Source organism: Ictidomys tridecemlineatus, chromosome X, assembly GCF_052094955.1.
Source record: "Ictidomys tridecemlineatus isolate mIctTri1 chromosome X, mIctTri1.hap1, whole genome shotgun sequence".
In the NCBI taxonomy this organism is placed as follows: Eukaryota; Metazoa; Chordata; class Mammalia; order Rodentia; family Sciuridae; genus Ictidomys; species Ictidomys tridecemlineatus.
In genome coordinates, this window is record NC_135493.1 from 9,695,293 (window position 1) to 9,839,471 (window position 144,179).

Here is a 144,179-nt window from a genome sequence, read left to right on the forward strand (position 1 = left end):
ACATACACACACACACACATACTGAAGATACTCAGCTAATACTCCTTTTTGGTTCTCTTGTTCTGGCCTACTAGTATAAAATTAACCTACTCTACCCCCAACATCTTTTCCTGTGAGACCCAGGTAAAGAAGATGTCTGCATTTCATGTGGCCATGAAAATGAACCAAGCATATTTCCTGGTCCAGGTTGTATAATTGACAAGTGATCCCAGCAACTTCATTCTACATCTAATAGTCCCATTCCATTGATGTCATACTTCACCTGGGCTACACTTAATCAGTGACTGAGCACTGCATAAATGCTAAGGCAGGTCCATTCCTGCAAGTTATACAATCCCTGTGATGTTTATTTGCTTGACAATTCCTCATTGGCCTCTCCAAAATATTCTCAAAATTACTCTGTCATTTCCTACTCAGTCTACTTACTTAAAAGCGGTTACATCTTCATCTAAACCAGATGGCTTTATCAATACTCCCAACACACCTTCTACTTTTTCTTTCATGGGCATTTACACAATAAATTATCTGCATAACTAATCACATCTTGGCCTCTGCTTCTCAGATGACCTGAATTAATACACTGTTCTTGGGGGTTTTTTGTCCTCTCTTTCACTAAAGAGTACACATTATATTTTTATCTGAGTAATCCCAATGTCTAGCAGTATTTGGGATATGAAAAGATAGAAAAAGAAAGAAGACACACAGAGAGAGATTAAGAATAAATGAAGAAGGGAGAAAGGAGGGGAGGTAGGAAAGAACAAGGAAATGAATGAAGGAAGGGAAGAAAGAAAATAATCATGACACTTTTTTTTTTCCAAATAAGTAATGCTGGCAAAATAGCTTGGTCTCCTAGGATCAGTTCCGAAACTGTAAAATGGGAAGTAACAGATATCTTAGAATGGATAGTTTGACAGACATTTTTTCTTTTGTCATTGCTTTGTAACTTTTTCCAAATTGTATATTATTTTGACCTAGTAATATTAGACTTTAGTAAAAGTTGTTGGATAGTGATCAGAGTACATGGAAAAAAGGATCTAGAGAAATGGCTAAATAGTACTTAAAGAATTCAATTTAAGGTAGAATAATTATTTATTTTTTCTTATTCAACCTTTCTATAGCTTTAAATAATGTAAATGTTTTATTTCCCTTATCAGAAAAAAAACATTAATGTGGGAAAATTGTGAATTTTCTTGAGATCTTACCTCACAATGAAATATCAAAATGTCAAAGAAGTGTCTGTTTTCAAAGCCTAGAAGTGGCAATACTACTGAACTCAAAATGACTCAAAATGAACAGCTTGTACACAACTAGCAGATGTGAATAAGTCCGACAAGAATGTCAAGTTCCTATAGTGCAAAGAGCAGAACAATACAGCTTACCATGTAAGAAGGTGATTTTGTGTTCCATTTTAATAAAAATTTTATTTTCAAATTCTCATTAAAACATAGATCCCTAAAGTTTAACTTTGGCTGAAAAGATAAATTAAATCTATCCTAATGAATGTGAATGCCTATTATATGATATTATAAAAAACATGAATTTTATATATAATTAATAACTGAGGTATAGTTCTAGCCTTAACAAATTCAGATTCTTTTGCATCTTTGAAACCATCTCAAAACAAGAACAGCTCTTCATCCTTGGAAAACTAAAGGAATAGCCTTATACATATAGTCACATGCTTCAAAATATTTTAAAAAATGGATGCCAATTTCAACAAAATGTAGATCAGGATGAAAAAGGATGCCAAGAAAGCACACATAATGTTATTATTTTTATTTCATAGAGCCAGCTGACCATTATATTCACCAAAGTAACTCATTCCAGTAGGCAAAATTTTCCAAGGACCTGTTTCTTTTTTTTTTTTTTTAATTTTTTTATTAGTAGCTCAAAACATTACAAATGATCTTGACATATCATACATTTGATTCAAATGGGGTACGTAATCTTAATCTTATTTTTCCACGTGTATAGATTGCAGGATCACATTGGTTATGCAGCCATGTTTATACATATGGCCATACTAGGGTCTATTGTATTGTGCTGCCCTTCTATCCCCCCTCCCCTCCCCTCCCCTCTTTCTACCCAATCTACTGTGACACATTTTTCTCTCTCTCTTCCCCCTCACACCATCTTATATGTAATTTTGCATAACAATGAGGATTTCCTACCATCTTCCTTGAATTACCCTTCTCTCTCCCATTCCCATGCACCTCTTATCCTATTTAATGGTAATCTTCTCATGCTCTTCCTCCCTACTCTGTTTTGAGTCGCCCCACTTATATCAAAGAAGACATTCTGCATTTGTTTTTTAGGGATTGGCTAGCTTCACTTAGCATAATCTGCTATAATACCATCCATTTCCCTGAAAATGCTGTGATTTTGTTGCTTTTTAGTGATGAGTAATATTCCATTGTGTATAAATGCCACATAGTTTTATCCATTGATCTATTGAAGGGCATCTGGGTTGGTTCCACTGTCTAGCTATTGTGAATTGTGCTGCTATGAACATTGATATAGCTGTGTCCCTGTTGTATGCTGTTTTTAGGTCCTTTGGGTATAGTCCGAGAAGAGGAATAGCTGGGTCAAATGGTGGTTCCATTCCCAGATTTCCAAGGAATCTCCATACTGCTTTCCAAATTGGCTGCACCAATTTGCAGTCCCACCAGCAATGCACATGTGTACCCTTTTCCCCGCATCCTCGCCAGCACTTGTTATTGTTTGACTTCATAATGGCTGCCATTCTTACTGGAGTAAAATGGTATCTTAGAGTAGTTTTAGTTTGCATTTCTCTGATTGCTACAGATGGTGAGCATTTCTTTTGTGTATTTGTTGATTGATTTTCTAATGGTAAAGGTATACTTCTATTGTTAGATATGGAAAGTACACAAAGATGATGTAATATACTCAAAATTGATGTGTCTGATAAAGAAAAAAATCAAAAATTTAAAAGATATATCTGAGAAAAACTTTTCCAATGTCATAGAAAATTTAACTCTGTAAATCAAATGAACTCACCATGATTCAGGAATATTGTTACATAACAATCATAATCATCTTATTGGCAAGTAACAATAATAGTGGCACTGTGTTTGTTAGAATGTCAGAAAAGAATGCAATGCAGAATTACAGTATTTATACAAGACCATCAGTAGCATACCAAAAACATGCTGCTTTTGGCTTTACTGATTTCTTTATTTTTAGATGACTCAGGAATTAAAAACTAAAATGATGAGGGTGACAACAGTTGAAGTGAGCATTCCCAAAGTTCTACAATGCAACTGAGTGTTTTACTTTCACATTGTTCTTTTATTGAAATAATTCCCAATATCATGAGATGCACATTACAGAAAGTCTCTTACCTTCCTCTGAGAGTATTTTTAAATTAGATAGCTTTCGATCTATTGATTTAATTTCTTAAAATTGATAGTAATTCATTAGCATAGCATTCATGATAAAAATTACAAAGACACTAGTCACAAATTCATCCTTAATGATAAGAATTTTAAAATAAATATGTCTAAAGGTCCAACAATATGAGCCAGCAGATCGTTTCCAATATATATGTATATTCATGTATGGAACACATTCACGTGAAAGGTATTAAGATGTGCATATATCATTATTTTAATAAATGTTTCTTTTGAGTGGTGGCAGTAACACTTATGTTTCATTTTTTCATGATTATCTGCATCCTTATTTTTCAACATAGGCACATATTAATAAAAGGGGGAAATTTTTAGTGTTGGGGATTGTGGTCAGCCAGGTCTAAAACAAATCTCTAATGTATAACCAGTACAAGGCCAAATATATAAGCTGAAAATAAATTTGTATAAATGGTCAAAAATGCATTACACTGTTAAGAGTAGGGTTAGGAGAAAGGACAACTTTAAGTCCTGATATTGGATTTTTTTCTCTGATGGTTAGTCTTTATTTAGCATAACTTAAGTTGTCACCCCTCAATATTCAGCTACAGACTCATTAATGTTTTTTATTGATTTTATTATTTTTTAAATGCACAACAACAGTAGCATACTCATTAATTTTTACAGGGCATAATATATATTTTTCAATCAACCTCATTACATCTATTTATGTATTTGTATTCTTATAATGTGCACCAGCATATAATTGAATACATCAAGGTAGGTTATACAGATCTACATACATGTATACATGCACACACACAAAAACCCATATATATATTTAATTTAATTAATTTCTTGAAATAGACTGATAATTTGAAGGCATTTCAATGAACAGGGTTCTAGCAAAATTATCTAGATTTTGATTCCTCAAGTGCAACTCACAAACATGTGATTTCTATAAATGAAGATGGAAAAAGTAGTGTCATTCAAGTAAATTATTAGTGTCCTATGTTTATAAATAATTTACTAAGTAAACCAAGATCATGCATAAAATTGCCTGCCTATTATTTTCATTATCCTGGGATTGTCACAGAATATAACCTCATGTATTTATTTAATTTTTTAAAATGCCTTGAACACAGTGGTAATGGTTACTTTTTGTTGTATGAATGAATAGGATTATCCTTGAAAAGTTGTGTTGTAACAAGAGTCTCAAAACTGATTTTGAAACCAGGTTCTCTTGATCACATATTCACTACTTCTGAGGCTGTAATGCTTACTTCTAAGAGAGATATTCTGGTTTGCTCATAAGGTCAGTTTTAAGATTAAATGAGATCACAAATTCCAGAAGAATATTAATGAAGATGACAATATCCTCAATTGGTAGCATTGTACTTTCTAGATCGATTAATACAACACTACTTGCAGTTTCTTATGTCACTGCAGTTGAATGGTACATATCAGATTTCATGGTTTCTATGGGTTTAAACTAACAACAAAGGCATTAGGGAAGGATACTTTCTGTATTGGAAGCTCAGTCTAAGTAGTGCTAAGTATATTGTCAACATCGTTCTGTGCTGTTTGAACAATTATGCCACATGGGACTATCTCAGTTGTTTCTACTAATTTTGAGAAGTAGAAAAACAATCTCTGTTTACTTACAGTTCAGAAGATCTAATATGAAATTCAGAGAAAAACAAATACATTATCTATTGGTATAAAAGAAGGTACAGCATTAACTAGTATTTAAAGCATGTCATCTCCAACATCTAGGTTCTGCTGAATCATTGTGGATTTCTTGGGATGAGACAAAGGGGAAAGCTGACAGAAGGAGATCTGATCAAATGGACCCATTTTTTTTGCATTATTTTGGGGGCTTTGATAAAAGATTATGTTTAAATTCTACTACTACTAAAAATAAAGTGCAAAACTACAAATGTTGAGGCAAAAGCCCTGTGTTGAGTGTCAAGAAATGGTGATGATAATGATAAATAATATTTGTATAATATAATGTACAGTATAATTTACTAAAAATGTTCATTCTGTGTAGTTTGAACTATTATTATTTGAACTATTATAATGCTTCATGTAATCCTTACTCTGCAAATTATGAAAATTGAGATTCAAATATTTAAAATGACTTGTCAAATCATAGCTAGCTGATGGTACATAGGATTAAAGTCTACCTGTTATAATGAAATAAACTAGATTTAGTGTTTATTGACTTTATCACTACTTTAGCTGTCTTTACCATTTATTATTGACTGAGTCCTTTTTTTGCAGTTAGTTTTCTCATTGTACAGTAAATGGTTCATACTAGAAGTTCTCTGTTTTATCTAGTCATTGTATTAGAATTCCATATTGTTTGGAGAAAAAATTCAATGGTTAAAAAAAGTGATAACAAATATTGTAGTTTAAATAATTGAAAATATCCTGCGGATTTGATTGCATTGGATTACAGCAAAAAATGTCCACACTGTATGCAATGTAGATCATTTTAGCTATCATTTGCTGCTATTTCATAGATGTGAGAGTTTAATGGACAATTTATTGCCAAAAAAAAGATATCTAGGGCCTGGGGTTGTGGCTCAGTAGTAAAGTGCTCACCTAGTGTTTGTGCTTGGCCCTGAGTTTGATTCTCATTACACATAAAAATAAAAATAAATAAAATAAAGGTATAAAAAATTTTTAAAAGATATCTCATGCAAGCACAGGCACACATATAGAAACATGTATCCCAGATGAAAATATCACTTATATAGCTAAAGATAGGTGGTAAATAATATAAAACAGTACTCAGGTAACTGCAAGTTGACATTAAAAAGCTGCTAGGATTATACTTATGAAGTTTGAAAAAAAATAGAAAATTTATAGTCAAAAATCTGAAGCAGAAGCTAAGTTATGAAATACCTCAGCTATGAAAATGTACATGCTAAAGACTCTTTGACATTAGAGATAATAATGGATTTGAAAGAACCTTTGTGTCCACACATATTGATGATAATGGATGTCTCCTTGATTTCTATTGAGATTATAATAGCATATTAGAGAACATCATAATAAATACACTGAAAGAAATAGCAGATCTTTAGTATGTTTACACATTTGATTTAATCTCTCTTATTGTCCATTCTATACCATTTGAAAATTTTAATGGGCTAAACAACTAGTTCAACAAAATAAATATAACAGCATGAAATGGGTGCTTAAGATATAAGAGACATATTATCGAATGTTCCCCACATTCTTCTCTTTTTATAATATCTGTATATGTTTTTCAAAGCTTTAAGATCTGTAATGAATCTTTATCATACTAGTACTTGACAACAAATTACCTCTTGACATGAACTCCCTCTTTTTCAACATGTTCTTAAATTATCTCCAACAGCCTTCTTTATTTTGGATAGTTAGCTGTAACTGAATTACATTTGTTGACAAATGGAAACAACTTTAAACTTAAAGTGTATTAGTTAGGGTGTAATCAGAAAAGAAAAAGTGTTGGTGCATTTCACAATTTCTATTCTGCAGTTAGCTGTGCAAATGTCTTCCATCTCAATTCATCATTTTTAAATATATATTACTATGTGTAAGATATTTTACTAAGTACTGACGAGATACAGGAAAAAAATAGGCATTCTGTTGTAAACTGCCCAAAAGTACTGGGTCTAATGCAGTAACCTGTACACTTAGAATGTTTAATACTGAAGAATACTGAGTTGGAGTAATTATTATTATAGAGAGAGGATTGGCTTGAAAATAAGCTAGGTAATACAGACTTTGCTTTATCCATCTATAAATTGACAAACAAGAACAAAATTATCCTTAATATTTATTTAAGGAAATTTAAGTCATGAATTAAATCCATTTATTTATTTTTTCTCCTTGAAACAAAAACAAATGACCCCTTTCTTTCAGCAGCAACCAAGGACAAAAATGAGCATGATGTTCTTTGCCCAGTCAACTGCTTATTCTGATTAATTTTCTTCTCTTAGCAATGTGGCCATAAACATTAACAGAGCATGCTGTTATGGTTTGAATATGAGGTGTCATCTCAAAAGCTTATGTGCTAGACTGCAGGAATGTATAGAGATGAAATGATTGTAACCTAATCAGTATATTAATCTTTTGATGGATTAATGATTTGAATGGAATACTGGTTGGTAACTCTAAGCAGATAAAGTGTGACTAGAGGAAGTAGGTCACAGGAGGAGTGCCCTTGGGAATTATAACTTATATTTCTGGTTCTCTCTCTCTCTCTCTCTCTCTCTCTCTCTCTCTCTCTCTCTCTCTCTCTCTCTCTCTCTCTCTCTCTCCTTCTCCCTTTCACTTTTTCTCTTTCTCTTTCTCTTTCTCTTCCCAGGTGTCATGAACTTAGCTGCTTTCCTTCACCACACCCTTCTGCTAAGATGTTCTGCTTCATATCAGGACCAGAACAATGAAGTCAGCCAACCATGAACTGAACTTCTTAAACTGTAAGTCCAAAATTAATTTTTCATTTTCTGTGTTTTTTCCCCAGGCATTTTGGTCACAATGATGGAAATCTGACAAATACAAAAATCAATTAAGAAAAGCCTAAATTTATAAACTAACACATCCTATTTTAGAATCTATGTAGTGAATAGAAATTTCCATTACAGTCTAGTCCTAATTCAGTCACAGCACAACAATCAGAAGTTAGAAAAAACTCTTATGCCTGGGAGCCACTAGGATGAAGAAGTGTGTCTGGGTATCATTGTCATATTTTCTCTCTCTTATAATTTCCAGATTTAACAAGTAAGAATACAGAATGCCTGGTTAAATTTCAATTTCAGATACACAGATAATTTTTAATGTAAAAAGTCTCACAAAATATTTGGTTCATACTTTGACTAAAATGCCATATTGTTTACCTGAAACTTAAATTTACTTTTATGTCCCATATTTTATTTGGCAACCCTTTTCCCATATCTGGCGTCCTATTCTTATTTCAGCACTTTAATTGCTAGACTTTATAGGCAGCATTTGGAAGAGCAGAAATGTGTTTTTCAGAGTTCCCCACATTTTTTCTCTGCATGTTAGCATTCTGAAGATAAGTAAAGGGGTAGACTTAGTGCAGAGGTACAATATCTTAATAACTGGCACAATTATTATGATCTAAGTCCCTATTTCCTCCAGTGTTTCTTAGATATACATTTGATTGTTGACACCCACAGTAATACACATGTTAGCATTGGTCCAAGATTTTTAGAAATCCTAAAGATCCCAGAAATTCCCTGAAACTACCAGTGAATGGCGAAGAGTCAAATGAAAATGGTAGATGCCCTCATCTCTCAGAACCCTCTCTCAGACTATCTTTGAATGTTGCTTTGGAACATCTAGGCCCTCATTCTACTATGACTTTGATTCCTCAACTTCACCTGAGTCAAAGACAGTGATGGACTACATGGAATGATTAATATAAGCGATGATGTATAAAAGGAAGTATTAGTACTCCTCATAAAACATCATTGAAGTCACTCTTTTGTTTTTCCTACTCTGAAAGTTATGGCACTTTTCTTTTTATTCATTATTTGACAGGGAAAAACATAACAAGCAGAACCCTAATTTATGGGGCTGGTATGACAGATTTTGACATTCTCATTGCTTTCTTAGCACTTGCACTAGCTCCTCTTTGGACACAATGGAGAATAGTCAGGATATATTGGGTTGGTTGTCCCATAGTTTCATTAATTACCTTCTTCTTTCTCCCTTTCAAAGCTTTTCTTTTTGGAGGCTTCTATTCACCACCTGCTCAATCTGACATCCTTACACTTTGATGATCTTATACTCTATTTCAGTGCTATCCTCTTCTTATGAAAAAAAAACATATTTTTTACCAAATGATATAAATACACTTTGCTCACTGAGAAAAGTATATTTAAAGGATGATTATCTTTAAGAAAAACAGATGAATGTGTATGAGCATAAGCCTTCAAGAAACCAAGAAAATTGCCATCTAAGATATTATCAATGTACTTTTTATTTTTCAACCTGGCAATAGCTTCAATGCCAAAACCAATGTCTTTGAGGTTTTACCATATGTTTTCTTCTAAAATATTTAGTTTCAGGTTTTATATGTAAATCTTTAACCTACTTTGAGTTAATTTTTGTATATGGCACACGATAAATCTCCAATATTATCCTTCTACATGTAGATATCCAAGTTTCCTAGCACTGTTTGTTGAAGAAACTTTTCTTTCCCCATTTTGTCTTCTTGATGATTTTGACAAAGATAACTTAATGTTATATGTTTGTTTGTATATCTGGGCTTTCTGTTCTGTACCATTGATCTATATACCTCACAAAGTTATACCTACTATACTCAATGAGAAATTTGGTTATATCTGTATTAATAGCATTCATCACATGGTGGTAAGAATTCCAGGGTATTTTTGAATCTTACTAGAATGTCTGTAACATAGCAAGTGATAACTAGATAATGAAGGGATTGAATGACATTTCTTTTAGGCTTTCTACCAACTTTAGAAAGGGAGTAAATCACATGTAGCATTAGGGCCAGGGAACCAAAGAATACCCTGTGAAATGACCCAATATCATATATGAAGGGTAAAAAATTGTGGACTTATATGTAACTGGCTCTGATCAATCTTCTTAGGAGATTGGATTTGACAAACAACCTTGAGTTCTCCAAAGCTAGATTTATGCAAAAATCAATCAGCTTTGCTATTTAAGCTCACTGATAAGTTAATTTATTCTGATTTGTTTGGACTTTTTAAGTAAAATATGTTAGACAAATGTAATTCTAAATAAACAAAAATTTGACAAGCAGCACAAGAGCTGACACTCATCCTGAAAACAACATTAATTAAGATAATACTTTACCTTTACTTAATGATTATGTAATATATACTTCTATGAAGCCCCAACATCAATTAATTTGATCTAGAGAAACTGAATCCACTATGAGCTATTGAAGTTGAGCAATTGTTGTATGGATGTGAATCCTAGAATTTGTGGAACCATTTTGTTTCTATGAGGGAAGACAGACTGGGAAGAATTTGGCACAGGCTGGAGAACAGAGCTGAAATAGCCACCAATAACTTGAGACATTGATGGCATAAGGAACCTGTGGCTCCTACTATGACTGAAGCATATCTAATATCTAAATCTTTCAGTTAATGAATCAAATAGTTTTCTTTATTCCTGAAATATATTTTGGTTTTATGATTTTTTATACCAAAATACATCTAAATAACATAATATACACAAGGCCTTATTCTTAGTTATTAATACAGGCAATCTTACTTACTCATGAAAATGCTTTTAAGGGAGGCATGAAAGACATTGGGACAGTCATTCCCATTCACCCCAGATATGCTATCAGAATTCTTTTCAGCACAGAGTTCCATATTGCTGTTAACAATCAATTTTACAGGAAATTGACAATGAAAGTTAATGAACACTGTATACATGAGGTACTTAGTAAACATATTCTGAAGCTATTGACTTAGGATAATTATTGTAGAAACATCACCAGAGTGGTGCCTTCAATGGCTTTCTCTACTTAGTGTCTAAAGTTCCAGGAAAGTATTGAAAGCTATCTGCAGTTCCTCTTCTTAAGCACATAGATTTCCCATTGCTCTTACTCTATTCCTCTCTTTTAAGCTTTTGCTTTTCTAAGGATTCCTCAATATCTATTTTCTATTATTTTTCCTTTCAATCTGACCCCATTAAGTTGGTTACTCACTTGAGCTGTTCATTGACCCTTTCATTTGGTTTCTATTGTTCATATTTTCCATCCTAAGACTAAACCATCCTTACCTCTATGTAAATAAGTAACTTAATAAGCATATTCCTTATTAAGTTCTATTATCATGTTTATATCAGGAGAAAAAGCCTGTAGGTGTGGGAAAAAAGATAGTGAACTTTCTAGGAAATTTTTATAAGTTAACTAGAGTATTTGTTATACTGCTTTATTGCCATAAAGATGAAAATTATAATTTATCCTTTAATATTATTTTTTTCTCATTACAAAACCCATCTGACTTTTACTGGAATAATCTGGTAAAATAAATCACAGTGCATCTCTCTGGAAGGCAAAATGCCCATTCAGTTTCTTGGAAGTTAAATTAAGGACTAAAATAGTCACAGCTGATATAATAACAATTGTTTATTCTCACCATCTGGAATTAGAATATTATTATATATTGTGGAAAATGTTATATTTTTATTGCTGTATCTTAACATTCAATTGGGTGTTTTCTATTTTGACCAACTTATGGTTATAGTATGGACAATGAGTCCTTAACAGAAAAAAAATACTATAAAAAATACAAACAAACAAAAAGAATATGCAAAGGACTTAGCTTTATCTCCAAATTAAATAAAAAGATCATTCTTATTATATTGTAGAATGTAAAACCTGGAGCCAATGCTTTTACATTTTTGATTGTCATTTAGTATAGAGTACAACCTGGCAGAGGCAATTGCCATTTTTTTAAATGATATGACACATTGTTATAGAAGAAAGCTACCAATTCTATCACCTTCCAGTAGATATAATTATCTATAAATGATCCATAGCAGGATTAAGCAATACTTGTATTTTATATTGACCAAAATGTTTTTCCCTGTCACACAAATTTTGACAAGTAACAAAAAGAAAAGAAAACTTCTTCTTACTCTATTAATAAATTTAAAATTAGATTTAATTTCCTGGGCATATTGCTGTGACAGTGTTTAAATACTGTGTAAGAGAATACATGTAGAGACCTTTTATGACAATAATATCTGAGAAAAAAATCAATGACTTGAATTCATAAAACACCATTACTTCTGCCATTACTATTATTACTAGTGCTACTTGTCCTACTCCAAGCTTCCCTGAATCTGATCATTCTTTCTGTGTTTGGGAAACTCTATATCCTGGAGCAAAGCCCAAATCGAAGTCATCCACTCATTCAAAAACATGCTGAGTATCTACTGTCATTTAGGTACTATTCTCATTCCTTTATATGCATAAATGTATATAATGGACAAACATGCTTTCCCTTTGAGACAATATAGACAATAGACAATGAAGTAGATTTTCTAGTATTATAAAGATGAAAATGCAATTGAAGTAAAACAAAAATAGTAATTTGGGATTATAAATGCTGAGAGCTTGAAAATTATGAGTGATTAGGGTTAAACACCTTGTATAGATCATGGTTGAGGAAAGATTTGAAAGGGGTGGGTGAGCCAGGAGAAAGGAGTATTAAATAAAAAGTTCATAAAACAGGAAGTTTCCTGACATGTTTATTAACATCAAGGAATCTAGTATTGTTGAAAGACACTGAATGAGGGTAAGGGTATTTGGGAAGTTGGTCAGAGAAAGCATTGGAACACCGATTGGGTAAGGTTCTTGTAGTCCACTATAATGAAATGATCTTTTAGGATGAGATGAGAATCCACTAAGACATGCTAATGAAGAAATGACACAACTACCATTTTAGCAGTACCAATGTAATTTTTTCCTTAATCTTGAAGTTTTTTTTCTTAATTTTCTTAATTTTGAATTTCTTAATTCTAGAAAAGCAGTAAACATGTGTATTCTGAGAATGAGCTAAAAATTCATGAGATGTCTTTGAAACTCAGATTAATACACCTTTCTCCAGTATTTTGCTCCTCTGGATTGGGGTGTTTAGTCAGTCTGAAAGTTCATCAAACTTTACACATGACCATATAGAATACACAAAAATCGAAGAAACACTGGGTATACACTATAATTTTCTGCAGGATTCTTTAATAGCCATTGTTTGCCATAGATGGAGCCCCTTGATTTCCAAATAACATTTGAGAACTTGCACGATAATATTAATACTTTTGTGCACATTAGATTCACCTATAGAACTTTGCTTTAATATTAATGCTTGGACACATCTTTAGTCATTTTAATAAGGCAGCTTTTCTCAGCCCTAAGAGCACATTTTGTTCTTGAAGGAATCTTTATAAATCCAGATGCCTTACTCTTTCATATTACTATTTATTTGATTGATCTGACTTGTGTCCTGGACATTGGGACTTTTCTAAAAAGACAAAGTGATTTCTAAACTGCAGAAAAATGTTTGGTTTGGGATGAGTCCTAGAATTTGATATAGTCAAAAATTCTATTAATTCGTGTTAATAGTTTCCTTTCTAAAGATTCTATAATTGTATCCTTCTACTTAGTATCACGTTGTTTTTGTTTTTGTACTAGGGATTGGGTCCAGGGCACTCTACCACTGAGATACATCCCCAACCATTTTTATTTTATTTTGAAAGATACTGAGGCTATATTCAAACTTTCAATCCTCCTGCCTCAGCCTCCTGAGTTTCTGAGATTATAGGCATATACCACTGCACATGGTTTTCTATTACTTTTTAATGAGAAACTATATATGTCAATAAAAGAAGCTAAACATCTTCCCTAAAATTGATTCCAAAAAGACTCATTGAACATTACAAAACTTTTTTTCATATCCCAAGACCAACCTCTGTCTTTAGGATTCATGAAAATGTCTTCTGATTTGGTAGACAGTAGTACACTGCAAAGACAAATCATGGAAAAGATTTATCTTAATGTCATGAAGTATGCACCACATAGCTTTCATAAAGATTCCATGAATTATTTATGCCACACATAGGTACCAAACAGAAATTAACTTGTGGTGGCTATTATTATTATAAGAATGTGACCCTCTCCATATATTTTCCTTAAGGTATTTATCATCTACTACCTGAGATACTAGTAAGATTGTGAATTGCATTGTTCCACACAATACGCATTCATTTTTATCTTTACCACAACACACAATCCAGGCTGAGATAATCATTATATTCCATCCATGGGCACAATCCTGTTCTATGAGTGGATTGTGGACCCATAGAAAGTGAATCAATATTGTCCCCAAGAGAGAAATTGGAGAAAATAAGTCTTTCAGCTAAATAAACTAAGAATGTGGAACTGTTATCTGTAGCAATCTAACCCAACATAAGTAGAGCACATCTATGCATAATTCAGCTAAGCCAAATAAAGAGATATGAAGACAGAGGGATTTGAATCCCTAGATTTAGCATCTCATTATGTCTTCAGTTTATTTATTGGATGAACCAATAAATATCCATGTTTTTATGAAATGAAACCCAAGCTGACTATATGGATGCTAAATTGCTCTTATCTCTCTCTCTTAATATGCAATATATCTTGGTATAAAATCTACATGCTCTTATGAACCCAATGATTTTGACAAACACAAGAGATTTTAAAAAGATTGACCAGCATTCACAGTACAAGTCTTAGCATTTAATCTCCACTAGTACTAGAACTTTCCATGACAACATTCTTATTTCATTCATTAATTAAGTAAATATTCATTAACCAAATTCTATGTACTAGTCTCTATTCATTAATTCAGTAAGTGTTCATTAACTGAATGCTATGCATGAGGCTCTGTATCAGATTTATTTAAATCAATCAAACAAAATCCATGTCTTCATGGAACTCATATTCTGGTTGGGGGGGAAAGATAGGAAATAATAAACTGAATTATAAAATTCATCATAAATGTTTCAAAGGAATATGAGGAAGAACTATCCAGGAAAATGAGAATGGAATGTAGGATGGGTCAAGAATTAATATGGAGTGGGTGCTAGGATGGTAGGGGAAATTTTCACAGAAAAGGTGCTATTTAAGCAACTACCTGATTAGAGGTAAACGTCCATGTCATGTATATATCTGAGAGAAAAATATTCTGACACAGGGAACAGTCAGAGCAAAGTCCTTTAGGTACCTGTGTGATATATTTTCAAAGATCAGGAAAGAAATCAGTGACTGAAGATGAGTGAAGAGAAAAAGAGTAGGGAGGAAATAAGGTTGCATAAATCACAGGAGGCCAGGTCTGTGACTTTTGGTTAATACAAACATTGAGTGTTCACTTGAGTGAAATGTGAGCCCTTAGACCATCTTGAGTAGAGGAGGGGCATGATCAGTCAAATGTTTTAATAGCATCACTGTGAGTGATGTGTTATGAATGGACAAAAGGGGGACAGTGATGGAAGTGCTTCTATCACCAGAGCAGTAATCCAGATGGGGGAATCTTGGTCAAAAATGATATATCAGTGGAGATGGTGAACAGTGATGAGGTTTGAATTGTAACTTTAAAATAGTACCAAAGTCCAGTGTTCTTGATTAGTTTGTAGTTTACTCCTTATTCCCTAAAATGCTTAGTTGGGAAAACTGTCCCATCTGTTAAATCTGTCCTGGCGACATATTTTCTAGACACAAGAAAAAATAAATAATCTTACTGTTTCATAATTTTCTGCCAAATTTCTTCTCAGCTAAGAATATTACTTTCCTGATTGTTATCATTAAATATCAATTCCTGGGGCCTACACTCTATCCTCAAAATAAAGAGATTAGGAAATAATTTGCTACATAGTGGTCAAATATAACTAATTCTTTATGAGAAATCATTTTCCTAGTGTCACCTTATGAATTCTTACTAAATGCTAATTCACTTCAGTACAGGCTATTTTTAAAGGCAAATGAAAGCACTAGTTTTATTTCCAAATGGATGTTTGGATTAAGCAAGTATAATGGGAGGGGCTAAAATGATGAAGTGCTAGGTGAAACATTAAACTACTTTGTGTTTTCAAAAGTACTTTCTCTGTACAATACAACTTCCAGGGTGTGTATTTGCTTGCTAATAAACTCACACCTAAGGCTTGTATATATTGGCAGAAAAGCCCATACCCTGGGGTGTGTTATTGCTTGCATAATTAGCCATCAATTATCACCAGTTCCATTTGCACCTGTTCCATTTGCAGAGCCTTAGAATTTCAAACTTGCCCAATTATCATGTTCTGGACTTTCTCCCATTTGCAAAAAAAAAAAAAAAAAAAAAAAAAAAAAAAGTGGGAAAATAGTCCTTTTTTGAGGTACCTCTCTTTAAGCAGGAGCTCCACAACTTCATCTGAGAAGGAAGTTTAGTCAAAGCATTTTAAAGACATTGTAAAAATGTCCACAAACAACCAAGCTATTTAGTTTGTAGTCATAGGTTTTTAGACTTTGAAATGCCTCTTGAAATAATTTCATTTTACTAAAAAATAAAATAAGCCCTGGAACATGCAAGTGACTTTTCCAAGGTCATGCTCCATATTAGTGACATAGCATATAATATAGCCCATGTTAAAGTATTTAGTAAAGATGCAAGGGTCCTGGTAACTGTGGGGAAATGGTTCTGGGAAGGCTCCAAAATAATAAGCACAAATATCACTCTATAAGAAGTGAATTTGAAATACCAGAATTGCCATTGCAGACATGCAATACATATTAAAATCATCAAAGAAGATTGTCTATATATACTATGTAAGGAAGTGAAACAAGAAATGATGATTATGATCCACTGGGGAGCTGGGAGATATGTCATTTACCAAGGTAATAAGGACAGAAGCTGTGAAATAACATCACATTGAATTTAGTCATAGTGGTAACTATAGATCAAGGCTGCTGATGAGAGTTGCTATCACAAAATTGGGCTCATTGATAATAAAAGGATGATAAGATCTCCAAAAGAAATAGATGTCAGAAAAAGTGCTCCACATTAGAAACCCGGACAATACAATTGTTAAGAAAGGCAATGTCTCATTGGTAGCCAAGGGATTCTGACTTGCAGAGTGTCAAGGTGATGGTTAATGAAGTACAGCATCATTAAAGGCAAAACTAATGGGTAGCCAAAACAGGGATCACACACACACACATATATATATATATATATATATATATATATATATATATATATATATATATATATACACAAAAATCAACCATGAGTGAGCAATCATGATAAGGATATTTACACCTATTTCTTTGTTTCCTGAGCGAGCCTGTCATTAGACCTGTAAAATTCATGGCCTGAAGAAGATGACAGATTCCAAAAGTAAGGAAACTGAAAACTCATCACAAGTAAACATGGAAATAATTAATTTGTTACCTTTGCAAGGGGAAAATAACTCATTATAATATACATGACTACATTCATTTTCTAGTAGTTTGCAACTCTATTCAAGTGTCAAACTAACAAACTTTTTTTTTGCGCTATCTTTGTTAACATGTGAGCATTACCAATAAACTATATTTAAGATAGAGGATTGATGATATACTAAAAATTCTATTTCACATGTCTGATGCCTAGTAACAACCAAAAACACACAAAAATAAATCAATACTTGCAAAAACACACATATCATTAACTACATATACAGGAGTGGTTTTTCATGAATGGAAAACATTAGGTGAACCCTTTGAAATTTGAATGCCTAGATAAAGTAAAAATGTTCTAGGAAAAAAATTCCACAAAATTATCTCAAGAATAAGTACTATATATGAATACAAATAAAAACATAGGCAAATTTTAAAAAGAAAAATATCCTTTCTCCCACTTTCCAAAAGGTACAGAAAACACAGATGTATTTAAAGAAGAGTTCCACCAATAACTCAAAAAAATCTTATTTCCTGAAACCTGTTCCTGAACATAATAACAAAATTTGAAGCTACCTAACTACTTTTTTAGTCATACATGACATCAGAATGTATTTTGACATATAATACATACATGTAATGTACATATATCAATCATAATGTCTATTCTATTCTGCTGCCCTTCCTATCCCTCCTACTCCTCCCCTCCCTCCCATCCTTTCTCTCTATCCAATCTAATGTGACACATTTTTTTTCCTTTTTCTCATCACAACATCATACATGTATTCTCTATAACAATGAGGTTCTCCTTCCAAATTCCATGCAACTCCCCTTCTCCCTCTTTTTCCCTCCACCTCTCTTCCCTATTTAGTGGTAGTCTTCTTCTCATGCTCTTCTTCCCTATCCCATTTTGAGTCACCCCCCCTTATATCAGAGAAGACATTCGACATTTGTTTGTTAGGGATTGGCTAAATTCACTTAGCATAATCTGCTCTAATGCCATCCATTTGCCTGCAAATGCCATGATCTTCTAATTTTTTTAGTGCTGAGTAATATTCCATTGTGTATAAATGCCACATTTTTTTAATCCATTCATCTATTGAAGGGCATCTAGGTTGGTTCCACATTCTAGCTATTGTGAATTGTGCTGCTATAAACATTGATGTGGCTGTGTCCCTGTAGTATGCTCTTTTTAGGTCTTTTGGGTATAGTCTGAGAAGGGGAATAGATGGGTCAAATGATGGTTCCATTCCCAGCTTTCCTAGGAATGTCCATACTGCTTTCCAAATTGGCTGCACTAATTTGCAGTCCCACCAGCAATGTATGAGTGTACCTTTTTCCCGAATCCTCACCAGAACTTATTGTTGTTTGACTTCATAATGGCTGCCATTCTTATTGGAGTGAGATGATATCTTAGAGTAGTTTTAATTTGCATTTCTCTGATTGCTACAGATGGTGAGCATTTTTTTGTGTATTTGTTGATTGATTGTATGTCCTCTTCTGAGAAGTGTCTGTTCAAGTCCTTGGCCCATTTATAGATTGGGTTATTTGTTTTTTTGTTGTTTAACTTTTTGAGTTCTTTGTATACCCTAGAGATTAGAGCTCTATGTGATGTTTGAGGGGTAAAAATTTGTTCCCAGGATGTAGGCTTCCTATTCACCTCACATATTATTTCTCTTGCTGAGAAAAAAAACTTTTTTATAGTTTGAAATCGTCCCATTTGTTGATTCTTGGTTTTAACTCTTGTGCTATAGGTGTCTTATTAAGGAATTTGGGGCCTGCCCCCACATGATGAAGATTAGGACCAACTTTATCTTCTATTAGACGCAGAGTCTCTGGTCTGATTCCTAGATCCTTGATCCATTTTGAGTTGACTTTTATGCATGGTGAGAGAAAGGGATTCGATTATTTCATTTTGTTGCATATGGATTTCCAGTTTTCCCAGCACCATTTGTTGAAGATGCTATCCTTTCTCTATTGCATGTTTTTAGCACCTTTGTCTAATATAAGGTAGTTGTAATTTTGTGGATTTGTCTCTGTGTCCTCTATTCTGTACCATTGGTCTACCCGCCTGTTTTGGTTCAAGTACCATGCTGTTTTTGTTACTATTGCTCTGTAGTATAGTTTAAAATCTGGAATCAAGATACCACCAATTTCACTCTTCCTGCTTAGAATTACTTTAGCTATTCTGGATTTCTTATTTTTCCAGATGAACGTCATGATTGCCTATTCTATTTCTGCAAAGAATGTCATTGGGATTTTGATGGGAATTGCATTGAATCTGTAAAGTGTTTTTGGTAATATGGCCATCTTAATAATATTAATTCTACCAATCCATGAGCAAGGTAAATCCTTCCATCTTCTAAGGTCTTCTTCTGTTTCTTTCTTCAGGGTCTGTAGTTTTCATTGTACAGATCTTTCACCTCTTTTGTTAGGTTGATTCCCAGGTATTTTAATTTTTTTGAGGATATTGTGAATGGGGTGGTTGTCTGCATTTCCCTTTCAGAGAATTAGTCACTGATATACAGGAATGCCTTTGATTTATTGGTATTGATTTTATATCCTGCCACTTTGCTGAATTCATTTACTAGTTCTAGAAGTTTCTTGGTTGAACTTTTTGGGTCTGCTAGGTATAGGATTATGTCATCGGCAAATAGTGCTAATTTAAGTTCTTCTTTTCCTATATTTATGCCTTTAATTGCTGTGGCTAGTGTGTTAAGAACTACTTTGAATAGAAGTGGTGAAAGAGTGCATCACTGTCTTGTTCCAGATTTTAGAGGGGATGTCTTCAATTTTACTCCATTTAGAATCATGCTGGCCTGAGGCTTAGCATATATAGCCTTTACCATGTTGAAGTAATATCCTGATATCCCTAATTTTTCTAGTGTTTTGAACATAAAGGGGTGCTGTATTTTGTCAAATGCTTTTTCAGCATATATTGAGATGATCATATGGTTCTTATCTTTAAGTCTATTGATATGGTGAATTATATTTATTGATTTCCATATATTGAAACAGCCTTGCATCCTGGGTATGAATCCCACTTGGTCATGGTGCACGATCTTTTTGATATGTTTTTGTATCTGATTTGCCAGATTTCATTGAGAATTTTTGCATCTATGCTCATTGGAGATGTTGGTCTGAAGTTTTCTTTCTTTGAAGTGTCTTTATCTGGTTTCAGAATCAGGGTGATGTTGGCCACATAGAATGAATTTGGAAGTACTCCCTCTTTTTCTATCTCCTGAAATAGATTAAAGAGTATTGTTATTAGTTCTTCTTTAAAGTTCTTGTAAAACTCTGCTGTATATCCATCAGGTCCTGGGCTTTTCTTGGTTGGTAGTCTTTTGATGGCTTCTTCTATTTCCTCACTTGATGTTGGTCTGTTTAGGTTGTCTATATCCTCCTGACTCAATCTGGGTAGCTCATATGCCTTAAGGAATTTATCGATGCCTTCACTATCCTCTATTTTATGAGAGTATAGGGTTTCAAAATAATTTCTAATTATCTTCTGTATTTCTGAAGTGTCTGTTGTGATGTCATTTTCATCCTGTAAGCTAGTAATTTGGGTTCTCTCTCTTCTTCTCTTTGTTAGCGTGGCTAGTGGTCTATCAATCTTATTTATTTTTTCAAAGAACCAACTTTTAGTTTTGTCAATTTTTTCGATTGTTTCTTTTGTTTTGATTTCATTGATTTCAGCTCTGATTTAATTATTTCTTGCCTTCTATTGTATTTGCTGCTGATTTGTTCTTCTTTTTCTAGGGATTTGAGATGTAGTGTGAGATCATTTATTTGTTGGCTTTTCCTTCTTTTAAGGAATGAACTCCATGAAATGAATTTTCCTCTTTGAACTGCTTTCATAGTGTCCCAGAGATTTCGATAAGTTGTGTCTGAGTTTTCATTTACCTCTAAGAAATTTTAATTTCCTCTTTGATGTCTTCTGTAACCCTTTGTTCATTCAGTAGCATATTGTTTATTCTCCATGTGTTGTAGGAATTTTTCTTTTCTTATTTTATTATTGATTTCCAATTTCATTCCATTGTGATCAGATAAAATGCATGGTAGTATATCTCTAGTCCTTTGTATTTGCTAAGATTTGCCCTGTGACATAATATATGGTCTATTTTTGAGTAGGATCCATGTGCTGCTGAGAAGAAAGTGTATCCGCTTGATGTTGGGTGGTATATTCTGTATATGTCAATTAAGTCTAAGTTATTAATTGTATTATTGAGCTCTATGGTTTCTTTATTCAACTTTTGTTTGGAAGATCTGTCCAGTGGTGAGAGAGGTGTGTTAAAATCTTCCATGATTATTGTGTTGTAGTCTATTTGACTCTTGAACTTGATAAGAGTTTGTTTGATGAACATAGCTGCACCATTGTTTGGGGCATATATATTAATGATCGTTAAGTCTTGTTGGTGTATGGTTCCCTTGAGCAGTATGTAAATGTCCTTGTTTATCCCTTTTGATTAACTCTGGCTTGAAGTCTATTTTATTTGATACAAGTATGGACACCCCTGGTTGCTTTCGAGATCCATATGAGTGGGGTGATTTTTCCTACCCTTTCACCTTCAGTCTGTGTATGTCTTTTCCTATCAGATGAGTCTCCTGTAGGCAGCATATTGTTGGATCTTTTTTTTTAATCCACTCTACTAGCCTATGTCTTTTGATTGGTCCATTTAAGCCATTAACATTTAGGGTTACTATTGAGATATGGTTTGTACTTCCAACCATATTTGATTATTTATGTTACTTAACATGATTTGTTTTTCCTCTATGATTAATTTTTCCTTTACTGTACTACCTCCCGCTGTTGGTTTTCATTGTTATCTTTCATTTCCTCTTCCTGTAAGGCTTTGCTAAGGATGTTTTGAAGAGCTGTTTTTCTAGCTGCAAATTCCTTTAACTTTTGTTTATCATGGAAAATTTTTATTTCTTCTTCAATCCTGAAGCTTAATTTCACTGGATACACGATTCTTAGTTGGAACCCATTTTCTTTCAGCGTTTGAAATATGTTGTTCCAGGATCTTCCAGCTTTCAGAGTCTGTGTTGAAAGATCAGCTGTTATCCTGATTGGTTTACCCCTAAATGTAATCTGCTTCCTCTCTTGTGGCTTTTAAGATTCTCTCGTTATTCTGTGTGTTGGGCATCTTCATTATTATGTGTCTTGGTGAGGATCTCTTATGATTTTATACATTCAGCGTCCTGTAGGCTTCTAGTATTTGGATTTCTGTTTCATTCTTTAAGTCTGGGAAGTTTTCTAGTATTATTTCATTGAACAGATTGCTCATTCCTTTGGTTTGGACCTCTATACCCTATTGTATCCCAATAACTCTTAAGTTTGGTCTCTTTATGTTATCCCATATTTCTTGGATGTTCTACTCATGATTTCTTAACATTCTTGCTGAGCTGTCTATGTTCTTTTCAAGTTGAAAAACTTTGTCTTCGTTGTCTGATGTTCTGACTTCTAAGTGTTCTACTCTGCTGGTAATACTCTCATTTGAGTTTTTAATTTGGTTTATTGTTTCCTGCATTTCCAGGATTTCTGTGTGTGTGTGTGTGTGTGTGTGTGTGTGTGTGTGTGTATCCTCTATTTCCCTATAGAGTTGATCTTTTGCTTCTTGGATTTGTTTATGTAATTCATTGCCAACGTGATCTTTCATTGTCTGATTTTGCTGTCTAATGTCTTCCTTGAGACTCCAGATCATCTGAAGCATGTATATCCTGAATTCTTTATCTGACATTCCATCTGCTACAGATATTACCTCTTCTAATGTTGAATTGACCTGCATTGTTTGTGGTCCTTTCTTTCCTTGTCTTTTCATACTGCTCATGTTTCTTTCTAGCTTTGTGAAACTGTTGTGTTAATGGTTTTCCCCTTATATATTTATATTGTTCTTGTAAAGCTCCAAAATCCCTCTTTTGCCGAGAAAGACAATGTTAATAGTTCCCAATATCAACTGTATATCATCTAAGCACAAGTTTTCATTATTAATACATTTATAGTTAGAATCTAAGTCTACAGATATTGGTTTCAATTATTATTTAAAAATCTAGTCATTAGTTTCATAAAAGGCATACCATATCTGGTGGCATATAGAAAGCTGAATTTCATATGAAGGATGTTATACTTAGGGGGAAAGGAGTGAGGGTATGAGGTTAATCTAACTTAGCAGCTTTGGAGAACTCTAACCAATAGACTGGTAATTTATGGAAGAATGTATAGATTCAACCTCCTATCTGTATTAAGATAGTTACCCTACATATAGATAGTAGAAGTTAGGGGATTGAAAGTTGGATAGAGGCAGTAAGAATGAAGAAAAAAGAAAAAAAATAACAAGGAAGAAAGAGAAAAAAGAGAGAAGGAAAAAGAAAGTAAGAAAGTAAAAAGGAAAAAATGGGGAGAGGTGGGGCATATGCAATTCCTCTATATTATATTATTTTGATGATTCATTTGTTCATGCACAATTCTTGGTTTCACATATGTTGAGGTTGTGAAAGAGAGAGAAGAAAAGAGAGAAAAAAAAAGAAAAGAAAAAAAGTCTCTCAGAACACTGTTTTCCTTGTTTCCAGTAGGTGGGGTTGTCTATTCCTAGCTTGAGCCTCTGTGTTCTGGTTGGTGGATGTAGCCAGTGTGAAAGGACACGAGCTTCCACCAGTATCCTCCCTACTCTAGTCTCTGAGGTGGAAACCAGATGCCTGTACAGTTGTTGCTCTGCATTGATAGCTACACCCCCCCAAAAGCTTGTGGGAAATATTTTGAGTTATCGCAGCTAAGGATGGGGTTGTTGGAAACCGGGTACCTGGATCAGCCGCAGAACCGTGCTGGTAGCCTCACCCCCTTTGATGGGTTTTAAGTGTTGATGGGCTTCCTCTGGACTAGCGAATGGGGCCGAGCCGGGCTTCCTCCTCCAGTCTGGTCTGTCATGGCACCAGGCTTCCTCTGTTCTGGTCTGGCCCTAACTATTTTTTAAGGCTAATATAGTTCTGAGATTAGAAGCAAAAGGATACCATGTAAAAGGTTAGCTACAGGTCAAACTCCTGATTTTAAAAATAATAGTAAGTTTAATTAAATGTAACAAATTGTATTTAGCTATATAGTAAAATGCATCATAAACAACAATTACCTTATAATGCAAAAATTTTCAAAATTAAAATTAATCATATAATTTACTCTATTAGCCAATTATAGTAATAAAGGTTTTTGATCATATCAAAGATGCCAAACTAAAAAGTACTTAATAATGTTCAACACCCAATAATAACTTTTTTAAAAAAGAATTTTTAGCAAATTAAGAAAAACTGGAAACTTTGTTAGCATAGGTTAAACCAGATAAGAGGGGAAAAAAAGGTAATGAGGGGCTGGGGATGTGACTCAAGTGGTATTGCGCTCGCCTGGCATGCGCGCGGCCTGGGTTTGATCCTCAGCACCACATGCAAACAAAGATGTTGTGTCCACCGAAAACTAAAATATAAATATTAAAAAAAATTCTCTCTCTCTCTCTCTCTCTCTCTCTCTCTCTCTCTCTCTCTCTCTCTCTAAAAAAAGGTAATGAGACAGAATATATGAACATTTGAAAAAACTGATATACACCTCGTTCTTCTTTCTCTCTCCATATATATGTATATTTTAACATTTATGTGTGTGTGTGTGTGTGTGTGTGTGTATATATATATATATATGCACACATACATATATATAAATACATGCACACATACATATATATAAATACATTCACACATACATATATATAAATACATATATAAACACATACTCCTTACATATATAATCATAATATACATATGGATAACTATAATATATATATGAAGTTTTTATTGTTACATTAAAATAAGACAAGATATTTGATAAAATGAAGTTTTCCATGCCATTATTATTGTCAAAGCAAGTTGTATAATGATCTATACATCATGATATAAATAAATACATACAAAAAACAATGCTACCATGCTAGTTTTTTTAGCATTTCGTGTATAAATGCACAGTACAATTTTTAGCAAGTCTATGCACCAAAACAAAGAGCAAATTTCTCTATGAAATACATTTCATAGAGGATAGTGTTAGAAAACATGTTTAGAGTAATATAATGGTAAAGGAGAATATTTTTCCTTGAAATTTGAATATTTTATAACATTTACAATATAACTATACGAATAAAAATCAATCTATATTTAAAGAATAAAATAAATCATGTCCTTTTTCTGTGTCATTGTTTTCAAGCACAGAATAAAAGATGGAAAGTATCTCATATTTGGTAATAAATATATGCCTGACATACATTTATTAAGCTACATAAAACATGAAATATTTTGAAAAACAATTCCTTGGCTCCCCACCCTTTTCAGGTTTTGCCAAGAGTATTTTTTCAGCTTTTAAATTTAGGAGAGGATTAGTAATTTTGTCAAAAACATAGTCAATTGAATTGAAATTTTCAAAAACATTATCGTAATACCCATTGCTACATTTTAAAATAATGATTTTTTTTAAAGAGAGAGTAAGAGAGGGAGAGAGAGAGAGAGAGAGAGAGAGAGAGAGAGAGAGAGAGAGAGAGAATTTTAATATTTATTTTTTAGTTCTCGGCGGACACAACATCTTTGTTGGTATGTGGTGCTGAGGATCCAACCGAGCGGGCTACCGCTTGAGCCACATCCCCAGCCCCATTTTAAAATAATTATGATAATATAGTTCAGAGTTAGGCACTGTAGTTTAAACCTTTAAGTCATTGTCTCTGCCTCTTTCTGGATGAGTGATACTTGAAAAACAAAAAATAATGTAATCTTAATGAGGTTGTATTATAAACTTTAGAGTTAGCAAGAGAGCATAAATTAGAGTATAAAGTACCTTTCACAGTGCTTTATCGCCATCATTATTATTATATCACATGCTTACTTTTTTGTGATTTTGCATTTATGGGCGCAGAAGGTATTAATGATTTCAAGAAATTACATCCAAGTAATTCAATATATATTTATAAACATTACTTTAATTCATTGTCTAACTTCCTTTCATCAAATTTCTGTGTGTTGTATATTAAGCTAATCTAATTCTTACTTATTTCATAATGCAAACGTTTATGACTTTGAATCTTTTCTATCATGTTGGTCCTATTTATTAATATTTAATATGTGGAAATATTTCACTAACAGTATATTATTACAGATTCAATACCTTTAAATTTTATTTTGGTTCAATTGTAGTTTAGGGAGAAGTACTTTTTTTCAATTTTGTATGTAATTGGATTCTTGCATTTTGATGAGAAAATCTGCATGATTTTACTTGGGGATTTAAAAAAAAGATTGGTATTCACTAATCTAATGATATATTGGATTCCAGCCTTAATCCTTTTAACACTGGCCCAAATACTTAATCATAATAGTTATTTTAATCTTAACCTAAAATTAATAACATTTATTTTATTATAATAAACCCAAATACAATAAACACCTTACACTGATATTGCTCCAAACTAATTCTTCATTTTAACTTTGCACAAATGTTTAGAGCTTTAAACTTTTCCAGACTATTCAGATTATGTACAGTGAACACCACTGGTGTTTCATCAGATAACATTTACAAAGCTAAAACACCATCTCCCATATGTTGTGAATGTTAAATGCTAAGGGTTAACAGCTCCAGCTTTATCCACAGAATTGTCCTGGTCAAATGGGAGGCCTTTCCCCCAGGAGGTGCTACTGTGCCCACAAAAAACACATCTAAAGGCCAATAACTGCCTGACATAAGGGCACAAAAGTCCAGCTTCCTTGCCTCCAGGTGACAAAAAGTAGTAATGCTGGTAATTTGGAATTGCCAACAGAAGCCATAAATGTTCCATTTAAGTGAAAATGTAAAAGTTTACTGTAGTTATACATGTGTAGTATACAGAGAGTTCTGTTTCACTGACTAGGGGTCTTGAAATATATCCCCCACAAATAAAAGGTGAGTCCTGTATGTCATTTAAACAGAAAACCCTCATCTACTTTAAGGAGACCCAAAATATATTCTTATGTTTTGATCTTGATTATTATCCATTTTATCTAAAATAGACTTGCTTTTAGAGTGGGTTTATGTTTATAGAAAAATTAAGTGGAAGGTACAGATAAATCTCATATATCCCACCATGCACAATGTTGGCTTCACCACTATCAAAATCACACACCCAAGACTGTGTTTGTACTTCAGTGGTAGAGTACTTGCCTAGCATGTCTGATACATGGGGTTCAATCCTCAGCACTACATTAAATAAGCAAATAAGTGAGTAAATAAATAAATAAATAAATGTATGAGAAAATCACACCACCCAGGGCTGGGTATGTACTTTATTGCTAAGTCACATCCCTAGGGGATGAGTAAAGCCCTGTATTTCATCATGTAGGATCACACACACATACACACACACACACACACACACCACATGCTCATATAATACATTTACTGCAATCAGTGATCTTACTTTGTCACATTATCACCCAAACTTAATAGTTTACATTAGAGTTGACTGTGTTGTACATTCTATTGATTTTGATAAATGTATAATGGCATGTATCTGCCATTGTATCATACAGAATATTTTTCCTTCCTAAAAAACAAATGTACTCCTAATCATCCTCTCTTCCCCATAGACCCTAAAAAAACCCTGTTTCTTAACCGTCTCTACAGTTTAGCCTTTTCTAGAATGCTATGTGGTTCAAATTGTACGGTATATAGATGAGCTTCTTTCAATTATTAATATTCATTTACATTTCCTCCCTGTTTTCTTATGGCTTGATAGATCATTTCTTTTTAGTGCTGATTAACATTCCATTGTCTGAATGTACCATAGTTTATCAAATCACCACTAAAGATATAACTTGGTTGCTTCAAAGTTTCGGTAATTATTCATAAAGCTGCTATAAACATTTGTGTGTAGTTTTTGTAGGAAAAAAGTTTTTACCTTTTTTAAACTCATTTGCGTAAATATCAAGGAACATGATTACTGGTCATATTGTATGACTATGTTTAATTTTGCAAGAAACTGACAAATTCTCTTCCAAAAATGACTGTTATTTAGCATTCCCAACAATGAGTTGTGGTTGCTCAATTTCCTTTGAACATTTGATATTGTCAGTGCTTTGGATTATGCCCACTCTGATAGCTATGTAGTAGCATCTTATTCTTGTTTTTAATTTAAAAATACTTAGTGATAAACAGTGCTGAGCATCTTTTTATATACTAGCTATCATCCACACATATTCTGATAAGGTTTCTGTTCAGGTGTTTCTCTCAAGTATTATTACTAAAGTTATTTATTTTCTTACAGATGAGTTTTAACAAATGTTTATATATTTTGGTAATAGTTCATAATCCACTTTTTCTTTTGCAAATGAATGTTTTTCTCCCAGCCAGTGGTTTTTTCCTCATTCTCCTGACAATGTCTTTCACAAAATGTTTTTAGATTTTTTTTAGTTTAATTTTTCTTTTTTTTTTTTTTTTTTTGGTTCTGAGGGTTAAACTGGGCAATTAGCTTTCAAGGAATCAACTGTAAAGAACCCCAACTTCTCTGGGAATGCTTTCATTTATATATTTATTAATTTAGGTATCAGGGATTGAATCCAAGGGTACTTCACCACTGAGCCACATCCCCAACCTTTTTTATATTTTATTTTGAGACAGGGTCTCACTGAGTTGCTTAGGACCTCACTAAGTTCCTGAGGCTGGCTTTGAACTCACAATTCTCCTGCCTTAACCTGCAGAGCCACTGGGATTATAGTAGGTTTTGATTTGCATAAAATACAGCTATTATTTCTTTCATGTATCATGATTTTGGTGTTTTATATATTGCTATACCCAAATCTGTGCAGCTTTTATCCTATGAGCTTTTCTAGGAATTTTATAATTTTGCTTTTTATATCTAGAACTGTGGTCCATTTTGATTTACTGTTTGTAAGTTCTTCAAGTTCTCCATGATGATGTATTTGCATACAGATATCTACTTTTTCTAGCACCATTTGTTAAAAGATTATCTTCTCTTTGTTATAGTGCTACAATTTCCTTGTAAATGATGTCAATTGTGTGTGTGTTTCTGCATTCTCTATTCTGTTCCATTGACTTATTATTTTGTGCTTTTGTTAATACTACACTGTCTTGATTAATGTAGAATTATACTGAGTCTTGAAGATAGTACTAATCTTCTGACTTTAGTCTTTTCAAAATTAAATTGATTACAGTGAGTTTTTGTGTCTTTATATAAACTTTACAATCAGCTTAATAGGTACAAAATAACCTTACTGAGATTTCAACTAGGATTATGTTGAATCTGTAAGTAAATATGTACAGACTTATATCTTAAAAATATTGAGTCTTACTCTTCATGAGTATAGACTGTATCTTTATCTTTAGTTCTTTGAATTTCTTTATCAGATTGGTAGTTTACTTTATATAGATTTGTCCATCCATAATTTTAAATTTACATCTGAGTATTTCATTTTGTGGGGTAAAATTATAAATAGTAAAGTAAATAGTAAAGTAAATTCAAATGTGACTTACTTATTTCTGGTACATAGTAATGCAATTGACTTTTTCATATTAATCTTATAACATATACTTTGCTATATTGCTTACTAGTTCCAGGAAGGGTTTTTCTATTAGTTCATGTTTTCTGCATAGATAACTATGTCACCTGAAAACCAAGACAATCTTACTCTTCTTTTCCAATCAGCATGTTTTATTTTCTTATTGCATTAATGAGGAATACCAGCACAAATTTGAAAAGGAGTAATTCCTGATCTTAATGGGAAACTTCTAATTTTTCCCAGTAGCTGAATTCTAACCATTAGGTATAAAATGATAGCTGCAGGATTATTTTTTTTAGTTGTAGATGGACACAATACCCATATTTTATTTTTATGTGGTGCTGGGGATTGAACCCAGTGCCTCAAGCATGCTAGGCAAGTGCTCTACCACTGAGCCACAACCCTGGTCCTAGCTGCAGAATTTCAGTAGACATTCTTCATGAGGTTAAGAAAGTTTTTTATTCCTAGTTTGATGGCTTTTTATCATGAACGTATATTGGATTTTATCAAGCTTTTTTCCTACATATATTGACATTATCATATGATATTTCTTTTTTATCCAGTTGATGTAATGGATTACATTATTTGATTTTCAAATGTTGAACTAGCTTTACATAGCTAGGGTAATTTCCACTTAAATATGGTGTATATTTTTAAATACATTATTGGATTTAAAACTTTACAATAGGGCTGGGGTTGTAGCTCAGTGGTAGAGCGCTTGCCTCGCAGGCTTGGGACACTGGATTTGATCCTCTGTGCAACATAGATAAATAAAATAAAGGTGTTGTGTCCATCTACAAGTAAACATTTTTAAAAATAAAAATTTAAAAATGAAACTTTATAATAATTTTGTTGAGGGTTTTTATATCTATGTTAATGAATAATGTGGTCTTTAGTTTTATTTTCTTATAATTTAGTTATGTAGATTTGGTATGAGGTAAGTGGTTTATATTTGTTTTCAGTGCTTTAAATTACCCTCAAAACACTGATTTCCCAACATCCCAAATTTTTAATAAATTATATATTTACTTTTAATTTGTTAAAAATATTTTTTCAATTTCTTTATATTTCTTTTTTGAGGCATCTTATTTAGATACATGTCATTTAATGTCTAAGTGTTTGCGAATTTTCCAGCTATTGCTCTGTTATCAATTTCCATTTTAATTTAATTATATGATCTCTAGTCTTTTGAATGTGTTAAGGTATATTTTATGACACTGAATATGGTTTAACTTGGTGAATGTTACATAGGAAATTCTGACAGATGAAGCAATCTATTGATACTAATTATATCTATTTGATTTATGATACTATTGAGTTTTAGTTATGCCACTACTGATATTCTGCTGCTGCATATGTCTATTTCCAAAGGAATATGTTGACATATATAACTGTAATAGAGGTTTTCATCTATTTATCCTTGCAACTCCACAAGTTTTTGCTTCGTGTATTTTGATATAATGGTGTTAGGTGCATAGACATTGAGAATTATTAAGCTACTTTTTAAATTAATTGGTCTAATTAGTTATACATGATAGTAGAATGCATTTTGACATATCATAAATAAATGGAATACAACTTCTCATTCTTCTGGTTGTACATGATATAGAGTTACACATGTCATGAATCATATATGCACATAGGATAATAATGTCCAATACATTTTACTATCATCCTGCCATGATACCATCTTCCCTCACTTTACTCTTCTCTGTCTAGTCCAAGGTACCTCTATTCTTCCCATCCTACTTTATTATGAATGAGCTTCCACATATCAGAAAGAATATTCAGCCCATGGTTCTTTGGGATTGGCTTATTTCATTTAGCATAATATTCTCCAGGTCCATTCATCTAAATTTCATTTTTCTTTAAGGCTCAGTGATGTAACATTGTGTATATATACCACAATTTCTTTATCTATTCATATGTTGAAGAGTACCTAGTTTGGCTCTATAGTTTAGCTATTATGAATTGAGCTGCTATAAACACTGATATGCCCACATCATTGTAGTCTGCTTATGTTAAGACCTTTTGGTATAAATCTAGGAGTGGGATGACTGGGTCAAATGGTGGTTCCATTCCAAGTTTTCTTGAGGAATCTCCATACTGTTTTCCAGAGTGGTTGCACCAATTTGCAATCCCACCAGAAATGTATGAATGTACCTTTTTCCCCACATACTCACCAAAATTTATTGTTTCTTATATTCTTGATAATTGCCATTCTGACTAGAGTGAGATGGAATCTCAGTCTAGTTTTGATTTGCATTTCTCATATGAAAAAATGTTAAACATCTTTAGCAATTAATTTGTTGACCATTCATATTTCTTCTATGTAAAGTGACTATTCAGTTCTTTAGCCCATTTATTGACTGGGTTATTTGTTTTGTTTTTGTTTGTTTCTTTTGTTTTGTTTTGTTTTTGGTGTTAAGAATTTTGAGTTTATATATCCTGGAGATTAAAGCTCTCCCTGAGGTACATGTGGTATAGGTTTTACCCCATTCAGTAGGCTCTCTTCACACTCTTGTTAGTTTCATTTTCTGTGAAGAAGCATTTTAGTTTGATACCATCTCATTTATTGATTCTTGATTTTACTTCTTGTGCTTTACGACTATTGTTGAGGAAGTCTATTCCTAAGCCAACATAATGGAAAGTTGGACCTACTTTTTCTTCTATTAGGTGCAGGGTCTCTGGTCTAGTGTATAGATCCTTGATCCACCTTGTGTTAATTTTTGTGCAGAATGAAATATAGTTTAAATTTCATTATGCTAAATATGGATTTCCAGTTTTTCCAGCCTCATTTGTTGAAGAGGCTATCTTTCCTTCAATATATGTTTATCTATTTGTTCATATTTAGTCTTTATATATATTTTAATTTAAAGTGTGTTACTTGTTTAAAAATATTATTTGATCTTTTATTATTCATTTTAATTGATGTCTTTAGATCATTGATGTTTAAAGTTATTATTGATGTAGCTAGTGATATAGACTGAGTTGAATACTCCAGGAATTCTTAATTTGAAACCCTTAGGATGTAATTATGTTTATATTAAGTCATAAGGGAAGGTTGTAGTCTAATAGGACTTTGGCCTTATAAGAATAGGATGCATGATACCTGCCTCCCACCCCCTCTCTTTTCTACTTCTCTCTCTCCCCCCATGTGAGGATAAAATGAGATATCAGCCATTTGCAAATCAGGAATTGAGTCTGCACTAGAATTCAAAGATGGTGGAAACTTGATCTTGATCTTGGTTATCCAGGCATTTGTATATAGTATCATGCTAAGATAGCCTAAACTGACTAAGGCAGTTAATTTAACATCTACTCTATGTGATATTATTTCCATGTATTGCCTTTATTCTTTGTTTCCTTTTCTGACTTCCATTTTGTTTCTTCACTTTGTGGTTTTATTTGAGTTTTATATGATTTAATTTTCTCTCCATTCTGTATGTATCAGTTATATCTATTTTATGTTTTTACTGGTTTAAAATATAAATTTACAACTAATTTGAATATGTATGCTTATGAATAATCCATAATTCTATGGACTGTACATATGATTCATAATTCTATGGATTATATATAAGCATAAATGCTCAATAACTTTCTTTATATTATTTTAAACAAGCTATTATATATTAGTTCAACTAAAAATTTTAAAGTATTTATTTTGCCTTAATTTTTTTCTACTTTGATGACCTTCCTTTCTCTGTATTTATCCAGAGTTCTGATTAATGTAGTTGTCCATATGTATTAAGAACTTATTTTAACATTTCTTACAATGCAGATCAATTGGCCTCAGATTTTTCTCAATTTTTGTTTTTATAAAGAAGTCTGTAGTTCTTCATGTTCAAAGAAAAATTTTAAGGGTACATAATTCTAGGTTTATGGGGGTTTCTTTCAAAATATTAAATATTTTACACCCTCTCTTCATGTTTGCATGGTTTCTGAAGAGAAATCAAATATAATGTGTTCCTTTGCTCTTCTATGGATATTATCTTTTCCTCTAGCTTCTTTCAAGATTTTTTCCTCATCTTTGATTTTCTGCAGCTTGAATATGATATGGCTTAGTGGAATTGTTCTGTTTTTATTTTTTTTCTGTTAATTTAATTTATCCTGCATGGCATTTTCTGTACCCCCAGGATCTATAGTATAATGTTTAATATGCTAAGGGCACAAGTGGATCTTCTTCGAACTAAGTCCTGCCTCCCACTAGTTCATTCAGCTATTGATAGATTAATCCACTGATGATATTAGAGGCCTACTGATGAAATCACTACCCAAAACCCCACCTATGAACATATGAGATATTTGAGGATGTTCCAAATCCAAACTATAACATTCATCCCTTACCCCTAAAAACGCATGCCTATGTTACAAAGCAAACTGCATTCAGTCTACCTCTCATCATGTCTATATTACAATAGCTCCAGCAGTGCTCAAAAGTCAAAGTCAAAGTCTTCTCTGACTCAAAGTGAACTCTTAGCCATGATGCCTATAAAAATAAAAAATAAAAAAATCAGGATGCATACTTCCAGTATGTAATGTCACAGAGTGAACATTCAAAAACCAAAGGGGAGAAATAAGGACATAAGAAAAAGGATAATACTAAACAAAGACCAAAACTCAGGAATGCAAATCTTAAATTCTAGAGTTCCATGTCAGGCATTCGAGACAATGATGGCAAGTTTTGAGTCCCCAAAGAGCTGAAGGAATCCAGTCACTATAACCTTTCTAATTGAAGCCCATGTGGCCTTCCACTTGGACTTGCTCTACTAGTTGTCTATAGCTTTCCTTGGCAGGCATTGCAAGTTACTTGCATCTCTAAATTCTTTGGGTTCCCATTGGAGCTTTAGCTTAACTCTCACAGTTTCACACTTTGACCACTCAGAGGATGCACAGAGGAATTCAGACCCTGCTACACTTTGCCAGTCTCCCACAACTGTCTTTGGAATTTTAGTGGATGCCTTCAAGACTCTGTAAATCCAGCATTCTATCTTCCTGCAAAACCAGCCCTACATGAACAAATATCAAGACCTTCTGCAATCTCAAAAAGTAACCAGGACCCCTTGAATCATGACTGCAGTGGCCTCTAAATGCTTGTGCAGCTAAACATGGTGAAACATGTCCTGGGGAAACAACTTTTTAGGTACCTCTGTGTGAACAAGATACTCTCAAGGTCTTTTCTTAAAGTGAGGTCTTTCCATAAAGTTTTTACTTGTACACACTTGAACCTTAGATTTATGGTGATCTGACCAATTCCTGAAATTCCCTCAAGGCATCTTTCCTATTGTCCTATTAAATATCACTTAGCTCTTTTTAGTGACTCTAATCTCTTCGGAAACCTTACTTTCCTTGTCTCAATTTTACATGTACTTCTCAACCAAATTACAAATTATCCAATTTCATTTTGCTATGCTTTTTGTTCTAAATTCTCATTGCAAATCTTGCTTTAAAACAACTAGTAATATCCATGTCACCATTTGAATTATGTACTGCCTTGGAATTTTAACTACCAGATTAATTAGTCCATCACCTTTAAAGTCAGCCCGCAAAAAGTCTCAGGACATGAGCAAAATGTGTACAAGTTCTTTGTCAGAATGTGACATGTGTTGCCTCTAGTCCAATTCTCAACAGAATCATCATTTCCAGCTGAAACCTCATAAGCACATTTCTTACTATCCACATTCCTGTCAGCATTCTGATCATCCAAGATTACAAAAGTATCATCAATTCATCTCTGCTTACAACATTCTAAGGCTTTTCTAGCCTGCATCTTCATACTTATCCAAACTCTTTGTGCAAACCAGTTCCAAAACCTTCTGAATCACATAGTCAAATATGGTCACACCTATGAATCGACCTCTCAGTACTAATTTATGCATTAGTCAACTTTGCATCACTATAACCAAAATATCTGACTTAGAAGGGTAAAGATTTATTTTGGCTCATAGTTTCAGAAAACTTACCCATAGCTGGCTGGCTTCATTGCTATGGGCTTGAGGTGAGGCACAGCATGATTGTGCAAAGGTGTGATGAATGAAGGTTGCTCAGGTCATGGCAGCTGGGAAGCAAAGGGGGTGTGAAGGGTATGGGAGGAGACAAACCTTTCCAGTTCTTCATATGCCTCCAGTGACCTACTTCATCTAGCTAGGTACCACTTCCTAGTAGTCTATTCAGCTATTAATGGAATAACTCACTGATGAGGTCAGAGCCTCATAAATCAATCTCTTCCCCAAAATCCCACCTCTGAACACATGAGATTTGGGGGGATATAACAGATCCAAACATAAGAGGCATGATATATTTCATTTAAAAAAACTGGTAAATAGGCCTTTAGTGGTAAATAGGCCTTTAATGATGTGGTGTTAGGTTTGGGGGATAGGAAATGTACTATAATCATATAAGTGGGACTCAGTCTTTTAATTTTTTGAGACAGTCTCATGGTTTCCCATAGGCCTCAAACTCATGATTCTCCTGCCTCAAACCACTGCCTTGTTGGGATTTAAGGCATGCACCACCACAACCTGCTCAGGTCCCAGTTTTTTAAAACAGCAATGCATCTTGGTTCTCAAGTGATTCTCAGTTGTTCCCCTTCTTTAGATGAGACAATATGACTACATTAGCATAAAGTTGGGATTTCTTCACTTTCCCAGGTGAATTAAGCATTGAAAATTCCCAATACTTTAGATTCTGGTAATACATTTTTTATTGAGCGGAGGTCTTGTTAAGAACAAACTCAGAATGGTTACTTTTCTCCTCTCTGTGCCAGAAACATGAATGAATTTTTCCCAAATATTCAAGGTGTGAACTTGTTTGAGCTCATGGGGATAAAATTTACAAGCATAAATTTTTACTAGTATTACAAATTTTACAAGTATAAATTTATCTCTCTTTAAGTAGGTCCTCCTGGAATTTTTAACTCTCAGACTTTTCTACACTAAATCTTCAGCAAATCACCCACTAGCATTCAGAATTTCCTTCTTCAGTGCTAGGTCCAATGGAGGATCTTGTTGTTGAGTTTTTTCTCCAGGAAATTATGATTGGTTTTTTTTTTTTACATATCTATCTCTTTAATTTGGGGGCAACAGTTTTCCCTATGACCCCGTTTTTACTACTAATCTAAAAAGATTTGTTAATTTTTTTTCACCTTGTTCACATTTTTACTTCTTGATGGTATGAAGAGGCAGCTTGTAAACTACTTAAAGGCTGAACAAGAAACCAGAATTTTATGTGATACATTTTTTGAAATGGCCCATGAACAATTAAAATAATTGAATATCTAAATTAAGCTTCACCTACTTTTCAATTGGATTTTAATGTAATCTATTTTTAAAAGTTCTGAGTATATTAATTTTATCAATAGATTGCAATAAAGATAGATGGTGAAAAAAATAAAGTGATACAGAAAAACGGAGACACAGAGAGAGAGGGGGAACTCATGTATGCATTTGTGTGTCTCCCAATGTGTCTTTTGCCTTTATTTGGTGTTTTTCATGCTTGGAAATTTTTAAAATAATTGGGTAGGCAAATCTGTCATGCTCTTTTTCCTTATAGCAGTAATTTTTGTGTAGTGGACAATTTTAGGTGTGACTCCCTACATGAAAAAAATGGTATATATATATATATATATATATATATATATATAAAACCATATAGTTTGAAAAAGAAGCAAAAAATTCAATAATTAAATAGTCATGTTTGTGAAAATTTTTTCAATATCACCCACTTCGTAATATATTCTATTAAAAAAGTAAAATCAGGGCTGGGATTGTGGCTCAACAGTAGAATGCTCACCTCGTGCATGCGAGGCCCTGGGTTGGATCCTCAGCACCACAAAAAAATAAATAAAATAAAGGTATTGTGTCCATTTACAAGTAAAAAATAAATAGTTTTTAAAAAGTATAACACAAATTTTTTGTAATACAAATGTAAAAATGTAAAAACAAAGACTTCTTGAGGGATATGTCACTTAGGGAACTATAAGAGACTGTAATGAGAAGAAATGATGTTTTAGGATTACTTAAAAGGGCTAAAATGCTAAGAAACAATGTTTTAGACTCTTCCTTTGCTCTTATGCTTAAAAATAAATCCTAACTTGAGATCAGATAACTCATATAGTCTCTATTAGTTTCTAATTAAAGCATCTGATGCGCAACATCTGGCTATATAACTTGAATTTTATAAAACCATTTTGTTAGAAAAAATTGGATATCTCACAAAATAAACAATTAAGATGGGCTAAAGGAGTTATTTTTCCCTTTTCCCTATTTTTTTGAAACATGGAAAATATTGTTTCTTTTATCATTAATTCAAGTGTCTCCATTTACAATTTGACTTTTCCCTGCATTTAATATATATATATATTTTAAAATTATCCTGTGTGTGTGATTTTAAATTTTAGCCATCAAATTTTGTGTTTCTGCCATTTTATCACCATGTTATGTTTTCATGCTTTTATTACATACATGTGAACTATGTTTTTTGTTACCTATTACAGTTGGCAATAAGTCCTAAAATTTCACTTATATTCTTATACTAAATAGTTTATAGGAACAGAGGATATTAAAGTTATTTTTTCATTGCTTTTATATTGTTTCATCAGAGACTCAAATCAGATACTTCCTGTTTATCCAACATGAAACAAGAAGATACCTATACAGATCTAATATTTGCCAATAAATTGAGTATGTGATGTGTAATTTCCCTTTACTCACTTTCCACATAAGTTATGTTGCCAGATAATTTCACCAGAAATATGCATTATGAAATTTATGGTCTTCATATGAAAGCACCAAATCAGCAGAATAATGAATATCAAAATAGTAGAATAAGAACATTTGTATGCAGCACAGAGGGAAAATTTGAAGGGACTGTTTTTATCTGAAAACTAAATTTAAGATTTATACTTGGAAAATCTTACAAGTGGGACTTGGTAGAACACCCTTGTTTTATATATGGGTACAGTTCAGATTGATGTACACAGGAGTTAACCATTTCCAGTGAATATTCTTCTGAAATATCCCCTTTATTTTTATTTTGTTAATTAATTAATTTGAAAATGATCATTTTAATGAAAAAGTATGTATACTTATGGTGTATAAGGTGATGTTTTGACATATGCATACATTGTGGAAATTTCAAATAAAGCTAATTAACTTATCATCACCTCATACATTTATTTTTTTGTAGTGAGAATATTAAAAATATATTTGTACTGTTTCAAGTATACAATAAATTATTTTTATTATAATCACTATGTTGTAGAATGGATTTCCAGAACTTATTCCTCTCATTTAGCAAAACTTTGTAACCATTATTCAACATCTGCTACATTCTCCACCATTACCCTCAGCCCCTGTTAAGTACCATTCTACTCTCTGCTTCTATGAATTTGAATTTTTAAATTCGTTTAAAATATTACCTATTTGTACTATTTCCTTCTTTTTAAAAATATATTTTAGCTGTTTATAGACCTTTATTTATTTATATGTGGTGCTGAGAATCAAACCCACTGTCTCACACATTCCAGGCAATTACGCTACCACTGAGCCACAACCCCAGCCCACTAAATCAAAGAAGCACATGCAACCCAACGGTTCAAGTGATGACACCAAGGTCCTCTTTTACTTTCATATCCATTAGAACTTTAATGGTGATAATCATCCCCTTCCACCAGAAATATGTAGTTAACAGTTGCTTCAAATTTCACCTTTTTCTTGTGTGAATGATGGCATTCCATTCTATGTAGAAGAACTAAGAAATGTAGTTGGAGTACAGAACTCTGATCACCTTCAAAAACCATATCCATGGGCATTACCTTCAAGTCATGAAAATGTCCCTGAAACTTGACTTCCCTCTAACAGTAAATAAGGAGAAAAATTAAAAATATATATTTTTAAAAAACCTGCTTTCAGGCACTTGAAAATATAGACATCATTATAGACATCCCTGCAAGAAAGGAAGCAAAGGAGATCTCCAATCACCCAGTCTTTGGCCCAGGGGAAACTTCTACACCATTATGCAGAAATGAGAGGCTCAAACATAACACAGAGGTTGTTTTGAATTGAGATAGACATTGGATTTAAGAGACACTGAAGTGCCTAGATTTGTGGGTAGTCTTGGAAATGAGGGAAGTGTATAGACAAAGAGCTCCAAAACTGCATTAAGTTGCAGTGAGTCTACTTCTAGACACAAATTTCTACATACATAGTGTGAAACTCCACAATATAAAGCTAAGGAACACTGGGAAACTCATAGTTCTGAAAGTTCACATAAAACAATTTAAGCCACAGTTGGGAGACATTATTGAATACCTGGCACATTCATTAGAAAAGTCAAAGGAATCACATTTCAATGGTAGGGATACATCAGGATTAGATTAAGGGTGACTATAGAGTTGCCATGAAAGGCTTATAAGAAATCCTCAGAGATCTTTCCCAAGTTTTTACCCAACATAAATAAAAATGTATGTTCACACTAATACTTGTTCACAAATATTTATAGTGCTTTTTCATAAATAGTAAAACAATGATTTCCAACAACAGATAAATATTGTGATATGCTCATGTAATTAATATTACAAAGCAATCAAAGAGAATGAGCTACTTTTGTACACATAAACATGGATAAATCTCAAAAACAGTATGCTGAGCTTAAGAAGCCAGAGACAAATAATAATTAGTACATGATTCCATTTATATGGAAGTTAAAAACAAGTCAACTTACTTAATTGGTAATAATCATATCAATGTTTGTATCAGGAGCATTTATAGTGATTAGATGCAGGCAAGTTGAAACTTACTGGGTAGTAAAATATTTTATATACTGATTGTGAGGATAAATGCAGAAGTTTGGTATACTTGTCAAAACTGATATAAGAGTATACTTAAAATTGATCATTTTACCATATGTAAATAAATTATATTTTAATAAAGTTTATACAAAGGTAAAAATAATAATATCTAGAGAAATGTTTGAACAGGTTTCTGTTTGCAATGAATCTACCTAAGTCACAGAACCATTAGTCACAGGAGAAAGGAGGAAGTTTTTGCTATTGTTCTACTTTTTTTCCCCAGGCTTTTAGGTTTCTTTTATTTACATGGGATGGAATGCATCATTTACTTATTTGGAGTCAATGCTCAGCTCTGTGAGTTTTAAAGTTAATTTTAAATAGTGTCAAATGATTCAATAGAGTACAAGCTTTTTTGAATGAGATTTTCTAGTTTTTGGTCATAATGAATATTTTTGCTATGAAGGAAAAGCTTAGGAATAGACTACTAGGTAAATGCTATCTTAAGGCAGAGGTGTACAAGAATATTTAACTTCCACTAGCAAGAGTTTCCCTCAGTTCTAATATTTGCTCAGATTGAGTCCCAGTTATTCATTCCCTTTTGTTTCTTGCAATCAATATACATTAATCTATGTAATTTCTCATATGCTCATAATCCTCTCTCCATTTGTCATCCCATCTACATCAAATCCTATACTAAAGAATGCCCATATGAAAATAATTCAATTTGACTGATATTTTCTACTTAATCAGCCAGAGAGCTGTCACAATGAGAAAACAACTTATGATGGTCTCATTAGAGGCTGGGGTTGTGGCTCAGTGGTAGAGCGCTTGCCAAGCATGTGAGAGACACTGGGTTTGATCCTCAGCACCACATAAAAACAAATAAAATAAAGGTATATAAAAAAAGAAGGTCTCATTAGTTGATAAGAAAATCTGAAATGCTTAATGAAATGTTTGCTGACACATAATTCAATGGACATATCCTGGACTTTGTAGTCTCAGTTTTCCTATTTATAAAAAGTGAATGATATCCTTGGGTACATACAATTTTATGAGAATTATATGAACTGAAATATTTGATAAGCATACATAAGCCTCACCAATAATTAAATAATGCATGCTCCTAAAGTAATGTATATATGTGTATGTAAATTTAATATTTTACATTCAATAAAAATATATATACATATAAATATATATTATAAATGTGCACACAGTAGAATTAACAAAAAAGCAAGATCATATATATAATACCAAATTTCAAGGTTTTACATTAAAAAATTCCCTAGAGATATCATTTATTTTAATCTATGGTAATATTTCTAATTTATCCTTTTATTTTATAGACACAAATATATCAAGATCATGAATCTGCAATACATAAATGAAGATGTTAGGTCACCCTGTACAATACACTTGACATAATAGCACATAGTTGACATTGATATAACCTTGATAAACGATAGAGCCTAGCAAGGAACATTGAAATCTTGTATCATTTCCAACTTGAATAAGACATAAATATTTGATAGTCATTTAAAAATCAGTTGTAAGATTTTTTCAGGCTTAATCAGTGGACATTCCATTTTTTAAAAATCACATATTACTTAGACATTTTGTGCATATCAACTTAAGAGTTTTGCATTTTAATATATCACAATATTCATGTTGATGATACATATAATTCTGTAGCAAAATGCAGTTTTATATAAATAAAACAAGAAAGATGCATTGAAATTTTCTTCTTAAAATTACAACTAAATAAGATTTATTGCTTTTGTTAGATCTGACACAACTTATTCATTAAAAGCAACAAGTATGCACATCTGTATATTTGCATACTAAAAATAGTTGTTCAAGAAACAAAAGATTGCTTAGAATACATAACCTCTTACTTCTCTTACTTGTTTAAATTATATGTTTCTAAGTTGAGTATTATGATCTTGTTTTCAACTACATGTATGTGACTACCTAATTACAAAGCAGACATTTTAAACATAGTGTTTATTTCAAAGCATTGTATCTTAGAATAAAAATGCATTAGATGCAATGTTCAGAAGGAAAGAGAGGAAGACCTGTTCAGAAGATTGAACATAGACATCATGATCCTGCATTTTTAGTAAGTTTTCTTTTGTGACCAAACCTAATGCAGTGCAGATCAAATGCAACACTTTGAGTAGGAAAATGCTAAAGGCATGATGAGTCTATAATGGATTATGTCATATTCTTTATTTTACCTGAAATCCATTATTAATGTAATTGCAACTAATGAGGACAGCAGATACTGGGACCAATGAGATAATATCACATTGTTAATATTTATCTTTATTACTCTTGGTCAGCTTTGTCAAGTAGGGGATTGACTTTATTCAAGGTGCTTGTTAGTGAGGAAAGGTAAAGGTGGCCAAGAGAGAGTTAAAAAACTAGCCTGAATATAGGACTGAACTCTGAGAAGCATGGTCAAATTGTTTTGGATCCAAAGGATGAAATAAATTTAAGCTTGTTTCCATCATCTCTATCTGAAACCACTTTTTTGATGCTTTCTCCCTCTAATAGGCCCCAAATAGTTTCCCATATCCATTGGTTCTGAGACAGAATAATACAGTTTTAGGAACTCTCATAAATTTATCTCCTTTCATCATAAAGATTACAAAAGGTTCAGAAGCAGTTAATATCATTGAGTGCTTCCTAATATTTATTGAGAGCTGACAAATATTTATCGAGAGCTTAATAAATTTCAGTACCTCCACTAAGTGATTTACCTAACAGAATTCTCTAATGCAGATACTATTATCCCTTCATTTGACAGAGGGTAAAATTGAATTTTGCAAAAAAAAAGCTATCTAATTTAAGGTATATTATGCCAAATGTCACACAAGAAGTAAGAGGCAGATCTCATATTCAACTAGTTACTCTGACCCCCAAACCCACTCATGCAAGATTTGGGATATCAGGAGGGTTTTTTCCCAAAACAATACCCTAGCTACTACCTGAGTAATTGGGGGACAGGATGATGAACAAGGGTATTATTATGGTTTGGATGTGGTGTCCTCCTAAAGCTCACATATAGACAATGAAAAAGAAGGGTTGGAGGAGAAATAATCGCCTTAAAATAATCAGTGTATTAATCCCTGATGGGATTAACTGGGTGGTAATGGAGGCAGGTGGGGTGTGGCTGGAGGAAGTGGTTCATTCTGGGTGTCCCTTTGTGTGGTATATATTTGTATCCAGAGAGTGGAGGCTTTCTCTCTTTTCTCTCTCTCTCTCTCTCTCTCTCTCTCTCTCTCTCTCTCTCTCATCATCATCATGTGGATTACTTCTCTCTGCCACACTCTTCTGCCATGATGTTCTTCCTCACCTGGAGCCCTGAGGAATATAGCTTATTTATGGATTGAGACCTGTGAAACTATGAGCTCTTACATAAACTTTTCCTACATTAAAATTGTCTGATAGATCCTTTAGTCACAGCAATGAAAAAGCTAACTAAAATAGGTGTAGTAAACAGAATTCATCCCTTTAGAGACAGGATCATGATAAGTAAGGTAAATATCATGCTCCAACCAGGTAGGTTAGGTTTAGAATAGTCTGTAAGATCACTGAGAATTATAGGTCCAGGCCAAAAAAGCATGAAGGAAAAGCCCAGACTTATAGTACATGCATTGATATAGTGCATGCAGACACATAAATAATCAATAGTAAAGTTTAACATGAGATCCCATGAGGTAATTTGCCTCATCTCATATGCTTGCTCTCTCTACAAAGGATTGACTCAGAAGACCATATGTTATTGAATGCGTTGGTGGAGGGCATGAGTACCTTAGAGAGAGCTTGATAAACAGAATAGTGACTCATTATATGTATCTATGCTAACAATGACACATTCATTTTCTGAATAGATAAAGATATCTATCAATTCTAAGAGAATCCTTTCTAAATCATCTTGCTTTTAGCAATAAAAGACATATAAGAATGAATGTGTAACATAGTATTCTGGGATAGTTAATAACAATGTTATGGAAGATTAATTTTAAATAAGGATATAAATGTCAGCATTGAGTATGTACTGATGTCACTCAGTCTATGCCATGTTTAACATGTCCTGTGAGTCCTGAAAAAACATGAGATGTTCTGGAAATTAAAGATGATGAGGCAAGTCCACATACATGTTAGTTAAGCAATGAAAAATCTACATATAAAACCAAATTTAAATGCAACAAGTTTATAAGATGGTGTTTATTTAACTCTCTATTTTTAATGGGCAGATATATTGCTACAGTTGTTCTAAGGCTACAGTGTAAACACAATAGAATTAGTGAAATAGAATTACTGAAATTTGAAAAAGCAAAATCTGAATTCTAAATCATTTTTTTAAAATGCTTTGTGCAAATTTATTCTTTATTCTTATGTTTTTTAAAATCATAAGTGAACTTTTATATGAACTGATAATTTTATTTAATGAGTGTATATGTTTTTAGCATATTTCCCTCTCTATTCTATAAGGAGACTATAGCGTCATCACAGCACATATTTTTAATTCTTATTAAACCCATATTCCTATAAAAGTGCTGGTACCCAGGGCTTACCTTTGGAGCTCCAGACATGTTTTCTCCCTTATAGATGATACTCAACAAAAATTGGCTATAATTTAATCAATGAATAAAAAGCCACTGGGAAATTAAAAAATTTCCTGCCACTGAGAAAATGGACAGAATCTTCTCAGTGTGTTTCCAATAGTGTGAATTGTAGGATGAAAGAACTAGGATGAATGTGTTTAATAATTCTTTAAAATTACTTTGTATGAAGAATCAAATTAGGATGTAATGATGTAACTCATTTGACTCAAAAAGATAAATTGTCTCCTGAATTTGAATGTCAAGCTACATGATTACCACTAAACTGTAGTATTCACATTCCTTATAGAAAAGAAAATGGTTTTGTTGTCTTATGATTTAATTTAACACTAACAATTTATAAAAAAAAAAAAGAAGGAAGCCACTGGGAGAAGTTCATTTTCTATTTTGGTTTCATTAAAATACATTAAATATTCTGATATAGTGAATTGATAAAAGAATACAAACAAGCACTAGAGAATCATACAAAGTGCATCTGCTTCCTACTCCTACATTTATGCCAAAAATCAATCAACAAAATGAACAGAAAGAGTACATTTCTGTAGGAGTGAACGACCATAAAATGATTTCTGCAACTGATAGAATACTTTGATTCATGTTCAGATAACAATTCAGGCTATAATTTTAATTCCTATAGTGGTTATGACCATTCTAAATTCTCCATAAACTTCAATTTGGTAGAGAGAGTAATCAATATGCACAACCTTTCTCTCATTTGCCTGAAATTACAGATAAGGGCTCCAGCACCAGAGTTCTGGCCTTTTTCTTGCAAATGGAACATTGACTAATATGTGAAAACCATGGGGCCCTTGTATTCACATAATTTCCATACTAGACAAAATGAGCTCTTCTTATATAAGAATGGCCTGATAAGTCCTCAAATTTAGCATTTGCAGAAATGCTGACATTAGTCAGGACACAGTTTTGAAGATAAGTAAGCAGTGTCCTAGAAGAAGTAACATAGAGATGACAAGGATTCTAAACATGCCTGAGACATTATATTGTAGTTTGTACTTTGGCCAAATCACTTTTCTCAGTTGCTGTTAATGTTTAATTTGTAAAGAAAGAGAATTCAGCCACTTCAGCATTCCCAAATGGGGATAGCAGCTGGGTGAAGGGAGAGACAGCAACACACAATGTAGCATATCAGAACATCCTGGATAAGGTTTCTATACATGCTTTTACTCCAAATTTATTCTCAGATCTTTTCATTATATTAAGACATGATTTATAGCAATATGTTGCTAATATTAATAGTATTAAGGACATAATTTAGTTTAAAATAATTGAACTATATTATTTTTAATATGTTTTTTTTTCAAAATTAATGGTTTGTCGATCTATAAAGAGAATGATTGTTAATCATGTTACTACTAAACACTCCTATCCAAGCATCCTCTGGTTCGACAATACTGTACTATGAAAATTAAATCATGTATCAATACCAATATTTTAATAAAAATCATGAACATTTAGCTGTTTTATGTTTGTTTATTGTTTTTTAACACTCTATCATAGGTTTTTATATGTCAAACATTTTAATGCTTACAAAATGTGTTGTGGTCATTATTATTTCATAACAAATAATCCTAAACATAGTGGCCTAAAACCAAAACCAGTTATCTATCTCATGACTTAGGTAATCAAGAATTCAGGAAGGGCTTAGCTTTTCATTTCTTGGGGTTTATCATGCCACTGATACCAAATAAATTTCAACTGGATTTCTGTTATGTAAAGGTCTAACTGGGCTGTACTTTCAAAAGAGTTCATTCACATGGCCAGTAGTAGATAATCTTTTAGGATGAAACCCAAGCTGAGAATATGTAGCAGATCACCATAGAAATCATAGCACAGTTGAATTTCATATAATATCACTACTTTCCTCCAAGTGAATGTCTGAAGAAAGCATAGTAGAAACTGTAGAATATTTTATGCTCTACCTTACAAATATATAACTTATGTTGCATTCTAATGCTCAAAACAGTATTAGGTTCAATCATATTTGAGGAAACAAGACAAAGATTCATCAATTTATGGTAGGTGAGTGAAAGTCACCTTATGGAAGAACATGTGAAATGGGAGATTTTGTAGCCATATTTGAAAACTGTAATTTGCTACAATTTATATTTCCATGCTAGATTTTTAGAGGGAGAAACTGAGACTCAATATATTTAAATGACTAAAAAGAGTCATAACTTAAACAACAGAGAGCTGTCTTTCTCCAAAACCTATATTCTTTTTTTTTTTTTTTTTAGTTTTAGATGGACACAATACCTTTATTTATTTATTTATTTTTATGCAGTGCTGGGGATCAAACCCAGGGCCTCATACATGCGAGGCAAGTGAACTACAACCCCAAAACCTATATTCTTCATGAAGTTGTGTTGCTTTATAGAGAATATTTTTCTGTCTTAAATTATTATATATTTTCCAAAGTATATATTAAATGAAAACTTAATGTCAAAAAACATCATTGGGTTTAGAGTCAGAAGACCTCACTTTAGCTATATTTCTATAGCTTCAGTGATCTTTGAATTGTTTCCTTTCTCTGAGTTTCATTTCCATATCTGATGAACAGAAATCTGTGCCATGTTGTCTCCAAAGTCCCTCCTGGTATATTTCATATTTCATCCCTACAGTGAAAATTGTACAAAATTCAGAGAATTCTAAGAGCTTTAGTGATTTTTAATAATAAGATTATAATATCTACATATCTAACTTCTAAAATGTCTAGTTTTAATTTCATGATCCCCACTTAGGATGCTCATTAACCTGCAAGGCAAGTGACAAGTGATTTAATTAGTTGTGCAATTGTGTCTCTCCTCTCCAGATATTTGCTTTTATATTCAATCACATTTCTTAAATCAACAGGCCCCCACAGGAATGAGAAAAGCTTATGGATTTTATAGATTCATTTGAGTTACTAACTAAAATGGAATGAACTATGTTGGTTTGAATAGTTGTTGAAGTAAAACAGGACTGTAGTTCTGTAGATATGACATAGTGATTTATTTCTAGGCAGTCAGATATGTACTCTTGAACCAAAAATGTATTCCTAAAAATATCTTACTGAATGATTGTCTTTTACAGTAATGTTGATGATCTAGTGAACTGTATTAAAATGTTCTAAGTCTGGGTTAGACCACACTGAAGAACCTTTGTGTGTTCAATAGAGTGCAATGCTTCCATCTTACATTTTTCTAGCCATTTAATTCATCACAATTTCACAAAAACACAGATTTCAGAGTCATGGGGTTTTGTCAATAGCATGGACTTCAATTGTTTCTCAAAATTTTTCCTCAGCAAAATATTTCTCCAAACAAAATGATAAATCAAAGTTTTATACACATTATTATTAAAAGTGGGTCTTTTCTATTTGAAATACATACAGTTGAGACCAAAAAGCCCCTCTTTCTCCTTGTCCTCTTTTGTACCTGCTCCTACCCTATAATAGTCTTCCAGTTGTCTGTAAGGAGCTCTTATGTCTCCAAAGCATCTAGTCTGAAAAGTATTTATCCAGTCAAGTATTTGATTCAAAATATATTTGGAAAGGAGTCCAAGTGCTAGACAGAAATAAACAAGAGTGACTTAATTGCTATGCTTAGACAGTTCACAGTCTAATAGGGGAGTTACACTTATAAACAAAGTATTTTAGCCCTCTTCTTAGTGTTCTAATTATAGTATATTGGAAGGAGACTATTGTGACCTGGGGTCTGGTAGACAAGAATGACTTCTTGATATAAGGGATAATAATAACACATAAGGCTAATTAAGAGTTACCCATATACAATGGGAATTGTAGGTACAAATGTTATAGGAATAAAGAAAATTATATATAAAGGTCCATTGGCAAAGAACAATGCTTGAGATATTGAGGAAAATCGCTTTGAGTATAAAATTCGAGGGAATGTCAAAGGTAAGTATTATGGTTTGGATCTTAAGTATCATCCAATGCTCATGTATTGAAAGGTTGGCCCCCAGTTGATAGCACAGTTGGAAGCTCGTAGAACCTTTCTGATACAGAATCTAGGAGATGGAATTTTGATCATTCTTTGAAGGGCTTATTTAGACCATAGTCCTTCCTTTTTCTCTTTGCATCTGAAGCACCATGATGTAAGCAGCTTTGCTCCATCATGTCCTCGTCCAGTGATGATCTGTCTTTTCATTGGCCAAAAAATCAAGAGAGCCAACGAACTATGGACCTCTGAAATAGTGAGCCAGAATAAACCTTTATTCCTTTTAAGTTGATTAAATGTTTTATCACAGTGACATAAAGCTGACTAACAGAGTCAAATATAACCTTGCAGAAGTCATCAGAAGCTACATCATGATGTGCCTTGCGAGCTGTTTTCAGAAATAAGAACTGTAACCGAGGAATACCAATAAGTGTGCAGAGAGGCACTCCAGGAGGTTAAAGAAGGGATATAAGACAATATACAATGTGTTTCTTAGAAAAAACATTCTGGCCAATATGTGTAGAAGGGATTGAAGAGGGCCAAGACAGAAGACCAAAAAAAAAGATATATTTTGAAGGTAAATTAGTATCATTGCTAATATATTGTATGTGGTCCACGAGGAAAAGAGAGAAATCAAGAATGATCCTAGGGCTATGGTTGTAGCTCAGTGATGGTGTACTTGCCTTGCACATGTGAGGCACTGGGTTCCATTTGCAGTACCACATAAAAATAAATAAAACTATTGTGTCCATCTACAATTAAAATATGTTTTTTAAATTATCATTAGTTTTTAAAAAAATTTTAGTTGTTGATGGATGGACCTTTATTTCATTTATTTATATGTGGGGATGAGAATCGAACCCAGTGCCTCACATATGCCAGGAAAGTGTGGTACCACTAAGCTCCAGCCCCAGCCCCATCATTAGGTTTTGAGATGAGAAACAGATGAATACTGTTGTTTTGATATGTTGTTAATATTATTAATGTTAATGATTTTATTAATCTTATTAGCATATTATTAATGTTATATATACAAGTACATATATATATATATATATATATATATATATATATATATGTCTGTCATATGAGCAGGTTTGAAAAATATACATTGATATTGAATCCCTGCAGTAAATGAAATCATTCAGGTACATTGTGTAAAATGAAAAGATAATGGAGCCAGAATAGTCAGGAAACTGCCTTTATCTGTTTGGGCTGCTATAGTGAAATATATCTGGAAATTTATAAACAAAGTTATATTACTTGTATTCCAGAGTCTGAAAAGACTAATAACAAGGAACTAGAAGATTCAGTGTCTGATAAGGACTTGGTTTCTGCTTCATAGATGTGTCCTCACATAACCAAAGGGATGCACAGTCTTCCTCAGAATTTTTTAACGCACTACACCCATTCATGATGGCTTCACCCTCATGATTGAATCACCTCCCCAATCAAGGGGAAGGGGGAGGAAATGAAGAATTAGACAGTATGCATGATATAACTAGAGAATAATCATTATCTAAAATAATATTTTCTGAAAATGATGAACTCAAGATCAAATTGAGTGAGAAAGCATGGAAACAGTTTATATTTCTCCAGATCATGATCAAGCAAAAGAGAATTTTTCTAAGAGCATTTGAGTATTTTGATGGACTCAGCCAAATTAAGTTTACTTAGATCAATAAGGATTAGAGTGGTCAGGTGTAAAACAGAAAAACAAAGGATTTGGGAATGTGGGAATAACTATATCTTATCTGATTCAGTCTTAATACACATTAAAATGACCAAGAGGTTGGCTAGGTAAAGTTTTGGAAATAAAGAAATCAGCAAACTAAAATTCTGCCTTTCAATTTGTTTTAATCTGGTTTCTTTATAAACAGAGCCTGAAGACAAGATTAAGTACTGATGCCTTATTTGAGAAACTCAATCCAAGGTCAGTGACGGTGGAATAAAAAGAAAACAGAAAGCTAGGCAGAAATGGATGGGAAACAAATCAGACTATGTGTTACTCTGCTGGACAAAAAAAAAAAAATAGGCCATTGGACAGGTAAGCTCTTATGGTCAAACAGGAACTCTCCAGGAGAGCAGTACATTAGTCTTTGAGGTCATCAGCTGCTTCTATTTTCATTTCCTCTCTCCCATTTACTTATTATCTTCTTTATGCAAATCTTAGGAAGGACATTCCTATCCATGCATATTCAAATATAGTAAGCATTGATTTACCAATATACTTCCTGTACATACAAAATAAAACTGAAAGAAACTAGATATAAATATATGAAAAAATACTCTTCAAAAACAAAATTCTCCCAGAAACAGAAAAAAATCATAAAATTTTTCTTTTTTAAAAAATATTTTTTATTTGTAGATGGACACAATATCTTTAGTTATCTCTTTATTTTTATGTGGTGCTGAGGATTGAACCCAGTACCTCATTCATGCAAGGCAAATGCTCTGCTACTGAGCTACAGCCCCAGCCCCCCCAAATCTTTGTTTTTTAAAGAACAGAATACTATAACACAGTGGAAATGAATGTGGAACTATGGGAACTGACATGAACAATATGTTCATTATATTAACTTAAAATAAAGAAGTCAAACAATACAATATATCATGACACTATTTTGTAGAAAAGTTATACAGGTTATGTTACATGTTATCAGAAATGTATCAAATCATATAATCATTTAAATGAAAAGCTACATAGTACATGTTGTATATCATCTGATATATGGGATACTATAGGTAACTTTAATGTTAAACTACAAATTATGAACAGTATCTTTGAGGATTAAAATCAGAGGTCAATTTGGGAAAAATTTCTTTTAACTTATTTTTATAAACTTATGTATACATTTTTAAATTTTATTACCAAGAATAGTTCTGAAAACATAATTTTTAAAAACTGTCTAAATTATATCTCAACTGGAAGAGGAGAAAGTAGAACCCAAGATGAGAATATTTTGAAGAAGGCAATAGGGGTGGCACACAAGTCAACAAATAGAGTGTTAAGAATGAGAAATTGCTGGGATTGTGACTCAGTGGTAGAACACTTGCCTAGCATGTGTGAGGAACGGGGTTCAATCCTCAGCACCATATATAAAAACAAACCAATAAAAATAAATTCATTAAAAATTCATTTATAAATGTTACAGAGAGAATATAATGAGAAGTGAAAACTGTCATTTGATATAGTAACATTGATTACCTTATTCATAAGTCCTTTAATATATACTAAAAAACAAAATAATAAAGTTGTCATTTTAGTTTTAATAACATAAAACATTTTCAAGAACAGTCTTAAGATTTTGAAATGAATGTAATAACTGTATTTCTAGCAATTTCTCATTCTTAACACTCTATTTGTTGACTTGTGTGCCACCCCTATTGCCTTCTTCAAAATATTCTCATCTTGGGTTCTACTTTCTCCTCTTCCAGTTGAGATATAATTTAGACAGTTTCATTAAATGGTGAACACATGATATGTTTTATGAGTTATAGTACATGTAACAAGAGACTTTCTTATGCTATAGTACCACACTTATACCAAAAATGGGTGACACATATGCTACAGGAACTGAGCACTTTCAACTTTGGGGTGACTATTCATAGCTCAAGGCAGCTAAAACCTCAACCATTTGTCTCTGTTGTGAGCAGTCATATCCAGTTACTCTATTATGCAATAAAAATAGCATTTTCTATATGTGAGATGGGAACAGGTAGGGGAAGGCATTATAACTTACTTAGAATATAATTGTTTTCTTCTTACATATATGACAAGATAGTTGGGTAGAAACTTTGAATCATAGTTATTTCCTCCAAAAGATGGTAGATATTACTTCATTTTCTTCTTGCATTTAATTTTTTCTAAATAGAAAACTGAATTCAAGCTGCATTTCTTTGCATTTGTTAGTAAACTTTTTCTTTGCCAGTGATTAGAGGATTTGCGAATTTAATATTGAAATTTGAAGTTTTTACAAAAAAAATCTCAAAATAAGAATTTCTTTCCAGTAACTTTGGCTAATTGTTGATGAGTACATTTAATATGTATAAAGACATCTGTTATTAGACAGGAATTTTTAAAATATTTTTTATTGCTTGGGTTTCTGTTTTTTCTTGTTTCTCCTCTGAATACCTGAAATTCTTAAATCGTAACTCATGTACAGTTTTTCCTCATTTTTACAATGACAAAATATACATAACAGAAAATGTATCATCTTAACTATTGTAAGTGTACAGTTCAGTAGTATTAAATACATTCATAAGATTGTGTGATAATCATCACCATCCTTCTCCATAACTCTTTATCTTTTAAAACTCTGACTCTGTGTCCATCCAAACATGAACTTTCCATTTCCACTTCCCTAACCATGTCAATCACTATAATACTTCCTTTCTCTATGATTTTAACTACTCTAAGTACCTTATTTATATAGAATCTTACTGTATTTTTCTTTTCATCACTGGCTTATTTATTCCACTTATAATATATTCAAGGTTCATTCATCTTTTACCACATGCTAGAATTTCCTTCATTTTAAGTCTGAATAATGTTTCATTTCATGTAAATACCACATTTTGATTATCCATTCATCCACTTATGGATAATTGAGTTACCTCTGTATTTTAGCTACTGTGTATAACATTGATGTGTACATAGTTATGCAGTTATTTCTTTGAGACCCTTCTTTCAATGGGGGCCATATACTCAGAAATATAATTGCTGGATTGTCTAGTAATAGTATTTGTAATTTTTCATGAACCACCATTTTACATTTCCCACAACAGTGCACTAAGTTTCCAATTTCTTCAAGTTCTTGCCAATACTTTTTGTTTGCTGTTTTTTAATACTGGGAATTCTAATAGGCATGAGGGGTATTGCAAAAATGTTGTCAATTATTTCCTCCAATGTACATATTTATTTTTATACCAATTTTTTTTCATATATCATCATTTGCCTGCTTTATTCATCCATTTTTATATTTTACATTACAATAGCTAGATCTTTTTTCCTTTTACTCTTGTTCCATAAATGTTCTCCTTGCTCTTATAAATAAATATAACCTTTAAATTTTATCCATACTTATGAAAAAATAAAACCTTTTCAGGTATTAAAATTTGATTTCCATGGTAGTTACCCATATTCTGCGTTATTTTTCCTTCCATGTTGTTTTAGAGGAATTATAATATCTAAGAAAATGCTGATACCAATGGAAACATACTCTGGATATTCAGAATTTATACTGTCCCTAAAAGTAAATATACCTGTGAGGTTTGCTAAAATAGTTCACTGATACCAGAGGAGGAGATTAAGTGGCTTCAAGGTAAATAAAATTTTGAAATTCATTCAAACCCTTGTAACACATAGTCTGATTTGTTTCTGTGGGTTGACATATACTCAAAATACTTGTTAAAATATGTACTAATATGTATGAACAGCCATTAATAAATCTTGCATGTTTTATTGGGACAATATAATACTAGCATTTCTACGTCATCCAAATTGGCACTCTTTTGAAAATGAAAGGTACAATTATTAAAATTATACTGAGATGGGCTGGGGATGTGGCTCAAGCAGTAACACGCTCGCCTGGCATGTGTGGGGCACTGGGTTCGATCCTTAGCACCACATAAAGATAAAATAAAGATGTTGTGTCCACCGAAAACTAAAAAATTAATGTCAAAAATTCTCTCTTTAAAAAAAATTATACTGAGATAACATATATAAACTTAGACTGTTTTGAGCAAACTAAGAGAAATGTTCACTCTAAATAGTTTCTTATATCCATTAGTTGCATCTGAAGTATCCATATTAGCTGAATGTAAAGAAAAAGCTCTTTCTCCATTGTTTTAGTCTTTTCCCATGAAAGATTACATTTGAAAGATTTTCTAACAAATAGTTCATTTAACATATGGCTACTCTTTCTGCAGTTTATTGTCTGATTCTTTGTATCTTTTTTGGTATTTCAATAGGATGTTGAGAATGAAGCATAATTAGGATAACTGTTTTCAGTCTTACAGGTTATATTTGGCAAATTGGGTGAACTGCATTTTTTATTGTACTTGAAAAGCACAAAACATCCTCTATCCCCATTAAAGTATGCTACATATCACCTAGGCATGATTTGAGGGACATATCATGTGAACAGAATCCTGTGTTCAATGTTCTGTTGGGGTGAGTAACATGATTACACGTTTTATAGTTATTACCACTTATGGAAGTTTTGGTGAGAAGCATATGCTCTCATGCTGAAAAAAGGAAGAATATTGTAAACAGAGCATGTTCTAGTAGATATAAATACAAGATCAGTTGGACTCTTGTGTCAAGAAGTCAAATACATCATAAGCAAATTTTCTGGAAATAAGGAATATATAACCTGAAGGATGTGAAAGATTCATTATAGCTATAATTTTTTGGTACCAGCTGGGAATTAACTAGGTGAAAACACCATAATTCTGTATAGTCAGCACATTTTAGTTCAGATTAATAAACATTTCCTATGTGCAAGGTACTGTCTAGGTGCTTTATCTTCATTAGCACATGCATTCCTTACAATAATCTTAAAGAATAGATAGCATTATCTCCACTTAACATATGGGAAAATTTGAACTGCAGTAGTATACATAAACTAAGCTATGTAGCTGAGTTTAATACAAAGGCCTATATATACTTCCATATATCAAATTCTTAATCTGTTTGCTATGCTGCACATTTGTAACAGAAATTCATTCAAACCCTTGCAGTAGGTAGTTTATAAGATACCAGGTTTCAATATGATCTGAAGTGATTTTATCATAGGGGAAATAGACATATGGTAAGAAGGGAGTAAAAAAGACAACACAGAAGGCCAGGAATATGGAGGGACAATAAGAGAAACATGTGACTCAAAGATCATACAGATAGTCATATGTTGTATCACTGTATTTCAAAAACAGATCAGATATATGGCAGTGGTCCCATAAGATTATAATGGAACTGAAAGATCCATAATAGCTGGTATTTTATGGTAATTTCAATATTTGGATATATAAACACAATTGTGAAATAATCACCTACTGTACAATATGATAATATGCTCTACAGGTTTGTTTCCTATATCATATAGCCTGGGTATGCAATAGACTATATCATCTAAGTTTGTGTAAGTGCACTCTATTATGTTTTCACAACAAAGAGATTACCTAACATATTTGTTAGAACATAGACATTTTATTAAATGACTCATGATTAGTATAGCTACAAGGCTAAGCAACACATGCAATGTCTTGAGTTACATAACAAATTCCAAAGAGTGAAATGGATGGGTTCATGGTTACAAATCTATTTCCAATCTTGGAAAGAATTAAGTCATGTAGATGGGATAGAAAAGTGCTCCTGGTGTGAAAATTAAAAATAATAGTACTGACTATAAGTACTGGGAAACCAGTGGTTGACTACAATCTTAATGGATTCAGAGAGTTTCTCTTGTTAAAGCCTTCTATAAAGAAGTAATTCACAGGGAAGAGACACACAGGTGAAATACAATCCTTATATGAAAAAAATGCTCTTACATGTTTTGGAAGTAAAACATTAGATTTATAATTCAGTTACATCATATAATTATATTTAATGTTGTCAATGAATAGAGATTCTAAATTGAGAAAATAGTTTTTGACATCTATTTCAATATTTTGGCTGTTTTCCTGACAAGTAAAATTTCAAAGATAATTCAATGGAGTATCACTCATCATGAAATGGAAAAAAGCTAGAAAAGACAATGAATAAGGATTTGAAGCATCCTTTGGGACACATGGAAAATGACTTTTTCTAAAGAAAGAAAGCAATCAAACCATTACACAAAGGAAAGTTTTATTCAAAGACCAAAAACTAAAGTGAATATCTTTTCTGTTTTGCTCCCTTATATGAGACATTAGAAAGCAGGAATTTATTGTTAGAGGCTTGATTTTGAAGGTGATAAGTGCTAGGCTAGGGCCAGTCATATGGGAGATGACAGGCAGCTAGGTGGGCCAGTAGTCTGGACAGCTAAGAAAAGTTTGAGTAAGTTGTTTTATAGATTCATAGTTGGAAGTGGATAGGGCCATAAAAGAACAGCATTATGTCAGACATTTTTAAGGCTGTTTATAGAAATGATGAGGAAGGGAACATTATTCAGTCAGGTCAATATAGATTAGGAAGAATAAGATAAATTAGTATGGGGTAGAGTGCTATAAAGTAGAGTGAGGGCAGTATGAAATTTATTTTATGTATTATAATTCACACCACACAAACATGATCACATGCATTTTCTCATTTCATCCTCACAACTCTTTGTAGCAATGTTCTATTATTAGAACCATTATACAAATGAAAAGAGCTTGAGGCTCACAGATCATAAGCTACTTGATTATGGCAACATAACAACTACATGAAGATTTTATCTTACCAAACCTATAGTCAAAACCTATCATGATGTAAAATGAGTAGGTCTATCTACACAGTTAATCTGGGATTTCTCTGGGTAAGATTCTAGGGGATCAAAAAAACCTAAATTCAGATGTATTAAATCTATAAAATATCTCACATGACCACCATTAATTCAGATGTCAAAGGTAGCAAAGCACAACCATCTGTCTCACAAAAAGGTCACTGGCAAGACAGACATAGTAATCCAGGTACAAGTTATAACCATAAGTTAAAACCCACCCTCTATGTTCTACACCATGAATGTACCTAGAAGACATTATGTTATATGATATAATTCAGGCATAGAAAGACAACCACCACATAATCTTACTCATAAATGGGATCTAAAAAAGTTAATATCTTAGAATTTGGGAGTAGAATGGTGGTTACCAGAGATTGAGGAAGGGAGGAGAGAAGGAGAGGTGATTAGGTGCAAAGTTACTATTTTATAGAAAGAATTGAGTTTTTGTGTTCTGTGGCACAGCAAAATGTACATAATGAACAATAATGTATTATATATCTCAAAGAATAGAGATCAATTTAAAGGTATTTGATAAAAGTTTAAGGTAGTGGATATGCTAATTATCCTGAGTTGATTTTTGCCCAAAGTATGCCTGAATCAAAAAGTCACATTAAGTGAGTCAAAACACTACATTGAGCCAGTCATGGTTGCATACCTATAGTCTCAGCCTCTCAGAATGTTAAAGGAGGATCACTAGAGTCCAAAAGTACAATGTCAGTCTGGGCAACAGAGCAAGATTCCATGTCAAAAAACTCCACCACACTGTACCTCATAAACATATGCAAATATTATTTATTGATAAAAATATTAAAATTAAAACAAGTAAAAATTTACAAGTCATTTTCAATTTAATCCCCTCATGTGCTTCTCTGCACTCCTGGTATAATGAGCACCTCACCATTTATTTTCAGTCATCTGTACTTTAAACCACACTGCTCTTTGCAGTGACTTTCCATCACTTTTTAACCACTTAGTTAGCTCCTATTTATGTTTCAAGAACCAGTTCAAATGCTATATAACTAGTAAAGAACATATTTATTTACAAGTTAAATATGGCCAATTTATCTCTTGGAGTTCTCAAACAGTTTGCCCAGACCTCTGTATGATACATTGTAGATAGCCCACAAGTTTGCAAGCCATTCCAGATCATTATCCCTTTATTATCTTTGAATATCAACATATATATCACCATAAATGTAAAATAATATTGTGGAAAATTAGTGTAACATACAAGCACTTAGAAATTATGTGTTGTTAACTAGATATATTTACATATAAAGGAGACACTGGTGGTAAATTTTCTGACAGTTTAGTCACCTTCAATCTTTAAATTCACATTGAGTGACTATAGTAAGAAGACCAGAATATGAATTTAGCCCTGAATTGGAGATAAGCATGACTCCTATCTGAGGGGAGAGGATATAATGGTACATAGAAGTATAGACACTGAATCAAAGAAGATTGTTTAAATTCTAGCTAAGTAGAGCAAGAAGGCAGACTAGGGAACCACATGCCCTCTTTCCCCCAGAGAGACACTAATTAAATAATAGCACAAAGTCCACAATACCTCTGAGTAATCAATAAGACGGTTAAGAAAAAATAGCACGTAACCCATTTTAAAACCAAGGAGAGATTATGGTGAATGCTATAGGAAATTTTTTTTTTTAAAGAGAGAGTGAGAGAGGAGAGAGAGAGAGAGAGAGAGAGAGAGAGAGAGAGAGAGAGAGAGAGAGAGAGAATTTTTTTAATATTTATTTTTTAGTTCTCGGCAGACACAACATCTTTGTTGGTATGTGGTGCTGAGGATCGAACCCGGGCCGCACACATGCCAGGCGAGCGCGCTACCGCTTGAGCCACATCTCCAGCCCAAGAAATTTTAACAACATTTTCATTCCCTTACCCCATTATTGCATTGTGCAGAACAAGATGGAAGTAATCTTCCTACCCTGGAAGAGAATCCAAAGAATGGATCCTGTACCCAACATTATGGCTAGTCTTTAGACCACTGGAAGGACTGGTTTTTATCTGATCTGACTTAGAGCACTAACAAGACTGCATTCATTGTTTGGAAGTCATTGAAAACAAAGTTAAGAAATATGCTAGATCTGTAATTCTGGAAGCATATGTCAGAGGAAGCAAGTGAACAGGAAAGGTTTAGAATGTCTTACATCCTATGTATGGGTAGATTCCTGTCTTCCCTACAGAATGCCCATATACAAAGACTGGGAGATAAGTTGTTTTGTTTTGCTTTGCTTTGTTTTGATTCTTCAAATACCCAAATCCCAGCAAGAAATTACAAGGTAAAAGCAAAACAAAATGAAACAAAACTTAAAAATAAAGAAATATGGTCCAAAGTAACAGAATAAAATTCCAGAAACTGGCCCTAAAGAAAAAAAGATCTAAAAGTCACTTGACAAAGAATTTAAATTAACTGTCAAAAACATACTTAATGAGAATGCAGATAGATAACTAAATGAAAAAAGAAAATGATACATAAACAAAATGAGAGTATCAACAAAGAAATAGAAATGACTTTTAAAAAAAAAAAACAAATTTTGGAGCCAGAAATACAATAATTAAACTGAAAAAAATAGAAGTGTCTAAAAACAGACCTGATCAAGTAGAAGAATCATGAAGCTTAAAAACATGTCATTTGATATCTTCAAGTCAAAAGCAGAGAAAAATAATGAAAGAAAAGTGGAATTAAAGGGATATGTACAAACATCATGCTGTTTTTGTTATTATGGCTCTGTAGTTTAATTTAAGGTCTTGTATTTTAATGACTTCTGCTTCACTTTTATCACTAAGGATTGCTTTGGCTATTCTGGACCTTGTATTTTTTTCAGATGAATTTCATGACTGCCTTTTCTATTTCTATGAGTAATGCCATTGGGATTTTGATTGGAATTGCATTAAATCTGTATAGTGCTTTTGGTAGTAGGGTCATTTTGACAATATTAATTCTGCCTATTCAAGAGCAAGGGAGATCTTTCCATCTTCTAAGGTCTTCTTCAATTTCTTTCTTTAGTGTTCTGTAGTTTTCATTGTAGAAGTCTTTTACTTCTTTTCTTAGATTTATTCCCAAGTTCTTTTTTTTGAGGCTAATGTGAATAGAAGCATTTTCCTGATTTCTCTTTTATCTAATTTGTTATTGGTGTATAGGAATGCAGTAAATATATGGGTGTTAATTTTATGTCTTGCCACTTTGTTGAATTAATTGATGAGTTCTAGAAGTTTTTTTGGTAGAGTTTTTTGGGTCTTCTAAATATAGGCTCATGCCATCAGCAATAGGAATTGTTTGGGCTCTTCTTTTCCTATTTGTATCCCTTTAATTTCTTTCTTTTACCTAATTGCTCTGGCAAGACTTTCAAGGACTGTGTTGAACAGAAATGATAGAAGCAGACATCCCATACTGTTTCAGTTTATGTTTTTAGTTTTTTTCCATTTAGAATGATGTTGGCCTTGGGTTTGCCATATATAGCTTAAAATCATTAATCAACAAATGGGGATGATATCAAATTAAAAACTTCACAGCAAAGGGAAAAATCAAGAATGCCAAGAGAGAGCCTACAGAATGGGAGAAAATCTTTGCCACTTACAAGAGCATTAATATCCAGGATATATTAATAACTCAAAAAACTTAACACCAAAATTAAATAACTCAATCAACATATGGGCAAAAGAACTGAATAGGCACTTCACAAATATGAATGGTCAAAAATATATGAGAAAATGTTTAACATTTCTAGCAAATAGATGAATGGAAATTAAAACGACACTGAGATTCAATCTTATTTCAGTCAGAATACCAATTATAAAGAATACAAATAACAATAAATGTTGGAGAAGATGTGGGGGGAAAGGTTCATTCATACATTTTCTGGTATTACTGCAAACTGGTGCAATGACTCTGGAAAGCAGTATGGAGAGTTTTCAAGAAAACCTGGAATGGAAACACCATTTGAGCCAGCTATCCTAATTCTTGGCATATACCAAAGGACTTAAAATCAGCATGCTACAGTGACACAGCCACATCAATGTTCATAAAAGCTTAATTCACAACAGCCAAGCTATGGAATCAACCTACGTGTCCTTGAATAGATGAATGCACAAAGAAAATGTGGTATAAATGCACAATGGAATATTACTCAGCCTTAAAGAATAATGAAAATTTGGCATTTGCCAATAAATGGATAGAACTTGAGAATATCATGATAAGTAAAAGAAGCCAGTCTATAAAAACCGAAGGTCAGAAGTTCTCTCTGATATGTTAATACTAACCCATAAAAAAGGGAGGGTAGAGAGGGGAACTATAGAAGTTAATTGGATTAGACAAAGGAGAATGAAGGGAATGGAGAGGAGATGGGAATAGGAAAGACAGTGGAACAAATCAGACATGACTTTACTAACCTCAAATGTGAATACACTACCAGTATAACTCCACATCATGTACAACCACAAGAATGGGATAAAAATTGTAAATGGGTTTTACCCCATGTGTGTATAATATGTCAAAATGCATCCTACTTTCATGTATATCTAAAAACAACAAATTATAAAATAAAGGGATATGTACATTATGTAAAATACAGGGAGAGATTAGACGAAGCCATATAGAGGTTATTGGAAGAAATATAGTTGATAACTTTCTAAATTGGAGGAAATAAATGAACATACAGATTCAAGAAACTCCAAGACCTCCAAGCAGAATAAATTCAAAGATAACCACCCCAAGATACATTACAATTAAAATATATAAAGTCAGATATAAAAAGATAATCTTAAACAAAGGAAATAAAAAAGCGATTCATCACAAAAAAGTAAACTTCCATAAAGGTTATTAATCAATTTATGAGTTGAAACTTTACAGGCTAGCAGAGAGTGGGATGATATATTCAAGGTGCTGAAATAAAAATGTTGTCAATCAAGAATACTGTACTTCAAAGATGAGGGCAGAATTAAGACTTCTCCAGAATAAAAAAAAAAAAAAAACAAGGAAGTTTATTGTCACTAGGACTGCTCTATTAGAAATGCAAAAGAGTATATTTTGTGCTGAAATTAAAAAAAAACAGTAGCAAGATAAAATTTTATAAAATGTTTGCTGGTAAAGGCAAAAAAACTGGACAAAAATGTTAACCCCTACTACTGTAATTTTAGTGCATTAAATTTAAATGACAAGACATAAAACCTATATATTTTATGTTAATGGTAAAATAATATGGGAATGTGTAATATGTGGTCTTGATATTATAAAGAGACTGTAGTCATAAAGGAGTAGTTTTGTGAATGAAATTAAGTTATGTTCAGTTTAAAATAGAGTATTACAACTTTAATATATTTTCTGTACAGATGGTCTCTGATTTATGCTAGTCCAACTTACAATTTTTTTTTTTTTTTTTTTTTTTTTTTTTTTTTTTTTTTTTTTTAAAGAGAGAGTGAGAGAGAGAGGGGGACAGAGAGAGAGAGAGAGAATTTTAACATTTATTTATTTTTTCTTAGTTCTTGGCGGACACAACATCTTTGTTGGTATGTGGTGCTGCTGAGGATCGAACCCGGGCCGCACGCATGCTAGGCGAGCGCGCTACCGCTTGAGCCACATCCCCAGCCCCCCAACTTACAATTTTTTTGACTTTATTATTGTGTCAACATGACATTTACTTAGTAGAAATTATACTTTTAATTTTGTTTTGTTTTTCTGAACTCATGATATATGGTACAATACTCTTTTGCAATGCTGAGCAGTAGTAACAACACACAGCTTACATTCAACTACAAGATGATGAGCATGAACATCCAATACTTTACATTGTGTTGTGTTGCTAAACTATGATGTTCTACAATAGATGCATTTTGACATGATATTTTCAACTAATTGTAACTTTATCAGGATATAACTGCATCATAAATTGAGAAACATCTGTAATTGCAATGGTAACCACAAAAGTAACTATGAAATATACATAAAAAAGGAAATAATAAGTCAAACATGTCACTATTAAAAATCAAAACAACACAAAGTAAGGCAAGAAAAGAGGTAAAGGTGGGGAAACAGCTAGAAGCCAGTCACAATGGCAATTATAAAGAATACAAGTAACAGTATATTGGTCACTTATACAGGATATCATGGAAAATATCTTGCTAAGTGAAATAAGCTCATACATTATTGGTGGGACTGAAAATTAATGTAACCACTCCGGAAAGCAGTATGGAGATTCCTCAGAAAACTAGAAATGGAACCACTGTTTGACCCAGTTATCCCATTCCTTGGTATATACCCAAAGGATTTAAAATCAGAAGACTACAGGGACATAGCCACATCAATGTTTATAGCAGCACAATTCACAAGAGATAAATGGCAAAACCAAACTAGATGCCAATTAAGAGATGAATGGATAAAATAATGGTGGTGTATGTATACATGGAATACTACCCAGTCATAAAGAAGAATGACTTTATGACATTTAACAGCAAATGGATGGATCTGAAGACTATCATGCTAAATGAAATAAGCCAGGCCCAAAACCCCAAAGGTTGAATATTTTCACTGATAAGTGGAACTTAACCCTACAATAAAAGGGGAGATGGAAAAAATAGATATTCAGTACACTAGACAAAGAGGAAATGAAGGCAAGAGGGAGGGTACAGAAAAATGAAAGACAGTGGAATGAATCCAAAATAACTTTCATATGTACATACATGATTATAACGTAATGAATAGTGAATCCCACCATCATATATATCCATAAAATGAGGTCCCAATTAGAATAAAATATATTTCATTCTTGTATAATTATATCAAAAAAATTCTACTGTCACGCATAACTAAAAACAACCAATAAAGAAAAAAAAACAGAACATACAGAAAACAATGAACAAAATGAAAACAGTAGGTTCTTCCTTATCAGTAATTACTTTAAAATAAATAAGTTAGCCAGACATGATGGTACATGCCTCTAATCCCAGTGGCTAAGGAGGCTGAGGCAGAAGGATCACGAGTTCAAAGCCAGCCTCAGCAACTTAGAGAGGCCCTTAAGTAACTTACTGAGATCCTGTCTCAAAATAAAATATAAGAAGGACTGGGGATGTGGCTCAGTGGTTACAAACCTCTGGATTTAATTCTTGTACAAAAATTAATTAATTTTTAAAACTGTACAGTCCAAAGTCATAAATTGGATGAGTAATCTGTATTTTTTAAAAAAATCAGGATACAACTCTAATGGTATCTACATGTGATTCATTTTAGAACTAAGGAGAATCTTGGCCTGAAAATATTGGTATGGAAAAATATATTCTCTGCAAACAATAACCAGAAGGGAGCATTAATGGTGAAATTGTCAAGTTACTAAGAAGTTGAACAAATTATAAATGTATGTATAAGAGACCACTGAGTTCTTAAGTATACAAATCAACTTTTAGTAATACTGAAAACAAGAAAAACAGCACAATGTACAAGAATTCAATAACTCATTTTTTATAATGGATATACCAATCAGATAGATGGTCAATAATTTGAATAACATTATATATTAACTGGGATTAATGGCCATAGTACAGAACAGTCTACCCATCAACAATACAATATACATTATTCTCAAGTGCACATAGAGAATTCTCCAGGATAGACCACATGTTAGGCTATAAAAATGTGTTAACTAATTCAATAAGATTGTAATCATATATAGTACTTTTCCCAATCACCAATGGAATAAAAGGGGAAAAAAATCAATATAGAAATATCTCAAATCAAATTCCTAACTTTATAATTCAAGAAACTAGGAAAGAAGAAGAACATAAATGAAATAAAGAAGATAAAAATTTGTCCATACTCACTAGCAATAAACAATGTGGATAGGAAATTAAAACAATTCCATTTACCATAGCTTCAAAAACAATAGAATATATAGAAATAGATGTAGATATGAAGCAAATACAAATCAAAGTCACAGTGGGATATTACCTCACACCTACTAGGATGATTACTATAAAATAAAATAAAATAAAATAAAATAAAAGATAAAATAATAAGTATTAACAAAAAAATGGAGAAATTGCAATCCTTGTGCACCATTGAGGGGATAGTAAAAATGCTATAGAAAATGGTACAACTACTGTGGAAAATAAAATGGTGGTCCATTGTAAAATTAAAGATAAACTTAACATACAATTTGGAATCAGAGTATATATCACAAATAATTTAGATCACGTTTCAAAGAAATATTTGCAAATCCACATACACAATAGCACATTGACAACAGCAAAGAAGACATTCATTCTTATTATCCAAGAATCAATAAACAAAATGTGGTAAATGCATACAATAGAATATTATCCAGTTTTAAAAATGTAGCAAGGTTGTTACATGCTGCAATACAAATGGAAATTGAGGACATTGTGCTATGTGGAATACTTCAGTTGCAAGACAAATACTATGCAATTCTGCTTTTAGAAGGTATTAAGGAAATTCATAGAAACCAGGATGTAGAATGATAATTACCAGGGCTTGGGGAAAGGGGAGTTATTTATGGGTTTAGACTTTCATATTTTCAGGATGGAAAAGTTCTGGAGCTCTCCTTCATGATGGTGTGACTATATTTAACACTACTTATCAGTACACTTAAAATTTAATAAGATTAAATTTTATGTTGTTTTTTACCATAATGAAAAGAAAGACTATGAACAACACAGCTAAGTAATCTTTTAGCTGTGTGATCTGGGTCAAGCATAAAACAAATGCCACTTAAAAGAAGTATCTAAAAGGAGTTTCAAATCCAGATTGTTTATTAAATGTGTAGACAGAGTTAAAGTATGTATTTACCAAATAAGTTGATGAAGCATGCTGGACAAATCAGAAAACCCTTATTATTCATAGGCCTGAAAGGGTAAGATGAAGAGGTGATTGCCAGAGCCTTGTAGGAGCTATAGATTATAGTTATACGGTCATCTTAGAAGAGCTGTGACATTTAGTATAGAAGAATGATTGGTGACAAAATATACCCATAATTTCTCATGTTCATGTCACAAATCTCCTTCTAGTGTCTCTTATTAGACAAACCAAATTTGGGCTTACCACAGGAGATATAGATGATATAATCCATAGCATTCAGCCTTTCCAATCATAGAAGAAGTTGGAGAAGCATGAAGAGTGGGCTGATGGGTAAATGGGGAACATTCAGCCTACTCTGAGCCTCTTTACTTCTCTGTAAATGGGAATAAGTGTAATACCTGACTCAATCACAGGATTATGAAAATTAAATAAGGAAAAAACACATGAGATTTTAGCACAGTTCCTGGCATGCAGCCATTAATTGCCAATAATTTTTGGCAGCTACTGTCATCTGCCTGAATAGCCAACACTCTACAAGCATACAACATGATCTGTTGCCACTTCAGAATTTCCATCATTTTCCAGATGTATAAAACTGATTCAATTAGTAGGAGTACAATAATTAATAAATGGTCCACCATGTTTAATTCAATGTACTGTCTTAACAACCTTATATTTGAAATATGTTTAATGTAGTAAGGGGATTTTGGCGTTTACATAAAATACTTTAACATCCTCTCTTAAAATTCACTGTAAGTTCCATATACTCTATCATACTAACACTCACCAGTTGGAGATGAGCCCCAAACCCCCCATGTTAGTGTGGGGCAACTTCGGGGAAGATAACAGCTGGAAACCTGAGTGAGAAATTGAGTTGTCACCTGGAAGAAAGTAGTTACCCAGCTTTTGGTGAAGCCTGAGCCCTGTGATGGACCACAAGTCAAACAAGCATCAACTGATCTACCTCTGACAAGCTCACAAGGATTCTTAATTTGGATAAGAATAATCTTGTGATTTGGGGATAATTATTTTAGAATTCATTCAACATTTACTTTCTGGTACTGTTAACCATTCTCAGTTTAGTTTCTCAAAATGTTCTTTTCAGAAAGTCCTTTTATCACATGCTCTGGTATAACTTTACATGCCTAAACTTAAATCCATGGAGTTGTACAGAAAGAGATTACATTTTTCTTTCCACTGCCTATGACATGCTGTACATTATCTCATCTCTTATTCATGAAGCAGATATCTCTGCCTGCTGACAACTTTAATTCAACTGTTTGCCTCTATTCAGTGGTGGAAAGTGAGTCACTTTTTCTGCATACAATTTCTTTCTTACCATATATTCCACAGGTTCTCAATATTACTGAATTCAATCCAGTCCAGAGATTGAAGTAAACAGAGATAAAAACATATATTAAAATGGAATAAATACATTAAATTATCAATAAAGGAGTCCTAAAAACCGAGTGCTATTTACAAACTAAAAGAAAACAGTGAATTATTTTTTCTAATGAAATATAGCATTTATTCACATCAAGAGAAAGATAATAAATAGATCAGGGGAGCAATGTTACAAAGAACAGTGTCAGTCTTCCTCAGTGCTGGAGTTTTAACTGATCTCTCTAGCAGGTTGAATTGTTTTCCATTTTTAAAGACACATTTTTTTGCCTCCTTCTTTACTCAAAAGAGTTTTATTAATATTTTGCTGTTTCTACCCAATTTGACAACCTCTATATCCTTCCATAGCCCTAGCATAATGCACAAAATCTGACACATAGTAGGTGCATCATAAACCTCTTATGAGAGAATTAATGACTGGCAAAAGAGTTGCACAAAGAATCAACATAGTAGACATTTTAAATATGAGGTATCTAATCCCCTGAGAACTTTAGAGATTGCTTCATGGCCCAAGGATGTAAATCATCTGTGCCTCCTGACCCATTCATTCTGCTCTATTTCCTCATAGTTGTTGTTTAGTTTTGGTACAGGGGATTGAATAGAGAGAGGCCTTTGCATGCTAGGCAAGCAGTCTGTCGCTGAGCTATGTCCCAAGCCCATTTATTTTTCTTTTTTCAAAAAATGTGAGACAGGGTCCTGCTAAATTGCCCAGAATAAGCTTGATCTTGAGATCCTCCTGCTTCTACCTTCCAAATAGATTACAGGCATGTGCCCCTGTAACCAGCTCATTTCATCACATTTTAAAGTACCAAGGCAGACACTGTCCTACTCTTGTTTTAAGTTACAGAATAAGAATAGTGGTAAATATTAGTAATTCAGCACCTCCTGTATGGCATGCACTGTTAGAGAACTTGATTACACAAAGTGATAACTTCAATACAACCTCAATCCTCATGGAGTTTGAGTGACAGTTTGTGGGTCAAACACCACAGCAGATACTCAAAAGAGAGTTCCTTTCCTCCACCCTTACCCTAAGCCTGCTCCATCTATGTGTCACATTGTGGTATGAGGTTTATAAATAAAATAAAGCATTTAATCAGAAGTCCTGGCACAGAGACCCAAAACTAAATGAATAATAACCCACATTGTTTTTTAGTATATTGCATTGATTTGGTTAGTTATACAACATTTAAGTAGTAGGCCAATGGATCTGTTATTTAGTCTAGTCTATCCATGGTTAGTTGTGTAATGTGAAATGTACTGATCTCTAGGTGCCAGTTTCTTTGTTTGGATAATGTGGGGATTGGCATAGATGATGTGTATAAAGGTTTAGGCAACTTGATCATTCCACAGTTCTATGAATTTGCAGGATCCTTCTGACTCCATTTCTGTTTTTCTAAGCTTTACTCCTGGATCAAGAACTATATTCTCCAAAAAGATTTTCTTGACCGTAGTCTTAGAAAATTCCCTTTGGATTCTTGCTGATACTCACCTAAACAATTCATACAACTCATTGTCTATGCTGTCTTATAAGCTTAATTATTGTCATGTTAGCCTCTTTGATCTGATTCCTCAACTGATTATGAAGCCAGAAAAGGGAAAGGAATGGCCATATCTTTTTGCATATAAAGAAATTGAAGTTCAGTTAGTTTGTATAATTTGGTCAAAGACAAACCTTAAATGATTTGACATTAGAGCCACTGCTCTATATTTTACAATATTCTGAAAATAAGTGTCTTTCAACTTTTATTACAAAGTATATGCTTAGTCCAATGCCTTGAATGAGGTATGTGTACAATAACAGCTCTTAGTGATAGTGAAGTATTAATAATTTTCAGTACATTTTCAAAGTACCTAAGTATATACATATCTACAAGTTTTCTACAAGTTCAAATAACTATCATAACAAGGTCAATAATTTTCTTGGATTATGACTCTTTTATGTGTGATGAAATACAATGATATAAAATAATTTGGATAACACAACCAAAGTACATGTCTTATTTTGTGACAATTCTTATTTATTTTAATTTGTATTCTTAATTTGTGATACATACACATGTGACATGCAATTAGAAAACAAGTTGGTATACCATAATATTTGAATTTCTGTGGACCAACCAGGTGTTTCACACATGCCATTGCTCAAATTTTGCTTTAGATAATTAAGGAATCAAATGTGCTTTAAATGTAGCTATGAAGACTTTTGTACTAGAAGTTATACTTAGAGTTGATATGGACCAGTCTTTTACAATAATTGGTGAAAGCATGAATTCAAGAATCCCAGTATTAATGTGATATTTATGAACTTCATATAACTACAAATAGGAGGTTGTTTCTCTTTTATCCTTCTTCACAATTTATATGATTTCAGTAATTGTGAGGAAAAAAAAGTTTGATGAAAAACAAAAATGATAAACCATGGATTTCAAAGAGGAAATGAAGCAGACAAAGATGACATAGCAGCAGAGTTACTTCATTTTTGTACTGAATATTGGTGGCATTTTGCCATTTGAGGAAGTAGCCACCAACCTAAAGAAAATAGCAAATTCTATCAATCATCTAACACTTAAACTTTTTCTGTCATCTCACAAAATAGCCGTGAAAAAGTTTTGTTTTTTTCCCCTTTATTAAATGACACCTTACATCTATGGGGTAGAATTAGGTCATTGCCTTTTTTTTCCACTGGATTTTTTTGAGACCTTCCTGATCTAAGATTCCACTTTTTCCTTTCTCTTTCCACACTCTTCTATAAACTTTTGTCAAGAAGCATACCAAGTAACTATCCTGTCAGCTCCTGTTATTTCTCAGTTCATATTCTTCAAAGGATAATGTTTTTCTCTCAGAATTAAAGACAAAGTACTTTCAGTGGCCTATTAGTTTCTATTATTAGTTTCCATTAGCTTTGTATCCTCATCTTTGTTTCCTCTCCCATCTCATTTACTTCCAGCAATATTAACCTTGTTGTTCTTCCTGTATCATTGCAAAAATGTTCCTCCCAGAAACTGAATAATCCCCCTACCTGAAATGCTCTTCCTTAACATATCCATATGCCTAAGTCCCTCAAACCTTTGAGTAGTTATCCAATTATTTTTGATATTAATAATGTTTACTTTAATCACTCCATTTTAATATAACCACACATGCATATGTGCATGCACACACACATACATACACATACATACACAACTACCCCCATCAACCTCTGTTATCCTCTTTTATTTTTTCCATACCTCTTTGACAATTTATATATAATTAAGTCTCTTTTGTATTGTTTTCATTGTCTTTCTCATTCCTACTAGGATAAAGATATTTGTCTGTGTATATCATTTAGTCTCTTCATACCTGGAAAAGAAACAGCTATTTGGTAACAACTTGATAAATCATTACTGGATAAATATTGTAAAATAAAGAATCAGAAACCTATTTATTGCAGGGTTAAGAGAATTCGAAGCATTAAAATGGATAGTTATGTAAATAAATTAATATTGAAGCTTTTAAATAGTACTGAGGCAGGGATTGTGCTATAAAATAATTCAAGTAGTGAAAAATTATAGGAACAATCAAGTTCACCTATAATATTAATAATGTAGCCAATATTCATTTTATTCCAATACATATTTGCCATAAAGTCAAACACATCAGGATTTGGGTACCTGGACTAACACTGAGTAGCTGGAAAATGTAAAACAAGTTAATAAATAATAAGAAGAATCAGTTTTCCTTTTTTTACTTTTTTATTTCTTTTTATTTTTTAAATATAGGACAGGGGAATACATTGCAATTCATATTACACATATAGAGCACTTTTTTCATATCTCTGGTTATACATAAAATATATTCACACCAATTAGTGTCTTAATATATGGACTTTAGATAATGATGTTCATCATACTCCAACATCATTAAGATTCAGTTTTCTTATCTGTACAGTGGCAGTAATAATATAGTGATGCTGTAAAACAATATATTTTTTGTATTTTTAAGGATATAGAATTATTTTTATTTATGATAATAAAAATTTATTGTTGATATATTAAAAATACTTTATGGGCTCTATTTATAGTATATAATTCCTTCTCATCTTTTCCATCATTTTTAACTTATACTGACAGATTTTTAAAAATATTATTTTAGTTGTTGATAGACCTTTATTTTATTTATTTACATGTGGTGCTAAGAATCGAACCCAGTGCCTCACATGTGCTAGGTAAGTGTGCTACCACAGCCCCAGCCCTGACAGATATTCTTTTATAATCAGTTCTTCCAACTAAAAATGCATACTTCCATTTAATCAATTCACTTATCTTTAAGCATATTTTTATTCTTTTATTTCTAAATGTATTACACATTTATTACTTAATATTTTATACATTTATTGCTAAAGTATAATACTATTTCATTGTGTATTTAAAAGGAAATCTATGTGAATGTCTGATATTTTTTCCTTTGTGTTTTGGGGTGCTGGGAATTGACCTGAGACCCTTGAGTATGTTAAGTACATGTTCTACAACTGAGCTAAACCTCCAGCTACCATATGTATGACTTTTTAAAGTAATTTTTGAACTATCTACATTCTGAACCATTTTATACTTGCAAAGAAAATATAAGTCATTTTCTTAATTTTTTTCAGTTTTAACATCATACTATTTAAGTAGATTATTTGTATCCTTTTAAAAAATATGCCTTTTGTTTATAATGGATGTAGCTTAAAAAGACAGTTAAATTTTGGAAATAATATGAAACATCTTTGTATTGCTCCAGACTTTTATTTACTGTTTTTATATTCCACAATTTAAGTTATGGAATTTACTCCATATGTAAACTTGAGATAAGAATGTTATTTTATATTACTTTAAGAATATTTGTATTTTTACTAAATGATGATATTATATAAAGGATTTATACTAATTCTTTTTATATATACCTTGTTAGAATCTATCAAGAAAATCATACAGGTTTTCTTTCCTTTCTCCTTGACGTGATGAACTACATAAGTAGAAGTTTCAAGAAAGAAAAAAAAAATACTTATTGAAATAAATCCTACTATTTCACAATATATTGTTCTCTCACTTTAGGTTCTTTGTCTGAATTGGAGATATTTTATTCAGTACATGCATTTCTCAGTGCATAAATAAGATTGAAATAAGAAATAAAATTCAGATTTTGTTTCAAGGATTCATTTTGCTTATAGAATTAGAAAAGAGTTCCTAAGATTTTGGGGTCTAATAACAGCATAAATTCATTAGAATTAATTACTCAATAATAATTTAGAATAAATCACCTCTTTTTTATATTTTATTAGTGCGTTGTAATTGTGTAATGCACATAATTACATAATGATACATAATTATGAGATTTGTAATTACATATTCATACATGCACACAATACAACAATATAATTTGGCCAATATCATTTGGAAGTACTTCCCTGTTCCTTCCTATCCTCCCTCCCTTTGGTCCCTTTCCTCTATTCTACTGATTTCCCATTGATTTTATTGAGATTCCCTCACTTTTCTTTTCCTTTTTCCATTCTAGCTTCCAAAAATTTCACTAATTTATATGATAGCTTTTCTTGGATAGAGGTGAAATAATTTTGATTATGTGAAAACAAACATATACTAGGTGCTAAAAAAACAAACAAAATAAAGCAAAAGTAAGAAAAAAAGTCTATGAAGGTAATGCCTAAACATGTATTCTATTATAAGTTTGAGTCTTCTTTTTCATGAAAAGGAAAGAAATTCTATTCTTTTATTTCACATCTTTACACATGTATTTTATACAGCAATGAAGGTCTCCTTCCACCATCCATGCAATTTCCTTTCTCCCTCCATTTCTATCCCACACCTCTTCCCTATCTAGAGGTAATCTTCTTCTCATGCTGTCCCTCCCTACCCCACATTGAGTCACCCCCCTTATATCAGAGAAGACATTTGGCATTTGTTTTTTGGGATTGGCTAACTTCACTTAGCATAATCTGTTCTAGTGTCATTCATTTCCCTGCAAGTACCATAATCTTATTATTTTTAGTGCTGATTAATATTCCATTGTGTATATATGCCACATTTTTTTATCCATTCATCCATTGAAGGGCATCCAGATTGGCTACACAGTTTAGCTATTGTGAATTGTGCTGCTATAAACATTAATGTGGCTGTGTCCCTCTAGCATGCTATTTTTAGGTCCTTTGAGTATAGTCCAAGAAAAGGAATAGCTGGTTCAAATAGTGGTTCCATTCCCAGCTTTCCAAGGAATCTCCATAGTGCTTTCCAAATTGGCTGCACTAATTTGTAGTCCCACTAGTAGTGTATGAGTGTACCTTTTTCCCTGCATCCTCACCAGCACTGTTGTTTGACTTCATAATGGCTGCCATTCTTACTGAAGTGAGATGCTATCTTAGAGTGGTTTTAATTTGCATTTCTCTAATTGCTAGAGATGATGAGCATTTTTCACATATTTGTTGGTTGGTTGCATATCCTCTGCTGAGAAGTATCTGTTCAGGTCCTTGTTGATTGGGTTATTTATTTTTTTGGTGCTTATCTTTTTGAGTTCTTTGTATACCCTAGAGAATAGAGCTCTATCTGATGTGTGAGAGGTAAAAATTTGTTCCCAGGATGTAGGCTCCCTATTCACCTCACATATTATTTCTTTTGCTGAGAAAAAACTTTTTAGTTTGAATCCATCCCATTTGTTGATTCTTGGTTTTGATTATTCTGCTATAGGAGTCTTATTAAGGAAGTTGGGGCCTGTCCCCACATGATGAAGATTAAGGTCTACTTTTTCTTCTATTAGACGCAGAGTCTCTGGTTTAATTCCTAGATCCTGTATGGTGAGAGATAGGGATTCAATTTCATTTTGTTGCATATTGATTTCCAGTTTTCCCAGCACCATTTGTTGAAGATGCTATCCTTTCTCCAGTGCATGCTTTTGGCACCTTTGTCTAGTATAAGGTAGTTCTAATTTTGTGGATTGGTCCTCTATTCTGTACCATTGGTCTACCAGCCTGTTTTGGTGCCAGAACCATGCTGTTTTTGTTACTATTGCTCTGTAGTATAGTTTAAGGTCTGGTAGAGCGATACCACCTGTTTCACTCTTCCTGCTTAGAATTGCTTTAGCTATTCTGGGTCTCTTATTTTTCCAGATGAATTTCATGATTGCTTTTTCTATTTCTATGAAAAATGCCATTGGGATTTTGATCGGAATTGCATTGAACCTGTATAGTGCTTTTGGTATTATGGTCATTTTTAATATTATTAACTCTGCCTATCCATGAGCAAGGTAAATCTTTCCGTCTTCTAAGGTCTTCTTCTATTTCTCTCTTTAGGGTTCTATAGTTTTCATTGTATAGATCTTTCACCTCTTTTGTTGGGTTGATTCCCAATTATTTTTTTCTTTTAGGATATTGTGAAAGAAGTAATTTTCCTCATTTCCTTTTTGGAGGATTTGTCACTGATGTACAGAAATGCCTTTGATTTATGGGTGCTAATTTTATATCCTGCCACTTTGCTGAATTCATTTACTAGTTCTAGAAGTTTCTTGGTAGAGTATTTTGGTTCTTCTAGGTATAGAATCATATTATAAGCAAATAGTGCTAGTTTAAGTTCTTCCTTTTTCTATAGTTATTCCTTTAATTTCTTACATCTTTCTAATTGTTCTGGCCAGTGTTTCAAGTACTATGTTGAATAGAAGTGGTGAGAGAGGGCATCCCTGTCTTGTTCCAGATTTTAGAGGGAATGCCTTCAATTTTTCTCCATTCAGAATGATGCTGGCCTGAGGTTTAGCATAGATAGCTTTTACAATGTTGAGGTAAGTTCCTGTTATCCCTAGTTTTTCTAGAGTTTTGAACATAAAGGGGTGCTGTATTTTGTCAAATGCTTTCCTGCATCTATTGAGATGATCATATGGTTCTTATTTTTAAGTCTACTGATGTGATGAATTACATTTATTGATTTCTGTAGGTTGAACCCACCTTGCATCCCAGGGATGAATCCTTCTTGATCATGGTGCACAATTGTTTGGATATGTCTTTGAATAAGATTCGCCAGAATTTTATTGAGGATTTTTGCATCTAGGTTCATTAGAGATATTGGTCTGTAGTTTTCTGTCTTTGAGGTGTCTTTGTCTGATTTTTGAATCAGGGTGATATTGGCCTCATAGAATGAATTTGGAAGTACTCCCACTTTTTCTATTTCCTGAAATAGATTGAAGAGTATTGGTATTAGTTCTTCTTTAAAAGTCTTGTAAAACTCTGCTGTATATCTGTCCAGTCCTGGGCTTTTCTTGGTTGGTAATATTTTGATGGCTTCTTCTATTTCCTCACTTGACATTGGTCTGTTTAGGTTGTCTATATCCTCCTGACTCAATCTGGGCAGATCATATGACTTAAGAAATTTATCAATGCCTTCACTATCTTCTATTTTAATGGAGTATAAGGATTCAAAATAATTTCTGATTATCTTCTATATTTCTGTAGTGTCTGTTGTGATATTGCCTTTTTCATCCTGTAAGCTAGTAATTTGGGTGGGTTCTCTTCTTCTCTTCATTATCATGGATAAGGGTCTGTCAATCTTATTTATTTTTTCAAAGAACCAACTTTTAGTTTGTCAATTTTTTAAATTGTTTCTTTTGTTTCAATTTCGTTGATTCCAGCTCTGATTTTAATTATTTCTTGCCTTAGGCATTTGCTGCTGCTTTGTTCTTCCTTTTTTAGGGCATTGAGATGTAGTGTGAGGTCATTTATTTGTTGGCTTTTTCTTCTTTTAAGGAATGAACTCCATGCAATAAATTTTCCTCTTTGAACTGCTTTCATAGTGTCCCAGAGATTTGGATATGTTGTGTTTGTGTTTTCTTTTACCTCTAAGAATTTTTTAATTCCTCCTTGATGTCTTATGCAACCCATTGTTTATTCAGTAGCATATTATTCATTATCCATGTGATGTAGGAATTTTTCATCCTTATTTTATTATTGATTTCCAATTTAATTCCATTATGATCAGATAAATTGCATGGTAATATCTCTATTCCATTGGATTTGGTAAGAGTTGCCCTGTGGCATAATATATGGTCTATTTTTGAGAAGGATCCATGTGCTGCTGAGAATAAAGTGGATCCACTTGACGTTGGTTGGTATATTCTATATATATCGGTTAAGTCTAAGTTATTAATTGTGTTATTGAGGTCTATAGTTTCTTTATTCAACATTTGTTTGGAAGATCTGTCCAGTGGTGTGAGAGTTGTGTTAAAGTCACACAAGATTATTGTGTTGTGGTCTATTTGACTCTTGAACTTGAGAAGAGTTTGTTTGATGAACATAGCTGCACCATTGCTTGGGGCATACATATTAATAATTGTTATGTCTTGTTGGTGAATGGTTCCCTTGACCAGTATGTAGTGTCCTTCTTTATCCCTTTTGATTAACCTTGGATTAAAATCTATTTTCTTTGGAGTATGAGTATGGACACCCCTGCTTGCTTCTGAGGACCATGTGAGTGGTATGATTTTTTCCAACCTTTCACCTTCAGTCTGTGTATGTCTTTTCGTATCAGATGAGTCTCATGTAGGCAGAATATTGTTGGATCTTTTTTAAATCCAGTCTACTAGCCTATGTCTTTTGATTGGTGAGTTTAAGGCATTAAGTTTTAGGGTTACTACTGAGATATGGTTTGTATTTCTAGCCATATTTGTTTATTTTTGTTGTTTAACTTGATTTGTTTTTCCTCTTTGATTAGTTTTTTCTTTACTATACTTCCTCCCACTGTTGGTTTTCACAATTATTTTTCATTTCCTCTTCATGTAATGTTTTGCCAAGCATTTGTTGAAGCACCCGTTTTCTAGCTGAAAATTCTTTTAACATTTGTTTATCTTGGAAGATGTTTATTTCTCTTTAAACCTGAAGATTAATTTGCTGGATACAAGATTCTTGTTTGTAACCCATTATCTTTCAGCATTTGAAATATGTTTTTCTAAGATCTTCTACCTTTCAGAGTCTGTTTTGAAAGATCAGCTGTTAACCTAATTGGTTTACCCCTAAATGTAGACTATTTCCTTTCTCTTGTGGCTTTTAAAATTCTCTCCTTGTTTTGTATGTTGGGCATTTTCATTATAATGTGTCTTCGTGTGGATCTCTTGTGGTTTTGTACATTTGGCGTCCTGTAGGCTTCTGCAATTTGGATTCCCATGTCTGGAAAGTTTTCTAAAATTATTTCATTGAACAGATTGCTCATTCTTTTGGATTGGACCTCTATACCTTCCTCTATCCCTAAAACTCTTAAATTTGGTCTCTTTATGCTATACCAAATTTCTTGGATGTTCTGCTCATGGTTTCTTATCTGTCTCTCTGATCTGTCTACATTCTTTTCGAGAGGATATACTTTGTCTTCATTGTCTGATGTTCTGTCTTCTAAGATTTTTACTCTGCTGTTGATACTCTTATTTGAGTAATTTGGTTTACTATTTACTTCATTTCCAGGATTTCTGGGTTTTTTGTTGTTTTGTTTTGTTTTGTTTTGTTTTGTTTGTATAACCTCTATCTCCCTGTAGAGTTTTTCTTTTGCTTCTTGGATTTGTTTATGTAATTCATTGTGAAAGTGATCTTTCATTGTCTGCATTTGTTGTCTAAGGTCTTCCTTGAGACTCCAGATAATCTGAACCATGTATAGACTGATATCTTTATCTGACATTCTTTCTGCTGTAGATGTTATCTCTTCTAGTGTTGTATTGTCCTGCATTGTTTGTGGTCCTTTCTTTCCTTATCTTTTCATGTTGCTCACGTTTCTTTCAAGCTGTGTGACTGTTGTGTTATTGCTTTTCCCCTATAGATTTGTATTGCTCTTGTATAGTTCCTAGATCTCTCCTTTGTGATGGAAGACAATGTAAACAGTTCCCAATATCAACTATACATCATCTATGAGGTAGTTTTTGTTGTTAATACATTTATGGTTAGTCTCTATGTCTATAGATGTCAGATTAAATTATAATTTAAAATATATTAATTAGTTTTAAAAAGGGAATACAGTTTCTGGTGGTGTATAGAGAACTAAGGGTCAGACGTAGGACATTATGTTAAGGGGGAAAAATGTGAGGGTATGGGGTTAATATATCTTAGCTACTTTGGAGGAGAACTCTAATGAAGAGGGTTATTAGCAGGAGAATAGAAAGAAGGTTTTTTTTGGGTAGTTAAATACGTGGGAGGACAATAAGAAGCATAGAAACAAATACCTATTTACATTTAGTAAATTACATGCAGTTAGAAATAGTGACACTTGGGAGGTTGAGAGAGGAAGAGAAGGAGGAAGAAAAATAAAAAGAAAAGCAGAATAAAAAAGGGGAAGAGAGAGAGAAAAGAATGAAAACAAATAGAGGAAAGAGAGAAGAAAAATATAAAAAGAAAAAAGGAAAGAAGGAAAAAGAAAAAACATGCACTCTTAGAATTCTGTTTTCTTCTCTTCCAGTAGGTGGCCTTGTGCATTCCAGGTTGAGTCACTGCCCTCAGGGTGGAGGAAGCAATCCTTCTGAGGCGGCTCTTCCTCCCCTGCCCAGTGCCTCTGCAATCTGGGTCTTTGGTTTGCTCCAGGTCTCTATCCCCCTCATTTCTCCTGCCCACCAGGCCCCAATTGATAGGTCTCTTGTCAGCAGCCCTGGGTTCACTCTGGGCATGCGACACCCTGGCCACCCTGCGCCCCTGATCAACTGAGTGCTATCTCTGTGTTGGGCAGTCACTAAGTCATCACAGCTGTGGAGAGGGAGAGTTGGAAAATGGTAACCTGTTCTGTCATATTCCCTCTCATAGCCACGCCCGCCGAGAGCTGGGGAGAAAGGCTTTGATTTATCACAGCTAAGGGAGGGGGAGTTGGAGATCAAGCCCCTTCTCAGTTGTACTGGACTCTATTATTTACACCCATTGAATGCTGGTGAGAACCGTTTTGAGTTAGCACAGCTGGGTAGAGGGGGGGCTGGGAATCAGACACCTGTTCAGACCCCAATTGCGCTGTCAGCTGCACCTTCCAAAAGTTGATGAGGTAGATTTTCTAAGATGGTGACCACCCGTTTCCGTGCCAGGGTGTCCAGTGAGGTGGAGGGAGCTGGGCTCTTCTCTTCCTATGCTATGTTCAGAATTCAGTCCTTGGTCTGGTGCCCTGTGGTGATGTGGGTCGCAGTCTGATCTGCTTCAGCCTTGAAGGATAGGTAACCCTGAGTTTACGCATTGACAGAACTCCGCAGGGCTCCACCTCTGCATGTCTGTGGTGAGTTCCAGTTGGACGCTGCTGGCTGGCTTCTGTGGCAAAGAGCGACTCTGGTTTCCTGGCGTCCTGGGCTGGGCTTGCAACTAACCGCTGTTTAAAATCCTGTTATACACTCCATGAAGCTTAAATTCATGAATGAGAGCCCCTGTGAGGGAAAAACCTCTGACCACTCACTAGGAGTCACACCAGTAATGGGTTCTCCTCTACTCTGTCATCTTGGAGTCCCTAGAAATCACTTCTTATAAAGCCTCTAGCATGGGTACGACATTTTAACATAGTCTTTTTTCTTTCATTTCATTGTAAAACAATTGATAATAGTTTCCTATTTCATCAATATATTTGAGTGACTGAAATTTTTCTTAAAAATATCTATTACACTAAGAATTTTAACTTTAATTACCATGAAGTTTTCTATAACTACTTACCATAATTCTAAATTATTTACTATTTTTATGGCTATATTTACATTTTTTAACATTTATTAGTTTATATGTTTATATATTTTCTCTCTTTTTTCCCTTGATAAGACTTGCTGGAACCTACTCTTTTATATATAGTTTCACATATAAATATATCTTATTTTAAAAGGCAATTGTAGGCCTGGGGTTGTGGCTCAGTGGTAGAGCATTTGCCTAACATATGCAAGGCCCTGGGTTCGATCCTCAGCACCACATAAAAATAATAAAAAAAAAAGGTATTGTGTCCAACTACAACTAAAAATATTTTTTAAAGGCAACTATATGTTTTAAATTTTCTAATTTGTTACTTTTATGTTTTGTCTTTACTAATTTATTACTTCTGCAATATTTGTTCCTTTATATTCTTAATTATTGCTTTTAAAGTTTAAATCATGTAACTCACTTTTAAGGTTTATTTCTTAATAAAATCAATTTAAACCAATTATATTTTACTTAACACTGAATTTTTCTGAGATTTGTTCAGTGATGTTTCAGTGTACACCACTTTAGCCATATCCTGAAGCTTTGACACTTAATTTTCTCCTTCGATGTAGTTTTAGAATCATCTATAACTAGATTTATAATTTTAATTTGGTTTAACAATTAACCTTATAAACAGTTTTTTCTTTGAAATGTTTTGGTATTTAACTTTATTTTGACATTTTTAAAAATCTAAATGCATATGGCTCAAAAATATGACTTTTATCTAGTTCTGAACTTTAGAATTCATTGAAGTTTCTTTGTAGTGTAATACACAACAGTTCATGAAACTGACATTACTGAATATTTTAATTGGTAAAAATATTCTATATTTCAATGAAATGATAATTATTACATAATTAATATTATTATTGCTATACCTGAATTATTCTTTGAGATATTTAAATTTAAATTAATTATTTAATTCCTATTTATTTTAAACTTTTGTTCAACTTTTATATATTTCTGAGTTGTAGTATGTAATATTAAAATATATGTTTACATTTTCTTATATTTTCCATTGTTCTTTTTCTAGATATTTTGACATTTTTTAAAATGTGCTTTTTATAAATATCTCAGAAAGTCTCAGTTACTTAACACAAACTTCATTTTTAGCACATTTTCTTGCCCAGAAATACTCTTCACAAAGGTCTCGTTTAAATACAGGGATTACTATGGTGGGAAATGTAGTTTTTCTGTGTGCCAAGGGGATAGCATGCTTTCTGCCACAGTATGTCATTATTGTGACCAATTATTCTTTTCATTCTCACCACTAAAAAAACAAAACAAAACAAATCAAAAAACAACTATCATCTTCCCCCTAATGGAAATAAGCAAAAGTTTCATCCTTATACTGGATTGTGCTCAAATTTCTGAACATCCAGGCTATGCCAGTACTTTCCTTTAGAAATCAATGTGATGTTTTCAGTTCGGTGACTTATAAACTGAAGTCAAGTTATGTGTCCACTACTACAATGCAGGTATGAAATATGATAGTGAAGAAAGTACAAGGACACTGAGGAAGGAACAAAAGAAGGGGAAGGAAATAGGAACAGAAAGAAAAAGAAAGGTTGGTCCATCCAGAAAAAAAATATACAGCCAAAGTAGTATCTTTAGACTGCTATAACAAAATACTATGGACTGCATAGTTTATGATCACCAGAAATTTATTTCACACAGCCCTTCAGGATGAAAAATACTAGGTCAAGACATCCGAAGATATGGTGTCTAGTTAAGATTCTCCATCTGGTTAATGATGGAGTCTTCATGCTGTGAATACAGAAGGACCAAAGCAGATCTCTGGGGCTGCTTTTTGTTTAATAAATTTATTTATTTGTATATATGGTATAATTAGTTATGTATGTGAGCAGAATGCATTTTGATTATTTATACACAATTGAAGCACAACTTTTCATTTCCCTGGTTGTACATGATGACCATCACACCATATGTGCAGTCATAAATGTAGCTAGGGTAATAATGTCCATCTCATTCCACCATATTTCCTGCCCGTAGACCCCATGTTCTACTCTCTGTCCTTTGCTCAATCAAAGTTCCTTTGTTTTTCCCATGCCCCCTCATTATGGATCAGCATCCACTTATCAGAGAGAACATTCAGCCTTTGTTTTTTTGGAATTGGCTTAATTCACTTAGGATGATATTCTCCAACTTTATTCATTCAACTGCAAATGCCAAAATTATATTCTCTTTTATTGCTAAGTAATATTCCATTGTGTATATATACCACAGTTTCTTTATCCATTCATCTATTCAAGGGCATGTAGGTTGCTTCCACACTTTACCTATTGTGAATTGAGCTGCTATAAACATTGATGTGGCTGCATTACTATAGTATGCTGAATTTAAGTCCTTTGGGATAGCTGAATCAAATGGTGGTTACATTCCAAGTTTTCCAAAGAATCTCCATAGTGCTTTCCAGAGTGGTTGCACCAATTATCAGTCCTTCCAGGAATGTATTAATGTGCTTTTCCCCCCATATCTTCTCCAACACTTATTGTTGTTTGTATTCTTGATATCTGCCCATTCTGACTGGTGTGAGATGAAATCTAAGAGTAGTTTTGATTTGCATTTCTTTTCTAAGAATTGTTTTAGCTATACAAGTACATAGACACAATATCTTTATTTTGTTTATTCATTTTTATGTGGTGATGAGGATCGAACCCAGTGCCTCACATGTGAGAGGCAAGTGCTGTGCCACTGAGCCACAACCCCAGACCCTTGATTTGCATTTCTATAATTACTAGAAAAGTTGAAAATTTTCATATATTCATTGATTGTGTATCTTCTTCTGAGAAGTTTCTGTTCAGATCCTTTGCCCATTTATGGATTGTTTTATGTGTGTGTGTGCGCGCGTGCACTAAGCTTTTTTGAGTTCTTTGTATATCCTGGAGATTAGTGCACTATCTGACGTGTGTGGCAAAAATTTATTCCCAAAATGTAGGCTCTATCTTCACCTCATTGATTGTTTCATTTGCTGAGAAGAAGCTCTTTAGTTTGATTTCATCCCATTTATGATTCTTGATTTTATTTCTTGTGCTATAGGAGTCTTGTTAAGGAAGTTGAGGCCTAATCTGACATGATGAAGATTTGGACCTACTTTATCCTCTATGAGGTGCAGGGTCTCTGGTGTAATTCTGAGGTCCTTGATCCACTTTGAGTTGAGTTTTGTTCATGGTGAGAGAATTTTAATTTCATTTTGCTGCATATGGATTTCCACTTTTCCTAGCATTATTTTTAAGAGGCTATCTTTTCTCCAAAGTATATTCTCAGCTCCTTTGTCTAGTATGAGATAACTATATTGATGTGGGTTTGTCTTTGTGACTTCTATTCTACACATTTGCTCTACATGTCTATTTTGGTGCCAATACCATGCCATTTTTGTTACTATAGTGTTTTGAACATAAGTACTGCTGTATTTTTCCAAATGCTTTTTTTTTTACATTATTGATTCTATATGTTGAACCAAACTTGCATCCCTGGGATGAATCCCACTTGATCATGGTGCAAGATCTTTTTTATATGTTTTTGTATTCGATTTGCCAGAATTTTATTGACAAATTTTGCATCTATGTTTATTAGAGAGATTGGTCTGAAGTTTTCTTTCTTTGATGTGTCTTTGCCTGGTTTTGGGGTCAAGGTGATATTGACCTCATAGAATGAGTTTGGAATTACTGCCTCTTTTTCTATTTCCTAAAATAAATAAAAGAGTATTGGTATTAGTTCTTCTTTAAAGGTCTTGTAGAACTCGGCTGTGTACCCATCCAGTCCTGGGCTTTTCTTGGTTGGTAAGTTTTGATGGCTTCTTCTATTTCCTCACTTGGTATTGGTCTGTTTACATTGTGTATATTATCTTGACTCAATCTTGGCAGTCATATGACTTAAGAAATTTGTTGATGTCTTCAATGTCTTCTATTTTTTGGAATATAAAATAATTTCTAATTATTCTTTGTATTTCTGTAGTGTCTGTAGCTGGTATTTGAGTTCTCTCTCTCCTTCTCTTTGTTAGCATAGCTAAGGATCTGTCAATTTTATTTTTTCAAAGAACAAACATTTAGTTTTGTCAATATTTTCAGTTGTTTCTTTTGTTTCGATTTTATTGATTCCCACTCTAATTTCAATTATTTCTTGCCTTCTACTTCTTTTGCTGCTTATTTTTTCTTCTTTTTCTATGACTTTGAGATGTAGTATTAGGTCATTTATTTTTTGACTTTTTCTTTTTTTAAGGAATGAACTCACGTAATGAATTTTCCTCTTAATACTGCTTTCATAATATCACAGAGATTTTGATATGTTGTGTCTATGTTCTCATTTACCTCTAAGAATTTTTTAATCTCCTCCTTTATGTCTTCTGTAACCCATTGTTCATTCAGTAGCATATTGTTTAGTCTCCAGGTGATGGAGAAAATTTTCTTTTTTATTTTGTTGTTGATTTCCAATTTCAATCCATTATGATTTGATAAAAATGCATGGTGCTATCTCTACTTTTTTGTATTTGCTAAGAGTTACTTTGTGGCATAGTATATAGTCTATTTTAGAGAAAGTTCCATGTGCTGCTGAGAAGAAAGTGTATCTGCTTGATGCAGATTGAAATGTTCTATATATGTCCATTAAATCTAAGTTATTGATTGTGTTATTGAGCTCTATAGTTTCTTTATACAACTTTGTTTGGAAGATCTGTCCAGTGGTGAGAGAGGTGTGATAAAGTCATCCAAGATTATTGTGTTGTGATCAATTTGACTCTTGATCTTGAGAAGAATTTGTTTGATGAACATAGCTGCACCATTGTTTAGGGCATACATATTTATAATTGTTATGTCTTGTTGGTGTACAGTTCCCCTGAGCAGTATGTATTGTCCATCTTTATCCCTTTTGATTAACTTTGGCTTGAAGTCTACTTTATTTGATATGAGTATGGAAACCCCTGCTTGCTTCTGCAGTCCCTTTGAGTGGTATTATTTTTCCCAACCTTTCACCTTCAGTCTGTGTATGTTTTTCCCTATCAGATAAGTCTCATGTAGGCAGCATATAGTTGGGTCTTTTTTTAAAATCCAATCTGCTAGCCTATGTCTTTTGATTGCTGAGTTTAAGTCATTAACATTTAGGGTTACTATTGACATATGGTTTGTATTTCCAGCCTTATTTTTCTTTTTTTTTTTTTTGTTATTTAACTTGACTAAGTTTTCCTCTTTGATTAGTTTTTCCTTTAGTGTACTACTGCCCTCTGCTGAATTTAATTGTTGTTTTACATTTCCTCTTCAATGAAATATTTTGTCAAGGATATTTTATAGTGACAGTTTTCTAGGAATAAATTCTTTTAACTTTTTGTTTATCATAAAATGTTTTTATTTCATCTCAAATATAAAGCTTAGTTTTGCTGGATACAAGATTCTTGGTTGGCACCAATTATCTTTCAGAGCTTGATATATGTTGTTCAGGATCTTCTAGCTTTCAGGGTGTGTGTTGAAAAACTGCTGTTATCCTAATTGGTTTTCCCCTTATGTAATCTGATTCCTTTCTCTTTCGGCTTTTAAAATTTTCTCCTTATTCTGTATGCTGGACATTTTCATTATAATGTACCTTGGAGTGGATCTTTTGAGATTTTGTACACTCGACATCCTGTAGGTTTCTTGAATTTCAATTTCCAATTCATTATTTATGTTTGGTCTTTTTATGCTATCTCATGTTTTTTGAATGTTCTGCTCATGGTTTCTTATCATTTTCACTGTGTGGTCTCTGTTCTGTTCAAGATGATTTATTTGATCTTCAATGTCTGATGTTCTATCTTCTAAATGGTCTACTCTATTGGTGATGCTTTCATTTGAGTTTTTAATTTGGTTTAATATTTCTTTTATTTCAAGGATTTCTGGATTTTTGTTTGTTTGTTTGTTTTGTAGAAACTCTATCTCCCTGTTTAGGTGATATTTTACTTCTTGGATTTGTTTATGTACCTCATTGTGGAAGTGATCTTTCACTGCCTGTATTTGTTCTCTAATGTCTTCTTTGAGATCCCAAAACATTTCAACCATGTATATCCTGAAATCTTTCCCTGTCATTTTATCTGCTGTAGCTGCCAGTTCTTCTAATGATGTGTTCTCTTGATTTGTTTGTGGTACTTTCTTCCCCTGTTTTCATGTTGCTCATGTGTCTTTCTTTCCAGCTCTGTTGATCTGGTGTGTTATTGTTTTTACCCTATAGATTTGTAGTGCTCTTGTAGGGTTCCAAGATCTTTCCTTTGTGGGGAAGGACAATGTTTACAGATCCCAATATCAACAAAACATCACCTATGAACAAATTTTTGTTGTTAAGACATTTACAGTTTAGGCTCAATGTCCAGAAATGTTGGATTCAATTATTATTTAAAATATAGTCAGTAATTTTATTAAAAAAATTTACAGATTCTGGTAGTGTACAGTGAACTGGGGGTCAGGCATAGGATGATATGCTGCTCAGATGGCGGAGTGCAGTCTGGAGTTGTTCAGAGGTGCTTATAGGTGATTCTTCTAAGACACTTGAGAGCCGTGCATGAGCTAAACCTGTGGGCTTTGGGTCCGGAGTCCTGAGACTTACTCGAGTGCAGAGGCTCTTATTTCTGCACAAGTGGTTATAGCTCTGGTGATTTCTGAGAAAATCCGCTGTATAGGGGTCTTCTCACACTCTCTGAAAAGTTGTATTCTGTCTGGGTGAGACCTTGTGGAGAAGCTGTCTGTCTGCTTTCTTGGTTTCATGTCACAGAGCAGCCAGAAACGGGACCTCCTCTATTCCAGCATCTTGGATCTATCTTCTTTTTTAATGCCTTTATTTTATTTATTTATTTTTATGTGGTCCCAGGGATCAAATCCAGTGTCTCCTGCATGCTAGGAAAATGCTCTACCACTGTAGCACAACCCAGTCCCTTATCTATCTTTTTTAAGATATATTTTTAGCAAATTTTTAAGTATCCTTACCACATTTAAATGATTTAGACCAAAGTCTGTGTTTCAACTAGTTTTAATCTTCACAGTAGGTCTTTCATTCCATGAACAACTCATCTTTAGTTCTTTTCCTTATATTCTGACAAAATTAGTGAAAACCCTCAAATTTTGAAAATTTTTGAAGAGAAATGTGATTATGCAAATTTTAAAAGAGACATTTTTCTAGAGGAGGAAAAGTTTATTTGAGTTCACAACTTCAGAGATTTAGTCCATGGTTGACCAGATTCATTGCACTGGGCCCAAGAGAGCATCATTGTGGAAAGACATGATGGAGAAATATTGTTTAGCTTTCAGAGCTTGGAAGCAGATAGTGATGACTCTTTTTCAGAAAATATTGCTATTTTTTGTCATTTTTAAGTTTCTGTTAGTACCACTTTGGCTATCTATATAATTTCTCATTCAAAATTTTTCTTTTTAGCTTTCTGTAGAACTTATTCCTATATAGTGTTTAAATAAAAATAAAGAGAAATAAAATAACTGAATTTGATCATTTTCCATCAACCTATTTTTCCTTCTAAAGTGCTTATAGGAAAAAAATAAGCTTTCAAATTCAAGGATTTTTCCAAAATAAATCTAAATCTTGGTTTCTTTGTCTAGTGCATGATACATACTTGCATTAATTATAATTGGGTCCTTTTCACTTAAGAAAGATTTTTTAGGCCCTTTTGATTGTTAATTTCATTTATAATTTTAATATTTGCTCTACCTTCTGGGCTTCATATTATTTTTAATTTGGATAGCTACAATCTGTTCTCTCTTTTAGAGACTTTAATTATTTCAACTGTCTGATTCTTTTATTTGTTTAGAGTTTTGATAAAATATAAGAAATTCATATTCTACTTTAATGATTTGATTATGCATGATTCAATCTGGTTCATGCATCCCCCATGGAGAAATTTTATTTCATAGTTTTAAATTTTTATTTCTGCAAATTTGTTTCTAATATCACTTATCTGCCCCCCTCCCCATGTTGGTTATTTTTAGGTCATAGATCTATGCTCATTTATCTATAATTATATATCTTTTGTACTTGGTTATTATTAGGTCATAGGTGTCTCCTAATAAATAACACTGCAAAAATATTTTTATTTTGGAATTTTATTACTTCAGAGACTTTTGTTTGTTAAAATTATAAATTATTGCAGAAGAAGTCCTTAAACTTATTCTTGACCACTACTGAACTGTGTATCCTATGAATCATAGCTCTTAGTACATATAGAGTTGTATGTTATATAGTTTTAGTAAACTTGCATGAGTGTTTTCAATGTCACATAATTCTGTAACTTCATTTTCTGTATAGTATGTTTTTTTGAACTTTATTCATCTATTATACACTTCATAAATTTTAAATCCTAAATAGTATTCCTTTTTCAATATGTTCTATAAGTGGTAGAACTGAGTCATATTGCAGTTCTATTTTTTAAAAATTTTTTGAGTACTCTACAGAGTATTTTCCATAATTGCCATACTAATTTACATTTCTATTAACAGTGTACAGGCTATTTCTCTAATATTTGTGAAGTTATATCTCATTGTAATTTTGATTAACTTTCCCTGATGATTAATATTGTTGAAAAGCTTTTTCATAAAAATTTTGGTTACTTCTATCCCTTCTTTGAAGAAATGTCTATTCAAACACTTCATTTCTTTTACATTGAATTATTTGTAATATTGATGTTGAGTTGTTCTAGTACCTTGTATATATTTTATATTAATCTCTGAATAGCACTTTAAATTGCTAATATTTGATAATAACCCCATTTTGTGGGATACTTTTTCATTCTCTTCATTCTTTTCTTAGCTTTGCAGAAGTCTATTTATTTTCAGACTGGGGATTGAACCCAGGAAAGACTTTCCACTGAGCCTCGTTCCCAAATATGTGTGTGTGTGTGTGTACACACACACACACACACACATACATACATATATATTTGAAAAACAATCTTCTTAAGTTGGTTAGGGTATTGCTAAATTGCACAGGCTGACTTTGAACTTGCAATCCTCCTGCCTTAGCCTCCTGAGTTGCTGGGATTACAGACAGGTACCACCACACCCTGCTGCAGAAGCTTTTAAATTTGATGTAGTCCCACTTTGTTTTTGCTTTAGTCACCTGTGCTTTGGGGGTCATATTAAAAAAGGCATTACCAAACTCACTTTAAAGAGATTTATTTCCCATTTTCTGTAGGTTTAGAGTTTGAAGATGCAATATTTAGAGTTGACTTTTATATGGTGTGAGATAAGAGTTCAAATATTTTCTACACTTAACTCTCCTGTTTTCTCTAGACCATTCATTTAAAGACTTGTCTTTTCCTGATTTCATGTTCTTAAAATGCTTTCCAAAAATCAGTTGGCCATAAGTGTGTGTTGATTTATTTCTGAGTTCTTTTACTCTTCCATTGATCTATATGTCTGTTTTTAACCATTACCATGTTGTTTTGGTTACTATAGCTCCAAGTATATTATGAAAGTAAATAGTGTGGTGCCTTCAGCTTTGTTCTTTTTGTTTTAGGTTGCTTTGGCTATTTGGATCTTTTGGGCACCATATAATATTAGTCTATTTTTTATTACTTTGAAATACTATTGTGATATGGAAAATAATTTCATTGAAACTGTAGATCTCTTAAAATAGTATGGGCATTTTAACAATATTAATTCTTCCAGTCCTTGAACATGTGGGATAACTTTTATCTGCTAATTTCTTAATAGTTTTAATATATTAGTATTTAATATATTAATATTTCTGTAGAAAATATTTACAATTAAAATAATACTTTTACTTTGTAATTTTCAAAACCTCCAACCAAAAGTAATTTTTCCAATGTTATTCCATAAGATATGACTTCTAGAACAATATCAAATAGCAGAATTACACATATTCTTGTCTCAATTCTGCTTTTATTTTGAGTTTTTCTAATGTTACATTATATCTACCTGTCTTTAGTTTAGGGTAAATATCCTTTATCAGATTAATGGCACATTCTTTCATTTCTACTTGAAAACTTTCTTCTTATGAGAAATGAGTGTTGAATATCATCAACAGTAATATTTTAAGACTATTCTCATTGAATGTGATAATACAGTAAACTTTATTTTCTGATGCTGAATCACCTTTTCATTCCGGGAATAAGCATGTTTTAGGGGACAGATGTATTTACCTATTAAACAATATCTAGATAGCTATAGATATAGATAATATTAAGTAATTGTCTTATATAAAGTATAGATTAGAGATTACTTTCTCTAATACTGTGAAATTTTTTCTTATAATATTACCTGATCCAGAATATTATTTTTATGATCACAACATAAAGTAGGAACAAGGAAGAAATATTTCAACTAACAAACCAGTTTCCTTTTTTGTTAAATCTGGTATGTCATAATTTCTAATTCATTAAATCAGGTATATTACTCCAAACAATCTAAAGTTTCAATTTTTTGTCCTGCTATTATTAATCTTCTTCTCATGAACTTTTATAATTTTCTTAACATACACATTAAAATAATTAAATTAATTTTAATTTTTTGCATCATTTTATTTGTCATGTTTCTGTCTTGCACATTATTAATGAAAAATTAGTTTAATATCCTCTTTCTTCAAATTTTTTTATTCCACATTTTTTCTTCTTTTCTCATTTTACATTCTCTATATTATTCTGCATATACTTGATTTATTATGCTACATATTCAGATTATTTAAAATTATAAATTTTAAATATATTTAAACCATAAGTTTCCATCTAATACCTACTTTAGGGTAATCATGTAAGTTTTGAAGGAGTGTTTTATTCCTATTCTTCAGTTTTAAATGCTTTATAATTACCACTGTAATTTCCTCTTTGTAAAATTAGATCTTTAGAATATTTTTTAGCACTGATAGGATTTATTTGTTTGTTTGTTTTTGATACCAACAATTTTTAACTCAGAGGCACTTAAACACTGAGTCACATCACTAGCCCTTTTTAAAATATTTTATTTAGAGACAGGGTCTCACTAAGTTCCTTAGGGCCTCACTAAGTTGCTGAGGCTTGCTTTTAAATTGTGATCATCCTGCCTCAGCTTTTCAAGCTGCTGAGATTACAGGGATGTGCCACCACACCCGGCTGGGTTACATTTATGTTACTATTTTGTGTACATTGACAATTTAAGTGCATTTTCAGCAGAATATATGTTCTGTATGGTATTAATTCATTCCAACCATTAATATTTGCATATATTTCATGTGTTTTTGGAAAGAATATTTCTTTTCTAATTATCAAGAATACGAATCCACATGTTTGTGTTAAAACAATTTTTAGCTACATTGTTAAATTTATGTTTTTAGGAAGATTTTATTTTGTTGTATTATTCTGGATTTACAGAAATTACTCATATCCAGTTATGCCTATTATAAACATCTTAGATTAATACAATATAATTGTTCCTATTAGTGAACAACATTGTCTTGATTTCTTTATCTTTTTAATAAGCTTTATGTTTGTTTAATTTTCTTGTCTATTTATTTATTGAGGCTTGGTTGACACATAGAAAATTGTACATATTTAGTGTATACAGATTGATGAGCTTGGAGATAAGTATTGATGTGTGATACAATCAGTACAATCTATGTGATAAACATGTTTAAAAGTTTCTCCTATTAATTTATTGATGATGATGATGATGATGATGATGATGATGATGATAATGATGATAGGAAGAACACAAGGTAATGCGTAGACTTTTAGGAAATTTTGAGCATATAATACAGTATTGATAACTATAGGCTCTATGCTTTACAGTAGATCTTGAAGTTAGTAATGCCAGTGTTCCAAATGTATAGTTCTTCAATAATATATTAGGTACTCTGGGATACTTGCCTTTCAATATAGTTTTAAAGTCAGCTTCTTGAAATCTATAAAATAACTTGATGAGATTTCTATTGTACCTTAGTTGACAATAAATTTAATAAAATATTTTGAGATTGCATTGAATCTGTGGGAAATTATTCAACTTTACTTTATTGTTAAGAAGTGGTATCTTAACAATATGGAGTATTGTAATTCATTAATATGGAATATACCTCTTTTAATTTAGACCCTTGATTTCTTTCACCAGAATTTTGTAATTTTCTCCAAATAGACCCAGTACATAGCATTTGTATTTACTTTGACAAAATAATACATTTAAGGAATTTGACTTCAATCTCCATTTCCTTCCCCACTTTCTCTTCCTCACTCCCTCCCCATTCACTCCTATATTTATCTTCCTTTCAGTCCTTTATTAACTTATTTTTAATTGGCATTCCTCAACATACTTTTTTAAAATTTACATGTTTATGTTTTGATGTTATTGTAAATATTGTGGCTTTTTAATTTCATATTAGAGTTGTTCATTGCTATCATTGTAAGAAAAAACTAAAATTTGTCTTTATTTGTTTTCTGGTGCTGGGAATCAAATGTAAGGCCTTGCACATGATAGGCAACTGCTCTTACATTGAGTAATAAACCTGCCTTAACTTTTACATATTAAATTTTCATCTAGCATATAACCTTCCCACAATCTCTCATTTTGTTCATTGCTGAGAATTTTCTAAATAGTCATTCATGTCATCTGTGAACAGTTTTATTTATTCTTTCCATATCTATGTTCTTTTAAAGTAGTTTTACTTTACTACTCTAGCTAAAAATGTTAATATAATGTTGAATGGAATTAGCAAGAGGAATGGATTTGACTTGTTCTAATGTAGGAAATCATCCAGTTTCTCACCATTACGTGTGATGCTAGAATAAGTGTTTCTATAGATACAACCCTTTAAACTAAGGAAATTCCCATATTACTATTTATCTGAGAATTCTTATCAATAGTGTTGGATTTTGTCAAGTAATTTTCCTGTATTGTTTTATATAATTATGATTTTTTAACCTGCAGATGGGATAGGTTATATGGATTAATTTTTTGAATATTGAACTAGTATTGCATACCTGAAATAATCCTATTTTATCATAGCATGTAATTCTTCTTAAACATTTTTATTCAGTTTGCTAATATTTTACTGAATATTTATATATATATATCTTCTTGGGAGATATTGATCTATAGTTCTTAAAATTCTTTAATAGATATCACCTTATTACAATTGTCTGTTTCTAATTGCGTGAGTTTTTATAGTTTGTATCTGTCAAGAAATTGGTCCATTTCATCCATGTTATAAAATTTGTGGCTTCAGATGTATCTATAATATTCCTTTATTATCCCTTACAACTCTGTGTAATCAATATACATGCCTAGTTATCATTTCTAATATTAGAAATTGTTTCTTTTCTCTCTTTTCTTGATTAGCTTGGCGGGAAATTAATCAACTTTACAAAGAATCAACTCATAAATTTTTTATGTTTTTCTGATTTTCCATTTCACTGATTTCTTCCCTAATTTTTACTATTTGTTTTATTCTTCCTACTTTATGCTTTATTGGCTCTTTCTTCTCTTGTTTCTTAGGGTAGAATCTTAGATTATTCATTGTAGATCCTTTAGGCTGTAAAAATCGCTCTATGCAATGCTTTCTTTGTATACTCCACATATTTTTACAAATATAAATTTATTTATTTTTTTTACTTTTAAGTGGTAGACACAATATTTTTATTTCATTTTTATATGGTGCAGAGGATCGGACCCTGTGCCTCACACATGCTAAGCGAGCACTCTACCACTGAGCCACAACCTTAGCCCCTGTACACACCACATCTTGATAAGCAGTCTTTTATTTAGTGAAAAACATATTTTCTAGAAAATCTTCATTGACTTATTTTGAAGTATACTTTTCATGTGCAACAATTTTGTGATGTTTTGCAACTATATGTGTGTTAGTGATTATGATATTGATGTAATTTTGGTCTGAGAATATGCTGTGTATAATTTTATTTTCTCATTTTTTATGTGTCTTTTTATGATCCAGAATGTGGTATATCTTAGAATTCCATGTGATTTTAATAAGAATGTGCATTTTGCTGTCATTGCTTGTAGCATTCTGTAAATGTCAGTTAGACACTATTGATTGTTTGAGTAAGTATACCCTTACTAATTAAGTACCTGTGTGATCTATCAATTACCAATGGAACGGTATTGAATTCTATAGTAACAATATTGGATTTTTCAATTCCTCTTTTTGCAATTCTAATAGTTTTTTCCTCATTTACTTTTATGTATTTTATTGGGTATTTATGCTTTAAAGATTGCTATATATTTTTGGAAAATTAACTCATTATTATACAATATTTTCCATTATCTCTAATAAGATTGTTCTTGCTCTGAAATTTTTTTCCTGAAAAGAACAATTATTCCAATTTTCTTTTGATAATATCAGAATGGTATATCTTTTTGTATTCCTTTAATTTTGTCTTCATCTTTATATTGAAACTGAATTTCTTGAAGAAAACATGTAGTTATGCAATATGATTTCTAATCAACATATATAATATGTATTTTAGATCATTAACATTTAAAGCATTCATAAATAAAATTGAAATTATATTTTATGTATTTGTATATATTTTATATTCATTGTCCTGTTAATATATGTAGTAAGACTAATTACATTAATCAACAAACATCACTGGTGAGTTGATATTTATACAATTTAAATTTTATTTCATTTTTGAAACTTTTCTATTTGTTGTCCTAGAGTTTATAGTATACATTTACAATTAATCTAAGTCCAATTTTATATTTATTTTTTAGTTTTTGGCAGACACAACATCTTTGTTTGTATATTTGTTTGTATGTGGTACTGAGGATCGAACCCGGGCCGCACGCATACCAGGCAAGCACGCTACCGCTTGAGCCACATCCCCAGCCCCTAATCTAAGTCCAATTTTAAATAGCATTACGTGGACTCAGTTATAGTGTAGGTACCTTATAACAGAGAAATCCCAATTCCTCCTTCCTTTGATTTATGAAATTCCTTTCACTTATGAATATTTTATATTTATAGAATATGTTGTCACCACTATTGTTTTGAAAAGTTATCTACTATATAAAGTAAGAATAAATAAAAATATTTTATTTTTGTGTTCATTTATTCTTTCTCTAATACTTTTCCATCCTTTATCTAGATACAAATTTTGTAACTATATTATTTCCTTCACCCTGAGGAATACCTTTTAACATTTAGTTTTAGGTAAATCTTCTCAAGTACTATTCCTTCCATTTTTTGGAGGGTGGTTGTTTTGTCTAAGATAATTTTTTATTTCTTCTTCACTTTTTAAGGATAATTTTAGTGAATATTGATTAAATTCTAGGCTAGTTTCATTTTATTTCTGTCAATACTTTCAAAATTTCATTCTACTCTCCTCTTGCTTTCATGGCTTCTGACAGGAAGTCTGCTGTCAGTATTATGTTTTTTTCTTCTATAGTAAATGTAGTTTCCTCATGATATGGCTTCCTTCAAGATTCTGTCTTCATCTTTTATTTTTCACAGTTTGAGTAAAATTTGAATATATGATACTTATTTTCTATGGTGTTTTCTGAGTGTGCTGATTGGTGTCCATAATTTGAAAAGTATTCAGCCTTTGTTACTTCAAATATTTAATTTTTTTTCCTTCTTCACCTTGTGGAATTCCTGTTATTAAACACTTGTTATATATTTTGAAGTTGTCCAACAGATCTTATTCTTCTCTTTTCATTTTTTTCCGTCTGTATATCAGTTTAATTTTTACCTGACATATCTTCAAACTCACTAACACTTTTCTTGTCTGGATCCATGTCCTCAAAAGTAATATTTGTTTCACTTAGAGTGCTTTTAATTTATAGAATTTCCCTTCAATTACATTGATTTCTATATTTCCAATTTTCTGCTTACATTGCTTATCTGCTATTCCATATTATCCCCTTTTCACTAAAGTTCTTAATGTGTTAATATTAATTATTTTAAATTCTGTGAAATTTCAATATATGTGTCATATCTAAGTCTGGTTCTGATGCTTTCTATCTCTCTTCGAAAAATATTTTCCTTTATCTCTCCTTGTAATATTTTTGTTAGTGCTAAAAGCTACACATTATATATCAAGTAAAAGAAATAGAGAAAAATATGCATTCAATGTGAAATTTTTTGTTAATTTGACAAAGATTTGGGTACTTACAATGTTGGCTGTTGCCATAAGGATTCAGAGCTTATAAGTATATCTGCACATTTTGTTTTGTACTCTCTTTTGTTTGTTGTGATAATTACTTTCCTCAAGTATTCCTTTACAAATAATTTGTAAGTCTTTCAAATGTAATTAACTGTTGTATATTGCAGCCCAATTGATGAGGTAATAAGGTATGGAAGAGGGTGAATCATCTTTTCTATTATGATTAAATTTCACTCTTACAGTGGGCCTTGCATGGCTGGACTGTGGCTTTTAAAAAGTGTTTCTCAGCCTTATTTTTCCCTTATGTGAGACAAACAGTCTAGAGAAAGACTAATTGCCCTGCTTTCAAGATAGATAAGGTTATGGTAAAATCTTCTCTTATGGGGAACACATATTTTAAGATGTTACTTTTACCCTCATCCCATCAGAAACATGAGAATATTTTTCTTTAACCTCCATGGAATGGCTTCATAGATTTCCAGGAGTGAAATCCCATGAATCTGCATGGCTTCAATAAGACTGTGGTCCTGGGAGATTATTACTCTGGTAGTAGTCCAAAGTAAACCTCCTGGGAGTCATCAATATTACCAGTTAATCATTCTTACCAGTTTATGGCTCTAGCAGCTTCCGCTCCACATACATTGATCTCAAGTATGATCTTATGTATTTGTCAGTGTCTCCAGAATTCAGTGTGGTGGTTTTTCTTATGAATTCAATACTAAGAAATGCATTAATTTTAATTTTTGTAGCTTTTTTCCTGATGAACAAATGAGACAGTTCTAACTTCTTTACATATTAAAGCTGAAACCAGAAATCCTAATAATCCTAATATTGCTGAATATAATTCAAAGCTATGTTATTAGGTATGTGCAAGTTTATGGATGCCACCTTTTTGGCAATGTCTATCTGTACTCCTAATAATGCCTTTTGACTTTCTGTTCTTTTAGAAATCAATAATTCTAACCTACATTTCTCTAGTTATAGATCATATTTTCTTCTAAAGTGTTTATAAATTTTCTGTATGAATTTGTTATATACTTTTTCTCTTTTTTTAAAGAGAGAGATATAGACAGAGAGAGAAAGAAATTTTTAATATTTATTTTTTAGTTTTTGGTGGACACAACATCTTTATTTTTATGTGGTGCTGAGGATCAAACCCAACGCCCCACACATGCCAGGTGAGTGTGTTACCACTTGGGCCACATCCCCAGCCATACTTTTTCTCTTTTAAGAAGAATATGAATGGATTTTTCCATAATGTGATAGTTATTGTCATACAACAGATAAGTTGAAACTTTTGTATTCAATATGATAACAGATATGTTGATAATCATTTCTGACTTTTTAGTTTTTCTAGTAATTATATTTTTATTTTACTATTTCCTCTTCTATAGCCTTCTATTGATTTTATCTAACTTTATTTAATTCTTGATTTTCCTGGGTTCTAATTTTGATGTTACTCATTCTGTTTCTAAATGTAGTGTTTACCCTTAGATTTCTTGTTATGGTTGTTATAGTTAGGCTGTTTTGTTTTAATGCTAATTAATTTTTACATTCATATTTACACTATAAAAGTCTAAAGTTAATTACTACCTCTATTCTCTTCCCAAAGATCATGAAACTGTTTAAATAAAATCACTGATCTTGACCCCATCTCACTAGAAACTTTCATTATATTATTATTTAGCATTTTTAAACATTTAGTTCCAGCTTTTGATAGTATGCATTTTCTTTTCTTTTTTTTTATTTTTCTTTTTTGGTACCAGGGATTGAACTCAGGGGCACTTGACCACTGAGCTACATCCCCACTGAGCCACATCCCGTGTCCTATTTTGTATTTTATTTAGAGACAGGGTCTCACTGAGTTGCTTAGTGCCTCACCTTTGCTGAGGCTGGCTTGGAACTCTCAATCCTCCTTCCTCAGCCTCCCAAGCCACTGGGATTACAGGCATGAGCCATCACTCCCAGCTGATAACATGAATTTTCAAGCCCTTCTTGCTTTGTGAACTCATAGTTCCATAGTGCATCATTTTTATGGGATTTTTATAAGTCAAATAAAATTTCATATACTTTAAAGTAATTTAGTTTCTAAGGTTCTAATCCATAGCCTTGACCAAAAGATTACCGTGATATTAATTTTAAAAATAGTTAGTAGTTCAGCACTTTATTCCAGAAAGGTAAAATGTAGCAACCCTTGGAGATTATCTGATAACAGTAATTTGTAAATATTTCAGGGCTTTCTGAATGGGTAACAGAGAATGCACTTAATCCTCCTTCAAGTAAATACTTCTGTGAGAGCCAGGAAAGAGTGCATTTAACTTGAGGTGAAAATTAGAAAAAAAAATGTACTGCTCAAATTCCAAATAAATTTACTTTTAGGAGATTTTGATGTTCTCCTGACCTAGAAATGGAATATATACTGACTCTGTTGACTGCAGTTTGGCTCTGGGTGTGTTTTATTTCTTAGGATACATTTACAATTTGAATCTTCATATATGTGGCTTGTTTCTACTCTGGACTGTACTGTGCATTATTATTTTATAAACCTCAAATACATATTTAACCTTTCTTAGGCTTAGTTTTTTTATATGTATGCCATAAGGTGATAATACTTGCCCAGGTAACTCATAGAACTATTGTAGGAGTTTAAAAAAAATAAAAAAAGAATGGTGGAGGGGCTGGGGATATAGATCAATGGTAAAGGGCTTGCCTAGTAGGATTATAACCTGGATTCACTCCTCAGTAACACACACACACACACACACACACACACACACACACACAAAGAGTAGTGGAGGATAGTGTTTCTGGATGACAAAATAATATGTGAAAATAAAAGAATGCTACTAAACAGGAAGATATTGGAAAATTGCATGTGAAAGTTGTCATAGCTCTGATGAAATCAGTCATCTTGTGAAGGATGCAGAATGTATTCAATGTCCTCCAAATGCAAACTATTTGAAGTAAAAAGGTAATAAAAGATGAAAATATCAATGCACTGTGGACCTTAGGCCATTTTTATTACTTTGTAATTTATATTTGATATAAAAATCTGGATGGAACTTATTTCATGTAGACTGGAAATCTAGACTGATCAAAGATCTGGTGGAAATCTATATTTCAAATGATTATATTTTCTTTTGAAAGAGTGAGCAAGAAAGTTTTTCCACATTATGTGGTACCACTTAAGAAGCCAGAAAACACAGTAAAAGAAAGTTTTGAAACAATACTGGTACATACAGCTGAAGTAGTATCTTTGGCTACTCAAATTTAAGACATTGATTAGTTCTTCATAGTTCTAGGACTCTGAGTCAGTGATTAAATGAGTTTTATCTCAGGTGCACATTTCTTATGCCAACTGTTTTTGCCTTCTACAAAAGGGTTAAATGCACAGCTGTAATCTTATTTTGAGGAGGTATTTTTAAATAGAAGACACATAAATTTAGTAATTACTATGACTAAATAATGTTAAAGCTTATCACTCACAACATCTTATTCAATTTTCATTAAAATTCTGTCAAGTAGGCATTGCTATTTCCATTTTACATTTGTGTAAAACAAGGTTCAAAAGAGTTCAATAATTGTCACAGGGTCATGCATAAAGTTACAGTACTGAAATGCAAGCTTGTATCTATCTGATGCAAAAATCTTGGCCTCTTTCTGTAATTGAGAGACCCCAATAAAGTGATGAGCAACGCTTCAAGCTAAATATGAACAATAGTCTATGTGGCATTATTTCAGAGGAAATGGTTGTGCTTCCAAACATTTCTATCAGCTATAATTCACACTTCTAAAATGGATCCATTAAAACCCCAGGAAGCAAGTACATTTCATTTTAAGTACCAGTTCTGACTGGGTAGCAGTCACTGCCTGAAACACCATGTTGAGAAAGCTTCTGAGGAAAGCACCTCTAGCCTCAGTAGAAAAGAGTTTTATGATCAATTAGCAATGACTGGTGACATAAGTGTCACGTTTCTGCCATCATGGAACCAGATTTTTATTACCTTGATTTAAGTGGTTAGCATCAGCTACTAATAGACCACTTCTCTGGAGAGAAGACAGATATTCAACTTCATCATTTCTTATATTGCATTTTGAAAGGAAGTTAATAGTATATTATTCTAAGATAAGAATTTGATAGAAGGGACAGGGGATTACAGGAACAGTGCATTCATAGTTAAGAAAGAAAGAAGCAATGGGGAGAATGGAGGGAAGTTCAGGTACTTAATCAGGATTTTCTCATCTCATGACGTGTCCAGAGCAGCATTGCTTAAAATCACAAAATGTTAATTATAAAGCTATCTTGGAGGGTTTCACTGTTGGTTTATTGGTGTTGTTTAGTGTGCCTATATAGGTACCTAAATTCTCATAAAAATTAAAAATGGTATATTAATTAGAATTTGTTTCCGTCTGAGCAAAGAAATTGCTTTATAGTCTTTTCTAAGATCAGAAGGAATTGATCTGGGCAGTGGTAGCTTACAAAAGGAAAATTACAAAATTGTGTCTACATCTTCATATTTAAGATGTAGGACAGGACGTTAGAAAATCTAGTCTAGGTAAAAGGAGTAGTCAAATAGAGTTTAACCAGTGTTATTTAGATCTTATCAGTGAGCATCTCTCAGAGGCAATCCAAGGAAAAATATAGTATGGTAGCTTAGGGTGAAAGTAGAAAATAGTTATCAGGGATTAGCATATAGTCAAATACCTACCCTTCCCCAAACGAAAGAGTAGGAGTTTATTATAGAACATACTGTGTCCTGTTGGTTCCTGTTTCTTTTTTTTCACATTGAGATCTAACAAAACATATATCTCAATCCAGTCACCATTGTCCATGGTGTGCTGCTTTATTCAAATACTTGTGCTTATATTTTTCATGAGTTAATTCACTTGACCAAATGAAACATTTGCCTGACTTTCACATCAGCAAATTCTAGTTCACATTGTGAACCTAAATTTGCTATTTGTCTTGATTTTCTACTAATAGAATATATATATTTTAAAATTATATTTTCAATATATCATTCAAGTAACTCATATAAGTAAAATTAAACTTTATATGGTTTCCCATGCAAAATAATTTGAAGTGAGCTCCCTTATACTAATCTCATTTTGCCCTTAGCCACTACTTAATTGAACAAGTAACATCTCTAATATCTGCACAGAATTTAATTGGCCCAATAATAGCAATTTCATAATATTTATGGGATGCTCCTTCAGGGTTGTGAATCTACTTATAAAAACCACTAAATGAAGTATGAGTCTTAAGGAACTCTGGAAGTGATGGTGAATAAGTTCTCATAGATCAGTAATCAAGTCAAGAATCCAAGACAAGTAAACTCTATGCTCAGCACAAGAATTTTTTAAAAAAATTGAGACTTTTAAAAGATGTCTGGTGTAGCAAGTTTATCCATAGACAATTTCTAGGGCATGGGCATGCACCTCTGAGCCCAGAGGTGACAACAGACAAGTGGTAACAAATGTCTTAAAATTAGAATAAATAATGGTTGTGTAACCTTTTAGTATTCCTGTTTTTTTAAAAAATATTTTCTTTTATGTCTAAAGATTTGAAAAATACTCAGATATGTAAAATAAAACATTTTAATGAAATTAAAATTTTGACTATAACAATGTCAGAAAAGTTACTGTTAGATAAATAAACTTATAGTGATCTGATGGATACATAATTGACTCACACTTTCTGTGGATAATTTGTCAGTGTGCATGATCCTTTAAAATGTTCATAGTCTTTGACCCAATAATTCTACCTTTGGGAATTGGCTTAAAAAATACTCTAAAATTCAATGAAAGAGTTATGTTTATTTTCATTGAATAGTCTTATATGCAAAATAAATGACTTAAATAAGGGGAGGGGTGGGGGATAGTAGAAGATAGGAAGGGCAGCAGAATACAACATACACTAGTATGGCAGTATGTAAAAAAGTGGATGTGTAACCGATGTGATTCTGCAATCTGTATATGGGGTAAAAATGGGAGTTCACAATCCACTTGAACCAAATGTATGAAATATGATATGTCAAGAGCGTTGTAATTATTTGAACAACTAATAATAAAAATAAATTTAAAAATGACTTAAATAAGCAATTATTAGTTAAATAATTTAATAAAATATAATGCAGCAATTAACATATTATAAAATATTTCTAAAGTGATGTGGAAATTGTCATCATAAAACAATACATCCAAATAAAGAAAATTATTTATTTAGAATGCTCTCAGGTGAAAAAATACATCAAAAGAGGAAAATAAATTAATTTCAGTAGGAATTAACATAAGATGGGATCAATAGAGTCTATTTTCAATTTCATCTCTATAAAGTTCCATATTTACTTATACCACACATTATTTCTTAATAATTATGATAATGAGTAATTTGATGTCAGATTACATTTGACTAAAAACATATTTAGCAAGTGGTATAGACTAATTGTGTGACCTCAAGATTGCTATGTTAAAACTTAAAACCCGGGGCAATGGTATTTGAAAGTGGGGCCTTTATAATTTTATTACATTATGAAGGACATCATGAATGGGATTAGTGTCCTTATCAGAAAAAAATCAGAGAGCTTTTTGCCCCTTCCCCAATGTGAGGATATTTCAAAAAGATGGTCCTCATGAATAGGAAGTAAGCCCTCATCAGACACCAAATCTTCTGGCACCTTGAATGTTAGACTTCCCAGCCCCAAAAAATGTGAGAAAAAAATTTCTGTTGGTTAGATAAACTGCTGCAGCAAATACTTAAAAATGTGAAAGCTGCTTTTGAATTGAGTAATAATGGGTGGAGAATAGAAGATTTTTTTTGAAGTACTTGTTATAAAGAGCCTAAATTGACATGAATGGATCTTTGAAGGCCATTCTGGAGGGGGCCTGGAAAGAAACAAGGAGAGCTATACAGAAAGTCTAGAGAATAACTAAATAATTTTATAATAGAACAACAGAATAAATTTGAATAGTAAAGGCTATTCTGGTGAAATCATGGACAGAAATTAGGAACCATGGTATTGGACACTGGAAGAAAGGATTTCCTTGTTAAAATGTGTCAAAGAACATGATTGCATCAAGTTCATGTTCTGGTGTTTTGTGAAAGGTAGAAATAGCTAGCAGTGAAACTGCATACATACTGCTATTTCTAAAGATAGTGTTGAAGGTGCAGTTTGACCTCTCTTAACTGGTTACAATAAAAGGCAAGAAAAAATAAATAACTTGAAGATGTAATTAAACAATATGGAAGGAGAACTTAAAAGATTTGGAAAATGCTGGAGTGGTGCATATTTAAAAAATTGAAAACACTATGTATGTGTCCCGGTGGCCCCTGATAAAGAAATTAGTATGGATCAGACTTCTCAACCAAAACCAGAAGCTATTCTCCAACACCAAGGAAGAATGGCCCTCAAGGCATTTCAGAGATCATAAGAATTGTTGCTCACATCACAGACCCAGAATGAAGAGCCCATGGCAGAGCAGATTCTAAGGCGGAGATATTAACACCTGTAAGAACTCAGCATGCACTGCCCTGTGCCACCTCACCTCAGGGATTCTGCTCCCTCAATCCAGAACCATTCTCTTTGGTTGCCCCAGGTGCAGCTTTGACAAAACTCTTTGCATTGCAGGCCATGGTGGCTATTCCACTGGAGGGTGCTGACCACAAGCTTTGGTATCATCTTCAGGGCCTCAGAGGCACTGCTATATCCAACTATATTTCAAAGGATCTAGAGTAATTGAGAGCCATTCCACAGCTACAGGATATATTGCCAACCTAAGTAGGACTAGAGGACAGAACATCAAGGTAGAAGAATATTTTTACCCTTAAGGTATAATGATATTTGTCTCATTAGGTTTTAGTCATAAATAGGACCTGTCACTTCTTTCTTTTTTTCCTTTATTTCTTTTGTAACATGATTGTGCATATAATGCATCTTCTGTGGTTGTATTTGGTAAAGATCATGGGAGGAGGTCTGAGGAGTTCCAGGAGAAGCAGAGCTCTACTCAGGACTAGTGGGGTTCTTAAAAAAATATCACAGAAATGAATTCAAGGATGCATCAAGTAGAAGCACAAAGATTTCTTTAGAAAAGCAGAGATATTTAAGGGAGAATGTGGACTACCTCAAAAGTGAGAAGTACTGCTAAGGTAAAGCAAGGAGTAAACATTCAAGCGAGAACTTGGACATCTGAAGAGCAGTACCCTCTGGTCTGGAGTGTTAATATTTATAGAGGGACAGTAAATAGGGATTGGACTACAAGTGGAGTCAGGGCAAATTTATGTGATTTCATACCAGTTTTTATCATGTTTTCATATTCCCCTCATGTTGGGTCACATTTTACAAGCAACTAGCCAAGGGTGTGGGCCAAGTTGCTCAGGAGTTGTTCATTTTGCATGCCAATGGTTTATGCACACTTTTCTTTTGAGATTCAGTATATATACATATATTTTTCTGTAATCCCAAATTCTTATCTCAGAAACATGTAACTTGTTCAGTATCTACCATGTGAGGACACAAGGAGAAGATAGCCATCTGTGAACTAGAAAACAAGGCCTCACCAAACACCAAATCTAATAAAATCTCTATCATGGATTTCCCAGTCTCCAATGCTGCAAAACAAACCACCCAATTTGTGTTATTTTTGTTGCAGCCACAACAGACTAAGAAAGATACTATTAACATTATTTCTACTTTATAGGTAAGACTGCAGAGATAATGATAAATTGATTTATATAAGATTATATAGCCTGTAATTTAAAGAGTTAGAATTAAAGTCAATCTTTAGTGATGTATCATTTCATATCCCTTCTACTACCCCATGTCCCATAGTGCTTCTTGCATAAAGAGTACATAAATGAGGCACATGCAGTATCAGTAGCTAAAGCCAGTTAATTACCAGAGGCATAGTTTAATAAGATGCTAGACACAAAACTGTATATGAACTCATCACTTAAAACAATAGCTTTGTCTCAATTAAAGCTCTGATTTTCATTTCACCTTCATATCTGATCTTCTAGGAGAATTTAAACTGTCTCTACTGTGTGAATTAAAGAAAACAATTTTAACTTTCCCCAGGTATTCTTTAATTTTTTATTTTTTGCAAATATCGAAATTGTCTTGGTCACTTTCCAATGTAAACGTATCATAGTGAAATTATCCTTTTAAATTTTTTTCTTCAAATCCTGTATATGAACACTTATTTCCCTTCCATTCCCTAATATTGAAAGTCTTGTGGGATATTAAGTACCTTGAAGTAAGTTTTAAGCTATTCTATGTGACACATGCTTGTTGAAAGCACACACCAAAACATTTTTTGTGACTTATTTAAAACCTCAGAAGAAATAGTCCCCCTACATTTTATAGGGAACAAGATGCCTTTCTGATTAAACATGCATGGGGTGGTTTCAAAATATATACAGTTCTAATTTTTGTCTTATTTATGGAAACTTATAGCCTCTGAGTTAATTTTAGGGGCTGCGGAAACTAACATCACAAATCCTGCCATTCACATACCCAGCTCTAAACACTGTGACCAGTGGGATGCACTGAGCTTATTGTCTCATTCCAGCCACCTCAGCCTTGCTCTCTTGGTATCACCAAACTCTGCCTACTGATTATTCCTACCCAATTATAACCATTCACAAACAGAGAAGGATAATGTGAACCAAATGTCTCCATAAGCTGTAACCTAGGAAGAGAGATGAAATTGCCCAAGAACTTAAAGTACTTATGCTATGTTTGATCTGGAGACTTAAGCAAGATTTATACTTCTGTTCTCCATCAAACTGAGGTAGAGATTTTAATGAATGCAATCTGTAACCAAACCAAAGTAGTAAAATAACATCATATTCTTATTTCCTTGAACAAATATTTGAACGTTGTGTAGACACAACTGACCCAAACTCCAGACTCCTTGAGGAGTTAAACAGGAAACACAGAGAAAGGTATTAGCTTCAACTGAGTGTTCAGGTGAGGTTTCTGGACAATTTATTTCAAATTTGTTCTTTTAATGGTTTGTCTTCCTTTTTCTTCATTTCAGTGTGTGTACTTACCTGTTACCAAGGCTGCTATTATATGTCTGCCTCTGAATTATAACATCAGGCAATTAAGATTTGCAAGGTGGCAGAAGATTTATAAACCAAAGGAAAGGTATATCCTACTAAAATCCAGAAATTATCTAAAGGTTTTGTTCTTCATTTATTGAGATCAAATTTCCCTTAATATGAACAGAGAGCTTCATATGCATGAATTTATATTGCAGATAGCATGATTTGAGGTACTCCTAAGGATATTGGAAATGGTATACCTAAAGTGATTTCTAAAAGGCCAAATGGTAAAAGTTAGGAAACAGGATTCAGTTTGAAAAAAATGATGGGTTTGACTCACATGTTAAAACATTTGTAAAATGAAAAAAGAGAAAGCTCAATGAATAAATTTAGAGAACTCAGTGGCCAATTTTAACCAGCATAGTTTGAAATTGTATGTTTTTATATAAATCATAGACAATCTTATGTATACTATGTGCTACATTCAATGGGAGTTCTATGCACAATTTTTTTTTCATTTCTTAAAGCCTGACAAGAGTATTTTAATGGCATTAGAGCACTAACTTCTTTGGGAAAGAAACAGTCAAAACTATAGCTACTATGACTAGTTTTAACATTAATGGAACACCTCCCCATATCTTTTTCATTACTTTTTAAGAGAGATTGGAAGTAATGTACATTACTATATGTCTTGTAGGTTTCTCCATTAAACATAATGAAAACCTCTTATCATATATTGACTATACTCTCGGGCACAGTGCTCCATAGAATATGGGCCTTATGCTACCAGTTCCACAAACATTTATATAGTACCTGTTCTAGATCAGGTACTTTCATATCCAATGGATATACAGAGACAAATATGGTCAGACCACTGTCATCAGAAAATTCTTGATTTGAGGAGAGAGCCTTCTCAAATAGGTGAATGCAGTAATATGTTATAAACATTAGAAGTAGATACAATGGAATTAAATACAATGAAATACAGATGCTCCTAGGAAAGTATTGTTCTTTGAGGCATCAGGGAAATATTATAAAGAAAGTTGCATTTTAACTATGTCTTAAAGGATTATAAGAACTTGCCACAGTGGGGAAGATTAAAAAATAGGAGGAAGAAAATCAAATTAGAAGGAATGTATTGTACAAGGTCACCTACACAGAGAAACTTAGAGCTGTAGAAATTCTCTAGAGAATACTGATATCTTTATATTGTGCAGATAAGATACGTGCAAACTGGAAAGGGCGTATGACCTGCACCATCATAGGATGTGAAAGTAGTGCCTCTCAAATAAGTGTTCTTGCCAGTTGCCATTGCCTCTATTTCTGTAAATAGAAAATTTCATGGGAAATTTCTGGAACACTTCCCAATCTTACTTTTACTTGCATGGATTCTTGCATTTTTATGCCAGATAGATGAACAATCCAATAGTCTGATGCACTAGTATATTTAAAATCATTTAGCAATAGAACACATAGATAAGCACAGAAGGAGTTTTTATTTCCAAAGTTTTTTCTTAAGTTTGTGACCTTCATTGTCAGAGCCATCCAGAGGGCTAACTCCTTAAAGCTACCCATCTGATTTAAATATTTACCTATTTATCATGTATGGCAACCTTTAAGACTTGCAATATTTAAAACATAGCAAGAGAGAACAGGTAAACTCATAATAGCAGATACATAGAAAAATAGATTTGTACATCTATTGCTATATGTGTTGATATAATAATAGTGAAATACAACATTAAAATCAATAATGAAAACAAAAAAAAGTGACATGAATTTTTACCTAAAATGGTAAAAAGCTGGCATACAGTGTGTCTCAACTTATATTTTTGAATGCAAATGAATATGATACTAACTGCTGCCAAAGTCAATGCTTGACACCAGAATCACGAGCCACCACACAGCTTTGTAGATTCAAACAGCAATTCTTTATTCCAGCTCTCACACCGCCTCCACACAGGTCCAGGGGCAATCGCGTTCTGCCGTCTCCCGCACAATTCACCTACTCCACGAGGCTATCTCCAAATCCCATTTTAATCTCACGAGAACTCAAAGGGAACAAGCAGCAGGAACACCCTAATCCCAGCAATAATCTTCAACTTCCCACTTCCCTAAAACCCATTATCTTAAACTGGCAACGCCTTAAACTCAAGGAGCCGGTTACTTCCTCAAACCTGATCAGCTCTAAACCTGGATCCGCCTTGGTCCTTGAGCAAGGTCACCTTATTAAAGCATGCATGCAATGTCCCATCAAATGTCCTCTAAGCAGCATGGGGTATGCTTGGCAAGGAAATTTCGATGCGTCATTCCTACTTGGTAATGGCCCTCAGCAAACTGCAATACTTTAGAGAATATAAAATCTGATTTTCAGTTCAGTTCTGTTATTTGCCAGCAGTAACACTCTAGATAGCCTCACAAAATCTCCATTTTCTATCAGCAAACCAATATAAATAACTAAGCAGGGTGAGTAAGGAACTATAAAAGTAATGCCGGTGAGAATATTTTTAAAAAATTAAAAAATCTTATGCTAGTATAAAGTATTGCTATTCAATTTCATTTTGTTTTTTTAAAAAAATAGTATTCTTAGAATTTTAAGTACCAATTTCCTTATATGTGATCTATATTTTTTCACTTACAGTTAAATATTCTTCTATTGAATACTAGGGATTTTTTCAAAGAGCTCTTGTTATTAACAAATATAGTTTCAAATACAATTATGCAAAAGAGAAGTTTGTAGAAACTCTTGGAAAATATATGCAATCTTATAAGATTAACCATCGAAAAAGACACTTTTGTAGATTTATTTTGACTGTCCCCATAATGCAGAATGGTTGACTAGCATCTATAGTGCCTCTTTCAAGAATTTATCTGAAAAATAGGTTTAGTTATTAGAAGAAAGCTGTCTCTTGAAAAATTGAAAGATAATATCCTATACATGTAATTTTACAAATTGAAAAGCACTTTCATATCCACTGTCACATTGATTTCCCAAATAACCTTGTATATCAGGAGAAAGCATAGACAAAACACTTTGATACTGTTACCTTTCTGCATGCTCTAAATGATGGAATGACTTGCAGAGATTTTCTCTATAAAAGTAAGTAGAGCAAGGTTTAGGCCCCAGGCCTCAGGCTTCCTTGCTTTTTGAACTTTCTCCAATGTCACGACACCCTTTCAACAGTGCTACAGTACCTAGTAGCCAGGATCATATCAAAATAAAGGTTGTGTTCATTCCCCAGTGTCTCAGCTGCCCAATTTTTCAGGCACTCAGCAATATTTTATGAAGAATGCTGACCATGAAGCTCTGAAAAATTAATTTATGGGGCTATATGAAGGCATGGTTGGTTATGATTTTTTATTTGTTTAAAAAAACATCAAGTTATTTTCAACAAGTGATATTTTAAAGCAGCCCATATTTTTCTTATTCTATTTACTATTAGTCTTTATAAATGTAATATTAGATACAGTTTATTCACAGGTATTAATGGATTCTTATAATGATTCACATGAAGCTGATTAACCATCTCCTGGTGACTCATTTGTTTGTGTGGCTCCTCTTGCCGTTAAGTTAGTTTTTAACAACAATTTCCTCGATCATGCCTTTTGCTTTTAATGGAAAATAATAAATCATAATGGATTCTCTCCCTTACCCTAGAACATGATAGATTCTTATATTACAGATATGTGAAACCTGTAATTCCACCCAAAAGCCTACTGCCTTTACTCAATATTTTAAGCTTTAACATTAGACTGCTGGAAACAGGTTCTATTCTTTAGGACCTCCTGACTTTAGCATAATATCCCAGGAAGGCTTACCATAATTGATATATAATTATACATACAGAAAAGAAGTGAATAAGTATAATCTATAAGAAAATGGAGTTAGTGGCTTTTTTAATTCTCTAAGTTTTAAAAGCAAATAATTCTCTGTTATTGTCCTAAGAGTTTGGCTCAATTGTATAAAGTACTCTCATCTGAAGCAACAAATTGAATATGAAGTGAGAAATTCTATCTAAATCCATTACCTGCTAAAACCATTGGCATTATATAACTTTCAAGATAATATATTGCATATGTTTTTAAATCATTACTTGGAAATTTGCAAAGGTTTCTCAAGACTACAAAGTGCCACAAAGAAGATTTCTTAAATCAACAGAAATGTATTACCTCATGTTTCTGAGTTCTGGGTGCTGAAAATTCAATATCTGGGAGTGCGCAGGGCCTTTTTCCCTTTGAAAACTCTGAGAGAGGATTTGTCCTAATGTTTTTCTTCCTGCTCCTCAGAGCCCCAGGAACACTCTGACTTGTGACAGCATCACTCCAATCTCTGCCTCCATGGTCACATATCATATTTCCTGTCCATCTGTTCCTCTATGAATATTTTTCTTTGAATGCAAATCTTTATGGACCCATCCTACTCCAGTCCATTTTAGCTCAATTAATTACATGTACAATGATGTTAGCTCTAAATAAGTTTCCATTCTGAGGTACTCAGGATTAAAACATGAATATTTTTGGAAGGACACAGTTCAACTTATAACAGTGCTTCATTTATAGGGCTCAAAATTAAATGATTCAGTAAAAATACCTCTTCTAACCTGTGCCTCAAATGTAATTATGGTTTCTTATATAAAATTAATGGTGTCTTCAAATTTCTTACAACATATATTCTAATTTCTTGGTTTGCTATAAAAATCTCTGAGCTTCTTGATGTATAAATAGACCAATACAAATGTATATTTTTATCTTCCCTCTTTTCAACACTAGACATCATACTAGAATATTATTCTTAACTTATAATTTTTTATAACAGGATTTTAGGAGACTTTGCTGAATCAGCAGTAACAGAGATAACTAATGCTTATATGACACTATGTGTTAAAGAAGTTAGTATATGTAAAGCTTATGAAAACCCTGTGAGGAGAGTTCTAGTTATTTTCCCCACTTTACCTATGATGAAATTGATCCTTACTGCGTTGGTATAATTTACCCATGATTTCAGATACTAAGCGGCAGAGCTGTGCCAGGAACCAAAGATTAGGTCTAATGTCATTGGACTAACATATTGCACTAAACTGTCACTCCAAAAACCTTCCTCATTCTTTTCTACACCTAAAGTGAAAGAAGTAAAATTAAAAATCAATAAATAGGATGGCATCAAATTAAAAAGCTTCCTCACAGCAATATTGACAGATCAGTACAGTAGAGGGAAGGGAACAGAAAGTGAGAGGAGTGGAAAGAAAGGATAAATACTGGAGACTGAATTACAATAAATTATATTCCATGCTTTTATAATTATGTCATAGTATATTCTATTGTCATATATAACTAAAAACAACCAATTTTTTAAAAAGCCAAAAAAGTGAGATCATAATTCCAGTTAATTTCAGCAAATTTACATGAATGCGTCCAAACTTATCTACTCATTTTCCTAGAAATTCACATTTGCATTGTTTTAAATCATTAGTTTTAAAAATGAGTTTGTAATGACTAAATTTATATATATATATATATATATATATATATATATATATATATATATATATCTTTGTACACAGAAAGAGAAATACATATGAGTTCCATTCTCAAAGTGGAGTTGTTGGTCAGATGATATATACATTTAAAATTTTGATATATATTGCCAAATTTGTACTCATACCAGCAATAAATGAATGTTCCTATTAACATAAAGTTTTGAAAACTACTTAAATGAGGACAATAGTAGAATTCTCCTCACAGGGTTTTTGTATCACCATGACATTCAATTATAGCCAGTCTGGCAGTTTAAAACACATAAATTTCAAGTAGTTTTACAATGTGTTGTTTGTCAGGTCAGTCATCTTTTCAGTTTGCAAGTACTCTTTATATATCAAGGGAGATTAATTCTAAGAGATAAAAGGACATATTTTTCTCTCAGTATGCCAGTTTTTCCATTATTTATGATGTTTTTATTTCTTATTTTCATTTAGTATCATGATTTTAACCTTACAACCTTTGCTTATATTTTATGAAATGAAATTTATCAATAATTTTTAAAAATCATTTATTTTTTCATTGACAAATAATAATTGTGTTTATTTATAGTGTATGGTGCAACATTGTGAACCATGCATATATTGTGCAAAGATTAAATCAAGATTATTGTTATATCCTTCACCTCAGCACCTTATTTTTGTGATGAGAACATTAAAAATTTACTATTGTAGTAACTTTGAAATATATAATGCTCTATCATTAACTGTGGTTACCATGAGTACAATAGAATAATAAAATTTATTCCTTCACTTCCACTGAAACTTATTTTCTCTTTAGGTTTTTCTGATTACAAACCATAGATTTAATTGTCTCTCCCACTCCCCAAATTTTTATGAAATGTCTATAAATTTCTTTGAGTCATTTAGTGAAATATTTTTTACATTTAAATTCATGAAGCATTTAAAATGTGTGTTGATAGATGAGGTACAGTACTGCTCCATCTTATTTTTTTTACCAGTTACTCAAATGTTTTTAGCACCATTGATATAATAAGTGTTCTTACACTGACTTGAATTACCACATTTATTATACACTAAATTCATGTGTTTTGGGGTATATTCCTGAATGTCAAATCCTATTTTTTTAATTATTCATGTACCAATAGCATACGTTTTATTAGTTCAATTATTTTTTGGTTTTACTTTTAAATGGAAAATAATTACATATATACACATATATACATATATAAATATATCATATATTTATGGAATATAATATGATGTTTCAATATATTTTTACAATGTAAAAAGATTAAATGAAACTCAGAAAACATGTCTATTACCTCACAGATTTGACAGTATACTGTAGAAAATATTTAAATCTACTCTTTTAGCAATTTAATTAAATTTTTTTGTTTTAATTAGTTATACATGACAGTAGAATGTACTTATATACTTTGATATATCATACATAGGTGGGATATAATTTCTCATTTTTCTGAGTTTACATATTGTGGAATCACATTGGTCATGTAGTCACATACATACATACAGTAATAATGTCTGTTTCATTCTACTATCTTTCTTATCCCCACATCCCCTGCCTTCCCCTCCTTTCACTTCCCTCTACCTAATCTAAGGTAACGTTATCTTTTTTTTTTTTTTTTGCATTACAATTCTTAATACACATATATACCACAATTTTTGTATCTCTGGTTGTATATAAAGTATGTTGACACCCAATTCATGTCTTCATACATATATTTAGGATAATGATGTCCATCACATTCCACCATCCTTGCTAATCCCCTGCCCCCTCCCTTCCCCTCCCACTCCTCTGCCGTATCTAGAGTTCATCTAATCCTCCCATGCTCCCCCTCCCAATCTCACTATGAGTCAACCTCCTTATATCAGAGAAAACATTCGGTATTTGGTTTTTTCAGATTGGCTGACTTCACTTAGCATTATCTTCTCGAATTCCATCCATCTACCTGCAAATGCCATGATTTTGTTATTTTTTAATGCTAAGTAAAATTCCATTGTGTATATTTGCCACATTATTTTTAATCCATTCATCCACTGAAGGACATCTAGTTTGACTCCATAGTTTAGCTATTGTGAATTGTGCTGCTCTAAACATTGATGTGGCTGTGTCCCTGTAGTATGCTGGTTTTAAGTCCTTTGGGTATAGTCTGAGGAGAGGAATAGCTGGATCAAATGCTGGTTCCATTCCCAGCTTTCCAAGGAATCTCTATACTGCTTTCCAAATTGGATACACCAATTTACATTCCCACCAGCAATGTATGAGGGTATCTTTTTTCCCCACATCCTCTCCAGCAGTTGTTGTTGTCTGTCTTCATAATGGTTGCCATTCTGACTGGAGTGAGATGCTATCTTAGAATGGTTTTGATTCACATTTCTCTGATTGCTAGAGATGGTGAGTATTTTTTCATATATTTATTAATTGAAATTCCTATTCAGGGATGTATATATTGCCTATCTTTTTTATCAATCAAGAGAGTTTTTAAAGTTTCCCTTATTTCCCTATTACTTTTAACATTTTTCCTACATATTTTATCTTTTTGTTGCTATTGTTAAAGTGACTTCTTATAATATATTTTCTCTTACATTAAAGCAACAATCCCAATAGTGTTTGTACATATAAAACTTGTTTATTTCCAGTGTGTTATTTTGTACATCACAAGATTACTAATATCGCTACTTTTTTCCAATTCATTTTTATTACTTTTCTATAAATACCATCATGTCATTTTTAAATAAGGATGATTTTATTTACTGTTTTACAAATTATATCTAATTTATTTCACTCATTCAATTGTTTTATTAAGACTTTCCAATATAACATTAAATAAAATACTAATAGTGGGGCTGGGGCTGGGGCTCAGAAGTAGAGCACTCGCCTAACTCATATGAGGAACTGGGTTTGGTCCTCAGCACCACATAAAAATGAATAAATAAAATAAATGTATTATGTCCATCTACAACTAAAAAACAATTGTTAAATACTAACAGTGGAAATTCTTAACTAACTACTTTAGTGGCAATGCATCTAATATTAACCTTCTTGCCACCCTTTGTGTGACAATTTTATTATGTTAATAGACACACATCCTTCTTTTTGTTTACTTTTAAATTAATATATTGTTGAGTTGTGTCACATGAATTCAAGCATTTATATGGAGGCGATCAGTTTTTTTCTTAGATGTTCTATGATGATGAGTTAAATTAGTAGATTTTCTATCACTGTACTGTCCTTGCATTCCTGAAAGAAACCCACTTACTCACTGTGGATTTGTTATTTTAATGTCCTGTAAGATTGCTAATATTGCATGGTGATTTTTTTTTGCAGTACTCATAAGTGATTTGAATACAGGAGTTCTCTACCATTGAGCTACATCTCTAAATCTTTTTATTTTGTTTATTTTTGAGACAAGATCTTGCTAAGTTGCTAAGGCTGGCCTTGAACTTACCATCCTCCTCCACATTCACTACTGAGTAAAATTATCTTTTGATGATTTTATTGCTTCTGCTTATTTCTTACTTCTGTTTTTTTTCCCTCACTCTTTTCAGGTGGTTCACATAAAAACTAAAGTCACTGATTTAAGATATATTTTATTTTATTTTTAATAACTTTATTTGATTTATTTATTTTTTATGTGGTGCTGAGGATCAAACCCAGGGCTTCACACATGCTAGGCCCCAATTTTTGTATCTCTGGTTGTATATAAAGTATGCTGAACCCAATCGAGTCTTCATACATGTACTTTAGATAATGATGTCTATCCTATTCCACCATCCTTGCTAATCCCCTGCCCCCTCCCTTTCCTGTCCACCCCTCTTTCTTATCTGGAATTCACCTAATCCTCTCATGTTCCCCCTCTATGAGTCAGTCTCCTTATATCAGAGAAAACATTTGGTCTTTTTTTTTTTAATTTGCTAACATCACTTAGCATTATCTTCTCCAACACCATCCATTTACCTGCAAATGCCATGATTTTATTCTATTTTTATGCTGAGTAAAATTCCATTGTGTATATATATGCCACATATTTTCTAATTCATTCTTCCACTGAAGGTCATCTAGGTTGGCTCCACAGTTTATCTATTGTGAATTGTGCTGCTATAAACATTGATGTGGCTGTGTCCCTGTAGTATGCTGTTTTTAAGTCCTTTAGGTATAGTCTGAGGAGAGGGATAGCTGGGTCAAATAGTGGTTCCATTCCCAGCTTTCGGAGGAATCTCCATACTGCTTTCCATATTGGCTGCACCAATTTGCAGTCCCACCAGCAATGTATGAGTGTACCTTTTTCCCCACATCCTCTCCAACACTTATTGTTGTTTGTCTTCATAATAGCTGCCATTCTGACTGGAGTGAGGTGACTTAGAGAAGTTTTCATATGCATTTCTCTGATTGCTAGATGTGATGAACATTTTTTCATATATTTGTTGATTGATTGTATATCCTCTTCCAAGAATTGTCTGTTCAGTTCCTTGGCCCATTTATTGATTGGGTTATTTAGGATTTTTTTTTTGATGTTTAAATGTTTTTTTTAGTTCTTTATATACCCTAGAGATTAGTGCTCTATCTGATGTGTGAGGGGTAAAAATTTGCTCCCAAGATGTAGGCTCTCTATTTACCTCACAGATTGTTTTTTTAATACTTATTTTTTAGTTATAGGTGGACACAACATCTTCATTTTTTTATTGTTATGTGGTGCTGAGGATTGAACCCAGTGCCCCACGCATGGTAGGTGAGTGCTCTGCCTCTGAGCCACAACCCCAACGCTGTTTTGTTTTTGTTGTTGTTGTTGTTGTTGTTTGGTTGGTTTTATTTTTTCTGAGAAGAAACTTTTTATTTTGAGTCCATCCCATTTATTGATTCTTGATTTTAATTCTTATGCTATAGGAGTCTTACTAAAGAAGTTGGGGCCTAATCCCACATGATGGAGATTAGGGCCTACTTTTTCATCTATTAGACACAGAGTCTCTGGTTTTATTCCTAGGTCCTTGATCCACTTTGAGTTGAGTTTTGTGCATGGTGAGAGATAGGGGTTTATTTAATTTTGTTCCATATGGATTTTCAGTATTCTCAGCACCATTTGTTGAAGAGGCTATCTTTCTCCAGTGCATGTCTTTGGCACCTTTGTCTAATATAAGATAATTGTAATTTTGTGGGTTAGTCTCTGTGTCCCCTTTTCTGTATTCTCTACTTAATTAACTTCCATCCTAATCCTTGTTCCCTTTCTTCTGTTTGTATTTGATTTAATTCCTCTCCCTTTTACAATGTATAAAAGTGGAAGGTTAGGTTAGTGATTTGAGATCACTGTTATTTCTCATACAATCGTATAAATATAATATTCCTTATAATACAGTTTCTGCAACACAGAACTTTGGCAAATAGAAAATACCAGTCTTGTCTTCCTCAAGAGAATCATATTAACCCTCAATAGACAGGTGGAGAGAATGAGAGCCCCCACCTTTTTTAAATCCATAGATTTTCTTTTTATAATTTTTTTTTATTTGTCAATGGACCTTCATTTTATTTATTTATATTTGGTGCTGAAGATTGAACCCAGTGCCTCACACATGCTAGGCAAGTGCTCCACCACTGGGCCACAACTCTAGCCAGAGAACCCTTTATTTTTTTTTCTGCACTGCCAGTATTTGATCTTCAATTACACCAAGTTGGGGTTGTGATCATGTCTCACACACCAGACTCTCTGATTTTTACCAAGATTGAATAGATTTTTCTCAGGAAATATTTCTCCAATTTTGTGTGACCATGGAAAAATTTTTAAAGATTTAAAAATGTATATGTATATTTTATAAAGTTATTTCATTGGGGGGAGTATTTATATTATTTGTAGAACTTCTTATGTTGTTGTTCTGGAAATGCTTCCTTATTTTGAGGAATGTAATTCTCAGAGTGCAGTATACTATTATCCAACTTCCTGGAACTTTCATCTTAAAGGCCTATGATGTTCAAAACTTTGTAGAAAAATAGTTGAGGACACATTCTGCTAGCATTACAAAATGAAGTGCTTTTAAAATAGAGTGATAACTAAATGGTTTTCAAAACAGAACATTTTATGAATGAGAGGTAGTGGAAGAAGAACAAAACTATTTTCAGTCATTTGAAAATCTAGACATATTTTATGAAGTAAAGTCTGTGTAGATCATGAAGCAAATTCAAAGTAATCTTTTTGATTCATATCATCCTTATGGAAACTCCTCTTATATTTGTCAAATGGCTTTCTCAAAAGATTTCTTTTTTGTGTGTGAATCTGCCAGTTTCTGCTCTTTTACTTTTTTACTGGATTACTTGATGTCAGGAGCTGTTAATTCAATGCCACTTTTCAATGTGAAGGTCAATCATACACTGTTAAAATATGCTGAAAACACTTAAACCAAGGGAAAAGGCAGCATAGAATGAGCCAGTGAAAATTTCTGTACAGTGTTATCAAGATGTTATGCATTCACTCAATATTATTTGGGATAAAAATTTCAACATTTTTGAGCTATGTTTTGGAATGTGAGAGAGAAATAACTTGTGGATACAACTATTTATTCCAGAAGCTTACTAAAATACTTTAGCTATGGCTCTTTTATTATCAGTAAAGTTGATTTGAGACGAATCTCTTGGAAAATAGACTGAGTTTCTGCCAAGTTCTGAAGGCATGAGTAGAGGAAAAAATAATGTTTACTAGAAATTCCTTCTTTAAATTCAGAGAGATTGTTCATTGGTAAAAGTGTGGTGAGAGAAAAGGGAGAATGGCTGGCAAAAACTTTTATACATGTGAAAGAACCTGGTTTTCTAAGACTATATTAGTAAATAATGTTTAACTCTCAGTCCAACCTTGCTGCTATTCTTACAGAGATTGTTGTTTACTACAGAAGTTTTTTCTAGGAACTATGCCTGGAGGTACCAAGTGGTACTACTAGACTCCAGATTGTGTTGGATTGCCCATATTGTTGAGGAGAAATCCTGGTGAAGTGCTATAACTGCCAATAGTATGCTTTCATCTAGATGTGACCCACATGAAATAAAAGTTATCAATTTTATTTCTAGACATTTTTATTTGAAATGGCTCAAAAGTTGGCCCCATCTCTTTCTTTATATCTATGACATCTCTATTATATCATCTCTACTACATCAAAGGTAAATTGAAAATTACCCATCCATAGTCTTTACACAGTATTTCAGATTTTCCTCCATTTATATATGCTTTCAGTTATTGTGTCAGATATCTATGATTATTGTAACAAAGTACAAAAAACCTGAATGAGTAATACAACAAAAATTTATTATTTCATAATAGTTGAGGCCAAAAGTCTGGAATGTGTTTCAATAGATCAAAATTACTGTTTCATCTGGGTTTTGCTCCCATTGAAATATCTATGGGAGAATCTATCTCTTTTTCTTCACCTGGTTTTACAGTCTGTCCGCATCACTTGGCTCATAGCTCCAGATTATATTGTGCATTCCACCCCTCTTTCTATCATGGCACAGCCTTATTTCTCTTTTGTCCTCAAAACTCTCCCTGACTACTGCTTCTAAGGACATTTATATTTACATTTAGGTTCATGTGGATCATTAAAGTAATCTCTGTATCCCAAAACCTTTTACTTCATCAAATATGTAATGTTCTTTTGCCATATAAGGTAACATTTGCAGTTTTCAAAATGGATGAATACATATTTTCAGGGACCAATATTAAGCCTTCCATAGTCTCTATGATGGGAGTTCAGAAAAGCAATAACTAGATGTAGTGCTAATTTTACCTCATTGCTTGCAATTGTCATAAAAATACTTTTTAATTATTTTAATGTATTTACTATACATCAGGTACCATTTTAAGCTCTTCACAAACATTAATTCATTTGACTGTTACAAGAACATCATTCTACATATGTTGATAAAAAAGTAAGGAACAGTTAAATAATTTGACAAAGCTATAAAAATTTTCATCGAAATAGATGATATTGGAAAACAGGCAGTCAGACTTGAGATATTTATTTCTTAATAAATGTATTCTTCACAATAAATGTTTGTTTTCCTTTTAAAGGGTAATTGTGATTTTCTGATTTATCCAAGTTTTAAAAAAAAACTTTTAAAGTCTCTCTGTTAGGTAGAACCATGAGCATCCAAGTGTCTCTTACATAAACTAAATTAAATAGAATTCATCATAGTTTTATATTTCATTGGTCATTTTATTAACAATATAAAAGGCAAGAAGACAAGCATATATGCTTACATAATATTCTTGACTATGTATATTTCTTCTTTTTGCCTCTCTTTGGCATTGAACTTTGAAAGAAGCATAATGTAATACAAAGAAAATAAAGGAGTTAGACATAACTGATTTTGAATCTACCTCAAAGAATTTAGTGATCTAGTTAAGGAAGTCAGGTCCTAAGCCTAGATGATGAAGATTTGGGCCTGCTTTTTCTTCTATTAGGTGCAGGGTCTCTGGTTTAATTCCTAGGTCCTTAATCCACTTTGAGTTGAGTTTTGTGCATGATGAGAGATAGGGGTTTAATTTAATTTTGCTGCACATGGATTTCCAGTTTTCTCAGCATCAGTTGTTGAATAGGCTATCTTTTATCCAATGTATGTTTCTGGTGCCTTTGTCTGGTATGAGAACTGTATTTATGTGGCTTTGTCTCTGTGTCCTCTATTCTGTACCATTGGTCTACATATCTGTTTTTGTGTCAAGGCCATTCCATTTTTGTTACTATTGCTCTGTAGTTTAGTTTAAGGTCTGGTATTGTGATGCCTCCTGCTTTACTCTTCTTGCTTAAAATTGCTTTGTCTATTCTGGGTCTCTTATTTTTCCAAATGAATTTCGTGACTACTTTTTTTCTATTTCTATAAAAAATGATTATGAGATTTTAATTGGAATTGCATTAAATCTGTATAGTGCTTTTGGAAGTATGGCCATTTGGGCAATATTAATTCTGCCTATCCAAAATAAAGAGAGATCTTTCCATCATCTAAGGTCTTCTTTAATTTCTTTCTTTAGTGTTCTGTAGTTTTCATTATAGAGGTCTTTCACTCTTTTGTTAGATGGATTCCCAACTTTATTTTTTGAGGTGATTGTGAATGGGGTGGTTTTTCTGATTTATCTTTCAGAGGATTCATCACTGATGTACAGAAATGCATTTGATTTAAGGTGTTGATTTTATATCCTGCATATTTGCTGAATTCATTTATTAGCTCTAGAAGTTTTCTGGTAGATTTTTTTTTAATCTTCTAAGTATAGAATCATGTCATTGGCAAATAGTGATAATTTGAGTTCTTCTTTCCATATTCATATCCCCTTAATTTCTTTCTTCTAATTGCTCTGTCTAGAGTTTTAAGAACTATCTTAAATAGAAGTGATGACAAAGGTCATTCCTGTCTTGTTCCAGTTTTTAGATGGAATACTTTCAATTTTTCTCCATTTAGAATGATGTTGGCCACAACTACTTTGGAAATATGTATGGAGATTCCTTACAAAACTTGGGATGAAATCACCATTTGACCCAGCTATGCCACTCCTCAGTCTACACCCAAAGCACTTAAAATCAGCATAGTACAATGATGCAGCCTTATCAATGTTCATAGCAGCTCAATTCACAATAGCTAAACTGTAAAACAAACCTAGATGCCCTTCAATAGATGAATGGATAAAGAAACTGTGATATATATATATATATATATATATATATATATACACACACACACACACACACACACATACACACACACACACACACACACAATGGAATATTACTCAGCCTTAAAGAGGAATGAAATTATGGTATTTGCAGGTAAATGGTTGGAGTTGAAGAATATTATACTAAGCAAACTAAATCAATCAAAAAAAGAGAAAAAAAACAAAGGCCAAATGTTTTCTCTGCTAAGTTGATGCTAATCCATTTTGGGGTGGTTTGCAAGGGAGAAATAGAGGAACTTTGGACTGGGCAGAGGGGAGTGAGAGAAGGGGAGTGGGTGCGGGAGTGGAAAAGATGATGAAATGAATGGACATTATTGCCATATGTATGTATATGATTGCATGAATGGTGTGACTCTACATTGTTTACAACCAGGGAAATGAAAAGTTATGCTCCATTTGTGTAAAAAAAATTAAAAATGAATTTAGTTACTGTGAAGTGCTGGGAAAGATGCTTCACTTTTCTCCTCTTAAATTTGTTTTTGTGTAAAACAGAACAAGTGAATCTAGATTCTCAAGTTTGTTTAAAGATTTAAACTAAATAATATTTATCATCTACTGTGTATAGTGCTTGAAATAGGGAAGGTGTTACTTAATATTATTTCTCTTTTTTTTTTGTTCCCTCTCTCAGTACTGGGGACTGAACCCCAGAATTAAATTACCACTCAGCTACACCCTCAGAACTTTTAATTGTATTGAGACAGGATCTTTCTAGTTTGCTACTGGCTTCAAACATGCAATCCTACTGCCTCAACCTCTTGAGTTGTTTAGATTACAGGTATGTGTCACAACAGCTGGCTCCCTTTGATTTATTTGCACATTCAAAGATACTTATTATATGTCTATATGTTCTAAGGTCATTTCTCAAATTTTGTTAATATTTTATCAATAATTTTCCATGCCCATTTTATTATTCACTTCTGTATATTTTATCAGTCTGTGATTGTTTGCCAAGCCAAAAGTCCATGCTCAGATATTCCATAATAGGTGCTCCTGCAGTGCTTGCCAGTATTTAAGTACCAAGTCCTGCTCCTACGTTGGGTTGCCAAATCGCTGGTGAGCAGCTGACTTAACTGCTGTCTCCACTAAGAGACTGCATAATAGGAAGTGTTGAGGGTACACAGGAGGATTAGATAAGAACTCATAGGGAGATACCAAGCTATATGGGTTATTAAAGAGATTCTCAAAAACAGTGTTTCTCATAATACAATTTTTCTACAACTATTTGATATTAGAAGTGGAGAAGAATCAGACCATTTCCAAAAAATTCATACAAAATTATTTTCTATCTCCTGTACTTATACCTAAGTAATGTTTTTTTCTGGGGTTCTAACAGTTTTTATAGGGAGCTCAAACTACAGCTCATGACTGAGAATATACTTTCAGTGATAATGGCCAGTTCCTCAATTGTGTTTATGTGCTATAATTTATTAATAGCTACTTCATTGGTGGTTATATAGGTTGCTTCCATTTTTCTTTTTCAAATGCTGATGCAATAAATTACTGTGAATATAAAAATAAAATGTTATCTGATACACATGCTCTAACATACACACAAAAATATGTCATGTTTAGTGGTAACTGACATTTGAGTCATCTTTTCTCCCTCTTTTCTGTTTTTGTTTGTTTGTTTGTTTTGTTTTGTTTGTTTTTCTGTCTGTTTTGGCCTTAATTTGAATTTATATTTAAATTCTCCCATCTATTGGAGGTGTACCTCTTTTTAGTATCCCCAGGGAAGACTGAGTCCAATCCTACTTGACTTCAGGAAGTCTACCTTTTTATTTAATTATTTTTTTCTCATTTGTTTCAGTGAGCTTTTTGTCTCTGTGACCAAAATAACCAACAATAACAATTTATAAAATTAAAAGTTTATTTTGGCTCATAGTTTCAGAAGGTCAGTTCATGATTGGCTGACTCCATAGCTCTGGGCACAAGGTGAGGCAGAACATAATGGCAAAAGAGCATGGCAGAGAAAACAAGTTCAGGAAATTGCAACAACAACAAAACAAAATAGAAAAGAGAAACTTCTGCTCACCAAGAACAAACTATAAACCCCAAAGTCACATGCCTAATGATCCATCTGCCTAAGATTACCACCCAGTTAATTCATATCAGTAGATTAATCCATTGATTAGTTATAACTCTCATACTTAATCATTTTACCTTTGAAATACATTTCACCTCTATTATTTCACTCATGTACTTATATCTAAACACATCATAATTTTATATTTAAACTATAACATCACCCAACATTTTGGGGCCAGAAAATGAATGGCATATCTGTCCTGCATATCATTTCAGTCAATGGCTTGATAGGAACCTTTGCTCCACACCCTGCATTTTACCGCCTGTGACCTCTTGTTGATTCCTTAAGGCCTTCCTCATAGACATGACCACATGCCTTTTCCTCACTTCCGCAAAGCACAACTATTATACCAGAGAGTAAAAACTGGCCAAACTTTGTTGAATTTCAAAGGATAATAAAAAGAAATTACAACAGGGATTGAAAACACTTAAAAGCTTTAAATACATATCTATCTTTCCTCTCTCTAAAGTTTGTAAAAATTAGATGACTACTTTGTAAAGGAATTTTGAGTTTTCAGTCCTTGAAAGTCAAAAGATGTTGCTGTTACCTAATTAAAATTTAAACCCTAGGAATTGGATAAATCCATTTATAGTCATAGAGAACTGATAATGAGAATGCTGTTTCTGAAAATGGCTCCTTTGGGAAGATAAAATAGGTAGATGTTGTGATGATGTGAAATTATAAGCTATTCAGCTATAAGAAAAGGGAATGAATGAAGACAACAACAGAAAGAGAAAGTATCCATTAATTGAAAATAAAGAATTACACAATTGAGCTGAATAAAGACATTCAGAAAAGTAACTCAAAAATGCCAAATCTTTGCAATTACCTAGTTATCAAAGTTCATATATTTAATGCTAGTTCTCAATATGTGTAATGTTGTAGTATGTCACTCTCCTACAGTGCTAGAGGAGTAAATTATTATGTTTTTAAAAGATTTTAGCAGTATATATCTCCTTCCTTTGAAAAATTATATTTTCTACCCAAAATTATGTTTATGAAAATAGCTTTAGGAAAGAGAATCTCATATGCAGAAATATCAATGGCGGTTTATAAAGGTAAAATTTTAACCCAAATCACCAATGATAGATGCTTTAATAAATAAATTTAAATGATTTAATACCAAGGACTATCATGCAGTTATCAAAAACATGTTTCAATGCACTTATAATAATGCAAAAATTCAAAGTTCATTGAAAATATCTGGTTACAAATCATTTTAAGAAGATGACTTCAAATTATGTAACAAATGTATACACTCATAGTGGGTTACTGCTTGTACTTAAGTAGCACTAAATGAGTTGAACATTCTATCTCCCCAAACACTTCAAAATTGGAAAAAATGCTTCATAGATTCATTTAAAGTTTATGGAATTTGTCCTAATTAAAACCACAAATTGAAAATTGTTTATTCACAAAAATCTTCAAACAACAAAAAATGTGAGAGTCTATGAAGATCTGCTATTAGACTTCTTCCATCCCTCATGTGATTAGTGAGAACAGGAGTGATTCCAGGACAAGATAACCTATGAGAAACTGTAGTTTTATTGCTAATAGGGGATGACTTGATTTGCAGCACAGGGTGGAAAACCCATAACCCAGTAGCAAATAGAAAAGTTTGTGGCTTTGATAACAGGAGGTTGTGTTCCCAGTTGGTGGGCAGCAATTTGGAAGAGTAGCTACAAATTTAACTGGGAGATCTGGGAAATGAGTAAGCTCAATACACATTCCACACAAACCTGGCCAAGTTATCCAAATGCACAGGAGAGACCCATGAAAACCCAAGTTGATTAAATAACTTTGGTTGGCTGAAAGGCTACATGCATGAATAGAGGACACTTGAGAGAACACAAGGTATCCTTATATTCCCAACTGACTGAGACACTGCAAAAGTACATGAGAAAACTATGAGGGCCCTGAGGAAACCAAAACCTTGAAAACTTTCTTCAGTATGAAATGCATCTTCAAGCTGCACACAAATCCACTGGCAAAAGATGGAAGACTTACTGACTCAAGCTTTTTGATAAATAAAACTCTGACAAATTGTTTTCAAACCACTAAAACCAAGCAGAAATAACAAATCAGACAAACGAAGATGAACTACAAACTAAACATAAACTTCAGTGACTACACAGAACAGGGAAGTTGCCATAGACTTCGTACAAGAAATTCTGTTTGAAAAGCAAATAACTGAACTAGGAATGGAACTCAAGGTATAGTGTCTGCTTAGAATTTCTAAAGCTCTGGGTTTGTGAAATAAATCAGGCACAAGTATCACTGGTATGGTTTGGATATGAAGGGTTTCCTCCAAAGCTTCTGTGTCAATACAGCATTACTCAGAATTAAGTGAAGGCAGGCAGGGGTGCCTGCAGGAGGTAGGTCACTATGTGCACGCCATGGAAGGGTTCATCTTCCTTGAAGTAGCCTACACACACCACTTTCTTGCTGCCATGAATGGAGCAGTGCTCCTCCACCACACCTTTGTGCCATGATGTTCGGTTTTACCTTGGATTCAGAGCATGGAATTTGATGACCATGAATTAAAGCTTGAAGCTGTGAGCAAAAATGTTCTTTTCCTCCTCTAAGTTGTTCTTGGCTATTTAGGTGACAGCAATGAAAACCTGATGAACACACACTCTTATATGTGGAATCTAAAGAAGTCTAATACATTACAGTAGAAATTAGACTGATGATTATAAGCGGCTGGGAAAAAACCTTGATCAAAGGATATGAAGTTTAAATTAGGCTATAAAAATAAGTTTCAGTGATATATTCCACAGAATGGCGACTATAATAAATAATAGTGTGTTATATACTTCAAAAATTACTGAAAGAACAGATTTTAAATGTTTTTGCCAAAAAATGATAAGTATCTGAGATGATGAAAGTATTAATTAGATTGATTTACTCATTTTACAATATAAACATTTTAAAATGTCAATGCTACTACAAATATATATGCATATATTATATTTTATTATATATTATAAATATGCATATTTATAGTATCTATATATAATATATACTATAAATTTACACTATACTATAAATATATTCTATAAATATATTTATAGTATATATTATATACATATTAAATACATACTATATATTTATAGTATAATTTTATATATATATATATATATATATAAAATATGATATTTTTCAATTTAAAAACTGGAAAATATGAGCCATATCCAGGAAAACAAAGAAGCTTCTTCTGATTAGTAGCAGATTTTGGACTAAACTGACACATTTTCTAAGCTCCTATTATAAATATGTTTTTAAAACCAGAAGAAAACCATTTCTGTTTTGATTTAAATATAATGTGTCCTGTAAAATCTCATTCTAGACAATGCAAACATTTTCAAAGTGAAATGACTTGTTTATGAGACCCTTAGCCAAATTAATGGACGATTAATCCACTGATATGGATTAACTTGGTCGTAACTAGAGGCAGGTAGTGTCACTGAGGACAAGCATTTGCAATTAACATTTTGTCCCTAGTGTACAAAGCTCCTAATTGTCATGTCCTGAACTGCTTTCCTCCCCCATACCCTTCAGCTATGATGTTCTGCCTCACCTTGGGCCCAGAACAATAAATCAACCATCTTTGGACTAAGACCTCTGAAACAATAAGCCCCAAATAAAGTTTTCTTCCTCTAATTGTTCCCATCAGGCCTTTTTGCCACAATGAGGAAAAAACTAAAATAATCTTTAAATAATGAAGGAAACGCATGATGACAACATCTTATCAAATAGAGAATACCAATAAAGAGATAGAAAACATAAAAAAATTAAAATATAAATTCTGGAGTTGAAAAAAACAATGATTAAAATGGTAAACATACTAGAAGAGATGTAATATGAACAAATCTGTGAATTCAAGGAATAGCAATAGTGATTATGAATTCTATAAAACAGAAAGTAAAACAAATGAAAACAAATCACAAATCCCAGAAATGTAGGACATCATTAAACCTCAAATGTACATGTAATGAAGTAGCAGAAGAGGATAATGACAAAAGACAAGAAATAATAATGCCTTAAAACTTCCAAAATTTGAAGAAAACTATGAGTTCAAAATGTTTAACATATCTTACATATGATCAAAGGGGAGGTCTGTACCTAGACACATTATTAATCCAAAGACAGAAAATTGTGGAAACATCAAGACAAAAGAAACTCATTAGTTACAAGAGGACTCCAATAAAAATATACCTGACTCTTAAAACAAGCAATGAAAACCAGAAGACACTAGCATATCCCAGACAAAGTGTTGAAAGAAAGAAACAATGAATAATCATCTCCAGAAAACATCTTTTAACAAATAAAGGTAAAATAAAGATATTCCCAGAGGGGGAAAATATCCATTAGTGTTTATTACTAACAGATCCTTTTTAAGAAAAAATACTACAAGAAATTCTTCAGGCTAAATCCACAAACAGAAAACAAAAGTCAGTATATGTGTATCTTAATTGATTTATAAAGCAATTGAATAAATCGTAATAAATATAATGATATTAATGTATTTACAACATATAAAATATATTCTATATGATAATAATACCATGAAGGCAGTGTGTGAAAACAATTTGCATTGCAATAATGACATGATAAGGGATGGTAACTTGAATCTGTAGGTAGAAGTGAAGAGAGCTAGAAATGTAAAAGGACATATAATAAAAGTTTCTTCTCTCAGTTACCTTATAAGACAAAACTTATATAGTGTGATAATTATAATGTATCATTGAGTTTTTAACATATATGTATATACATAAATACATAACATATACACACTTATAAAAGTTATTGATCATATATATATATATATACACACACACATACATACATACAATAATGGTACAAGATGGAGAAAGAAAGGGAAAGAGCTATATAGGATCAATAACTCTTTTATGTCAAACTAGAATTCAGTTTCTACAAATCTGAAGTAGATTATGATAGAATTGGTAATCCCTACAGAAACTGCTAAGAAAAAATGTAATGTGATAATATTATATAAATTAAAATATTGCCCTGGGAAATCTTCATATAATGCAAAAGAAAAAAATAAAGGTAGAAGAGAGAAACAACAAAAAACTTGAAAAATAAAATGCAAAATGGTAGGTAACAATACAAAGATATAATATTAAATATGAATAAATTACCCAATAAAATTATAGAGAGTCTCAAAATGGATAAAAACCAAGATGCAACTATATGCTAGAAAAGGAGACAAAATTTAGATTCAAAATGCATTTTTTAAAAATAATGAAAAATATATCATGTAATCAGGAACCTTAAGAGAGCAGGAGTGGCTAAATGAATATCTAACAAAATAAATTTTTAAAAAGTAAAGTAGGACAGTTCATAGTTACAAAAAATCAAATATACCAAAATATATTGAAATGATAATCATATACACACCCAAATTAAGGAAAAAACTGATACACTTGATGGAAGAAAGAGAGAGAAGTCAATGATAAAGATTTAAATTCTCATCACTCAATATTGGTTGAAACAACTAAGCAGCACATCAATAAAGAAGTAGAAAACTTGAATAATGCTACAATCAAGTAGATTTAATAAACATTACACCAAATAATAGCAGAATAAATGTTCTTTTGAAGTACACATGAACATTCTCCATAATATAACATAACTCATAAAATAATCTTTAATAAATTTAATATATCTTATATATAGTATATATGAATACATCATATATATAGTATCTTCTTTGAACAATAAAATGAAATTATAAATTAATAAAAGAAAGAATACAATTTGAATAAGAATTATATATGGAAATTTAATAGCACACTATTAAATAAGCAATGGTCAAAAATATGAAATAAGACTCTTGAACTTGAGAAGAGTTTGTTTGATGAACACAGCTGCACCATTATTTGGGGCATATATATTTATGATTGTTATGTCTTGTTGGTGTATGGTTCCCTTGAGCAGTATGAAGTGTCCTTCTTTATCCCTTTTAATTAACTTTGGCTTGAAATCTATTTATTAGATATGAGTATGGACACTCCTGCTTGTTTCCGCAGTCCATATGAGTGGTATGATTTTTCCCAACCTTTCACCTTCAGTCTATGAATATCTTTTTCTATCAGATGCGTCTCCTGTAGGCAGCATATTGTTGGGTCTTGTTTTGTGATCCATTCTACTAGCCTGTGTCTCTTAATTGGTGAGTTTAAGCCATTAACATTTAGGGTTATTATTGAGATATGGGTTGTTCTTCCAGCCATATTTGTTTATTTATGTTACTAAACATGGTTTGTTTTCCTCTTTGATTATTTCCCCCCTTTACTGTACTACCTCCTGCTCAAAAAAATGAGCATAACCAAACTTATTAGATATGCAAAAACAATGCTTAGAAGTAAATTTATAGCTGTAAGCATCTATATTGAAAAATAAGAAATATCTAAAATATAATAATAACCTAACAGATATACCCTATAAAACAGAAAACAGCAGAGTAGAAATTATTTTTAAATAGAAAACTAAGATTAAAATCAGCAAAGCTAAGATTTATTTCTTTGAGAAAATTAAGATAATTGATAAACATTTAGCTAAAACTCTCCAAAAGTAGAGAAAGGAAGATATTCAAATATTAAGTACTTTTAATTCTGTGAGGTACCATTTTATGGTATTTATTTAATATTTTTCTTTTTTTAGTTTCTTACCTTGATTTTATATTTGTGTGTATTAATATACTCAGCCAAACAAGTATTATTTTTAAAAAGTCAGCTAGGGAGCTATTCATAGATAATAAGAGTTGTAGTTTTCACAATTTCTCTTTTTCATTTACTATTATTTATTTATTTATGGTTGTGCTGGGTATTAAACTCAGGACCTTGCATATGCTAGGAAAGTGCTCTACCACTGCTCTACCCTTAGCTTTGGATGTCACAATCTGTATCTATTCTTTCTTTCACTTAACAAATATATATGAAACTGGTACTTTGCCATTTGCCCTGCCCCAGCTCTGGTGAAAAAAGTAGAAATGGTAACAGGAATTTTACTCCTTCTCTTGGGAAAACATAGCTACAAACCACACAGATAGCCATCTTATCCTTGAAAAAGGCACCAAAAATATTCATTGCAGAAAAGACAGCCTTTTGAACAAATGAAGCTTAAAAATAGGATAACTGTATGCAGAAGAATAAAACTAGCTCTTTACATCCTTAAAGCAAACTCAAAGTGGATCAAAGACCTAGGAATTAGACTAGAAACTGCACCTGTTAGAAGAAAATGTAGATCCAACACACCAACATGTGTTCATAGAAACTGACTTCCTTAACCAGAGTCCTAAAGCACAAGAAATAAAACCAAAACTCAATAAGTAAAATGGCATCAAATTTAAAAGCTTTGCATAGCAAAGAAAACAATCATAAACATGAAGAGACCCTACAGGATGGGACAAGATCTCTGCCAGCTACTCTTCTATCAAAGAATTGATATTCAAATTATATAAAGAACTCAAAAAATTTAACAACAAAAAAGAAGCGGAAAAATGAACAAATAAGTGTCAAATGAACTAAGCAGGTATTTTTTAAAAGAAGTTTAAATGGCCATAATATATGTGCATCAATGTTCAACATCCCTAGCAATCTGTTAAAATCAAAACTATACTGAGATTGCACCTCATTCCAGTTAAAAATGGTAATCATCAAAATTATAAATAATAATAAATACTGGAGAAGAAGTAAAGAAAAAGGAACACTTTTACACTGTTGGTAGGAATGTAAATCAGTACAACTAAGTATGGAGATTCCTCAAAATGATAAAAATAGAACAACACTAGGAAATATCTATACCACTCTTCAGTATTTATCTTATAATACTATATAAATATATCCTATAATACTATAGCAATAGCATATTGAAGAGATACATGCACACCCATGTTTATAGAAGCAAAATGAACAATAGCCAGGTATAGAACCAATCAAGTGTTTATCAGGGTATGAATTAGTAAAGTAAATGCAGTATATATACACAATGGAATTTTATTCAACCATGAAGAAAGTGTGTGATTTGCAGGAAAGTGAATGGAACTGGAAAACATCATGCTAAGTGGGATAAAAATCAAGAGTCATATGTTTTCTCTCATATGTAGAAGCTAGAAATAAATAAATAAATAGGACTTTATGGAAATGAACAAGAGACCAGTATAGTATCAGAAAGGGATCAGGAAAGAGAGGACATGAGAGCAAGGGCAGGTACAGGGAATGAAACATCAAATTATGCTATGTACATACATGTATGAATATATCACAGTGAATCCCACTATTGCATATAATTATCATGTACTAATCTAAATAAATAAATATTCGAGAGAGAAGAGGGGAGGGGAGGGGAGGGGTGGGGGGATAGTAGATGATAGGTTAGAGAGCAGAATTCATCAGACACTAGAATGGCAATGTGTAAATCAATGGAAATGTAACTGATGTAAACGATGTGATTCAGCAATCTGTATACGGGGTAATAATGGAAGTTCATAACCATTCTGAATCAAATTGTGAAACATGATATATTAAGAAAGATGTAATGTTTTGAAAGACCAACAATAAAAAAATTAAGAGTTAAAAAATAAATAAATAAATAAATAAATAAACAAGGTATATAGCTGTTTTTTAAAAACACCTCTTTTAAGAAGCAAATTTTAAAGCCAATTATTAACAAACTTGGAAATCATTTAAGAATCATATTGCTATTTCCCTTTTGCCACTAGGAATGTGAGGGCAAATTCAAAATCCACAACTACCAGCTCCTATAATAAATAAATGTGTTTTCCAAGTGCCCTCCTTATTTTAAGGCTATAATTCAGAAATCGAACAGCAGGATGGAAAGGTTGTGAAAGTATTCACAGAAAAAGTTGTTTTGGAACTTGGTCTTTGATGAAGAGTAGGAGTTTACTGTTGACAGGAGGAATAGCAAACAGAAGACCTACAGAAGTATGAAGAAGCACAATTGTTTTTTCCCTAGTGTGGCTGGAACTAAATGGAGGTGCTAGAGTGGAAGTTGGAGTGTAGATTTGCGCCAGAGTGGAGAGGACCCTGTTGCCATCTTACAGATTGCAACTATTATTAGGAAACATTGACGGGCATTTGTTGTACAAAGTGATATGTTGCATTATTATGCATTTTAGAGGGATGTTTTTACAGCTACCTACTACTGAAGAAACCAAGATTGCTTTTCCTTTTATTTCTTATTTACCATTTTTAAGTCCATAAAAACAAAACTGTGATAAAGAATTCCATGTGATACATTTCTTGAAGAAATATCTTACAAATGAGTATGTTAAATCCCTATGAATATGACTAAAGTGGCATTACAAAGTAAGATTACCATATGCTACAAAAGAAGTAAAAATATATAAATCATTTAACAGACTTTAGGGGAAATAGAAATAGTGTAATACAATACAGAAGCTCGAGATAATTATGCTATAGACCTATTCTAATTTTTAACCATTACAGTGTTGTCTCATTGTATATTTGCATGGACTATAAAATTCAACTGATTTATCTAAACTACTGTTGATAATGTAAATAATAATTTTTAATAGTGACAACAGCTTAAAGTTATTGAAAGGAACAGAGAAACAGACACCACTTGGAGTAATAATAATAATAATTAATCTCTGTGTTGCCATATGTAAGGTCTGATTCTTAACTAAGGTGACTATAAAAGTTTTCATATAAAGAAGGACACTTTCAAGAGTGAAGAGAAGCATGGATCAACTTACACAGTATAGGAGCCAGAGTTAGGAATTGGTACATAATAAACAAGACAATTTCCAGTTCTCTACAGCTCACCGTGCATAGAAGTTTTCTTCTATGAACTTGTGATTCAGTTTTTACCTGATGCCAAGATTGGCTTACTTTCCTCAAGAGAGCTGAAATGTTCTTTATAATTCTTGCCATGTATTCTGTTCTTTGCTTTCCAGGTCCTAACACATGGCTTATGAGGCTAGTGGCTTGTACTGAAGTACTTGAGAAAACAATGAATATCTAAAATCAGAATTGTATCTTTCCATGGTCAAGCCAGACCTGTGACTGAGTTTGTCTCTTTGCTTTCATTTTGAAAATCTTTCAGCAATCTGGCTGAATGGCAGTGAGAGAAGCAGATTAGGGAGAAGGAAATTCATAGTATCAAATCTTCCTGAAGGTAAGTTGGAAGAATCTAGAGGAGAAATTGTCGTTCACCAATGACTTCATACATGTGAAAATGGCTCTTTATGAAAATGTGGGGATGGACTAAAGTCAGGTAGTGAACCAACACTTGAATTCTTTCAGGTTTCCCTTAATTCATGTGTGCTTGATATCATAAGAGCTTAAACACTGATGCACTGAGGTTCTGATAAATATCATTTCATTACAGGGATTTTGCAAAGTCTAAGCTCGGTGTCAAAAATGCTAAAGCCATAGTGTATCATACCACTAAAAAACAATCCCTAGTGTTTTTTGAAAAATTCACTCCATACTCCTTTATAGTGTAAATGATGAAAACATGTAATTTTCTTCAGGATTACCAAAACAGTGTGTAAGTCAGATTTATCAGGCTATTCCAACTGATTAAAGTGGATGAATCATCAAAATCATCAATCCCCTGGATTGAAAAACAATGAAATATAAAACTCATCATTTTAAGGTATACAAGTCAGTGGAAATTTACCACTATTTTCACTTCATTTTCAACACCCCAGAAAGGAACCCTGCATACCATTCCACAGCACTGACAATCTCACAAATTTGCCCCCAACAACCTTCTTACTCACAAAAAAATCATCACTTCTATTTGTATATCCACATATCTATTTTCTTCAAATATTTATTGAGTGCTTACTCTTTGCCAATCTCTGTACTATCTGTTGAATATAACAGTGAACCAGAAACTCACAGTTCTACACTAATAAACTTTACATTCTAGTAAAATAAAAAGATATTAAACATATTGATAAATTAAAATTATGCTAAGACTTAGGAAAAATAAAATGTATAAGGACATTTGTTAGCCTAGAATTCTGAGTCAGAGGAGGTTTCTCTACAGTAAGAGGCATTTAAGCTGACATATAAAGGAAAGTATGAGCTGCTCAGTTGAAGAGTTATCCCTGAGATGGAAAAAAAGTGTGTTTTATTTAAGGAAATGAAATAAAAGCTTACTAATAATATTATCCTAAATTTATCCAGTTCTTAAATGTGCCACACATCCCAGTTCACTTATTCCTGTTTCTTGACATCAGTTTCTGTATTATCTCACTTATTCAATCATTTAAACAATGTGTTCTGCCTAATCAATTTCAGTTTTCTATCACATAAGTTATCTTGGAAAAATATCCATTAATCAATTTTAGTTCAAAAAGGAACTGTAGTTAAAAATAGTTACTGCTCCTAAACTCTTTGAGGTATAATGGTAGATTTAAAACTTCCAGTTTTTTTCTGCATTAAGAACAATTGGAAGTGTCATCCTCAGTGATTTGCATGAACAATTTAAGAGTCTAATTCTCTGCTTTACTATGACTCTGGGTCCTAATTTGCATTGAAGCAAGCTTAAATGTAATGCTGCAATTGTCTACCATTGAAAACTTGTTCTTCAAAGAATGAGTCTGAAAACTGAATCATGCATTCATCTACTCAATGAAAATGAGTAAATATGAGAAATATGGACACTTGCATGCATGTACACATATAAAAATGACTCAAATCTGCTTGAACTTTGATATTGAATTTACCCAGTTCCAGAACACATTTCTGTAATTTATAAAATTTCCAGTGTAAAGTGTTTTTTTTTTTTTTTTATTTTAGACCTAAAAAGACTAAGATAGAAGCTTTGCTGACCTTCTAGTGTAGGTAAACTCCCCATGATTCCTACTTCTACAGTGGCCCCAAATTCCTGTATTATTATATTAATCATTTTAAATTGCACATGCAATAGAGCTCTAATATCCAGAATATACAAAGAACTCAAAAAATTAGACAATACGATAACAAATAACCCAATCAACAAATGGGCCAAGGACCTGAACAGACACTTCTCAGAGGAGGACATACAATCAATCAACAAGTACATGAAAAAATGCTCACCATCTCTAGCAGTCAGAGAAATGCAAATCAAAACCACCCTAAGATACCATCTCACTCCAGTAAGATGGGCAGCCATTATGAAGTCAAACAACAACAAGTGCTGGCGAGGATGTGGGGAAAAGGGTACACTTGTACATTGCTGGTGAGACTGCAAACTGGTGCGGCCAATTTGGAAAGCAGTATGGAGATTCCTGGGAAAGCTGGGAATGGAACCAACATTTGACCCAGGTGTCGCCCTTCTCGGTCTATTCCCTGAGGACCTTAAAAGAGCATACTATAGGGATACTGCCACATCAATGATCATAGCAGCACAATTCACAATAGCTAGACTATGGAATCAACCTAGATGCCCTTCAATAGATGAATGGATAAAAAAAAAAAAACTGTGGCATTTATACACATGGAGTATTACGCAGCACTAAAAAATGACAAAATCATGGATTTTGCAGGGAAATGGATGGCACTAGAGCAGATTATGCTAAGTGAAGCTAGCCAATCCTTAAAAAACAAATGCCAAATGTCTTCTTTGATATAAAGAGAGCAACTAAGATCAGAACAGGGAAGAAGAGCATGAGGAAAAGATTAACATTAAACAGAGATGAGTGGGGTGGGAGAAAGGGAGAGAGAAGGGAAACTGTATGGAAATGGAAGGAGACCCTCATTGTTACACCAAATTACATATAAGAGTTTGTGAGGGGAAAGGGGAAAAAAACAAGGGAGAGAATTAAACACACAGCAGATGGGGTAGAGAGGGAAGATGAGAGGGAAGGGGAGGTGGGATAGTAGGGGATAGGAAAGGTAGCAGAATACAACAGTCACTAATATGCCATTATGTAAAAATGTGGATGTGTAACTGATTTGATTCTGCAACTTGTATTTGGGGTAAAAAATGGGAGTTCATAACCCACTTGAATTAAATGTATGGAAGATGATATGTCATGAGCTTTGTAATGTTTTGAACAACCAATAAAAAAAAAGGAGGAGTAAAATCCCAACAAGATTTTTAAAAAAATTGCACATGCTTCTTTAATGTTTACCTTCTCTGCCAGGATATAAGTTATTTAAAGTAATGACTGAAGATTGAATAAACATTAAGAAATTAATGAGAAGAAAATGAAATTAGAATTCTGAGAGGTTTTGCTTTTTGAAGTGATTTCCAATGCCCCCCACATTGGAATGACCTTTTTTTTTTTTCAATTTCAAAAGCCTATGTCCTACTTAGTAATTTGTTTTTGAAAAGGTTTATGACAGACTATAGGATGACTGGAGACCTGTTCATTTCAGTGTCAATTCTTTTCATATCTCCTCTCTGTGCTGAAGGCACAGTGCTCAACAAGATAATGGAATAGTACATACAATGTAGAAAGGGCAGCTTTCTCATAGGGAAAGTAGAAGGTGCAATTGGGGGCTTATGTAAGGGACACCCAAGGGAAATGCTAATGTCTGTTCAGACAACAGAAGGTTATGCTTAGACACACCTATGGATAGTAATAGGAACCCGAAAATTTGGATCATTAGCTTAGCATGTGATCCTGTTCATACATTTTCATTTGACCCTGTAAGCCCTCATAAAAATTCTATGAATGAAGAAAAAAAATTATTGGAAATCTTGTAAAAAAATAAATCTAAATGTATCTGTACCTGTAATTCTATCCCTAGAGGTACTCAGTGTTTATGTGCCTTGATACTTTAAGTACGATGTAGAAAAAATAGTCTCAAAACCAAATTCTCAACTTTTAAAATTTTTAAGCTGTCAATAAATAAGTTTTCAGTAAGCAATCTGTTTATATTTCAGGAATTGTGGTAAACACACTCAGCTTGGCATTAAAGTGGAATGATACAATAAATAAAGTACAATAATTTTAAAAAGCATCCAATGAAGATCCTGTGCTCATTTTTAAATATTGCCTTTTGCAGAACACTGTGCTTATGTTTTCTTGCTCTCTCAACATATTGGTTGCTGAAGCTAAGGGAAAGAATGGTTTTCAAAGGATCATTAAAATTATAGTAAACATTCACAGATTTCTTCCCTTTCTTTTCACTCATTTGCATATGGTATGCTGAAGCTTTTTGTTTTTCATGCTTCTGGGAGCCATTTTCCATGTCTTTGATTAAGAGTTCATTTCAACATTGTCCAGTAATGAAACGTTTCAACCCAAAGTGAAACTTAAATGAAGCAATTGAAAAAAAGTTAAATCTAGGGTTAATTTGTGGTAGAAAATAATTTATATACATTCATATTTTTGTGGTACTGGGGATTGAACCCAGGGCCTTGGGCATGTGAGGAAAGCACTCTACAAAATGCGCTATAACCCCAGCCCAAATTCATAATATTGAACAAAACTTCAGGGTAATTTCCCTATGTTAGAATTTTAAAAGCCATAAATAAGTGCAAATTAAATTTCATATTCCAAATACATAAAAATAGAAATTATAAAATCCTAATTGTAGGGCTGAGGTTGTAGCTCAGTGGTAGAGCATCTGCCTCACATGCGTCAGGCACTGGGTTTGATCCTCAGCACCACATAAAAATAAATAAAAATGTATTGTGTGCATCTACAACTAAGAATATTAAAAAAAAATCCCAATGATTTGGAAACCAACTCATTTGGATCATTAGCCTAGCATTGCTAAAAATAGTTTTAAAATCTAATAAATTCTTACTTTCTAAATAGATTGAGATAATGAATAAATGTTGGAATACTGTTCTTGGTATTATATATTAAACTTTAGATTTCTAAATATTAGCTGTTGGTGAAGAAACACGGAAAGTGTGCACATATATGTGTGTGCATATGTGTATATAAAAGTAATTGGTATATTTTACTAATCACAAAAGAATATCTGATTATGGTTTTCAATTCAAATACTCAACTATACTCAAAGACAAATTTATGTTTATTTTTCTGCATTTTATTGTTAACAATCATAAATCTTGACTCTATGGATGCTTTGAATTTTTATAAGGCAGAGTATTTTAAAATGGAAGTCACAATTATTATTTTAACATGTCATCAGATAATACTGCCAAAAGACACAGAATTTGAGAAACTTTGGGATGTCATTGTGTCCCTATATAGGATAACATCACTCTAATGATGAAATAGAATCAGTTGACATTCAACATTATAACAGGAGGCAAGCATCCATGCACTGGGAAAGGACAGGGCTAACTTTATTTAGCCAACCCAGCCTTGTGAGCCACTGCATATTAATGGGAGTTTTGTCACAGTCTAAGGACACACTGATCTTTAAAACATTTCAAATTATTAATAAGTATTTAGGGAATACATACAATTTGGAAGCTTCTTCAGTCATGTGTTCAAATATAGGTGTTTTGTAGTACAATATTTGTCTGGCAGGGAAATGTGTTATAATTTCTAAAAGTGAACTGAGTAGGTATCATAAATGTTCCTGTTATGAAAGAGCATAGACTCCATCAGTTTGTATGTAAAACTTGTACTTTTTCTTCTTATTATCAAATCAGAATACTAAAATGATAAAAAAGAATCATAGGCTTTAGAGTAGACAACACCAAGACTCAAATCATAGCTCTGCCAAAAGAAGTCGAGCTCAATTTCACCAGCTCTAAAACAGGGACAATATTGTCAGTGCATCAGAAAATTCCAACTATTTAAAATAGCTTTATTGAGATACAATTCTTATTTTAAAAATCTACTCATTTAGTATGTACGGTTTAATAAGTTGGAGAAAACTTATAATTTATGTTTTAGTTCTTACTAATACATAATAATGATACAAAATAAAGGGTCTGTGTGTGACATAGTCATACAGGCAAATAACATAGTTTGATTATCTCTACCCCATTATTCTCCCCTACCCCCGTCCCCTTGCTGTTCTGTGATAGTCTCCCTGACACTTTCATGTCATTTTTCCCTCCAGATTCCATAAACGGAGGGAAACCTGCAATACTTGTCTGAGAAAATCCTAACTGTTAAATTGGCTTAGCCATAAGAAATCCCAAAGTAGGGCAGCCTCCATGTAAGGTATACCAAGGATTGGTCCAAATTCTTCACATCTGTCCTATGTTGGCTATTTTACTTCAGGCTCAGAGCAATGTCATCAGATATCAAGGTATCATATCAAGACAAGTTGACATCCACAGGAAGAAGAGAGACCATGCCTCATGACATGTCCTTGAAAGAACAATGGATCCCAAAGACTTCCTAGCCAACAGACCCTCCTTGAGCATCATTAGCTAGAACCAAGTCACTGTTCCATTCCTTATAATTATTGGCAACGAAACTGGGATTAACCTGAGAGCCTTAGACCATTGAGATCTACTTCTGGCTGTCTTCTACTATGTTACTTGAGGAGAGGGATACATATCTAACAAACCAAATAGGATCAAATAATAAATAGTTTAGTCTTTGTGAGGCATATAGTTCTTATTTTTTTGTCACAAACTATTTTTTCTACCCTTTGAACATGTTGAAACCCTTCCTCAGCTGACAGAAAGAATAAAACAGGCCACAAGCAGGCTTTCCAAACCCTATCTTAAAACCTATCTTAAACCTTAGCTTCACTAGGCCTCAGTTCTTCCATCTGTACAAAGGGGATAGTACTGTTGCCTTCAGTTGGTTGTTGTGGGAAGGATTAAAGAATTTACATATGAAAATTAGAAACACATGGTTTGTACTTATTAGATATTGTAGTGAAGGCTATTGTGGTTGTTAATATGCAATTCACACACACACACACACACATACACACACACTCACACACACATATGTATATGTATCCATGGACTGACTAACATTCAGAGATAAACTTAAAACTTCAAATTAGTTTATTATAAGCTAATAACAAAGTGTATGGTAATGAAGGGACATAATCTGGATGGACTTAAAGTGAAAGATATCTTGGCACAACCAAGGATCATGAATCAGATTGACCCAAGGTCCAATACTGAGTCCAGTACTTGGTAGTTGTGACTTTGGGAAGTTGTTTCAGTTCACTGTTTCTCACTTTCATAATCTATTAAAATTCGATACTAATAAGATCTGCCTCATAGGGTTTATCTGACTGCTAAATAAAGTTGTACATGATAAGAGCTAAATAAATGGCAGTTGCTATCATTATTCATTATTTCCTTTTCAGTTGTACTAAATGCCTCTGAGAGTGTGTGTTCAAAATAAGCAGTCCATTACTTGGTGAGAAATTTTGCAATTACTTGATTGTCATTTTACTATTGTTTTGACTGGCATGACCAACCCAGCAACTCAGAACAACCAATGTGTGTAGAAAAATAAGAATTGACTGGTTAATTAAGTCTAAAATGTTGATCCAATAGCTCTGTGTATACACACAGCTTGATTATGATTTCTTTCAGTTATGCACTGCCTTTCTTAATAAATCTGACAGGAAAGTGATTGAATTTTAATTATTCAATTTTAAAGTTTATGCCCAGCGGCTCCCAAGCTTTAATTTAGCTCCATTACTGAGGTGATTGGGCATTCACACCCTGGCCAGTCTGATACTACATTTCACATTCTCATCCAACTTGTCTGCTAATACAAAATTTAAATTTTCAGGCTACCAATAAAAGCCACCCAAGTCTGGGACAAGAAACCATATCTTAATGTGGCTATGACATGGCAGCTTAAAGACTAAGAGAGGATGATGCGAATTCCAAAGAGATCAGAAGTAAATATTATTATGATTTTCTTTCAATTATCAAATTGGAATTTTAACAGAATGCAGACTAATCTTACAAGACTACCTACCACATACTACAAATAGTTGGGGAAACTAAGACACAGATAGCCCAAGTAAATGCCCAAAGTTGTAAAACTGGTAAATATAGGAATAAAAAGCAAGTCAAATAATCTTTCCTATTCATTGAACATTCAGTCTCTGTGATGAAATAAATGATAATCAAACAGTAAAGTTTTTGTTTTGAATTTATATATTTGAGGTACTGAGGATTGAACTCAGGGTGGCTGTACCATTGAGATACATTCTCAGCCCCTTATTTTCTTTTATTTTGAAACAGGGTCTTACTAATTTATCCAGGCTGACCTTAAACATGTGATCCTCCTGTCTCAGTCTCTGAGTCACTAAGATTATAGGGGCGCCCCACCATCCATAGTCAACCCTCATCAGGAATTGCCTCAGCTGAAGAGATCTTCCTTGTCCAAAAGTCATACCTCCTTCTTAGGGCAGCCAATATTGAGTGCATAATTATTTCATCAGTTTAAAAAGTTGGACCCCTTGCCCAAACACAGAAAATTCTAAAAGGCCATTCCAGCTTCAGAACTCCCCATGGCATTGGCTGAGACTTTTTGGACGCTCTTATCATAGACCAGCTTCTCTCTATTCAATTCTGCTTCTTCCTTCTCTGTCCACTGGTGTAGATCTCACTGATCATCCTTCATTCTAATCTCTGACTGAGTTTCTACTTTCTAGAGAAACTAACTATGACAAATTCCAATGTATCCTTTCTCTTAGGACACTTTTCTCATGCAGGAAATTCCTTGACAACATCCTAAGCCCTCCCTTTTCCAAGATTTAAGGGTCATTTAAGCTTTCCAATAAGATGTGTGATGCAGCTAATCACACAGGTGCAAAGGGTAGAAAAGAAACTTGTGTATTTCTTATTGAATGCAACCATTGTGAAGATTGTATGTTCCTTAAATAGATACCTAAATAAATATTTCCCAAACTTCCTGCTAAGTTACGAAGAGTAACACAACCTTCAGTGGGACCAGATATGTACTTTAAGTAGCCAAGCAAGCTTGATATCCTGTTGAATTCCCAAGGTTTAACCTAGAAATAATTATGAATTTGGCATTCAAATTCATGATATGCCATGTTTCTATCAGTTTAAAAAGAAATGTTCCTACCAATTTTTTTAAAAAGAAAATATCAGCAAAATAACCCTTCCAATAATGTGAATATTGTTTTTCATGTGGCTTTTCACACACTTGCATATATATCTGAAATGTGGCCCAAGATCAAAACTCTTAGTAGAGTTGTACTTGAGACATACAACATCTCATTATCACTATTCTTTTCCTGCAACTTACTGGTTGTTAAGTGTTTTGAACTGCATCCTTACCTAAAATATATGGCATTCAGGGCAACTAGGATTTTTTCTCAATTATTTTTTTTCTTCTCAGATTTTTCCTTCTTTTCCTCCTTCTGTGCTTATTCCATCCTTTCCTTTTTTTACCTCATCCCTTCTTCTCCCCACCTCTATTCTCCCTTTCCATCTTCTTTTCTTTCTTTCTTATTTGACTATTTATTTTTATGTTCCTACTATAAGTTAAATTCCAAGCAGTTAGCTTAGATATGCTGCTATATGCCTGATATTTTGCATCTTGAATAATATTCAAAATTAATTGTGCTAAAGCCTCCAAATATTTATTTTGAATAACCTTGCTTTACTACATCTAAAAAGCCTGAACAGTTGATTTATATTGTTTTGCTTTAAATCACCATTACAAAATTCTGGCAAGATTCATGTCAAATGAGCTTAAACACATCAAGCCTACAATACAAGCCTACAATCATATCCTAGCTGAGCTCAGAGTGCATTCTACATGAAGCATAATTCAAATCTTGAACAGTGTGTTTTAAAACTCTGTAACAGGGCTGGGGATGTGGCTCAAGCAGTAGCGCGCTCGCCTGGCATGCGTGCGGCCCGGGTTCGATCCTCAGCACCACATACCAACAAAGATGTTGTGTCCGCCGAGAACTAAAAAATAAATATTAAAATCTCTCTCTCTCCTCTCTCACTCTTTCTTTAAAAAAAATAAAATAAAACTCTGTAACAATGTCATCAACAAAACAACAGCAATAATGGATAGATTTATTGAAGACATTATATGCTTGACATTGTGCTATGAGGTATTCATATGCTAACTCAACCCTCACAACAACACAATGAGTTAAGTACTATTATTTTTCTTTTTTTTACAAGATGGTGAAAATTAGGCTTAGTAAGTTTATGTGTT